The sequence below is a fragment of the Danio rerio genome, chromosome 13, assembly GCF_052040795.2.
Source record: "Danio rerio strain M-AB ecotype USA chromosome 13, GRCz13ab, whole genome shotgun sequence".
Taxonomy (NCBI): Eukaryota; Metazoa; Chordata; class Actinopteri; order Cypriniformes; family Danionidae; genus Danio; species Danio rerio.
In genome coordinates, this window is record NC_141033.1 from 44,564,043 (window position 1) to 44,695,820 (window position 131,778).

At 34.6% G+C, this 131,778-nt stretch overlaps 2 protein-coding genes and 3 long non-coding RNA genes across 8 annotated transcripts; 2 read left to right on the forward strand and 3 right to left on the reverse strand.

Annotated features, from left to right (window-relative positions):
• The first annotated feature begins 18,882 nt into the window (after positions 1–18,882).
• Positions 18,883–26,837, forward strand: cyp1b1 (cytochrome P450, family 1, subfamily B, polypeptide 1). Its single transcript, NM_001045256.2, is given in 2 exon segments — positions 18,883–20,062; positions 22,064–26,837. Coding segments are annotated over 2 exon segments (1,578 nt in total). The 5' UTR covers positions 18,883–19,079; the 3' UTR covers positions 22,659–26,837.
• Positions 26,838–28,593: 1,756 nt separating this feature from the next.
• On the reverse strand, positions 28,594–34,675 carry LOC103912033 (uncharacterized). Of its 2 annotated transcripts, XR_015506343.1 has the most exons (5): positions 33,730–34,675; positions 33,203–33,278; positions 32,954–33,033; positions 29,423–30,037; positions 28,594–29,306 (listed from the first exon to the last, which is right to left on the reverse strand). It is a non-coding gene; the product is annotated as an uncharacterized LOC103912033 (long non-coding RNA). The 2 variants fall into 2 exon arrangements; XR_015506342.1 differs by lacking the exons at positions 33,203–33,278; positions 33,730–34,675 and having other exon boundaries at positions 32,954–33,082.
• A 1,183-nt stretch (positions 34,676–35,858) lies between these two features.
• On the forward strand, positions 35,859–39,673 carry LOC147834282 (uncharacterized). Its single transcript, XR_015506351.1, has 2 exons — positions 35,859–36,743; positions 37,223–39,673. It is a non-coding gene; the product is annotated as an uncharacterized LOC147834282 (long non-coding RNA).
• rmdn2 (regulator of microtubule dynamics 2) lies at positions 38,176–104,199 on the reverse strand. Of its 3 annotated transcripts, none has more exons than XM_087279725.1 (11): positions 104,140–104,199; positions 100,127–100,548; positions 82,257–82,431; positions 80,097–80,199; positions 78,939–78,999; positions 58,331–58,406; positions 53,050–53,127; positions 49,706–49,804; positions 43,374–43,427; positions 41,311–41,391; positions 38,176–41,219 (listed from the first exon to the last, which is right to left on the reverse strand). In XM_087279725.1, the coding sequence occupies exons 2-11, from the start codon at positions 100,546–100,548 to the stop codon at positions 41,172–41,174; spliced, it is 1,197 nt and encodes a 398-aa protein (XP_087135851.1). In that variant the 5' UTR covers positions 104,140–104,199; the 3' UTR covers positions 38,176–41,171. The 3 variants fall into 3 exon arrangements, with proteins under 3 accessions (XP_087135851.1, XP_087135850.1, XP_087135852.1); XM_087279724.1 differs by having other exon boundaries at positions 100,127–100,554; XM_087279726.1 differs by lacking the exon at positions 43,374–43,427 and having other exon boundaries at positions 40,110–41,219; positions 100,127–100,554.
• Positions 68,783–71,333, reverse strand: LOC147841175 (uncharacterized). The gene is made up of 2 exons (XR_015506355.1): positions 70,444–71,333; positions 68,783–70,361 (listed from the first exon to the last, which is right to left on the reverse strand). It is a non-coding gene; the product is annotated as an uncharacterized LOC147841175 (long non-coding RNA).
• Positions 104,200–131,778: the final 27,579 nt, after the last annotated feature.

The following is a 131,778-nucleotide window of genomic DNA, read 5'->3' on the forward strand; positions in this document are numbered from 1 at the left end:
CACGCACGCACGCACGCACGCATATATATATATAGAATATATAGAATGCGATTATTTGGTTTTACTTTAAAAAATTGAGTAAGCATTGCCTTAAAATAATTAAGTAAATTAACTATGTGCATAATTATAAAAATTAAGGTAAGTTACAACAACAATATATTACATTTTTTAGTTTAACCCTGTTTTTTGTTGAAATATATTAGTCAGAGAGCCACAGCAGATACATCAATTGCTCCAAAAGCGGCAAAACACAATTTTCTTTCTCTCTGAAGTAATACAATTATTCTTGCATTAAGGAAAATAATAATAACAATCATAAGAATAATAATCATAAATGTGTTTTTTATAAATAATAAAAAACACAAAACTTACTTTACATTTTTTTTGTAAAATCAACTTGTCACTAATAAGGCAATTGGTTTACAATTTTTTTTAAGTTTTAAGTACTTGCTTGACATACACATATATAAACGCACAAATCCACACACTTATGTAATACAGACAAATAATGGTTGCCTTGAATGTTTAAGCTGAATTAAATTAATCTTATAAATCCATTGAAATTGCATTATGGTAAACTGACTTAAGGTGACGCAGTGGCGCAGTAGGTAGTGCTGTCGCCTCACAGCAAGAAGGTCGCTGGTTCGAGCCTCGGCTGGGTCAGTTGTCGTTTCTGTGTGGAGTTTGGATGTTGTCCCTGCGTTCACGTGGGTTTCCTCCGGGTGCTGCAGTTTCCCTCACAGTCTAAAGACTGCGGTACAGGTGAGTTGGGTAGGCTAAATTGTCCTTAGTGTAAGTGTGTGAATGAGGGTGTGTGGATGTTTCCCAGAGAAGGGTTGCGGCTAGAAGGGCATCCACTGCGTAAAATGTTCTGGACAAGTTAGCGGTTCATTCCACTGTGAAGACCCCGGATTAATAAAGGGACTAAGCTGAAAAGAAAATGAATGAATAAACTGACTTAACAGTGTAACTTATAAAATTAAGCTAGATTATGATTAACTTAGGTAAATAAGTTACAATGAGCTGAAAACATGTAATCATGTCTAATTGATTGTATTCTTAGGTGTACATTTTAAGATCAAAACTGATTTAACAATAAAGATTTAACAATAATGTATTAGAATAAAGCTGAATTTAGCTAAATAAAATGTAAATAAAACAAATCCGATCATTAAAAAAATAAAAACTAAAACTAAAATAATTGCGACATAAAATTAAAAATTATAGAAAATATAATTATATAAGCACAAAACTGGCTGAATTTGACAGAAATCAAAAAGTAATGTCTTAAAATAAGATTCTATTTAGCAAAACAAACTAATAAATAAATAACAAAATGATCTTAGTTCATTCATGCCCACACGCTTGAAATGCCAACACAGGGTTGTCTGATTATCAATGACAAAACAAAAAGAGAACAGTACTCTTATTAAAAAAAGAACGAAACATGACACCGAGCCAAAAATACACATGTATGCCAAGAATATGTGGTTGGTTTCCTATATCATGGTGAGTTGATTTCCTGGAATTATGTTTTTAGGAGGTCTGTGCTCTTTCGTGACAAAAATATCAAACAGTTTCACAATGCGTCTTCCATTTTAGCAGGCTTGCGTGACTCTGCAGGCTGCCGTTTCTCATGCGTGACCGTCTGTCATCATTAACTGCTAATGAAAACACCGCCCTGGAGTCGTACGGTGAGCGGACTGGAGTTTCTTTTGAGCGCAGGTTCACCTCTGACCTTCTCCGAGGGGGCTGCGTAAATAGAGTCCACTGACACGTGAAAACTCAGTTTGTTCAGGCTAGATCTCCAGTGGATTAGCCTTCGGAAGCACCACACAGCTGGATGTGGACAGAAAAGCAGGTGTAAGGAGATGTTTGTTAGGCAGCGGCATTAAAGGGATACTTCAGTCAGCTTTTTTTTATGTTTATTTTTTTATTATGCTTTAAACAACATATACATGACAATACAGAGCAAACAAAACAATGCCAGGGTGATAGAAAGTAAATGATAACAACAATACATAAAATAACATAAAATAAAATAAAACAAACATAAAAATAAGAGTATAAATACTTAACTAAAAATTCTTACAAATATAAACAAGCAGGACCTTTACATTAATCAAAGATATTGAAACTAGAGCACAGTTGGACAGTTTTAATGGCCTTTCGATTAGCACTATGCTGAATAGTGCAAAAGTAATTTTTCAGTTCCTTATAAAACACAGTAAAACAAGGTTTTTTGTTGGAAAATTTACACTTATGAATATGAAACTTAATTAGCAAAATAAACAGGTTAATAACAAAAGCTTCATTATTCAAATTATCAATTAAAATACCAAAAAATTACAGTTTCATAATGCAAATTAAAAGTTAAAGAGTACCCTTTTCTTTATAAAAACAGAAGCATCATACCAGAGCTTTTTAACATAACCACAGTGCCAGAAAAGGTGGGGTACAGTTTCCAGATGCAAAGAACAAAAAGAGCAATTTATATCAATATCCTTTTTAAATTTACTTAGGAAATGTTTAACCGGATTGAATTTATGAATTAGTTTAAAAGATATTTCTTTTATCTTATTTGTAACCAAAAATTTGTGAGGCAATGACCAAATACTTTCCCATTTAGGAATTCTTACAAAATTATTCCAATAGGTAATAGAGCAAGGTTTAGATACAACTTGATTTACAAATAGAGAGCTAATAGATTTGTTATTTTTAGACTGAGAGAAACAAATTTTACCACACACTGTATCAACTAGATTGATTATGGGCTTATGAATCCAAGTTACACCTCTAAATAAAGAAACAATATTAGAATTAATTGCAGAGAAAACAAGAGAAAATTCCTTGGGATTTACAGGAAAGTTAAAATGTACAAGAAACTCGTCATATGTCATAAGATAACCTTGAGTGTTAAACAATTGACAAACTAAAACAATACCCTTTTCAAACCACCTCTCCAAAAAGATACTTTTGCATTTATACAAAATACATCTATTGTTCCAAATAAAATAACGTTGTGGTGAAAAATTGTGCTTGTAGATCAGTTTCCACGCCAACAAGGCTTGAGCATGAAAAGCAGAGATACTTCAGTCAGCTTCAAAATCTTTGACGGTCTTCCATTACACAAACAATTAGCTGCAGGGTCCTAATTACAGTTGAAACCGGAGGTTTACATACACTCTAAAAAAGGAATATAACCATTTTTTTTAAATGTCTGATGGTAAATCATACTAAATGTTTACTATTTTAGTTCCATTAGGATAACCTAAAGGATTTACATTTGCTAAATGCCAGAATAATGAATTTTTGTTTTAAGAATTTTTTTAAATTAATTTCTAGTGTTGGAATTTACATTTAATTCCATGCGTGTTCAAGAAAAAAGGTCAGGAGAGGTTTTTCTTTTATGTCAAAAATCGTTACAATTTATTGGATACAAATTAATAATTTGATTCAGAGAATTCTGTTATGCTCAATGCAATGCAAAAGTTACATTAAGAAGGTGCGCAACCTTTTTCATTTCCTGACTTTAAGTTTTATAGGCAGCTGATATTAACAGGTGTAATTTAGTGAAATTCGTCATTTGTCAATCAGTCATCCACTGGCCGCACCCCAGATACAAATCCTCTTTTTCTATGAATTCTCTGCACAACATTAAAAGCATTCGACTTTCTGTGTTCTGTGTTCAGTTTTAACACCTTTCTTCAGACGGGAAGTTGGACCAGCATGTATCTACTTCTGCAAAAATGCTAATTAGTATGCACAGTATCCCACACACAACAGTATAAGTCCAGCTAATATACTGTAGGACTCTTACATGACCAATACAAATATTAGTTTAATGAAAATAAAAGAGACAAAAATAATAATAAATATATTCCTTTTTCCTAGACAGTTAAAAGTTTACATACATTTCATTGTTTTTTTTTTTTAAAGCTTTGCTTTTAAACTGTTTAACTTTGGTCAATTGTTTTGGGTAGCCATCCACAAGCTTCTCACAATAGTTTGAAGGAATTTTGGCCCATTCCTCTTGACAGGTGTAACGGAGTCTTGCTCACGCAAGCTTTTTCAACTCTGCCCACACATTTTCTAAAGGATTGAGTTCAGGGCTTTGTGATGGCCATTCCAAAACATTCACTCTGTTGTCCCTAAAGCACATTTTAACTAATTTGGCAGTGTGCTTAGGGTCATGGTCTGTTTGGAAGACCCATTTGTGGCCAAGATTTAATTTCCAGGCTGATGTTTTGAGATGTTGCTTCAGTATTTCTACATAATGTTCTTTCTTCATAATGTCATCTATGCTGTGAAGTGGACCAAATGATGCTGCCGCCCCCATACTTTACAGTTGGAGTGGTTTTCCAAGGCTTGTAAGCTTTCACCTTTGTCCTCCAAATGTAACACTGGTCATTATGGACAAACAGTTCAATCTTAGCTCCATTAGACCACACGACATGTCTCCAGAAATTATTCTTTTCCCAGTGTAGTTTAGCAGATTTTAATCATCTTTTTTCAGTGATTCTGGCTTGTTTATTTTCCCATGTTGTCACACAAAGAAGCAGTGTGTGTTTGAGGTTTTCCTTAAATACTATTCAGTTGTGCCTCGAATTCACTCAAATATTGTCAATTAGCCAATCAGAAACGTCCAAAACTTGTACACCATCATCTGAGCTTTTTCAGAGGCATAATAATCTTATTGTATGTAATGTATGTTACACCAATACTGTCAATTCAGGAGGAATCGGACAAAATTCCTTCAAACTATTTTGAGAAGCTTGTGGAAGGATACCCAAAACATTTGACCAAAGTTATACAGTTTAAAAGCAAAGCTAAAAAAATGCCAAGGAAATGTGTGTAAACTTTTGACTGTCTAGAAATTAATAAAAAAATTTCAAAACAAAACAAAAAAGAAATCTCTCATTATTCTGGGATTTATTCTGTACAATGCAAATGTGGAACATTATATATATATATATATATATATATATATATATATATATATATATATATATATATACATATATATATATATACATATATATATATACATATATACATATATATATATATATATATATATATATATATATATATATATATATATATATATATATATATATATATATATATATATATATACTCTAAAAAGTAATTAGTTACTAAAAGTGAGTAAACCAATTGCCTTAAATTATTTTTGTAAAGTCAGCTTGTTGCTTTTAAGTAAACCAATTGTAACTTGGAACTGTTAAGCTTACTAAAATACGCTTATTGTAGCTTCTTCTAAAGTCAACTAATCCTTTTTCACAATGACAAACTATTTTAGCATGTTTCTTTTCAAATAATTACTGCAGTTATTACAATATTACATATTTGGTGCTTCACTAAGTCTATAAAATCTATATAGCCTGTATTGAATTTAAAAGACACTTTTAATTACTTTTATTTGAAAAAAAATTAAATACAACTTGCATAATAATAAAATGAAGTCAACTTAACAGTTCCAAGTTACAATGGGTTTACTTAATTTAATTTTGTAAAGTCAACTTGTTTCTATTAAGGCAATTTGTTTACTCGCTTTAAGTAGCTAATCACTTTTTACAGTATATATATATATATATATATATATATATATATATATATATATATATATATATATATATATTTATTTATTATTATTTTTTTTACAGTAGGTCTGATAATATTTTTGCTTATGGAGAAAGTCTTATTGGTTTTATTTCGACTAGAATAATAGCAGTTATTAATTTAAAAAAAAAAAAACATTTTTGGGACAAAATTATTAGCCCCTTTAAGCTATTTTTTTTCGATAGTCTACAGAACAAACCATCATTATACAATAACTTGCCTAATTGCCCTAACCTGCCTAGTTAACCTAATTAACCTAGTTAAGCCTTTAAATGTCACTTTAAGCTGTATAGAAGTGTCTTGAAAAATATCAAGTAAAATATTATTTACTGTCATCATGGCAAAGATAAAATAAATCCGTTATTAGAAATGAATTATTAAAACTGTTATGATTAGAAATGTGCTGAAACAATCTTCCCTCCATAAAACAGAAATTGGGGAAAAAAAATAAACAGGGGCGTTAATAATACAGGGGGGCTAATAATTCTGACTTCAACTGTGTATATATATATATATATATATATATATATATATATATATATATATATATATATATATATATATATATATATATATATACTGTAAAAATCTAATTGTGTTGGGAAAACATAAAGGAATTAAATTAACTTATTAGTTTTTACAAATTTAAGTGGACTGAACATAAAACAATTAAGTTGTCGTATAAAACCCTTAAGAATTGTGTTGTTTCAACTCATTTTAAATATGTAGTTTGAACAAACAGCAAACATCACTTTTTGAGTGTACCTACATCAACTGGAATATTTCACAATAAGTGTTATTAGCGATTCACTATGCTTCTTAAAAATAAAATAATCACACATTCATTAGCAACAGCTAGCCTGACCTCCTTTGCACTCATCTACAGTAACATACAGTAATGATTGTTTTCTATACTGTAAAACTTCTTCATTTAGAAACAGCGTTAGGCAACACGGCGATGGGAAGAGAGCCAGTGTGGGCTGAAATTAAAGCGCAGTCATGCGGTTGATCACGTACCACCATGTGGCTTCCTGCACAATCTGCCCATTTTTAGACGGCGGCTGCAAAGACAAAAAAAGCAAAGGGGAGAAAAGAGACAAAAAGAATGTAAATCTGACGGTTCAGAAATCTGAGGGAAACTGCCCTTTTAGTGTGAGGAAGAGGGAGACGCCTTCACGGACTACTGACTACGCTTTGGCAAGGGCCTCCGCAACAGTTGGCTAGACAAAAAACACCTCGATTGCTTGTTAATTTGCGGGGTCGTTAGGATACTTCGAAGACTCATTAGCATTGTTTGCCTTTGCGGTCCTTTTCCTATGTTTTTTGCGCTTTTGTACGGGGGGTTTTGGGATTTTCCTGGGAAAGCGAAGGTCGAGGCTTATTGTGTTGTAATGAGGGCCGCAGGACGACGCTCCGGATTAAACTCTCTGACACCAATGAATACAGTTCTGCTGTATGCTCGAGTCTGCAGATGTGTCTGAATGAGTGAACAGGACAAACAAAGAGGGGAAATCAGACAGTCGGACTGCACAACACTATCACAGGATGCAGAATGGGTGCATTCAGCAAATATTATTACAATAAGTTACTGGATGCACACAGTTGGGGTCCCAAAAACATCAGCAAATACAGCCCTCGACATAAATGAGCACTTACATTTTGAATGTTTTGATCAATTTCTCAGTGAATATTGGTCATATACAGTTAAAGTCAGAATTATTAGCCCCCATTGAATTAGTTTTTCTTTTTTTTTTTTATATTTTCCAAATGATGTTTAACAGAGCAAGGAATTTTTCACAGTATGTCTGATAATATTTTTTCTTCTGGAGGAAGTCTTATTTGTTTGGATTTGGCTAGAATAAAATCAGTTTTTAATTTTTTTACAATAACTTACCTAATTACCCTAACCTGCCTAGTTAACCTAATTAACCTAGTTAAGCCTTTAAATGTCACTTTAAGCTGTATAGAAGTGTGTTGAAAAATATCTAGTCAAATATTATTTACTGTCATCATGGCAAAGATAAAATAAATCAGTTATTAGAAATGAGTTATTGAAACTATTATGCTTAGAAATGTGTTAAAAATCTGCTGATCACTGATCATTCTGCTCTCTGTTAAACAGAAATTGGGGGGAAAAAATAAACAGGGGGGCTAATAATTCTGACTTTAACTGTATGTTGGTGTATTTAAGCAAAACAGATTTATTAAACAGATATATTTGTTAAAATAATATTTTAGTCACTGAATATCTTTAGAAATTAATGATAATACATTTAAATTCATGTTAAATATTGGGAAAAAAAATATACAAACTACAAAATTTTAACAAAATGTTATACATTTTATGTTTCTCCTGAATTTTGCTCTTTTTTTTAATTGTTTGTTTTTAATATTTTCTTCCAACATTTACATTTGGGTGCACTAATATTTTAGATTAGATTATATTCAACTTTATTGTCATCCCACATTTACAAGTAAGTCAATGAAACACAGTTTATGTCAAACCAGGAGTGCAATAGCAGCAATTGCAGGATACAAAGCTCAGCATATACAAGTACACCCGTCACAAATCTCTCTTTTAAATTCATATTTTTTAATCGGAAGCTCTACAATATTATATTATGAAGAGAAACAAAAAAGGAAAAATCTATTTGAAATGTTGTAGGTTGTAGTTTAATTGTTGCAATATTTTGCTTGAATTGAATTGTTTTATCTTTCAATTTCTAAATCTGTTCGGTGACTAAAACATTATTTTAATAAATATATCTGTTAATAAATCTGTTTTGTTTAAATGCACCAAAATACATTGCCTATATTCACTGAGAGATGGATAAAGATATTTATTTTCAAAATGGGGTGTACTCAATTATGCTTAGCACTGTATATATTAGTGCATTTGCACAAAACAGATTTATTAAACCGATATATTTATTAAAATAATATATTAGTCACCGAACATCTTTGGAAAACAGAAAAATTATACAATTAAATGCAAGCAAAATATTGGGAAAAAATGAAAAACTACAAAATTTTTATACATTTTATGTTTCTCCTGAATTTTGCTCTTTTTCAAAATTGGGTGTTTTTAATATTTTTTTCTAACTTATACATTTGGGTGCACTAATATTTTAGATAAGATTAGATTATATTCAACTTTATTGTCATCCCACATTTACAAATACAAGGCAATGAAACACAGTTTATGTCAAACCAGGAGTGCAATAGCAGCAGGATAAACATTGCTCAGCATATATGAGTACACTCCTCACAAATCTCTCTTTTAAATTCATATTTTTAATAGGAAGCTATACAATATTATATTTGTGCATATACAATAAATTAGTCAGTACTGAAGCCAAACGGGGAGCTAATCTAACAAAAATAACTTACAATGACAGTCCAAAAACTAGTACATCAAAATTAATGTTATAAAAAAATATTAAATACAAATTAAAAAAAGGAAAAATCAAGAGAAACAAAAAAAAAGAGGAAAAAAATGAGTAGGTTGTAATTTATTTGTTGCAATATTTTTCTTGAATTTAATTGTATTATCTTTTAATTTCTAAAGATGTTCTGTGACTAAAAATTATTTTAATAAATATATCTGTTTAATAAATCTGTTTTGTTTAAATGCACCAAGATACATTGCCCATATTCACTGAGAAATGGATAAAAATATTTATTTTCAAAATGGGGTGTACTCAATTATGCTGAGCACTGTAGGTACAAGTTATGACTAATGGATGATATTTACAAATGGATGTACTTTGAACATACAGGTTGTATTGACTTTGAACAGAGATTTACCACAGAAAATATACATACAGGTTGCTATTAATAATCAGATGTATGAAGATAGAAATGAACATGATCACAAATGTACTGTACGTGCAGTGGGTAGGGGAGAGCAAGGAACAAAGTAATGCGGGGTAATATGTAGCACAGAGTTTTTAGGTATTTGCTCAGGGTTAACCATGGAATGTTTCCGAGGTTTTCACCACAGTGTAGGCAGACGTCTTCCTGCCAATAATTGAGAAAGCTGAGCGAAATTTGGATGAGAAACATGAAGAAACTATTTTTTTGCAGCATGAAAGTATTTTTTACTATACTCTCACTTTACTATACACACACACACACAAATATTATGAGTAATGCAAAATGTTTTAGAAGAATTTTGGCATTGTTCATGAAAACTAAACATGTAAACATTATGTCAAAATAACAATTAGGTTTTTAAATCATTTTCAAAAATAGGTTTAAAAATCTTCTCTCTGTTAAGCAACACTTGGGAAATGATTTAAAAAGAATTTGAATTTTACAGGATCATAATTTTGACTTTAACTGTATACACACACAATGTCTAAATAATTAAACATCTAATTCACACAAATATTATATGCATAACGTTTTAGAAGAAATTTTCATTGTTCGTGAAAACTGAACAGGCTAATATTAATAAATGGACCCTTATTTTAAATATTTAAACTAAATAAATACAATGAATTACAATAAAAAATAAATACAAATAATTAATTGTATTCATTTTAATTAATTAATTAATTAAAATAAATGAATACAATTAATTAATTAATTAATTAAAATAAATGAATACAATTAATTAATTAATTAAATTAAACCATTAGCTACAGTAGGTCTTATTTCACATTTGCTTTTACACAGTACCATTACTTTACATATAATATATATAACAGTAAATAATGCACAATTACATTACCAACCCTGATTATGACCTTATGCAGTAACCAAATGTTCATTTATGTTTTATTCTGTACTTAAATGTACAATTAAACTGAAACAAGTACACCTTAAAATAATATGTTATCAAAAAAGTGTTTGTATTGCAAACGACTTCGTTAACAACAGAGATAAAAGCTAACCAATATATTGTAACTGAGGCTGAGCAACAGATTTGTTAAGAATATATTTCATTAAACATCGTTAATGTTAGTTAAGTATTCAAGTCCATTAAACAATTTTAACATTTACAACTTTTGACTTTAATAATACATTTCCAAATAACTAAGATTAATAAATGTTTCACTGGAATTGTTTATATCGTTAGCTCAACCTAACTAATGCAAATAAATGATATTTTAAAAAATACATGGTATTACAAAGTGTTATTAAGTGTTACAAAAAATACAAGCAAACTACTGAATGAATGTAAGCAAATGTACCTTTGTACGGATCAGATTTCACTGCTTCCTCTAAGGATTTTGGATTATTTTCCAGCCATCCTGCAACAACATGGATAATCACCTTCAGGACTGGTGGAAAAAAGCAAAAATGAAAATGAATGCATACAAATAGAACAATGAATACTGAAATGGAAATTGGTATTATGTTAAATCTTGCAGATGGAAGCAGCTACAGTATGTAAACAAAAAGAGATGTTTTGTCATTTTTACCCGGTGCAAAACCACACAAAGTGCTGCTGATATGAGGGAGGAAGTACAATAATCTTTGCTGAATGAACCTCTGAATGACCTCCTGTTCAACAGCAGAACTACAATATCACATTTCACAGTGTTTAAAGTTACACAGACAGCCACACGGAAAACTCTCTTACTTCTACAGCTGAAATGAACGACTGTTCTCTTCTTAATCATTAATGTTTGCTTTATAGATTTTGTTCGGTTCTAGTTTAATTTTTCATTATGTTCTGACACTGATAAGTTTTGAAATGCATACTCCTTTGAAAGACATAACAGAATGTTTGTTAAAATTTGGAAGCCTTTTTTTCCTATGTTCTAACTCTCCAGCTGGATCTAGACTGATCATTCTTACTAGCTCTTGACAGTAATAATACATTAGTTTGTAATCTTTAATTATTTGAACTATAACATTGAGTTGCATAAATGTAGACATCTGCCCGTCATTTATTTGAGTACTTGGGTTTTATTTTTTTTATTTATATATTATTTTATTTATTTTTAAGGGTTTTTAAAAAGGGATGCCATTTAAAAATGTTAAATAAATTAAACTATAATTACTTTTGAAATTCACACAGTATGCATGTCAGTCACCATTGCTTGTTCCAATTAAATGCAGTCAAAGGCAGTGTAAGAAAATGCTGTGGGTTCCAAACAATTAAACAATGTTGAATTCCAAGTCCAACAATGTTGGCTTAACACAAATCAAAGATATATTCAGCGTTTGACGAATTCAAATTAATTTAATATAAAAAATAAGGTTGCCAAATAAAAAACCCGTAAGAAATAGGTCTTTTAAACTCATTTTTAATAAGTAGTCTGAACAAGAGGCAAAAGTATTTTTTTGAGTATACACTGTAAAAAAAAAATGCTGCTGGTTCTACAAAAATCTTTCATGTTGTCGCAACCTAAATCGATTAAGTTAACTTAAGCATTTTTACAAATTTAAGTGGACTGAACATAAAACAATTAAGTTGTCCAATAAAAAATCATCAGAATTGTGTCATTTCAACTCATTTTAAATAAGTAGTTTGAACAAGCAGCAACTTTTGTTTTTCTTTTTGGCATTTCAAAGTTTTTTTATTATTATTAATTTTTTTATTTTATAAAAAATTAAAAGAAAATATCCAAAATAAAAGTTTGTGTTTTTTTTTATTTGTAATTTTTTTATTGCACTTTAGCAATTTGCGTCTGGAGATTTCAACTGCAATACACACTTTCTCAAAATGATTAGATTTACTAAGCAACAGTGTTGGAGGTATACTCAAAAAAAATGTTGTTTTTTTTTTTGCTTGTTCAAACTACTTATTTAAAATGAGCTAAAACAACACAATTCTTGAGATTTCATTGGGACAACTTAACTTTTTGTGTTCAATCCACATCAATTTGTCAAAAGTTAACTTAATTAATTTGTCTTGGGACAGCATGAATGAATTGTGTGGAACCCTGCATTTTTTTACAATGTAATGCATAACAAGTAATGCGAGTTACGTAATATTATTACTTTTCTGAGTAACGACTAAAGTAATACTCATGAACAAACAATTAGGAATACATTTATTACTGTATTTACTCATCTTCATTAACATTAATGTTATCAAGCTAAATAAGGTTAGTTCATGTTAACTCACATTGCATTAAATGACATTAACAAGAAGAGCGTTGGATTTTTGTGATACATAAGTTAATGTAAAACTACTGTATGATTAATAATGCTTTACAAGATAATGCTTCACATGTTAGTGAATACATTAACTAATGGACCATTATTCTAATGTGCTAGCCAATAAAATAACATCTCATTTGCACTTTCAAAATATTTTAAAAAGGTTTAATAACTAATTCCATTTCTTAATCAATCAGCTGGGAATGTACACTGAAAAAATGATAAATTAGATTTACTAATTTGTTTAAAGGTAAATGGTTGCAAACAATTTATATGGGCTGAATTTAGACAAACAGCTTAATTAGTTTATTTAAATTCAGCCCATATAAATTGTTAGCAACCACTTACCTTTACCAAATGTAGTAAATACATTAAATCACTTTTTAGTGTACATTCCCAGTGGACTGATATTAAGAAAAAATTGAATTTGTTTTGCATTAACCCTTTAACAAGCATCTTAACCACCTGGTCAACCTTTTAGCCTATCATTATTATTTAATTGCTTATTATCAGAGTTGTGTCGGTATATTATTCAATGCAAGTGTGGGACAATAAAATATTTTTTAGGAGTGCACCTTAAAGGGTGCACTCCTAAAATAAGTAGTTTTTAAATAGTTTAAATATGCAAATGAGACTTCATTTTTGTGCAATATATCATTAAATCATCAAATAGTTCATTTTTTTCAATGTATAGTGATAAATATCAGTTAAATATTTTACTATATTCAATTTCAGTGTCTAAAACTGAACATCTGCAAGGAGCATGTTATTGTTCACTGTAAAAATGCTGATTTCCACACAATCCATTTATGTAGAGACTACATTAAGACATTAACTCTTTAGTTTTTACAAATTTAAGTGGATTGCACATTAAACAACACTAAAAAATAATTCCGATTTACTAGTTTTTGCTTAAGTAAGTGGTTGCAAACAATGTATATGGGCTGAATTTATACAAATAAATTAAGTTGAACGTTACTAAATTGCATTATTTTGTTTAAATTCAGCCCATATAAATTGTTTGCAACCACAAAATAAATAAAATACTAAATCGAATTAAACTTTTTTCAGTGAATTAAGTTGTCCAGCAAAACTAAAAATTGTGTTGTCTTCAACTAATTTTGAACAAGTAGTTTGAACAAGCAGCAAAAATAATTTTCCACTTGAATATTCTGAAGCTTTAGCATTCCCAGGCCCTTCCTTCCTTTTCATGTAGCCAGTATTAGTGACACAGATAAACTTGTCTTCAGGAGTTCATCAGCTAAGCCATCAGAAAGAAAGGTTTTAAGCTTTAAGCCTGCAGTTTGAGTTGTGTCTGATGTCACGTCTCATGATAAAGTGCCTGTGCGTGACTGCAGAACTCAACTCAACGCCCTGTGGCCATTCCTCCTGCTCGTCTGTTTCCTCCACAGCTCTGAGCACAGAAGATAAGCCAGTCTCAAGCACACACCTTTTTCCAATCTGCGCATAGTTGTGGCAAAACTTAACTGAAATCTGAGCTGTTCCCTTGTCTATATTAGTTTATATACAGCAGTCGCTACACCACAGTTGGCGCTTCTTTTTATATTGTAATTTTGGCCAATCGGAAAGACGCAAGAATTTATTTAAAATTAATCATCTGACTCAGAAATGTGTCAAGTCTTTCCAGTTTCTAGGAGGATTAGGTCATCAGCAGTTCATTCTAATATATATTAGAATGACTTCCTTGACAATGCATACAGTCATGCTAAATGCTATGTTAAAAGCACACAACTTTATAATTGTCCAACACTGTAAAACCAAGTAATTTAAGGTAACTCAAACCATTTGAGGAAAGCAACGCAACAAACCATTTAAATTCAAAAACTAATCTAAATGAGTACAGTAAACTTAATCCATTTGAGTAAAAGAAGCAATTTGAGCACATTAAAAACCAATAAATGAAGAGAACTTAGTACACTAAAACTCAGTCAGTTAAGGCAACTCAATCCGTTTGAGGAAACCGACGGCTACAAACCATTTGAGTTAAAAAAAAAAAAAAAAAAAAAAAAAAAAAAAAAACTAATCTATACGGTACTGTGAACTTACTCCATTTAAGTTGAGTTTAAAAAAATTAATCTATATGAGTACTGTGAACTTACTCCATTAGGTTTAAGTTAAGTTACTCATTGCCTTCAACACACAGTTCAAAACTCTTTTCAAATGAGTAGAAACCACTTTCAGTAAATTTTGAGTAAACTACACTCATTTCATTTGATAAAGTTGACTGTTGGGTTTTACAGTGCATGAACCCTCTTTTATCCAAGCTCAAAACGTCTAAGCTGTAAATAAACAAATCAGACTATTAATAGTCCCAATGTTGTGCATGAAGAGTGTGTATACAACTTTTGTTATAAAACAGTAGGCATATAGGTTATAAATTGCACACTGTGTGAACCTTTTAATTTACCATCTTAAAATACTGATTTACAGCGGCAAGCCTTACCTTTTACATTTGTGCTTACCTTTTTTTGTAAAGAAGAAGAAGAACAGCTGCAGCTATTTTTAATTTAGATGTAAGAGGTTTCCGGCTTCATCCATTCACTCAAAAAAAAAAAAAACTTTGCCTTTTATTTAAATAACTTATTTAAAATAAGCTGAAATAAGCAACACTATCTTAAGATAATTCCTAACTTTTTTATTTAGTTGCTAGTTCGCATAGATATATACACTAGATATCGGATACGGACCACATTCATACTGCCGCCTGATTTGTACAGTGCTCCCAGCACCAATGTCATTCAACCGCACTAGACTAAAGCCAATGTGAAGATGCTGGACTTTAGCTCTGCATGTATGCGGGTGTAGTAATGAGCAAACAACGCAAAAAGGCAAAACATTTCACAGAAAATATTTTTATTTATTTATTTTTTTAACTTAAACGAGACGTGTTAAACAAGAATTGATGATAGGCTATTGACCATAAGGCAAAGCACCAAAATCGCACTAAAATGATAAGCTTAGGCTAGTTTTGTTGAATGAAGTCTTGTATAGGCTATATGTAATAAAGTAAAAAGAAAATAATGTAAATGAAATATGACATCAAGATGCTGCGGTGCCAGAAACTTGTATTATTGTCGTCTATTATTGTGAACGATTCGTGAATAACCGAGGTTAATTTACAAACGACTGGTTTGCGTTGCGGGTTTACAAAATAAAACACTTTGCTATTCTGTGATGTTAGATGAATCGAAAGAGTTGAATATTTACAAGACTTCCGAGTCGGAAAATAAGATGGATACGGGTCTTTTGATCCCTATAAGTTCTCTCACAGGCCAACAGGCCGTCAATGTGACACAACTCTACATATATAAAACAGGTAAAAATGACAAAGTACAGCTTTTCAATTATCAGGAAACACCTGGACCACAGAAAAGCGTTGCGTGCGTGCGTTTGTCTCTGTGTGTGTTTTAGGGCCTGTCTCGGCATGGTCTTGGTCTTTGATGTAGTAGAAAGGCCTGAGGGTCCCGAATCTGTTCAGAGGGTGACAAAAGTCCATGTTAATTAAACGAAAATAGATTAAATTAAATACATTTAATTTAGAAATTAATTAATATTGTATTTAAAAGACGCAAGGACTTAATATGAAAATCTAATAGAAATAATAACAGAAAATCAATCTAAACTACACTGTAAAAAATCCTGTTTGCCTTAATTTTTAAGATGATTCAAATTAACCTTATGAGTCCATTGAACTTGTAAGGTGACTAAAAACAGCTTGCCGTACTCATAAAATTAAATTAGAACATGATTAAGTTTAATAAGTAAATATGACCTAAAACATATGCTGTGAGAACTAATTGATCATATCATATTTTACAGTGTGGGATACGTGGTTCCAAACAGGTAAATAAAAAAACAATAACTTTTTGTGCTCAAGCGTAAGCTCAAAAATCAAGTTTATAAATATGAATTATGCAAACAAAAAACAACATAAAATTCCCCATAATCTCGCCGACTGCTCTTTGCATGCATGCATGATTGTTCCTATTTACGTTTTATACGTTTTGTTTCACTGATGGTTGTTCATTTTTCAATCATATAAGAATATGATAATAAGAATTATATTAATATAAAGTAATTCATTAACCTATCTGTTAAATTTTCTATCAAAACTAAAGCTGCCGTTTTTAAAAACATTTGCGGCCAATTAAATAACAATTATATTATTAAAAAAAATTAATTAAAAATGAATTAATTTTGCATTATAATACTCGATTTGTGCGTAAAAATATACTTGCAGAAAAGCTTATGCATTTATTTACTAAGAAAATTAACAGGCACGAAAATAAACAATAGGCAAGTTTGAAATACTCCAATAGCATATCTTACGGTTTAAAAAAACAAAAGCAACAACAACAACAACAAGAAAAAACGTAAACTATAACAATTTTAAAAAATAATATTTTGATGACAAAATTTTTTCGGCTGTTTTGAAATGTGGAAACAAATAATAGGCTATTTTAGGCTATTTGCGGACAAATGCTTTCATTGCTTTCAAGTGCTGATTAACAACTGTGCTTTGTCTATGTATGTTATGTATATACAATTTAATCTTAATTTCTTCTTTTTAATAGCCTATTTGAACTTAAGTCAGGAGGCTCAGTAATGCTGATAAGTGATCTGACGTGTCGTGATCAGTGCAGAAGCGCGCGCGCGCTGTCCGTGGTACTGAACGCTCGAGATGCCGCTGCTCTCTTTCGCTGAGCTTTTTTTTTTACAAGAATTCAGTCATTATTAATCCATCTTAATATTTTACGTTTACATACGCATTTGTTAGTTACATTGGTATAATTAGGGTTTGATATTGATTTTAGTTTATGTGTCAAATAAACTTTCAAGGAGTCTGTATACAGCGAAATGGATTTAAATTGTAAAAACCAAAAAGTATTTATCGAATTTCTAAGATGACTCACTCGACATTAAATTAGATATTCACGTTTTGATGATGATAATGATGATGATTATTTTTGTTGTTGTTTTTGCTTCTTTGCTAAAACGGATGGTGAGAATGATATGCTTTCACACCAAATATAATGACAGTTAGTCTTAGTTTCCCGAAGGAAAAATAAATATAGAATTTATATATGCAAATCTGATCTAATTTTCAGACAGTAATTCTAAATAGACCAATGCATTCATAATTTAAACAAGAAGAAGTAATCTTACATTTCTTACATTTACATTTGTTAAACCATATTATGAAATTCCAAACAAGCTAGCCTATATCATTGGAAGCAGAAATAACTTATTATTAATAATGAATTTATTTAGGTTCTCATATTCCTTGTATTCATTTTAATCTTGTGCAATTTGGAAATGAGGTCCTCCTAGTGGCAACAGGTGGGAAAAAAATCCTTTATAAAAATATCTTGCATTGCATTTTCCCAGTACGCCAGCATCACGCTCTTAAAACAGACAGCATTAGCTATTGTATTCATGCATAAGCACAATTCTGAAATTGAAAACACGAAAAAATGAACACAGAGCCACGTTTATTTTAAAACGACTGTTTTGCATCATCCTTTATTTGAAGCTAACACAATTTTAACACTATTTTTAGCATATATACAAAAAAGGTCAGTAGGTAGGTTAATATCGTTTTATCACAAGTGCGCCAACAAAAGTAAAAAGCACCGAAAGAAATTAGAATATATTTGCCAAGAGATCTTCTAAAATATATATATATATATATATATATATATATATATATATATATATATATATATATATATATATATATATATATATATATATATATCTATATATCTATATATATATATATATATATATATATATATATATATATATATATATAGAAATATATACAGCTGAAGCATTCAAAGAGAGAGAGAAAGTAATTTGATATATAATATGGTTATGAATAATGTATAATTTTTGTATTTTTATTTAATTATAGGCTATATTTTTTACTACAACCGCTATGTTTTATTAGGCTATGTGTGTTCTTTTTTATGTAAACTTTAGAAATGCTTTGGCGATACAATAAAGCGAGAGAGAGAGAGAGAGAGAGAGAGAGAGAGAGAGAGAGAGAGAGAGAGAGAGAGAGAGTGCAAAGGAGGAGACTCAGTGATGCTATTCAGTTGTAGATAAATTCTTGTAAAGCTCATTTCAACCTTATCAGACCATCCCACCGAGACTATATAATTTCACGAGCCCGACAGAAACTCCACAAAGCGTTGGCCACCCGAACTCTGAAACTCTGATGCTCAGCTGGTCCATTGATACCCAAATGTGAATCTGCATTGATTTCCGAGACGTGCAAATATATACACATGATGGATGTCCTGCTGGCTCTGAGAGACCTCCTTCAGCTGTCAACACGGAGTGTGTTGCTGTCGCTGATGGTGTGTTTAATGCTCATGTTCCGGCGTCGGCAGCTGGTACCGGGTCCGTTCTCGTGGCCGGTCATCGGCAACGCCGCTCAGCTCGGTAACACTCCTCACTTTTACTTTAGCCGAATGGCTCAGAAATACGGCGACGTGTTTCAGATCAAACTGGGCAGCAGAAATGTGGTGGTTCTAAACGGAGACGCGATCAAAGAGGCGCTCGTTAAAAAAGCGACCGATTTTGCAGGCAGACCCGACTTTGCTTCATTCCGGTTCGTGTCTAACGGGAAAAGCATGGCTTTCGGTAACTACACCCCTTGGTGGAAACTGCACCGGAAAGTCGCGCAGAGCACCGTCAGAAATTTCTCCACAGCCAACATCCAAACCAAGCAGACATTCGAGAAGCACATCGTAAGCGAGATCGGAGAGCTCATCCGTCTTTTTCTCAATAAATCCCGCGAGCAGCAGTTTTTCCAGCCGCACCGGTATTTAGTGGTGTCGGTGGCGAACACGATGAGCGCCGTGTGCTTTGGGAACCGGTACGCGTACGATGACGCGGAGTTCCAGCAGGTGGTGGGCAGAAACGACCAGTTCACCAAAACAGTCGGAGCCGGGAGCATGGTGGATGTGATGCCCTGGATGCAGTACTTCCCAAACCCCATCAGAACCCTCTTTGACCAGTTTAAAGAGCTCAACAAGGAGTTTTGCGCGTTCATTGAATTGAAAGTTTCGGAGCACCGAAAGACCATTTCACCGAGCCACGTCCGTGATATGACTGATGCCTTCATCGTCGCTCTGGACAAGGGGCTGTCCGGGGGCTCGGGGGTCTCTCTGGATAAGGAGTTTGTGCCACCGACCATCTCAGATATTTTCGGGGCCAGTCAAGACACTCTGTCTACAGCTCTCCAGTGGATCATCCTGCTACTTGTCAGGTAAATAATATTATATAAAACATTACATTTACAATTAAATTTAGCCCTATATGAAGTATACTTATTGAAAATCAATCGGTTTAACACACAAATATTAATACTAATATTTACTAAGTAAACATTGAGTAGTCATCATAATGTTGGTTAAATTCAGAACAAACAGAATGTTTTTTTTTTAATTATTAACTTTAAATTACAATTTTTAACCCAACGGGTGTGCCCATATTTGACCCAACGGTGGATTACGGCAATCATACATTTTAATGTTTGATAAAATCAAAATGCTATAGCCTATTATTTTTAATTCTGGTTGAATAACTGGCTATTGTAGTCCTATAACATACTCGTATACACTTTAAGTTGAAAACCTAAACTTTAAAAAAAATTAAAACTTGCAGGAGGACAAATTTAGCTCTCTGGAATAGGCTAATAGACTTATGTTGCTCTTTTTTTATTTGATACTAAATCAACACGCAAAAGAGGGACAATAATACATCTTAAATCCTTTAACATTGCACAGAAAAACAATATCTAAAATCAATCTTTCTGGAATGACAAAGCTGTCATGAAAGCACTGTTTGGTTGCATTTTGCTGAACTGAGCTGCATGTAAAGTGCGCAGTGCGGAAACTAAGATCGTCCGCAAGAGACGGACAGATCTGAAAAGCACCAAACAGCTCTCGTGCGTTATATAACTCTTCCGTGCAGGTACTGGCAGCAAATAATGAGGGCAGGTTACAGCAACATGAAATGAAACCTGACCCACTAACACTTTTAAACATGTAGGCCACTCTGTGAAACTCAGCACGTAATGACAACTTCATGCAGGATACTAATACAGAAAAAAAAACTATTCGCAAATACGGTTCTATTAAAAAAAAAAAAAAAAAACATTTCATTAAGACTTTTCATGAAGAAATGCACAAAACGTGCACTCCCAAAAACGCGGTTTCGACGCGACAAAAAAGATTCTTACCAAAAATGGCCTTAAATAATTTACACTCATAAAAGTATGCCAAAGAATCAACTGAGAAAATATTTTTTTCTCTCGTAATATTAAGAACACTGATTAAAATAATTAATTTAAAGAATTAAAAAAAACAAAAAACTTTTCAGCTATAAATAACTTTTTGTATGGGAAAAAAATCTAAGATTGATAAAGTTTTTTCTTGAAATCACCAATTTACAATTTGGAACTAAAAGTGTAAAACCTTTTCATTGCTCAAAAAGTTCAAATGAAAGGTTCCAAATAATCTAAAGAAAACTTTTCCATGTTACAAACATTTTTGGGGAATGGAAAGGGATGTTAAATTTCCTGAAGGAACCATTGATGCCATCAATTATTTAAAAATACATTTGTGGCAAAGGCAGTGCTGTTACCTGGAGGACTCTAAAAACATTTTTCACATTTCCTTTTTATCTGACACCCATTTCTAGTCTTGCAGTCTCTAAATATAAGTCTTGTGACCTTAATTATTTTTTTGAACAAGTAAGCTTACAAAAAGGAGCTCCAGGAATTCACTGGCATCATTGTGAAAACCACATTTTAGAATATTGACTTTTAAAAATGCAGCCATGTTTTATTCATGAACAGAAATGATAATGAATCTCCAGCCAAAAATTCTTTACCCTCTTAAAATTTACTAGAACTTCAGTGTTGAGCTGCACTGACACAATGTACACCACCTGACAAAAGTCGAGTCGTTGATCCCAGTTGAAACTAGGCTTCTAGAAGTCAAGTTATTATTTGTTTTTCCTAAAACTACTCAGGTAGTGTACAATTTACATTGGTTATAAAGATGAATTGAATTAAAATGAAAGATTGTAAAAAAAAAAAAAAAAAAGGAGAACCACTTAAAGAGGAAGAACTTTTCAGTAAAGTTATTTAAAAGCCATGTTGTTAATAGAACCATGCCAGAATCTCTATTTACAATAGTGCATAGTAAACTCATGCAATAGAAAGTTGAAACATCTTTTAAAAAGATCTTTACTTACATTGCAGGTATCCAGAAATCCAGAAGCGTCTCCAGGAGGACGTGGACAGGGTAGTGGATCGCAGTCGTCTTCCAACCATCGCAGACCAGCCTCATCTTCCATACCTGATGGCCTTCATCTATGAAGTCATGCGATTTACTTCATTCACCCCTTTGACGATTCCCCACAGCACGACCAAAGACACATCCATCAACGGTTACCCCATTCCCAAAGACACAGTCATTTTTGTCAACCAATGGTCTTTGAATCACGACCCAACAAAATGGGATCAACCCGAGGTGTTCAACCCACAGCGCTTTCTAGATGAGGACGGATCCCTCAACAAAGACCTGACCACCAACGTGCTCATCTTCTCACTCGGCAAGCGAAGATGCATTGGAGAAGACGTGTCAAAAATACAGCTTTTCCTCTTCACGTCTGTGCTGGTCCATCAGTGTAGTTTTAAAGCTGAAAGCACTCCTAATATGGACTACGAATACGGGCTTACACTCAAACCCAAACCTTTTAAAGTGTCTGTCACAGCTCGCGACAGCTCAGACCTGCTGGACAGCTTGGTAGGAACATCTCAGACTCCAACAGAAAAGAGACTGAAATGTGATTGAAGTGAAATCAACGCACAGGACTTTGCCAAATGAAGGCGGCTAAGAAAACAAACACTGAAGAATATGTCACATCTACTCGTATCACTGTATTTATAAATGTCATGCTCAGGCAAAAACGTTTTCTAGCTCTGTTTGAGCTGCAGAAACAAAAACACACTCATTCATTACTGTATACGTGATGCACTGATTTTCGCTATATCACGGGAAGCAAAACTACAGAAAAGGACTTTGTGTGCTGGTTTACTTTACTCAGACGAATACAAGCTTCAATGTTTGACGTTAATGAGTTCTGACAGATTTACATGCATAGCGTTTATTCAGTCAAGAAATCTGTGGTTGTATCCGAAATGGCTCTCATAAACCCTTAAAGAGTGCACCATTTGTATTGGTGTCCGAAACCATAGTGGACGTTCTGTAGTGCACTCAATCAATCCCAGAATGCACCTCAATAGCAAATCCACAACTGATGGCCACACAGTAGCCGCGTTTCCACTGTCGGGCCAGTGCTAGCTAGGAATTTTATCGGGCAGGAGATTGAGCAGTGAGGCTGAAATCATGCCGCGTTTCCACTATCAGGCTAATAGCTCGCAGTGCAGCACGTACACCCCGCCCCCAGAACACCTCGAAAAAATAATAATAATAAAATAAAAAAATAAAAATAAAAAATTCGCACAACCCGCCCAGTTCAGCAGGAAGATTAGGAAGTCAAATCAGAAGCAGGCAGATAAAACAGACCACCATCACCATCACCAAGAAGCGATTAAAATGGAGACAAACAAAACGAACAAACTACATGTTAGCATTACATTTTATTTGCATAGGCCGTGGTATTTTCATTTAATATAATTCGTTTACTCGCAGACAGACTGTAGGCATCATTTCGAGGGGTCTCGCTACAAATGGAGGGATATGTCAGCGCACCATTAGAAATATAAAACCACAGAATATCTACGGTATTAATTCTGTGTAAAACGTAGGCTATTTTGCTACAAATGACTAGCATTGGTCTCCAACTCAATTCCTGGAGAGCCGCAGCTCCAACCCTAATCAAACACAGCTGATCCAACTAATCAATGTGTTCAAGAATAGTCCTGAACACCTTGATTATTTAGATCAACTGTGTTTGAATAGATTTAAAGCTAAACTGTACAGAGCTGCGGCCCTCCAGTAATTCAGTTTGAGACCACTGGGCTTGAGACTACTCATAACGCACTGTGAGATTTTCAGTGCCGAATGACTTACCATGTGGCACCACCAGATGGCATCCACAGCAGAATTCTAAAGTTTCTGAAGAAAATTAAATGTTAAATTAGCATCTGTATACATGACAGCAATCAAAATACTTTGTTTCATTACTAACTGACAGCTTGCTAGGAGTTCGATAACTATCACAGGATCTGGCCAAAATCGTATTAAAAATCTGATCCATCTAAGAGATTTATTAACCAGCAAAGCATAAAAGTCAACCCATTCGTTTTCATACATTCATTTATATGGACTTATGTAGCAAGGTTATAATAGTTTTGGAATTTTCTTTAATTTTGTTTTGACTTTTTGTTTTCAAATTCATTTAGTTTTAAATAGTTTTTAGAGGCAGATTTACTAATTATTATTATTAGTTTCTATATTTTGAAATTGCTTAGTTTTAGTTTAGTTTTTATTTGTTCCAGTATTAGTTTTAGTTGTATATTTGTTAGGTGCAAGATTCAAAATATTCAGAATAACTATTGTATAATATAAAGTCAACCATATGTTTTTTGAAAGGACACATGGTCACTGATGTTATCATCTACCACTACTATCATCTACTTATCCTCAAATTCAAATACAACAGCCCACAAGATTGCAGCCTTGAGCAAAATATACCATAACTCAACATACCAAATCTATGTAGTCCCAATCTTAATTTCAGTGGGCTAAAACATTACCATGATCTGAAAGGTTTCTTACAATTACATTTTGCAACCCAATGGTAGCACGATTCACTTAATTCACGCTTGATTCAAATTTCATTACGATTTTTTGTTATGAAATAAACTTGAGTTTCGCCACATCCTTTCATTTAGGCCCTCAGTTTACCCGCGCTGCAGTTGTTCAAGATTTGTTCAGTCACAGCAGGCTGTCATGTTCTACTGTTTGTGTTCAGTTCACTGAATCACGCATGCGCAGTTATCGGTTCATTGCTTCCCAAATCCAATCCCAGTCTACTGTTCTAATAACTGTATAACTCAGTATACATTGGTTTATTTCGAGTCAGAGGGGGGTATCGGGCATGTTAAAAAGCAGTAGTTTGTGGATAAGAGTGCTTAATGGAGATGTGAACCTTTTCAAATGATTCAGTTTGATTTGGTGAACTAGTTCTATGCATCTTCACTTAAAAGATCCGGTTAAAAAGATTCGTTCACAATCATGATCACTAATATGGAAATAAAACCAATTATTGGGCACATATGTGTTAAAGTAATCATTTTAATTATGATTACAGACTCTGAGGTGTCGTACGGGTCAAACAGGGCAGCGCAAAGTAAACAGATTTACTTCTAAAAGGCATGCAGCAAGATTATGTATTAAACATATTTATAAAGACGAAAACGAAGGACGTTTTTGCTATAATTTTAGTTAGTTTCAGTTAGTTTTGTATGTACACTACAGTTTCAGTAAGTTCTAGTTTAAAAAAAAAATCATTTTTATTTTTATTTCAGTTAATGAAAATGATTTTTAAGTTTAGTCTTTTCATTCGTTTTCGTTAACTATAATAACCTTGTTATGTAGGGAATGAGAATATAGGGGGTGATTTCGGATACAGCCTGTATGTTACCAAATAGCAATTCTACAGTAGCTAGACGACACATATTTAGTGCGTTCACACTTGTGATTTTTTCTTATGGTCATTTGGTTCAGACCAAAACCAAAATTATACATTTAACCCTCGTTCACACAGAACTGTTAGGACTGACACGAAAGTTACAAGTTTTTCTCAACCTGCTTGTTTGGATTCAGTGAGGAGTTTAACAAGCCAATGTGAAACACTGTTTGCAATAAATTCTTTGAAAGTGATTTCAATTATATTGCGATCACTTGTTTTATGTGCAGTTATGATTGTAGTTTACACTAACATAAAAAAAAAAAACTTTAAACATTATTAACAGATAGTTGACCCCCAAAAATGAAAATGTACTTATTCTGTTATTAATTTCCCTTCTGCTTATTTATGAGGGTTCGCAGAATGAACCACCAAATATTCCAGCATATGTTTATGCAGCGGCTGCCCTTCTAGCCACAACCCAGTGCACATACCACAAATTTCAAGAGGAACACTCTTGTACTTTTTAAGGTACTAATATGTACCCTAGAGGTATTAATATGGACCTTTTAGGTACAAATTTGTACCTTTCGAAAAGGTACCACCCCAGTGAAGCTCGCGTACCTTTATTTCTGAGAGTGCACTATGGCCAATTTAGTTAATCCAATTCACCTATAGAGCATGTCTTTAGACTGTGGGGGAAACCGCAGCACCTGGAGGAAACCCACGCAAACATGGGGAGAACATGCTAACTCCACACAGTAATGTCAACTGGCACAGCTGGGGCTCAAACCAGCGACCATCTTGTTTTGAGGTGACAGTGCTAACTACTGAGCCACCAGCCGGCCCCTACTCATTCTCAAAAAGTTTGAGTTTCTTTATTCTGCTGAACACCAAAGGGGATATTTTGAACAATGTTGTAAGCAACTTGCATCCATAGTAGAAACAAACTAATACTATGGAAGTCAATGGCTACTTATTTCAACATATCTGTGTTCAACAGGTGATAAAAACTTAACCAGGTTTTTGAAAAATGAAGGATCCATAAATAATTCTCATTTTTTGGGGTGAACTAGCCATTAAGAACTGCTCTGCTATATTTTAAATGACTGCATTTAGCTAAAAGTACGTTTTTGCCTAGTGTCCTTTAGCTCAAACCAGCCCTATGCTGCATTATTAATGTCACTATGTATTTGTCATATAATGAGAAATTTGTACAGTATGATCTTACAGCACTTTATTGTTCTTCTTAATCACTGTGCTCTTTGATACCATTTCCTGATTCTCACCATGGCATTGTTGAAGTCTGTGCCTTGTTATTATGGACTTCTTAGCATTAATCTATAATTAACTAATAAACGCAAGAAGGCAACCTCCATTGTGTTCCTGCAACCTACTTCCTAATGAAATACTGTCTCACAGTGGAATCTCACAGTGGGTCACAGGAAGAGAAACTATTCTGGACATCTATCCAAGTCTATTTTAAGTTGAATGTGATATTTCATTTCTGGCGCATGATCGTGTGGTCAGAAAGGAAATGTATTTTGTGTCCCTCGGGTCCTTTTCAGTTAGGGGATTCCTGAAGGGAAATTTCAGGGTTTGTTAATTAACATGAATAGTATGTGTTATGGTAACTGATTTGCTTGTTTCTATATATATATATATAACAGATTCAGGAAATTTTCACAGAATGTCTGATAATGATTTTTCTTCTGGAGAAAGTCTTTTTTGTTTTATTTCGGCTAGAATAAAAACAGTTTACGTTTCTTTTAAACACCATTTTAAGGTCAAAATTATTAGCCCCATTAAGCAATTTTTTTCTCTCGATAATCTACAGTACAAACCATTGTTATACAATAGCTTGGCTAATTACCCTAACCTGCCTAGTTACCCGAATTAACCTAGTTAAGCCTTTAAATGTCACTTTAAGCTGTATAGAAGTGTCTTGAAAAATATCTAGTCAAATATTATTTACTGTCATCATGGCAAAGATAAATCAGTTATTAAAAATCAGTTATTAAAACTATTATGTTTAGAAATGTGTTACATTTTTTCTTTCCATTAAACAGAAATTGGGGGAAAAATAAACAGGAGGGCTAATAATTCTGACTTCAACTATATATATTGTATATATATACTGTGTGTGTGTGTATATATATATATATATATATATATATATATATATATATATATATATATATATATATATATATATATATATATGAACTATTATAGCACTGTATGATCTGCTGTAATACTCTGTTGTCTATAGGCTGCTGAACTGTATTAGACATGCTATATATTTTATGTGCAAATGATTATTTGTAAGCTTGTAACAAAATCCAAAATTGCTTATATTTTTCTACTTCATAACTGCTCAGATATATGACTACTCTGTGTATATATATATATATATATATATATATATATATATATATATATATATATATAAACAAAAAACAACAAATAAATTCCACAATTACTAAACCTTTAACAGTATTGTTTATATTACACATACATACATACATACATACATACATACATACATACATACATGATAGATAGATACAGTGCTCAGCGTATATGAGTACATCAAATCTTGAAAATAAATATTGTTATCCATTTCTTAGTGAATATGGGTAATATATATTGGTGCATATGAACAAAACAGATTTTTTTTAAATGGATATATTTATTACAATAATATTTCAGTCACCAAACTAAAATTGAAAGATAATTGAAAGATAATACAATTAAATTAAAGCAAAATATTTCAAAAATATCATTATTATTATTATTTGTTTTGCTCGTCTTTTCCTCTTTTTTAAAATTTGTAATTAATTTTTTTCTATAACATAAATTTTAGCTGTGCTGGTTTTTGGACGCTATCGTGAGTTATTTTGTTGGATAAGCTACAGATTTGGCTTCAGTACTGACTAATCTAATGTATATGCACAAGTATAATATTGTATAGCTTCCTATTAAAAATATGAATTTAAAGATAGATTTGTGAGGAGTGTACTTATATATGCTAAGCACTGTAGACAGACAGACAGACAGACAGACAGACAGACAGACAGACAGACAGACAGACAGACAGACAGATAGATAGATAGATAGATAGATAGATAGAAATTTATTATTATTAAACTTTATTAAACAGTTATATTATTTAAAATAAGAGTTTTCACCGAACATCATTAAGAATAGAAGTATGTAAATAAATTAAAATGAGGTATTGCAAAAATTAAATAAATAAATAAATAAATGCAAAGTACAAAATATCAATAAACTTTTATATTTTTATGGATTAAATATAATACAATATCTTTTTTCCAAACATATTAATTTAGGTGTACTATTTTTTGGACCGTGATTTAAGTTATTTTATTAATTTAGGCCTAGTTTTTGGAGATCTGAGTGGGGTACTCACATGTACATTCATACATATATTCTGTACAAGCATAAACACATACACTCACTGGCCACTTTATTAGGTACACATAGCTAGGACCGGTTTGGGCCCGCTTTTGCCTTCAGAACTGCCTTAACCCTTTGTGACATAGACTCAAAAATGTACTGGAAATATTCCTCAGAGATTTTAGTCCATATTGACATGACAGGATCATGCAGTTTCTGCAGATTGGTAGGCTGCACATCCATGACGCCAATCTCCCGCTCCACCTCATCCCAAAGGTGCTCCATTGGATTGAGCTCTGGTGACTGTGGAGGCCATTTGAGTACAGTGAACTCATTGCCATGTTCAAGAATCCAGTCTGAGATGATTTGCGCCTTATGACATGGTGCTCTATCCTGCTGGAAGTAGCCATCAGAAGATCATAGATCTGGTCATAAAGGGATGGACATGGTCAGCAACAATACTTAGGTAGGCTGTGGCGTTGACATGATGCTCAATTAGTACTAATGGGCCAAAAGTGTGCCAAGAAAATATCCCCCTCACCATTACTCCACCAGCCTGAACCGCTGATAGAAGGCAGGATGAATCCATGCTTTCATGTGATTGACACCAAATTTTGACCCTACCATCCAAGTGTGGCAGCAGAAACTGAGACTCATCAGACCAGGCAATGTGTTTCCAATCTTCTATTGTCCAATTTTGGTGAGCCTGTGCGAATTGTAGCCTGAGTTTCCTATTCTTAGCTGACAGGAGTGACACCAGGTGTGGTCTTCTGCTGCTGTAGCCCATCTGCCTCAAGGACGTGTTGTGAGTTCAGAGATGCTCTTCTGCTTACCTCGGTTGTAACGAGTGGTTATTTGAGTTACTGTTGCCTTTCTATCAGCTTACACATTCACTGACATTTGGTAAAATAGTGACAGGTAAAAACACCATTGCATTATTGGCAAGAAGACACTCAGCAAGCAGACAGGGCATTTAAACAGAAGCAAAGTGTGTAGGATATTCCCTTCCCTGCAAAGTGCTTAATCTCGCTTTCCCAGCACATCCTGTTCTGACCAAGCCTGAGGTTTGTAGCCATTCGAGCTCAGAGTGCGTGACAAGTGCAGATAAAACCAGCTGATTATTGATACCAACAGCGGCCGGCTCCCCATCCAGACCCTGCAGAAGAAAAGAAAATACGCTTCACTACTGGAAAACCAACAGTCAGACTGCAACAGAACCAAATAGAAGACATGAGAGTCAGATGAGAAAACTAGCAGTACAAAATAAAGGCAACGATACAATACAATGCAGAATGTTTAAAAGACTTTTTACTTTCTTAATGCAATGTAATGTTTTTAGCATAATTAGTATTACTGAGAAACTATAGTTTAAATTAGATTATTTAACATGTTCAACTTTTAGTATTGTGATGTTGTCATCTATATTCCTCTTGTTTTCATATCTACTGTACATAGATGGGTGTGATTTTGCCAAATTTGCACAGAACAGAATGTCACACACGTTTCAGCTTTAAAAATAAAGAATTAGTCTGCTCCAAATATCCTACATTTCTTATAATTCTAATTACTTTCTTCTAAAATGTATAAAAGGATCATACATTAGATTTATATGTAACGTCTACACGTACATTAACATCCATGTGGATCCTAGAACATCATTCCTGTTCGAAAATGTAATCCATATCTAAACCCTAACCTCTAAAGCTAACTGTAAATCATTCCCAAAATCAGTGAAGATTATTAGATGGATAACAACGATGTAGTAGAATCACATAACCATAAGTGTAAGCTTAAACTTAACAAACTGTAAACTTGTAAAACTGATTAGCTGAATGGAATGTTGCTCCAGGAACATAGATAACACTAAGCGTCCTCCACTACTATCTTAAAAAAATCTACTTGTTTAGTAATCAAATTATATTTTCATGAGCCACTTTATTAGGTATACCTTGTTAGTAATGAATTGATCCTATTTTGCCTTCAGAAGTGCCTTATTTTGACAGAGATTATGGTCTGTGAGATGATAGCATCATGCAGTTGAGGCAGATTTGTCGACTGCACACAAACACGTGTATGATGCCAATCTCCCATTCCAGTGCTCTGCTGGATTGAGATCTGCTGACTGTGGAGCCATTTGAGAAGTGAACTGTCACATTTAAGAAACCAGTTTGAGATGATCTGACCTTAGTGACATGGCCTGGTATCCTGCTGGAGATGACCATCATTAAACGAATATACTGTGCTCATCCATCCATCCATCCATCCATCCATCCATCCATCTTTCAGTTTGCAACATCAGGCAGTATAACAAGCTGTTTTTAACATCTAAAAAGAAATGAAAGTGAACGATACAGGAACTCTCAAGCCTAAAACATTTCAAAAGCTGCATCTGTTCATACATGAAGAATAAGGTCAATACAAATAAAAACATTACACCACCAATGTTTTTCAACCTCAACTGTTAATACAAGGCAGGCAGGGTACAAGCTTACCTATTTTTAACCTATTTTTACACCAAATTCTGAAAGTTGTGGCAGAAATCAAAGCTCAGATCAGGCAACCTTTTCCCCCAATCATCTACTGTTTGGTCTCGCTGCTCTTCTGAACCAGTCTGAACATTTATTTTCTGTAGAATGTCTTATTTGTTTTATTTCAGCTAGAATAAAAGCAGTTTTAAGTTTTTTAAAAGCCATTTCAAGGACGAAATTATTAGCCCCTTTAACCTATTTTTTTTTTTCGATAGTCTACAGAACAAACCATCATTATATAATACCTTGCCTAAAAAAAATCTCTCCATTAAACAGAAACTGGGGGGTAAAATAAACAGGGGGCTAATAATTCAGGGGGTCTAAGAATTCTGAATTGAACTGTATATACTGTAAATGTCCAAAATCAAACAAAAAGTGCTACAGGGGTAATTAATGTGTTGGTGCTCTTTGGGTAAGGGATACAAAAATAAACAGCAAAATAATAAATTAGGGTCTGATGAAAGCAAGTGTTTGGTAAAACGCATTGGTGTAATTTTAATGGAATAGCCATGTTAATAAAGGCTTTTCAAATAATTTCTTACTTTTTTTCGAGAGCCTTGGACTTATAACTTTGAAAAATATTGATACTTCACTCGCATTACTGAATGAAAGTTCAATACTTAGCATGGATGCGAAAGAAGTAGCCAATCATGCTTTAAAGCCATGAGGTTTTTGTGTTTAAAATGTAATTGGAGTTTAAGCAACAACAGTAATGTTAACGATCACTTCACAATTTGTTGCTGATTTGACATATTTAGTTTAATTGTAAGTTTAGCGAGTGGTTTTCGAAAATTTCAGGATTCCCCCATTCATTCAGATGGCTTTTTTGGTCTTAGATGAACTGCCCGGGGGCGTTGCAAATATGGTCGCAGAGTAAAAAGATTTGTCTTGTAATGGACTTTGGTTTCATTACTATAATAACTTAAGCCACATGGTAAAGTGGCATACATATTTCTGATGTCATAAAGCCACTCCGTTACTGTTAATCTTTCTGATATGAATAAAAGTCCCTGGGAAATCAAATATACATTTTTTTAGGTGTTATTATCAACATTATATTTACTTATATTTAGGCAAATCCTCAGTTTAAACAGTTTTGACGTGAATAAATGACAGATTTCAACATGGGTATTTCAGATTTGAAGGGAGCGGATGTATCAAATACTAGAGAGCATTTGATTGGTCAAAGGATTTGACGAGAAACTGAAGTATAAGATGACATCAAAAATAAAAAATAAAATCTATGATTCATTTAGCCAAACGTGATAAACCAAAAGATTTGATTGTTTATATCTTCAAAACACTAATTTTGTCACTGCTTCGAAGCCCACTAGATTAAAGATTAGCTCTAGAATAACATATTGATACTAACTTTTCATTTGATTTCACAAAGACTTTATAAGTTGCCTACTTCTTGAACTTTCGTTGCATCAACTGTTAATTTCTGCTTTGCAAACACATTTAAATTTACATTTCAGATACATTAGTAACTTCTCTGTTTTACATAAAACCTCTATTGTACATAAACGTCAGCATTCACCTACTTTTTGCATGCTCTCTGTTCTACAACTCTTGAAGAGACCTCCGTGAATCCAGTCCATGGCCTTCAGGTATTATTCCTGTGCTGTATGCGAGAGAAGAACAGACTTACAGTAAATCAGGTAATGAGAAACTGTGAGAGGGTTTTCAGTTCCTGAGGATTAACCGTTGTCCTGTTATATGATACTTCCATACAGATAAGTGTTAAAATGGACAATACAAAAGAAGCAGAGGATACTTTATGAAGAGTTTACCTTTCTTATCTTCATCAAGGATGCACTCAGTTGCCAGTAAAGATGTTTATAAAATTACAGAAATGCTCTCCTTTACCTAAACAGTTGGAAAATTATGTCATTTACTTCCCCTTTACTTGTTTTAAAACTATACGAGTGCTTTTCTTCTGCTGAACACAAAAGAATGTAGTGTGGAGAAAGCTGTAACCATTGACTTTTTCATTTAAGTCAATGGTTACAGGTTTCCAGCTTTCTTAAAAATCTTTTTTTTGTGTCCAATAGATAAAGGAAACTCATAAAGGTTTGAAAATACGAATAAATAATTCTTAAATGTTCCTTTTTGAGTGAATTATCCTGTTAATATGAACGTTTCTTGAATACTTGGTTTTAAAACATTATAGAAATATATTAAATGTTAAAATAGTCAAACAGAAAACATAAAATAACATTTCACTACCTATTTTACTGTGTTGTTGATTGAATAAATGCAAGTTTAAAAACATCTTACCAATTCAAACAAATACACAAAGTATACCCACATTTCGTACTTCTTTCAGTTTTCTGCTGCTGATGAGTAGATTCATCTCCAGCAGATCTTAAAGCTCAATTCTTTTATTCCATTATCATCCTTTAAAATTCAACTCAGTTAATAGAACAAGATCACTGTGCTTTATTTTGTTCTACATGTTATTATCAGCATTCGTGTAATTGTTATAGTATTGTGTCATTACTGCCTCGTACATCTATAATGTTGCCTTTAGGAACTGGGCCTCAATTGACTTACCTGGTTAAATAAAGGTTGTTATTACAACCAGGATTCTGAAAAAGTTGGGACATTGTGGAAAATGGAAATAAAAGTAGTGATTTCCAAATTTACTTTGATTTGTATTTCATTGCAGACAATGTAAACACAATTGACATTCAGACCTGCAACTCATTCCAAAAAAGTTGGGACAGGAGCCGTTTAGGGCTGTTAATCAGGTAAATTGGTTAGTAAATGATTTGATTTTAAACAGGTGAGGGCAACAGGTGATTGTAATTATGATTTGGTAGAGAAGCAGCATCCAAGACAGGTTTAGTCCTTTAGGAGCAAAGATGGGCTGATGATCGCCAGTTTGCCAACAAATACATGAGAAAATAACTGAAATGTTTAACAACAATGTTCCTCAAAAAAAGACAGAAAGACATTTGGATATTTCACCTTCGACAGTGCATAACATCATTAAAAGATTCAAAGAATCTGGAGGAATTTCAGTGCGTAAAGGACAAGGAGGCAAGACAAGCTGAACAACCGTGATCTTTGATCCATCACGCGGCACTGCATAAAGAATCATCATTCATTCAAAAGTGAAATCAGCACATGGCCTTCAGACTACTTTAGCAAACTATTGTCAAGTACCACTAATGTGGTAACATCCACAAATATCAGTTAAAACTGTACTATGTCGAAAGGATGCCCTATGTTAACAGTGTCCAGAAGCGCCATTAACTTCTCTGGGCTCGGAGGAATCTGGATTGGATCATCAAACAATGGAAACATGTACTGTGGGCAGACAAATGTATTTCAGGTCTGTTTTGAAAGAAATGGATGCCATGTGCTCCGGACCAAATAAGAAAAGAATCCTCCAGCCTGTTTCCAGCAAAAGCCAGGGTCTGTCATGGTATGGGGTTGTGTCAGTGCAATTGGAAAATGTAACTTACACTTCTGTAATGGTACCATTAATTTTGAAAAAGTACATAAAGATTTTAGAGCACGATATCCTGCCTTCTTTTCCAGGGACCCCCATGCATATACTAACTAGAAAATGCAAATTCTGCACACATTACACAAACCTGGATGAAGAGGAAGAAGATGCAGAAGATAATTTACTGGCCTTCCTGCAGTCCTGACCTGTATCCAATAGAGAATGTGTGGCAAATTTTGAAGAGCAAAATGCGACAACAAAGACTCCGTACCGTTACCCACCTTAAGACTTGTTTGCAGGAAGAATGGAACAAAATTACACCTGAAACACTTCATCATTAAGTGTCTTCAGTCCCTAAGTGAAGTTTTTCAAACTAATTTCGAGAGGAGCATGTGATATGATTGACTGCAGCTGGCCACCCATCTACATTCATTAGTTAGCCAATCAAATCTATCCTAAGTCACTATAAGTAGCCTAGCTTACTACCTTATCTTTGTTTTCCTAAGAAACCCCCCATCCACACCTTTCTCCTCCTTTACTATTGGGGAGCTCTCGAGAACCACCTGATCTCGTACTCCCTTCACATGCGCTATGGACCTGGCGGGAGCCCTAGGCTCAACTATCTCCGAGCTCAGGGTTCTCTCCCGGGACAGCATGCCAAACGTGCTAACAGTTGTCAAACAATATCTAAGTGTGACCTCTTGAAACCTCCTTTAGGGGTTGTGAAAAGTATGGCAACATCACAAAGTGGTAAGTGCTTTACTGTTCCAACTTTTTTTTTTAAATGTGTTACCAGAACCAAAATTTCATATGCATTTATTTTGAAGAAAAAAAAATAAAATAAAAATAAAACAATCACGATAAAAACATTAAATAATGTTTGTTGTATTTTCTGCAATGAAATACAGGTCAAAGTACATTTAGAAACCACTACTTGTTTTTTTGCGTTTTCCTTACTGTCCCATTTTCTCTATTTTATTATTATTTTTTAAAATTGTATTATTAATACAAAAGATGTGAAATTTAAACATCAATAAAATGGCAAACAGTCAAACACATATGTTTATAAATTAAGCTTGCTTGAGTTACCTTGTTATACGATGCCAGTCCACATACAGACGTGTCAGTACAGCAGAGATCTTCCCTGCAGAAGACTTTCATTAGCTGTGCTTCTGATGTAAAGGCAGATGTCCAGACATGAAAGGTTATTTCTGTTTACATCTGACTGGAGTTGAGTCAGTAACAGTGCCCTGTAATATCACACTACCCTCAACACCTGAAAATCAGCCCTTTTCTTCATGTTTTCCTGGCATTCCCAATGATGGCAGCTCTGTGGACAAGAGTGTACAGGTAAAATACTGACTAAAAACCTGTTGCATTTAACATAATTGCACAGACAAACATTCAACATTTCAAACAAATTGGCAAATACAAACCCATTATCAAAGGTTTTGGGCTGACAAAATTAAATAAACGGCATTTAACTCACTTTTAACCCAATGCTTCCAAAGCTAAAACAAAAATGAGAGCAAATTCTCACCTTGTTTGGTGCCCTTCTCAGTTCTAGAGTAGTAAAACATAATTAAATGAATGAATGAATGAATGAATGAACAAATAAATGACAAAATCAGACGTGAAATGCGATTAGAGCTTGAACCTTCATTGGCAAAAACTCTTAGTCCACACATAAACATTTCTTTGGTCAATTAAACATCTGTTTAGTTTCCCTAAAGAACAAATTAAATGTAACGTTAGGTGACTAACTTTAAGTTTTTACCATATTAGCACTAAAACGTTTAATGATATGTTCACTAGAAAGTTGAATCCTTTCTCAATGTCACGCTTCATGACGTCTAAAGCAGGGGTGTCCAAACTCGGTCCTGGAGGGCCGGTGTCCTGCAGAGTTTAGTTCCAACCCTAATCAAACACACCTGAACCAGCTAATCAAGCTCTCAATAGATATACTAGAAAATTCCTGGCAGGTGCGCTGAAGCAAGTTGGAGCTAAACTCAGCAGGACACCGGCCCTCCAGGACCGAGTTTGGACACCCCTGGAAAGGTTACGAGCAATACTTAAAATAGAGTTGTAGATATTTTTAAATCCCCTTACTGTCATCTAGAATAATCTGCTGTTTGTTTTGCCATCTTCAGTAGTGTAGTTATTCTAATCTACTGTGAAAGACAAGTCGGGTTTAATTTTGTCACCTTGTGGACAAAAACAGTAGTGCGAAAATTATCAAAACGTGCGCAAATTCTATGATTAATGGAGGAACCAGGCTTTTCAAAAATCACCACAAATCTTCATTCCCCCTTTAGTCTACTAAAAAAGTCCACTTAAAAAAAAAAAAAAAAAAAAGAATTAAAACATGAAAGCCAGAGAGTGAATTCAGACACTGAGGGCAGAAGCGCTGCCGCTTTTGCATTTGTTTGCCGTTCAAAAATCATTCGGTACTTGTTCCAACTTAGAGCTCTAATAGAAATTCTCCAGTAGAAATTTAAATATTTATCTTAACTCATGTAATGATGTCGATTTTATGCTGTAAGATCTTTAAATGGAGGAAGATATAGTTACTAGGACTTGTCACTATGTCAAAACGGCAAAACAATGACTAATTTCCGAAAGGGATTTATAACCAACAACAAAACGTAAACAAACGAAAACACATCCTCAGCTTCAATTCTGTATACTTTTGATATGTATATTTCATCTGGCTATCGAAGCAAAGAGGTTCAAATATACAGATTTTAACGTGAATTTTAAGTGTCTAAAATGTAGTTAAAATATACACAGCCCAAAACCCTGAAAAAGCTGAAAAAACTACTTAAACCAGCCTGGTTTTAGAGGAGTTTTGGCAATTCCAGGCTCGTTTCCAGCCATGTCTAAGCTGGTCAGGATAAGAGGTGACCAGGTAAAACCAGCCTAACCAAAACCAGCTATGTCCAGCTTAAACCAGGCTGGTCAAGCTGGTTTAAGCTGGTCTTTTTACAGCCTGACCAGCCTGGAAATGGCCAAAAAACCTCTAAAACAGGGCTGGTTTAAGCTGTTTATTTTTTATTTTTATTTTTTTTGTAGGGTTAGCATTAGCATTTATCTCATGTTAACATCTTATACATTAAGCTGCCGAGTACAAAGATGTTCAGATGTGTAAAGTTTAACATAAAAACAACAAATCAACTAAAAGTTAAAGCATAAAACAATAATGTGAATTGATAGACAAAAAAACATAGTTAATGTGTTGTTTGCCGATTAAAATTCATGAAATTCATTCAGTATAAGAAACATGAAGAAGCAATACAATTAAACAAATGATTTCACTTCAGAATTCTTCTTATTTAATATTATAATGAGCAGCATTGATAAGGTTATGAATTTCATAAACATCCTTACAATGTTAGCGTTCTATGCAGATACCAAATAATCTACAATGTACCATATACAGAGAGTGCAATACTGTATGTAAACATACAACATTATTACATTCATTATGTTGGATGATAATATACAGACAAAAATAAAAATGTCTGGCCCCCAAAATCTCTCTGACAGAGCTTTAGCAGTCATCTTTGGTCAAAATAAAAATGTAAATAATGTAGATTCATTAAAATGTACACAAGCAATCTAACTGAATCATATACAGTAATACAGATTACACCAAGAGAAACTTTTGATTGAAGCCCATGCAACCAAAAGGTTTAAAATACAAAAGTTTTCACACCCTCAGATTTGTAATATCCACAGCTTTAATACCGAATTCTTCCAAGGAAGTTTTGTTAGGATGTGATCCACAAGCAGAACTTTAATAGTCATGCTGTGTTTGGACTAAAGTTTATAAAACAATCTAATAGTTTCATACAGCATCACTAACATTTAACTAGCCACCGTCAAAGAATACAGGCCATTTTAAAGCCTGTTGGAAGAAATCTGTACTGCAATTTAACTCTTCTTTTACCTTAGCCTTTGTACAAAATATAAAACACAATAAAAATTTTTTATAATGTAGCTTTTTTGTTGTTGAAGATATTACTAATCATTTAAAAATCAATTCAAAGAGCAGCCGTTGATAGTCCAGCCCGATCTCACAAGAAAACATAACTATTTTATGAATTGTCAAAAAAAATGGCTAATTTGTACAAATTTCATTGGTAGGAAAAATAAATGATTTAAAAGGAAGCATGTCCTCCAAACCCCACCCCTAAACCCAACTCTCATTGAGGGACAAGCAAAACATACTAAAATGTATGAATGTGATTGTACAAAATAGGAATTAGCCACTAAATTAAAGTTATGAATTGCTGTGAGATTGTGTTGGATGCTGAGATGTTGTCAATATGTGACAAATGTTGTGTATTGCAAGTATTTCCAGGGAAAAAAATAAGAAAAATAAAAAATAAAGGTTTTCTAAACATACAGTATTTAGTATAGAAGTTTGTTCTTGCTTTGCAATTAAAAATGTGAAACGTTTTATTTTACAAATCAGACTTTACCTTCTTTCAGAATTCTCAGTTTATATTTCACAGTACTGATTCTCTATGCACACATGCATAAAATTATACAAGCTTTAAATAAAACAAGTGTAAAAGTACGAGGAAATTTTTAAAAAGGCAAAAATATATGATGTAAATTGCTTATTATTGCAAGGAAAATGTATAACAAAAGTTGTAGTATTTCAAAATTATTTTATTAATTGTATTACTAGTTTTAGGATGATAAGAACAAGTCTTAAATTATATAAATATGAATGACAAAAAATAGACACTACCGGTCAAAAGTTTGGGTTCAGTTAGTTTTCATGCTTTTTTTTTTTTTTTTTTTAAAGAAAATGAATCTGTGCATCAAGGTGGCATTTATTAAATGTAAATAAAAATAAACACTTATTTATTAAATATTTATTTATCACTTATTGCATGTATATTCAAATAAAATTCAAGTCCAGTCATTATTGATTCTATTAGTATTAGCATTCATTAATTCATTTATTTGTTTTTTTGGCTTAGACCCTTTATTAATCTGAGGTCGACACAGCGGAATGAACCGCCAACTTATCCAGCATATGTTTTACACAGCGGATGCCCTTCAGCTGCAACCCATCACTGGGAAACACCCACACAGATACACTACGAACAGTTTAGCCTTTCCAATTCACCTATACCCCATGTCTTTGGACTTCAACACGAGGAGAACATGCAAAATCCACACAGAATTGCCAGGCTCGAGCGACCTTCGAACCAGCGACCTTCTTGCTGTGAGGCGATTGTGCTACCCACTGCGCCACCGTGACACCCCTACTATTAACATAAATAACTCAAATATTAATAATAATGACAATATTATATAATATTAGAGTAATTTCCGAAGTATCATTAAGCTGAAAATTCATCATTAAAACCACTGTAATAAATTATTAAGTTAAATTCTAAGTTGCCAAACACGGAATCTGTGCACGCAGAATTCCGCAGATTTTCCACAGATTTCAGCAGATTTTTAGCCTATCATTAATTCTGTTAATTTACTTGAATAAATGTGTGTAAATCTTTATTTATTCAGTTTTTAAATTAAGTAGTAATATTATTGACTAATATGAAAATATTCATCTGATTTATGTACAAAGCAGTTTGTAAAGTAATGTTTATAGTCTTTTAGTAGATATATTATAGGAGAGACTTGCTTTGTTTACCAAATGAAGTGAATCTGGATTTGCATTTGAAACATTAAATAAAAATTAACAAGATTTTCACATATTAAGGTTTTAGTTATGAAACTTCCAAAATAATTCCGCAGAAATCCGCAGATTTTTACCAAAATTCTCTGCAGAAATAGCAAAAAACATCCGCAGATTCCGTCTGGCCCTAATTATAAACCACTTTTGAACAGTTATTTTGTAGTGCAATAACATTTTACAATGTGTTCTTGCCTTGGTGAGCAGGAGAAGCTTTTTTAAAAACATTTAAAAATCCTACTGACCCCAAACTTTTCACCAGTAGTGTATATAAATTCTGTGAGTCAAAATTGTGAGATTTAAGCTTGGACTTTAGCATTTAAAATTGTGAAATGCAAACTCAAAATTCTGTTAAATTGCAGGAGAGAACTGTAATATAAAAAGTTGAATAATTATAACCATAACATTGTGCATAAAGTTAAACAAACTAAACACGGCTCCCTTTTAATGAAGACATAATAAACCATGTGACCCGACCACCATGAATAGTTGATATGTTGGTTTGTTGATTAACCAGTCACAGTCTAGTCGAATCCAGAAGACAACAAAACACCAAGACAGACAAATTGTGCCCCATTTTGTTGTTGACTTAAAGTGATGCTACAACAGAGTCCAGCTCCTTCTGTGCCTCCTCATCCTTTAGAGAAAGAGCAAAAACAATTGTGTTACTACTAAGAAGACTCAAATTTCAAAGAAATGCGATTGATGTAAAGAAGAAAAAAAAAGACCTCTTTAGTCACGACGCTTATGGTAGAGGCAGCGTCACACATCTGTTGAGCAACACTCCTCTGGCCTAAGTCTTTATAACACTGACAAGAAAAGGGACAAAGGTGAAATGACAGAAAAGCAAGTTCCAGATGTCCCTGTTAGGCTTTAGTGGCTATGCTGCAATATTTATTGAGCCCCCTGTGAGAGAGCATACATGTGTTGACTATTGTATGAAAGCAAAATTATGTCGCCTTCTAAGATATCTTGAGCTCTTGAGATCTCTTGATCTAGAGATGGTAAAAGAATTTTAAAAAAATGTTCCATTTAAAACCACTGTTGAAACATTTCTTGCAATTAAAAACGTTGAAAACATTTGTGCAGCTTAATATTTTTGCATACATAGCAGAGCAAAATAAAATAAAAAGCAGCATCATTTAAAAGGTTTTTGTGTAACATTTTAATGACTTTGTACACTTTCTGTCAAAAGTCCAGGCGCCTATCCAAGTTTTAGGAACAACAAATAATAACTGGACTTCTAGTTGATCATTTGGCATCAGAAGTGGCACAAATGAAAGGCAAAGGCCTCTAGATTACGCTTATCTTACTAAAAAAAATATGATCATGACTTGATTTTTCATTATTTAATTAGGACAGTGAGTTCTGACTTGGCTTAGACAAAAGTCTTGTCACTTGGCAGCACACGTCTTGATACCTCAGGCTGTTAATGTTGCTATCCACTCAGCAGAATTCTCATATGCCCCAATATTGAATGTAACCCCAAACCATGATTTTACCTTCACCAAACTTGACTGATTTCTGTCAGAATCTTGGGTCCATGTGGGTTTCAATAGGTCTTCTGCAGTATTTGTGATGATTGGGATGCAGTTCAACAGATGATTCATCTAAAAAATAAACCTTCTGCCACTTTTCCAAATGATCAACTAAAAGTCAAGATATTATTTGTTGCTCTTACAACTGGGATCGACGACAAGATTTTTGTCAGGTAGCACACACGCACGCACAAACAAACTGACAGTGCATCAGTCATAACCAAATACTGAAATTAAGTCAATAAAAATAGTACTGAGCACATAAACATTAGAGTAAATGGTAAATCACAATAAAAAATGTTAAATAGTGCTATAGCTGGGAACCATTATGTAACTGTGACAGAGTAAATAAAACATGTAAATGTATTTTTTTAAGAGTCAATATTATTATAAATGAAAATTGAGTCATCATTTGCTATATGACCAAGGTCAAGGTCAATTATTTATTAAATGATGAACAATTAAGTTGCACACTTTGAAACATTTGGATATTTTATTTTTTTACGGCAGGTCACTTTCACTACCAGTTTTAATACTAATAATACTTTATTAGTATGAATTATTAATAGTATAACAGCGACAGATCACACTATTATGTCTTTCTTTTCTTTTCCATTCCTTTAAAACCTGTTTTAACACATTTTAAACTGTTTTTAATTTTTTTATTCTTTGTTGTTTTTATTTTATTACACTTGTTTCTTTTATTCCTGTTTATGTAAAGCACTTTGAATTACAATTGAAATGTGTTATATTACTAAACTTGCTTTGCCTAATAATGCTTTATTAAATATATGCTTACATATATTTAATAATGCTTTATTAGTAATGCATTATTAAATATATGATAACAACTATATATATATATATATATATATATATATATATATATATATATATATATATATATATATATATATATATATATATTAGATATTTCTCCATTTTATTAGATAGTCCATACAGCACAAGAATAAAAGCAATGATGACCCTCTCTTCAAAATACATAATTTACCCCAAAATAAAAATGTACTCATTTACTTAAAAGATGATATTTTGAAGAGTGCCAGAAACTGCTGCCAACAGTTCCAGCATTCTTCGAAAATTTTTTTATTATTATTTTTTTTGCTTTCAACAGACAAAAAGAAACTCAAACAGGTTTGGAACAAATGGAGAGTGAAAAAATAGTCACAGAATATTTATGTTTGGCTGAACAACTGCTTCAAGTCAAGGTGTTAAACCAAAAGAGTCATTACCTTAGCTAAAAACACGTAGTTAAATTTGGAGTACTTGGGACTGATCTCTTCTGCCTGTAGAATGAAACATAGGAGAGAGCAAGTAAACATCTGTCATTCACAGTCAGAACGAACTTAGTTGACCGCAGACTCTTGAGCTGTTTGTGTAACCGGATTCTTTACATTTCAGGTAGAGTTGGAGAAATGAGCTCATGAAAACACATCTCTCTTGACAGAAGGACTGCTCCTGCCAGGTAAACATCGAGTGAGAGTCCTCCAACACTTTGCGTGTTAAATGAGATATTAAACAATTACCAAGGCAGGTTGTAAACCTCCACACTATAATCAGAGCAATAAATAACGATTTTGACATTTACGAGACTTAGGCAATGACTCAATATATAAACACTGCAGTAGCCTATACTGTACCAGGGTTCACCAGGGTGCAAACGCCATTTGAAAGGCAGATTTGCATGATTTCTATATCGCTTTGAGCTGCTATTGACTGCTGAAAGAAAATATTAAACACTCTCAAAAATAAAGGGACAAAAGTTGTCACCTGGGCAGTGTCCTTGTAAAAGTTACACTTTTGTACTAATATGTATCATTAGGTACTACTATGAAGCCTTTTTAGGTATACTGTAAAAAAAAACTGGTTTCCAAACAATTCCTTCATGTTGATTGAACATCAAAAAATGAAGTTGCCCCCCTCACCCTCACCCTCCAAAAAATAAATAAATAAATAAATAATAATAATAATAATAATAATAATAAAAAATAGGAACTGTTTTTGAATTCATTTTGAATACAAGTAGTTTGAACAAGCAGCAAAAGTCACTTTTTTGAGAGTACAAATTTCTGTAAAAAGTGATTGATTACTTGTTGCCTTAATAGCGACAAATTGACTTGAAAAAAAAAAATGAAACCAACTGTAACTTTAAACTGTTAAGTTGACTTAATTTTTAAAAATGTGCACAGTTACCTTTGAAAAGGTACTGCCACCAGGACAGCTTTTGTTACTATATTTCCAAAAGTGAAGGATATGTATTAAAGGATTAAAAATATATGTACAGACTTTAATAATAAATGTAGACTTTCATTAAACTTTAAACACAACACAATGCAATGGATGACAAAAAATAGCGGTAAAACATCAATAAAAAAATATGTAAAATTATATATAGCTCAGTATATATGCAGTACAGTGCATCTGGAAAGTATTCATAGCGCTTCACTTTTTTATATTACAGCCTTATTCCAAAATGGATTCAATTCATTTATTTCCTCTAAATTCTACACACAATTCCCCATAATGACAATGTTAAAAAAATTTTTGAAATTGTTGCAAATCTTTTAAAAATAAAAAAGCTGGAAAATCACATGTACAGAAGTATTCATAACCTTTGCTCAATACTTTGTTGATGCACCTTTGGCAGCAATAACAGCCTTAAATCTTTTTAAATATGATGCAACAAGCTTTGCACACCTGCCTTTGGGAATTTTTGCCCATTCCCCTTTGCAGTACCTCTCAAGCTCTATCAGGTTGGATGGGAAGCGACGATGTACAGCCATTTTCTGAGTTGTTGTGAAGCCACTCCATTGATATTTTGGCGGTGTGCTTTGGGTCGTTTTCCTACTGGAAGATGAACCATCACTCCAGTCTGAGGTCAAGAGCACTCTGAGGCAGGTTTTCATTTAGGATGTCTTTGTACATTGCTGCATTCATCTTTCTTTCTATCCTGACTAGTCATCCAGTTCCTGCTGCAAAAAAACAACATCCCTAATGCATGATGCTGCCACCCCCATGCTTCATTGTAGGGATGGTATTAGCCTGGTGATGAGCGCTGCCTGATTTTCTCCAAACATAACTTATGGCATTCACTTCAAAGAATTCAATTTTAGTCAGATCAGACAGTTTTGTTTATTATGGTCTGGCTTCTGTCTGGCCAATCTACCTTACATGCCTGATTGGTGGATTGCTGCACAGATGGTTGTCCTTCTGTAAGGTTCTCCTCTCTCCACAGAAGAACCATGGAGCTCAGACAGAGTGACCATCAGGTTTATTGATTAGCTCCCTGACTAAGGCCTTTTCCCTCGATCACTCGGCTTAGATGGCCGGCCAGCTCTAGGAAGAGTCCTGGTGGTTCCAAACATCGTCTACTTACCAATGATGGAGGCCACTGTGCTCATTGGAACTTTTGGAGCAGCAGAAATTTTTCTGTAACCTTCCCCAGGCTTGTCCCTCGAGACAATTCTGTCTCGGAGGTCTACAGCCAATTTCTTTGTCTTTATGCTTGGTTTGTGCTTTGACATGCACTGTCAACCCTGGGACCTTATATAGACAGGTGTATGCCTTTTAAATTATGTCCAATAAACTGAATTAACCACAGGTGAACTTCAATAAGCTGCTGAATCATCTCAAGAATGATCAGTGGAAACAGAATGTACCTGAGCTCAATTTAGAGCTTCACTCCAAAGGCTGTAAATACTGATGTACAAGTGATTTTTTTTTACTTTTAATAAATTTGCAACAATTTTAAAAAATATTCTTACACATTGTCAATATGGGGTATTATGTGTAGAATTTTATGAAAATAAATGAATTTAATCCATTTTGGAATAAGGTTGTAACAGAAAAATGTGGAAAACTGCTATGAATAATTTCCGGATGCACTGTATATTTATTTATTTAAATGTTTTATTTTTTAATTTCATTTTTTAAGTACTGATTTGCACATTGAAAATAATCATTATTATATAAAACCAACAAAGCTTCTTATTTGAAGCATGAAGTTTATTTACAAAAACTCATTTTTTGTTGCCATTTTCAGATTTTTTTTTTTCATTCATGTTTTTTTTTGTGCACTGTACAATTGCAAAATACCATGGTTTGTGGAAACTTTTTTTGTGCAATTTGCAGTAATCATGTTTTCACATTGAGTACTGAAGCGTTCCTTTTGTACATTTTAAATCTAAAAAATAATGAAAAAAGATTTCTGAATTTTATTTATGCTAATATAACTTTTCTAAATATTATTTACACCAAAAATAAGCATGCTTGGGTCTGAAATTAATCAAACACACATATATATATATTTTATACAGTCTTTACTGTCAAATAGCAGTTATGTTACCTACAACTAAATATGTTTATGTAAGAAGATTGATGGCTGTAGCTATGGTTGATTTTACTGTTCTAGCAACAGGTAAAGCCAAAATTCCACTTCAATGAAGGGGGTTTCCACATGCTTTACTTCTGGTCACGTAGCACATAAAGCTGGATGAAGGGAGTTCATTGTGTGTGTGTGTGTGTGTGTGTGTGTTTAAAGATGAATCATGCTATTTGGATAATATTTGCTTTATAATAATTAACTTATTCATGTTCAAAATTAAAGCATTAATTAATGACTTAATTGTGTTTCTCTTGTTTAATCAGTCACACTTAAACTTTCCAGAATGTTGTGCTGTCTTGGCAGGGTAAAACAAGTCTCAGCACAGACCTCTTAAACAAGAACTGATGGGTGAGATACAAAGGAGAACATCAGATTAGAAGGCCATTTATGTACAAACACTGAATGTAGGAGCACAGGTCAGGCTCTTTCATAAATCAACAGGGGATTGCGGTTTACACAGGGACCCCTTAAGACAAATCCTTCTGCAGCAAATGCTATGCAATACTCTGCACAACGTATGCTGGAAAGTTGGATTGAAGGAGTTTATTGGTGAGCTTGTTGTAGCAGCAAAAGCAAAAGATATAGGCCTGTCACAATAATCAATATATGCACTTATCGCACTTATATGACCTACTTAAAAAAAACAACAATTCTGGCCATATTTTAGATGATTGTGTAACATCTCAATCTCTATTAGAGGTGTTAGTGTCAGTATGGTTAAAAAACTATAGCATTTACTATAAATTACTTTAGTATATTTTATGTGAGTGTCTGACAACTAAAACTAAATCTGGTAGCAGATATTGCAGACTCTGTTACTTTTTTACCATGCACTTTTTAATTATATTTATTATTTATTTATTAATTATTATTATTATTATTATTATTATTATTATTATTATTATTATCATTATTATTATTATTATTATTATTATTATTATTATTATTTTAAAAGCCGGCATCTAGCTCTCTGCAACTCTCACATGATCGCCCACTGAAGCCAAGTTAAATGTCTGTTGAAAGAGCAGTATCAACAGATATTAAGCAGACAGTCTACTATTACTCAAATGGACCATCAAAATAAAGTGTTACCAAACAAAGTTGTTTAGATGTTAGTATCAGCTCTCTGCAACTCTCACATGATCGCCCACTGAAGCTAAGCAGGGCTGCGTCCGGTCAGTACCTTGATGGGAGACCACATGGGAAAGCTTGGTTGCTGCCGGAAGTGGTGTGGCCAGCAGGGGGTGCCCAACCTGCGGTCTGTGTGGGTCCTAATGCCCCAGTATAGTGACGGGGACTCTATACTGCTCAGTGAGCGCCGTCTTTCAAATGAGATGTTAAACCGAGGTTCCGACTCTCTGTGGTCGTTAAAAATTCCAGGATGTCCTTCGAAAAGAGTAGGGGTTTAACCCTGGCATCCTGGCCAAATCTGCCCACTGGCCTCTGTCCATCAAGGCCTCCTAACCCTACCCATATCATAATTGGCTTCATCACTCTGTCTCCTCTTCACCAATCAGCTGTTGTGCGGTCTGGCGTAAAATGGCTGCCGTCGTGTCATCCAGGTGGATGCTGCGCACTGGTGGTGGATGCTGCGCACTGGTGGTGAATGACCCCCCCCCCCCCCCCCCTTGTGTAAAGTGCTTTGAGTGGCCAGAAATGCGCTATATAAATGTAAGGAATTAGTATTATTATTATTATTTAGGATATGATTTTTCACATTCTGACTCATGCCTAATAAGGGTGTCACGATCCTCCAAATCTTCGATTCGATTACATTTTTGATTCTAAAGGCACGATTCGATTCGATATTCGATTTTCGATTATGAATAATGAATTAATTAATGACCAATTAATTATTTGTAGCCTACCGTTTAAACTAATTGACCTGCATGGTCTTTGTTTTACCCATAAACAAAATCATACAGTAAATGAATAAAGGTAATGAACACACATGATTACCACCTGTCAATCACTTTTTCTGCGGGACTCGTGAATAGGCAGTGATCTGTGTCGTTATAATGGCGTCGGTAAAAAAGACGCACAACCAACAGGAACCAGCCAACAGTATCTGAGGTGTTCGCTAAAATGACTAAGTACAAGTGAGTGAAAGATTGAAGCAGTCCTCTGACTGCCTGGACCTGCTGTCTCGAGCGCATGGCTGTCTGTGTCTGTGTGTGTGGTCGCGTGATGTGCATTTTCAGAGGTACAGAGGAAGGAGGGCTGCTAAGAAATGCCACATGCCATTGTGGATGTGAAATCGTTGTTGTTCTAAAATGCCATTTAAAAACAAAGACAGTGTAAACAGGGCCTGAGTGTGTACTTTTAGCGAGCGGATTAGCAACGGGGGCGGGCGGAAGATCGCGATGCCGGTGTTGTCTATTGGACGAACCGTACATAATACGTACATAGCAGAGCTTGCAAAACTGTGTTTTTTTTTACGACAACACGAACATTGTCAACATAACTCACTGGAAATCCAAAATGCTTACACACCGGTGACTTCATTGAAAGAGGAGAGGGTTTAAGTTCTGTCGATGGGTCTCCTGCTTCTGCAGTTTAACAAGCACTTCAACAAGCCTGTTTTTTCCCGCTTGGCAAGCCAAGCTGACGTGACATGGGGGCGTGGCAGCATCGATGAATCTATTTTTTGATTCGATAATCGAAATTGAGCATAAATTTCGATCGATTTCGATTAAAAATCTAAATCGTGACAACCCTGATGCCTAATAATTAAATTGTTAAAATGACTTTAATTAAATGAAATATCCTTAAGATTAAAATATTATGTGCTCTTTGGAGAGTTTACATGCATTATGAAGATAATACATTGGCACTATGGCATTATATAGTAAGTGGCATAAAAAGGCCTTAAAATGACAATAATATGATTTATCTCAATATATTTAAAAGGAATATATCGTACAACAAAAAATAGATAAAAATAGATTGTGACATGCCTAACAAAATACAATTAACACGTCTTGATAAAAATGGATGAACAAATGGGTGTTAATTTAAGAAATTAACCAAATTAAAAACAAATAGAGGTATTTTATTATCTCATTATCTTAGTATTTCTTTGATAAATGTAAAATAAGTGTCCATTTACCATTTAAATGATAATGATTTGATACATTTCATAAACTGTTTTGTTTTTTTAGTTTGGCCCAGTCATCGCACCTTGAGGAAGTTCTGCAGGGCGTCCTGGACGGTGGCACTGGGCGGTTCTCCAAACAGAGTAGCAGCGATTTTTCTCTCAATCCACGTACACTGTGACACCTGCACACAATACATGTTTATGGACAATCTGGAGGCTGGACAATAATACCTTTTTAATATAAAACATTAACATTTTAGATATTTGTTTAACCCGTGAGTACTGTTTAAATTGGCTACCCTTTTGTTATGTTAGTGGCTGTTTTTGCCCCATTGACTTCCATAATAATGACTTTTTTTAATTGCAAAGCCATGGCAGCATATAATCAAGCATTCTTGATTGTTGCTGGTTTTCCCTGTTGGGAAGAGGTAAAATGTGTCAATTTTACTGTTGATCATCAGTTGGCAGCATTATCCTTTTAAATAGGCCGGTGCATAAAAAAAGTCTCTGGCTTTTATATGTAGTTCTGTGGAGTAAAGCGGCAGATTACAGTGTGTGAACAAATACACTTACTCTGTTTACTATGTTCTGAGGGCTGAACTGCTTATTTTGATTTTTACTGACATATCAAGATAAGTGTGCAACAGTCTCTCTCTCTCTCTCTCTCTCTCTCTCTTTCTATCTCTCTCTCTTTCTCTCTCTCCCTCCCTCCCACACACACGCACACGCACAAACACAATACGCCATATAGAAGGCAGAAACTAATCTTTTTTTTGCACTGCAACTGATGATCAATAATAAAAATGACAAATTGTACCTCTTTCCAACAGGAAAATCCAGCAACAAGCATCAAGAATGCATGATTATATGCTGTCATGGCTTTGCAATCAAAAAATGTCATTATCATGGAACTCGATGGGACAACAACAGCCACAAACATAACAAAAGATTAGACAATTCTCGCAGAGTGCATTGTTGATTTTTTTCTTTTAATTATCTAAAGCACTTTCCCAAAATATGTGTCAAAATATGATTTGTCACCAAAAATCATTCCATTTGATGAAAGTTGTGGCCAAATTAGGACTTAAAAATCACCATATAAGAGAATGAAAACACCACTGAAACCAAGGTTAACTCAAGATACAGTCTTTAAAGTCAATTCTCGTGAGAAGCTAACTGAATAAGACAATTCAGGTTTTAGCTGCCGTTGATAGAATTATCTGTCATTTGTGACACAATGTTTCCTTCCCATTGATGGATTGTTCCGGTATTCCATGTTTGCATTGCTATTCAGAAAGGGGCGCTATTACACGTCCTCTGTAAATACAGAATACGTGCATCTAATAACACGTGAAGGGTAAAATAGCACTATTTGAACACGTTTAGTTAAAGCTATCAAAGTTAAAGCTATCAAAATATTTAATAGCACATATATTTAAGCAAGCATATATTAAAATCAAAAGTGTCTGCAAAATGAATGCTAGATTGCTAGAAATGGTTTAAATAAATAAATAAAAGTTTCAAAATCCTGTTCTTTTAACATTTGATTCATCGAAGATTCCTGAAAGCTATTCATCCTAATCATATTAGGCAAAACAAATGCTGTCATCATTGATAATAACATTTGTTTATATAATTTATTATGGTTGTAGTGTGAAGAAGCATGTTGCTAGAATGTTTCTAGTATAAACTAGCATGTTGTTAGCATGAATTTAGTATGAATTAGCATGTTTAGTATTTTTTTTAGTAAGGATTGGTATAATGTTAGCATTTTTCTAGTATGGATTAGTATGTTGTTAGTATGTCCAATGTAAGTAAATGGCAGGTTTTTTTACAATGGAAGTCTATGGGACAGTTGCTAGGGTGCCGTATGTGGTTGCTAGGGTGTGGCTAGTAAGTTGTATGGTGATCAGTGATTGGCAGATTGGTAGTTTGACTTAAATGAGCCCAAACTTAAGTCTGTATGACAGTGTAGCGCAAAGTTATGAGGTCAAAACATTTCAGACTACATATATAGTGGGCCCAGATACCGGCGTGAAATGTGCACGTGGGCACGTGTGGGCCCCACACTGTGGGGCAGGTGTGGGGCCCCTTTGGGACAGCCCAAAAGTGTGGGCTGACTGTGGGCTATCCCACACTAATCAGAGCGGGTTATCCCACAGTCAGCCCACACCTTTGGGCTGTCCCAAGGGGGGCCCACACGTGCCCCACATTTCACGCCGGTATCTGGGCCCACAGTGGCATAAAGTGTGGGGCATGTGTATCTGCTTTAGAATAAATATATACAGTCGAAGTCATAACTATTAGCCCTCCTGAATTATTAGCCCCCTGTTTTTCTCCCAATTTCTGTTTAAGGGGGAAAAGATTTTTTCAACATATTTCTATAATAGTTTTAAATAACTCATTTCTAATAACTGATTTAGTTTTTCTTTATCATGATGACTGTGAATAATATTTGACTAGATTTTTTAAAGACATTTTATACAGCTTAAAGGAGCATTTAAAGGCTTAACTACGTTAATTAGGTTAACTTGGCAGGTTAGGGTAATTAAGCAAGTTATTGTATAACGATGGTTTGTTCTGTGGACTAATGAACAAAAATATTGCAAATTTGGGCTAATAAATTTGTGCCTAAAATTTTTTTTATTTATTTTTTAATAAAAGCTGCTTTAATCCTAGCTGAAATAAGACAAATAAGACTTTCTCCAGAAGAAAAAATATTATCAAACATTCTGTGAAAATGTTCTTGCTCTGTTAAACATCATTTTGGAAATATATAAAAAAAAAAAAAAAGTGAAGGAGGGCTAATAATTATGACTTCAAATATACATGTATTTCTTTGTTGACTTTCTTTTTTTTTTACTTGTGTGTTCAAATATTCACACAACAAAATGTTCTAGGGCCTTAGCAATTTTGTAAAAAATAATCATAAAAAACTAAGGGTGGGGAAAGAGTTAATTCTAAATAATGCTAATTATTATTTTTTCACATTAAAAACTAATATATATATATAAATTGTAATTTAAAAAAAATGTACTTATTAACTTCAAGAAAGCATACATTAAAATCAAAAGTGTCTGGAAAGAATGTTAAACTGCTATAAATTGCTTAAATAAATAAATAAATAAATAAATAGTTTCAAAATCCTGTTCTTTTAACATTCTATTTATCGAAGAATACTGAAAACTGTTCATCTTAATCATACCAAGCAAAACAAATGTTGTCATCATTAATAACAACAGATGTTTTGGGCACTGAATTAGCTTTCAGTTCAACATTTCAATAAATTAAATAATTGTTTAGTAGTTTTTTCTTCAGTTTTTGGGGTGAGGGTATTTCCATGTCTTCTGTGATGGTACAATTCCTGACTCAGGATTTAATAAAGTGAAGAACATCCAAAACACTAAGCACTAATTTTGTTACTTACAGCATAACACCAGCGGCCCAGCAGGTAATATGACAGAGGATCTTCAGGTTTCAGCTCAATGGCTTTATCTAGATGATCCTGGAGACAGACAGAGCGACAGGTTTGTTTCTCTGCAGTACCACTTGTCTTTTCTGCTGATCTCTACCGCTGAGATACCACAAATATTTCGGTCTCGCACGAACATATAAAAACCCACCACACGCATCTATCATTCAGCTCCACTCTCTCCCGCTGCCAGCTCACCTGCCAGAGCTCTGCAGGTGTGTGGTGTTTGGAAATCCAGCTGACAGCTAAGATAAAATGCGACGTGTATCAGAGAATGTTATGAAATGTGTGTGTGTGGTTTTCTCATTTCATTTCCTTTGCTTTCTGATAAGATTAACAACACAGACTCTGACAGAAGCCAATATTATGCTTACATTGACACATACAACCATTGAGTCAATACAGCCAATCAGTGATCGATCTCGATTCGGATTATGCTATATAAACCATACCGGTAAAAAAAAAACTTAACAGTAAACAGGCTGAATAAAAATGCAATTTCACTGCGCTTACACAATATAACAATTTTATCTAGTTTAGCAAACAAAGCAGCTGTGCTGGTAATTAATCAGTCCTTCCAGGATTTAGCGGTCATTGAATTTATTGTAAAATCAAGTAAACTCCGCGAAATTTTACGAACCCTTACATTTTTTTCTGAAATGCCATGGATTTTTCACAAATTACAGAAACGGATAACCCAAAGAAAAGGCCAATGTCTGGTTCTAGAAATAATAAAAAAATATGTAATAAAGACTTTTGTCTGCGGTATATTTTTATTGACCTAAAGTTAGTCTTTACAGATGGGGCCATTAAAAATGTGTGTTTTCACCACATTTTTTCAGAAAAGGCCTATTGATTTATTTTAAAAAGACGTTATATTTATTTATCCTACAGTGTATATAGGCTATTAAATTTTATTCTATTTATTTTTGTAAACTATATTAAATTAAATTACAACCAGTATTTTACCATTCATTTTAACAACAGTTTATTGATAACTAGCCTAATAAAAGAACATTTCAAAAATGGCCAATGTCAGGGTCTAGGAATAAAAAAAATGTAATAAAGACTTTTGTCTAAGGTATATTTTTATTGACGTAAAGTTGGTCCCTACAGATGGGGCCATTAAAAATTCCTTTTTTACCTGTATTTTACCATTCGTTTTGGTGTTAACAGTTTATTGGTAACTAGCCTAATCAAAGAACTGAGCTCTGTGAAAAGATTTGCATGTAGGCTCAAAGTCAAAAATGTAATATTCGAGCCATGGCTGTGGCAAGGCAAGGTAAGTTTATTTATATAGCACATTTCATACACAGTGGCAATTCAAAGTGCTTTACATAAACAGGAATAAACAAGACAAGTTTAGGAACATAAAATGCAGACAATAAAAATGATTAAAAACAGATAAAAACAAATTAAAATGAGTTAAAATAGGTTATAAAAGAATGAAAAAGAAAACAAAAAACATAATAGTGCAATCTGTCGGCGATACTGTGTCTAAAATGAAACTATTTCTCTTATCAGAAAAAAATAAACATGATTATCCCAGGCACAGCATTGTATTAGATTTTAGCAAATATAAAAAAAACAATGGAAGAAAACACTTTCACCTTTGAGGGAGAAACAGCCACCCGGCATCAAGTCCTCTGCCTTTAGAATTGGCCACAACTGAGAATAAGCTCGGCTGCCCCCTACTAGTAATGTATTTCCTAAGTCAGAGAATTTTCCCGAGTACTACGGTTAACTGTGGTTGGTCATGGCATTCTGTTTTCTGAGACTTGCATTTCTAAACGCCACATATGTATATTGTTTACTACTCTAATTTGAATATTCAGTCTGAATTAGAATGCAACTATAACTTGAAAACAACACTAGCACTATTTATTTGACTGTGAAGAATATTGTACTTTGATAGTCATTGGGTGCTAACATGATTTTACCATTTAGAATTTGCAAAGAATTATTGAGGAAGATGTTTGAATGTCTGAATATAAGAACAACTTTATCTAAATTATATTTTTTACAGCAAATCAACAAAATAATGTCGCAAATATTGTCGCAAATTTTATAAAGAGCCGCAGCAAAATCAGTGATTTTAGTGTGCAAAAATCTGAAAAAAAGTCTAGCGAAATCCTGGAAAAACTGATTAGTACATACTATACTGAGATCATCTAAAAATCACAACTATCAAAATCAAATTTTTTTCCAGCAATTATCAAATATATGAATCGGAAGACCCCCTTTGAAGTATTGCATAAGAAATGAGTGAATGCTAACTCACAAATTAAAATCTCTTAATTTGCATTTAAAAGTTTTCATACAAATGATTGAGGGGGTCTTGGACCAGTGTGGGAATGGATTAATGCGAATAATGGAAGATGGAAATGCGTTTGCTGAATAAACTCTGACATAGTAAACATTACACCCAAGTGACCAGTCAGCTGTCTCCATTATGCTTGCCTTGTTTACTATTGATTGCTAGGTTACCAATACTACAATCAGCCAGCATTGGGTGAAATTACCAGTAAAAAAGAAAAAAAAAGAGATTAGTTTTAATTTTTAGTTAATTAAATTAGAGTTACTTGCCTAAAACACTATGCATACATCCAACAGTTCTGTATAAATCAGTTCAGGAGTAATTGCTAATATATATATTTTGTTATACAAATATTTTTGCAGAACAACTCAATTTTTAAACTATAAAAGTTTAAATTTGTCAGACAATTACACTTTATTAAAGGTCCCGTGAAGTGCTTTGAAATATGCATTTTTGTTCGATGTTTGATATAATTTCAAAAGAAACACTAAGAGAGGGTGGGACATAGTGTAGTTCCTCCCCTTTTTAAAAAACAGCCACAAGCATTTTGTTTTATCACAGCTCTGGGATGGGGAGGGGGGAGGGGGGATAAGAAATCTCGTCATCCACTACCAGTACCTGGATGACGAAACGGCAGCCATTTTGCGCCAGACCTGACTGATGGAGAGGAGACAGAGTGATGAAGCCAAATATGATATGGGGATTAATACGAGGCCACGATGGACAGAAGTCATTGGGCAGATTCGGCCAGGATCCTGGGGTTAAACCCCTACTCTTTTTCGAAGGACATCCCTGGATTTTTAATGACCACAGAGAGTCGGGACCTCGGTTTAATGTCTAATCCGAAAGACGGTGCTCACTGAGCAGTATAGAGTTCCCGTCACTATACTGGGGCATTAGGACCCACACAGACCGCAGGTTGGGTGCCCCTGCTGGTCTCACTAACAACACTTCCGGAAGCAACCAAGCTTTCCCATGTGGTCTCCCATCCAGGTACTGACCGGGCGCAGCCCTGCTTAGCTTCAGTGGGCGATCATGTGAGAGTTGCAGAGAGCTGATACTAACATCTAAACAACTTGAGTATTAGTAGACTGTCTGCTTAATATCTGTTGATACTGCTCCTTTAACAGACATTTAACTGACTATATGAAATTTTGAAAGAACATGTCAACTTACTCTAACCCTAATCCCAACCTAACAGTCTACTTATAATCTAAAGATAATTAGTTGGCACGTAGATGAAATGTAACATTCAACAAACGGACTATCAAAATAAAATGTGACCAAAAACATGAATATAATGGCCATTATAAAAGTATAAAGTTCAATAAGTTTATACAGTAAAGGAAATTAGGTCAAGCAATCAGACAAACGCGCAGAGTAAGTGCACATTATGGTTACATAAATAAATATATTAACTTATCTTTGTGCTCAGGCAAAGCAATTTACATTACCCGAGAACATGCCAGAGTGTGTGTATGGTCATGTGATGTACATTTTCAGTTGGTCCAGACGAAATCTGCAGACATTTTTTTGCTATTTCTGCTGAGAAATTTGGTAAAAGTCTGCAGATTTCTGCTGAATTATTTTGGGAGTTTCATAACTAAAACCTTAATATATGAAATAAAAAATATCTTTTTAACTTTTATTTAATGTTTAAAATGCGAATCCAATTAGATTCACTTTATTTGGTAAATAAAGCAAGTTTGTCATATTATTTATCTAGTAAAAAAACGAAAATATTACTGTACAAACTGCATTGTACATAAATCAGAAGAACATTTTCACATTAGTCAATAATATCACTGAAATTAATAATAAAAAAACGGAATCAATATAGATTTACAAACATTTACTCAAGTAAATAAACAGAATTAATGATGGACTAAAAACCTGCAGACAATGCGGAATTCTGTGCGCGCAGATTCCAGGTGGGCCTAATTTTTAGTAATATAGTGTTGACGAACACGTAAAAGTAAAATGCATCAGTGTAAACAGAGCCCAAAACTCCAATCAAACCTCTAAACGTGATGATGAAAACTACCCAAACACAAAGGCTTATTCATACAATGGTTTAAATAATGTTAAAATATTCTCTTAGCTCAATATTTGTTCAGTTTGGAAAAGTGAAACTCTAGTGCCAGTTCTGCCAGGACACTACCATCTGTGACCACTCTTAGGCCTAATTCCAATTCTTCCCCTTAGCCCTTCAAGCTCTTTAGCTTGAAGGTGTAGGGCTATGACAACATGATATTATTGCCTTCAGTGATTTCCTTAATATAAATACCCAAAAAACACAGCAACTGAAATAACTACAGCAGTTGCCACCGTTGATCTTATATGAAGACATTGCAATGACGTGTGCAGGTATTGTGGGTCTGTCCAGTTTCTTATGGGTAATATTTGAAGCCTTTCCCTTTCACATTCTGTTTCAAGGGCCAAATGGAAGGGGTGGAGTTAAAAAAAAATAGAATGGGCTGTATATTTGTTATTGGCTTTTTAGTCTCTTAAATTGATAGGTGCACCTCTAAATGAAATAGAAACCTCATTATTCTGAGATTGCTTTATCATTCACTGCAATCAAACTCTTCTCTGCATTAAGCACAATAACAGATTTGCAACTAATTAAAGTTTACATTTATAATTGGGAGCATCTGGAAGTAAGTAAAAGTGGAAGTATCTGGAAATCATTGCTTCCTTTGTTGACATGAGCTCATCTGTAAACAGTCCATCAACACGCATGTCTGCATTCAACCTGGACTGAACATAAACATGATCGCTCTTGGATTTGAGATGTTTGATATATATTATTTTGAAGTGTAATGTTCCATAACGCCTAGAATTTAAAATCATAACTGTTGATACATTTGAACACTGTATATAAAACAAACATATATCTATCAAGATGTAAACACTCACCTTAAAAAGGTAGCCATTTTTAATTTTATTCTGAACAGACTCATAATCTGACAGCATTCCACAAAGTATGGCATACCTAGAAGGAAAAAAACATAAAAAGACATATAAAAATGATTAGAAAAAAATATTAATTGAATTTGTGCTGAATTTCATTATAAAATGCAATTATTTAAAACAAAATGTATTTTTCTTTTGAGCTGGGTGTTGTCCGATTTCTGTTCCCAATGAATACTTCTTTAAAATACCATTTTTAGAAAATTTGTTTCAACAAAACTACATACCTATTTTTTTTCCAGTTTGTAAGTTATTTTCTTTACAGAGTCAAACACTTGAATGCATAAACAAAGTGTAGCCAAAATAAATAAATAAATGAGTCCAAATAAGCTCAAACAGACTTCACTTATACATGAACAATCAGTAATAGTCATAATTGTGTCATTTTGTGAGGTTCACTGCTGCATCCTTAGAAGTTCTTAATAACTTAAGCAGATCTTAACAAGCTGCATGTAATAATAATAATAATAATAATAATAATAATAATAATAATAATAATAACATCAATTCATTACTTTTATGTAGCATTTTTTGGACACTCAAAGCTCTTTACACATTAGGGAGAATCTCATCCACCACCAGTGTGCAGCATTCACCAAGATGATGCTATTTGGTAGCCATATTGCGCCAAACCACACACCGCCTAATTGGTGGAGAGGGGACAGTATGATGAAGCCAATTATGATATGGGGATGGTTAGGATTTTTAATGACCACAGAGAGTCAGGATTTATTCATCCTAATGCTGTGTTCACAACCAGACGCGGAACACGCAAACAAATCATGATATTCATGAGTAAATAGACGCGTGAACATTTTGCGTTTACTTGCTTCATTCGTGTGTCAAAATCACTTCAGAACAGACGCAGATTTGCATGATGGGCCGGGCTTCTTTCAGCCCGGTGACTGTAGCTTCGTTGCTAAATGGCTAACGCGGATTTCATAGAGTAAATAAGCTTTATGAAGGCTGAAAAACAGCGTTGATTTGTTTGGAGCCGTGTCTGAGTTCACTAGATCCTTTCAGTGGTGCACCCAGCTCTGTGAGCTCATAAACTTTTCCAGACACTTAACCTGGATGATGGAAGCTTTCTGCGGTGTTTCCAACAAAGCCAGTTTGATGAACTGTTATTGGTGCCGGCTGGAGGATTTTCCCGCCGGACACCAACAACTAGGTGCTACGCCATATTCACGCCCCCACAAGATCAAACTCCTGATTGGTTGACGCGGCGCAAATGTCCATTAAAGTTCAGATTTTCAAACTCGACCAATTCACGCACAAAAGGCTCAATTCACACCGCACCATTCGTGTCATTCGCACAGAGCCATTCACGCGCATCGCACCGCAGGATGTCTATATGCGTCTTTGCATTGACTTAACATGTAAATCACTCGCGCTTGACGCTTCTTCCGTGTCTAGTGTGAACACTACATAAATATGGCACTCACTCAGCAGTATGGTGTCCCCTTCACTATACTGGGCCATTAGGTACCACACAAACCGCAGGTTGAATGCCCCATTCTGGCCTCACTAATGCCATCCCCGGCAGCAAACTAGCTTTCCCATGTGGTCTTCCATCTAGGTACTGACCGGGCGCAGCCCTGCTTAGCTCCAGTTAGCGACCACGAGAAAGTTGTAAAGAGCTAGCTGCCAGCTGTAATCATGTCTGGTCGCTCTGGAGACAGACAAGTCTAAAATCAGAGAGACCTTTTGGTTCATAAAGTACAGGTTTATTTCAGTGAATATGCATTCAGATTACATTAAAAAACGTTATTTGAAAAACAGACTAAAAAAAAAAAAAGTTCAAAATATAACAAAATAGGACCTTGATACCGATGCCTAGTTGCTGATAAATCTTCTGTGTGCTTCATTCATGCTTTTGGTGAGTTTGGAGTGTAACATTTCATACAAGCAACAGAATGGCAGTGCTTGTTTACACCCATATGGAACTTTTGAGTCAATCGTGAAAATATATGTTTTCAGCAATGTTGTCCTGTGGCTGCCATCGCATCATCCAAATAAATACTGCACACTGGTGGTGGTGTGTAGAGACCCCCCAAACAATTATAAAGCAATTTGGGTGTATGGCAATACATGATAAATGTGCTATATAAATACACATTACTTACAATATTACTGAATCATATGCAAAGATTTGGATGATTTAAGTACAATACAATTTGCAAAGTAACATTTTAATTATTAATAAATAAATAAAAATAAAATAAAATAAAAGAACAGACTCAAATAAATAGATACATATAGCTAAATGCGAATATTAATTTTGCAACATGGGGAAAATGTCTTATTGTTTGGGATAAAAAAACAATAAGCTTTGAAAGAAAAAAAAAGAACAAGAATTTTACTTTCTATTAAAACCCTTATATATAAGTCATGACTCATGAGAAAATGTGAAGGGGGGCTGATATGTAGATGTATATTTGTGTGTGTGCGTGTAGTTCCAGTGTTTTGAGGGGCCGGTTGAAAGGTGATCAAAGCTTTTCCGCCATAGCTCTGTAAATCCTGCTGGTACTCAGTCAGACAATGCAGCAGGGCACAAAGATCTTTTATGTGAGCGCTCGAGGGGTGAGGAGGCCAAATGACTGTCACAGGAGGACGAGAGGGACTGCGATAGGGGGACAGAGACAACCTTCACAACGCTTCGACCTTGACAGAAACTCAACACGTATGTGGAGGGATAGATTTACTGTACTCTGCTTGGAGTGAGTTTATGAAGAGTATGTATGCTGCAGTTCTATGACAAAGTAAAGGAAGATGCAAACAAAAAGTCTGTAAGAGCATTTACTTCAACAAATTATTCCTAAAGCATTTTAATTTGTACTGATTAGTAGACGTAGACAAGATTTTGCCGTATTGACTAATCTCAAACGTACAGACCACCCACTGTGGTCACTGACCATCTGAACTTTTCAAATCAGGCAATATCTAATCTGATTGACTGACTTTGTGCAACTTTGAAGAGATATTTTACCTTTTTTGCAATGAGGGTAGGGTTGTGTATACAATTTGCATTTAACTAGAACATAAGATAACTATAATATTATAAGTTAGTAACTAACTCTGTAAATAATTTGTTTGCACCTTGTTATTTTATGGCAGAACTCAACTAGTTTACCTTGGCAGATCCAGTGGCAGACTTCAAATTCATGAGTGAATGCAGTGCAGTTGATTCCAGTTTATCCTGTTAAGGGTGATTCCAACTTATTTTGCTCACTTAGCCTTCAATAAAAACATTTCCAAGGAAATGCTATGTACAACCATGAAAAAAGAATGTAACTGCTTTTATATGTAAATAAATGTTCAGAAACTGCATTCGACAGAGTGTGTCCATGTGCTGAAAAGGTCACAGAGGTAGTTTGGAAGCTCCACAGTGGCAAAGCAATGATGGTGAATGAGATTCGCCCTGTGTATCTTAGGTCTCTGGATATTGTGGGGCTGTCTTGGCTGACAGTTCTCTACAATATCGCATGGAGGTCGGGGACAGTACCTCTGGACTGGGCAACTGGGGTGGTGGTTCCCATTTTTAAAAAGGGGGACCGGAGGGTTTGCTCTAACTATAGGGGGAATCACACTCCTCAGCCTCCCTGGGAAAGTCTATGCCATACTGGAGAGGAGGATCCGGCTGAGGGTTGAACCTAGGATCCAGGAGAAAACAACGCAGTTTTCGTCTAGGCTATCCTTTGTCACCAATTCTGTTCATAATTTTTATAGACATCATTTCAAAACAGAGCCTTAGGCTTGGAGGAGGTCAGGATCGGCAACCACAGGATTTCATCTTTGTTATTCGCAGACAATGTTGTTCTGTTGGCTTCATTGAACATTAATCTTCGGCATGCACTGGGGTGCTTTGCTGCCGAGTGTGACGCAGCTGTGATGACCTATAATCATGAGCTTTGGGTCATGACCGGAAGGACAAAATCTTGGTTACAAGCTGCCGAAATGAGTTTCCTTTGCAGAGTGGCAAGGCACACCCTTTTAGATAGGGTGAGGAGCTGTGTCACCTTGAAGGAGCTTGGTTTAGAGCCCCTGCTCCTCCACATCAAGAGAAGTCAGCTGAGGTGGCTCTGGTATCTGTTTTGGATGCATCCTGGATGCCTATCTAGTGTATCGGGGAAGATCCAGGACAAACTAGATGAACTATGTCTCTCAGCTGGCCTGGTAATGCCTCAGGATTCCCCCGAAGAAGCTGGAGAAAGTGGCTGTGGACAGGGAAGTCTAGGGATCTCTCCTAAGACTGCTGCCCCTGTGACCCAGCCCCGGAAAAGCAGATGAAAATGAGATGAGATGAATAAATAGATCCATTGTCTGCAGTGTTATATTTGTCAGTTAAATGTAACTGAATACTACTGTTGGTTACATGAAAAACCTAAAAAGCAGTTTATTTTAGCAGTATCTTTGTTAAACTGAATTTAATTTGCTTGTATTTTGCAGCTAAAAAATATTTTTTAAATTTTCTACTAAAGAAAAAACATCTTGGATGGCCTGACTGTGAATAATTTGTCATTTCTGGGGTGAACTATCCTGCAAAATCATAACAAATTCAAAAGATATCTGTCTTAATCTGTAACTGTCAAAGTGGGCAATTGTACACTTTAGAATCTTATACTGTTTTCTCAAACATGTGGCTATGTATTAAATCACAGCAATTAGTCTAAGATGACTAACAAGCATTGCATCAACTTGAGCTTGGCATCGTTGCAGGACAGACAGAGTAGGACATATTTTCTTCCTCCCAATGCAAACACTTGGGCAAGTTTTGGCAATTTCTTTGTCTGGCTACTGCAACTCAGTGGTGCAATCAAGAACGATAAAATTAAATCCCAATACAAAAACAAAATTACCAACTATTACAAAGCAACACCATTGTATAATATTTATTCATGCTCTCAACATGAAGGTAGCTTTAAAATCTTTGGACATTATCAACATTTTGCTGCTTTATAATAATATTTTGCCTGTATTCTAACCTGCATTTCCAATGAAAAATCATTTAAAAGCCATTTGTGTAGTGAGGCTTTCGTGTTCACGTATTTAAGTGCTAGTCTAATTTCAATATAGAAGACCTTTAATAGCCTTGGCCTTAATGTTAACGTTATTTGGCGTCCATCATACAATGCAAGCATGGAAACCCAAGTTTATACAGCAACAATCAACCTGTGTGTTTTGTTTTACTCGAGAACTAATGTGGTTGGAACCAAAGTTAATTGAACTGTATGAAATCTTCTCAACCAGTGAACTTGTCCATTCTGATAGGATGCCCCCTGAAACACATCATAGCTCAATTCCATTTAATATCGCCCCTAGCAAGATGCCACCCTGGGCGATCGCCTGAGGACACTGCCCAAGAGGCGCTTCAAAGATGGCCGTCGAGTGAAATAATTTGCCTTAAAGGGACCTTGATAAAGTTAAAATGATTTTTACTCTCCTTGATGCTCATACAGTCCAAAATGTACCACATTCGTGCTGGCTCCAATTGAAAACAAATGATTTCCGGGTGATTTGACGCAGTCACTGGTGGTGATGTGAATGCACGGTAAGACGCAAACATTTTACTTTTTATAGTACTTTAACATTTAGTAGACTTAAAAATTAAGGATATCAGAAGGTTATTTAATAATTCAGACATTTATATTACTTGTTTATGTTAATGTAAAGGCTATTTAGAAATTTGGAATTTAATTGTCATTATGGAATTTCCTTGTACATCGTGGTTTCAAAATTTAGTATGTGATGTAAAATTGAAAAAATTGAAAAAATCTCTGAATTCGGTTTAGAGAAAATTACAAGTTTTTACAATATAGGCTGACTTAATATGCACCTATAACATTAGCTATGTTTCCATCAAAAGATGCGAATTAAATTAAACTGAAATATTGCATAAAAAGACATACAGATAATGCAGCGTTTCCATCCAACGAGTCAAAGACAACAAAATTGTCACTTCCTGGTTAACTGGCACCCAATATCAAATGTAAAAATTGGAATTTACTGTGCTAGGAGAAGCTGCGTCAATCTTAACTTATAAATTACTTGCATGACGTTGGGTTGGCATTTGAAGGTGTGGCACGCAGAGCACAGACGCTCTTAAACAATTCTGGAAGTAATTAATAATAAAATAACACTAATGCTGAAATGGTTTAGGTGTTTTAGAATGACCAAAACAACATTTCAGATGTTTTACAGCAGGGGTCACCAATCTCGGTCCTGGAGGGCCGGTGTCCCTGCAGGGTTTAGCTCCAACTTGCCTCAACACACCTGCCAGGATGTTTCAAGTATACATAGTAAGACCTTGATTAGCTTGTTCAGGTGTGTTTGATTAGGGTTGGAGCTAAAATCTGCTGGACATCGGCCCTCCAGGAACAAGTTTGCTGACCACTGTTTTACAGTGTGCTCAGCCTGCAGGTTTGTCCATTTACACACATTTTTATCATCACTCTTATAACAAAATCACATCACATTTTTAATGCGCATACTGGAATTTGTTCGGTAAGTGTTTCCATCGTTGGTTATGCGCATCTTTTCTTATCGAATAAAAATATGATCCTATTTAGTTATGCCATGCGCACAGATTTTTTTTATGCTCATTTTCATCTTGGTGTTTCCATAAACCTCCCATCAATCTTATGCACATTTTTGAATAGGTGGATGGAAACATGGCTATTGTCACCTGACTGCAAAAGAACTGAGCCCAGATGTCCTAACTGAGATTCATGCTGTTTTGTTTTTTGCCTTTTATATAGAATTGAAGAGGATATTTTCAAATGCATTATATTTAATATCAGCTTTGGAACAGATCTATCAACATGAACACAGCCAAAACCAGTAATACCATCCCTATTCCTTATTTATAAAAAAAAGAAAAAAAATATATGACAGTGCATTGAGAAAGTTAGAGATCCCCAGGAATAGCTCTTAATGTGTCTAAAGCATGATGAATTGCAAATAAATTTGAGCTGAAGCAACATGAAGACATACCAGAAGTGATTACTAATAACAACTGCTGGCAGAGACGGTACAGGTGGGGGAGAAGGTTGCTCAATGTTCCCGGGGCTAATTCCTTCCCCCCTCCTTTCGCAGATTGGTTTGTGAAGTGTTTTTATTCATTGCTGTCATGTTCTGGCAATGCCCAGAGGCCTCGACATTTAACCACAGCAAAGCAATGGAAGCCAGTGGCAGAACTTCTGCTGGCTGAATGAGCACGTCACACACACCTGACAACATCTCCCCACTCCAGGAATCTGGGGTTTCCCTTTACTGAGGCATTATGGGTAAACATCCCCAATAACAAAAAAATAAAAAAGTGTTTGCCACATGTGGATGTTTATCGAGCAAGAGTTTATCTAAAACAGCATTAGCAGCAAATTTGCTTGCAAAATAGAAACTTATTGAAATTAGTTTTACTTATTCTTTTTTATAATGCATTGCAACAAATTTGGTATCAATACAAGTTAATTCTTTAACAAACATGCTGCACAGCTATCGCAATTAGGGATGCACAATATTGAAAAAACCTGACATTGCCATATTTTGTTTTACTGCGTTACACATTGCGTTACACGTCCGTATACTTGGAAAGAGTTTTTAGTCACACCTTTTTTTAGGTTCAATTCTTACTCTTGGCAAACCATATCAACTTTTGCTTTAACAAACTCCTAATTTGCTCCTTATTAATAGTTATTAAGGTACTTTAGGTATTGAATATGATTAGAGATGTGGAATAAGATCATACAGAATATGTAGTTTATAAGTACTAATAAGCAGCCATATCTCAACAACATGCATGCTAATAAGCAACTAGTTAATAGTGAGAACTGGTTCATAAAGTGGTACTAATTTTGATTGACTGTGATGATTCTGTAGGGAAGTGAATCATACATATTGTAATAAACAAACTGCAAGTGTAGATAAATGCAACAAAGCAAAGATAAAAGTGAAATAAACAGTGCATGCATTATGGTTTTGTATATTCAACTCAATTTATCTTTATTTCTATAGCGCTTTTTCAATGTAGACTTTGTCAAAACAGCTTAACATAGTAGTTCTAGTAAATTGAAACTGTGTCAGTCCAATTATCAGAGTTAAAGTTTATTTTTAGTCAGTTTAATTTTCACTGCTGAATGTCCAAACACTGAAGATCAAATCTATCACTGCACAGCTCCACAAATTCCAAACCAAGGAAGCCAGTTGTGACAGTGGCGAGGAACAAAACTTTACCAGTTGACGAAAGTGAAAGAAAAAGGCTTGATAGAAACCAGGCTCAGTTGGGCACCTCTGGTCAAACTTCTTATGTAAAAGTTACACTGCAAAATCAACTCAATTCTCTGATCGAATTTTGATTTCTGTATAAATGCAGTTTTTGTAATATTACAATTCTGTTTGGAAGATTTCACTATAAACAATTTTGTTATTAATGTTTTTATGTGTTTCAATTCTTTTTTCAATTATACAAGCTGTTTTTAATAATGTCATTTAGGTTAAAATAACTCATAAGATGATTTGATTCAACTTAAATTAAGGCATTTCTAATCAAATTTATATGCGTTTAAAGAAAGAATACATAAAATTAGTTCAATTTAAAATATTTATAAGCTGTGTAGCTGTTGATAATATTTAAAACTAGGCTTTTAAGAACCAAATCAGCATTGATTTGTAAAGAATTATTTGACAGAGAATACTGGAGTAATGATGCTCAAACATTTAGGATTGACAACACAACAAGATATTACAATTTAAAGCACACTAAAATAATAAAAAAAAAAAACTACTTTAGTAGTTTTCCCATTGTTATTGTTCCTGAATAGGGCAATGTAGGCATTTCTGTGTGGAGCTTGCATGTTCTCCCCACGTATCCTCTTCCACTGGGTGCTCCAGTTTCCCTCACAAGTCCAAAGACATGGGGTACAGGTGAATTGTGTAAGCATACACTAAGCTGTTCTTAGTGTATGTGTGTGAATGTGAGTGTATATTTCCCAGAGATGGGGTGCAGCTGGAAGGGCATCTGCTGAGTAAAACATATGCTGGATAAGTTGTCGGATCATGCCACAGTGGCGACCCCAGATTAATAAAGGGAATAAGCTAAAATAAAATGAATGTTCCTGAAAAAAATCAATTCTTAGTGTAATATCCCACCCTAATAACAATTGCAACAGACTTAAACGACAACATAAAAAACGCATTCATAATCTAATGCTAATGTCCTTCATTTTTATGTCAAATTTTTGTGTTAAAAAGTAAATGGTGCATACATCTTAAGCTCTTCTATGAAGCTCACTTATAGTTCAAAGATTGCATCAATACGTTGATTTTCAAGCACAGCTGACAAAGTTAACAAACAAATTGCATTCTCAATGTCAATCACCACATGAAAGTCTAACCCTCAAAAGTTTACTTCAGTCTTTAATGCATGTATCAGCATACATGCAAAATTAAATGCAAATCCAACAAGACAATGCAAAAATACATTCAGCACGCATTACAAAGTCCTGGTTGCAGAGAAAATGGCCTGTCTGCAGCCCCGACCTGTCTCCAAAAGAGAATTTTGTGCAAAATGCGACAACGAAGACCCACATTGTCACCCAATTTAAGACTTGTTTGCAAGAAAAATGGAACAAAATTACACCTGAAACACTTCATCACTTGTGTCTTCAGGCCTTAAACGTCTTTTAAGTGTTGTAAAAGGAATGTTAACATCACAAAGTGATAAATGCTTTACTGTATCAACTATTTTTTAAATGTGTAGTAACCAAAATGGCAATACGATTTCATTTTGACAAAAATCATGAGGAACATAAAGTTTGTTGTATTGTCTGCAATAAAATACAAGTCAAAGTAAATTTGGAAATCACTACTTCTATTTGCGTTTTCTATCCTGTCCCAACTTTTTCTGATTTAGGGTTGTAATAGTTTGCACATACATCCACTACAAAGATTCATAAGTTCCTTGTGTCTGCACTTTCTCACTCAAAGTTTTGAGTGATGCATAAAATAAGTGCATAAACTGTTCTGATGGTGTTATATATAAAAAGTCACGTGCACTGTGCACGAACCCTTGCAAACACATTTGTTGGCAAGCAAGGATGTAGCATCTTGCTTATACAGAACCGAAGCCTACATCATAGTCTTACCTATGACTTTATTCAGTTGTTGTCTTGCGAACATTGATATTTCTTAGAGGAAATGCAAATCTAGTTTAAAAATAAAAAAACGACAATTTAAAGCAGATGTTGAGTTCATCGCAGGACGAACTGCGGCAATGAAATCCAAGAGTGTTAAAGAAAACAAGCAGATGTTTGTTACTCTATTAGTGTAATTCTTCATGCTCAGAACAGGTTGGAGAGGTTTTGTGAGCTTCAGGCAGTTTCCAGTGTTCTGGAGTGAAACTTCTGTAAAGTTTATTCTATCTCAAAATGTGTGTGTGTGGGAGAATTAAGACAGAGAGGAAGAAAAATAGCAAAATAAAAGGCACTCTGAAAAAGATTTATATAAGAAGTGTGGTTTGGCCAAAGGATGATTCTGACAAGTTGCTTTGAGCGCTTTCACCAAGTTGAAATATTAGACAGACTAAAACATACACTCCTGCATTCACAAAAACACACATCGCACAGAAAGAAAAGGAAGAAGAGAAAAAAAAAATCAGTCCAACACTAAGACTTGTGGTTGCCAGAGGATTATGTAAGTTTAATCAGTATTTTCCTCATGGGCTGAGAAATCCCCTGAGCTACTGGCCACAAACAAAGAGGTCTAAGAGTCAAAGTGATCGACAGAAGGAACGGATTTCTTTCACCTCTCGGCTCAGAACAGAAAGTTCTCTCATCACCTTGGGCTGAGCATTCAGTACAGTCTCAATATCAAGAGCTGCCTTTGTCGTTCAAGGTCAAACTGACACTTTCCGCACAAGGAAAACTGGCTACCATCTTAGACAAAAAAAAAATATACACAAGCTGTCAGTTCATCTTTTCAAAGACTACCCGTTTGTACCTAAAGGCTTCATATGTACACTACTGTGCAAAAGGCCACCACCAGCTTTAAAAGACTTTTACACAAATCTATCTATCTAAAAGGTATGGAGCAAGTGCAGGGTCATTACTTTTGGATGATGATCCATACCCATAATATATAAAAAGAAAAATGGGAAATATGTACACAAAATTGAAACCAAAATTACTTTTGGAATCAAAAGACTAGCATCAAAAGTGTTTTTAATGTGACCTCTTTAGTTCTTCCCTAGATTTATTATCTACCATCTTTCTGTTTCTCTCCAGGTGAATCTCATATTGCCTGTAATATTCAGATCTGGACTTCGTGGAGGCCATTTCATGACTGTTTCATCAGCTTTTTTTCAGTAGTTTTTTTCTCCAAATACGAGTTCATTACATTAGCACCGTGTTTGGGATCATTAACATGATGAAAAATAAAACTATTACAAATTAGGTGCTTTCTAGTAGAACTTACATGACAAATCGGTCTGTACTTTTTAGCATTCAAAATCTCATCAATTAAGGCAATACTGACCACAGGCAGAAATGCAGAACAAATAGAGACAGAAACTCCAGTATATTTTAAATCATTCTTCCATCTTTCTCTAACTCTTTCTTTTAAATGTCTCAAACAATGAGGTATATGTAGAGCTAGTGTGTTTCCCATACTGATAAACTTCCGGTGACCTGTTATTGTGAGTTTTTTTCCACTTTTTACGGTTCCTTTTACAGCATCAATGTTGTAATGTAATTAAAGTACAATCAGCTAAACAGACTTTGGCATTCATTTAGTTGCTCAAGCGTAAAACGAGACAAAAAGCCGTTTGCTCATAAGTGCCCGTCCGAATCGGCAGGCTAGCGTGGAAGCTCCATTGAATAAACTGGGGTAATATAAATGCTTACATCATAAAGACATGGTGGGAAAATGTAATTTAATGAAGTGCTTCTTGTACAATCTGAGACCCAATTTATATCGAATATCACTCAGTAAGTGGCGATTGCTGATTTTTAAAGAAAACATCTTAAACACGCCGATTTTGCATTGCCATACAATTCACCAGAAACAATGTTCTATTAGCATGCTTCGGCATATACCCTTTTAGACCCAAAAAAATCCAACTAGAACCTGTATTTTCTGGTTGTGTTTTAATAAAGAGAATGAGAAGTAATATATAACATCATTATACCCTCACTAAAACAACAAATGTAACTGTGGGCCTAAGACTTTTGCACAATACTGTATGTCTTAACATAGGACACACCAGGTTGACGTCAAAGAACTAAAGCCAAACAAGACCATCTCTTTTGTTGGCTCACGTCAGCCACTTCTGTACCAAAAACCTGCACATGAATTTTTGAGGGGGACCATGCCCCAGTCTATCGACTATGGCAACACCCCTGGGTTTCAGCTTTAGTTTTGTGATCCGAGTTCCAACATTTAAATGCAGAGTTGCACTTTTCTCCGGTTCTCAAAAAAGTACAGAAGCTCTTCCTCAATCATCGCATGGTTCATGGCACAGCCATCCTTTAATATTAATATAAAAATGTCCATCTTTGCAATTTCTAAATATATGTTGCATATTTAAACATATTCATTGTTGTGAGTTCAACAACTTTACACAGAGACAAACTTTATTTTACAATTGTTCTTCTAAACAAGCATGTCAACGTTGCAGAGGCCTATGTACTAAGAGCCACACCATATGAATCACATCCAAATGAATTAAATGTGGTATGTAAAAGCACTTATATAGCCATATCTGGTCCACATTATGTATTTTAATCAGATATGCGCAGCTGCATACTACTTATTTGCACTTGGTTAGGCACATTTTAAGTAGACATTTTCATAAAAAACTTTTTAAACTTGACACAATTTTATCCAATATAATTTTTCAGAGGTAAACCGATCACAATCTCTTATTCAGGCCCATTGAAGCATTTATGTCAGGGGTCACCAACCCTGTTCCTGGAGAGCTACCTTCCTGCAGATTTTAGTTGCAACCCTGACCAAACACACCTGTTTGTAATTATCAAGTGCTGCTTTAGGTACTATTAATTGGTTCAGGTGTGTTTGATCAGGGTTGGAACTGAATTCTGCAGGATGGTAGCTCTCCAGGAACAGGGTTGGTGACCCGTGATTTATGTTATGAGTTATGGTCTCCTCTGTTTAGTCTATCCCATCACTGTACGTTTCATTTGGTCCATTTATCCAAAGTTTACAGAAGCTTATTTCACAGCTGATGCTACAAACTTTAAAACACATGTTTTTTAGGTTTAATCAGAGGTAGCGAAAGCCTTATTCCTGTGTAAATTCTAAAAGTGACAGCAAGTACTATAGTCATGAAATGAAAGAGGTCAATTTCAAAATATTTCTTTTGAAGTTTCAAATTCAAGAATATTGAACAAAAAAGTGTCATTGTTTTTACAACAAGAAAATTTAATTAAGCATCAAATTCACATAGTTGTTTCATTTCCTAAAGGTCATGTGGCTCTGGAGACTGGAGTAGCAATGCTAAAAATGTCCATTTTCAAACCAATAATCACTACAATTTCAAAGCTATTTCAAATTTCACAATATTGATGCTTTAGTCAACAAATATTCAAACAGAAGTTTCTGCACATAACTCAATGAATAAAAAATATCACTGTCCCAAAATATATTGATTAACATTGATTCTGCTCATTAAAAGATTATGGCTACCTATCGGAAAACAGCCTATATTATAATACATCCTTCATGAGCCGCAGTACTGAGAAAAGGACCAAATTAGACCGAAGGCCAGATCCTTAATGAAAACCACAACGCCAAGGACACCGCAACAGATAAGAGCAACAGTAATAAAGGGGTATTTGTGCATGTGTGTAGGTCATAGCAGCCCTCCTCTGCGCCCTATGTGATAATCCTGGCATCTGTGAGTGAATGGAAAGCATTGCACAGGGATTTACACAGGCAAAATACAGACACAGAGATCAGTGCACATACCTTCATTAAGACACTCTGTAACCAAACAAATGCAAGCACACACAAAACAGCTTCTAAATGCCACAGCAGCACTGTATCTATTACAGTACTACATATTAGAGTATCTAACTGACAAACCACAAAACAGCTGACAGAGAATTAACCTACATGAGACAAAAATTATCTGGTAAAGTTGAAGGCAAAATTGCTAGCAATCCAGTGAGATTTTAACTCATTTTCAAATAAGTGCTATTTAACAAAGAACAGACTTTTTTCTACAGTATTTCTAGAATATTTTTTACTTTTAGTTAATGGAATAAAAGCATTTTTTAAATTTTAAAAAACTATTTTAAGGTCAATTTTATCAGCGGCCTTGAGAACTTTTTCATTGGCTACAAAACAAACCACGGTTGTCCAATGACTTGCCTAAATAAACTAACTTGCCTAAGGTAGCCTAATTTAGTTAAGCATTTAAATTGCAGTTTCAGCTAAATGCTACCACCTTGCAAAATAACTAGTTAATTATTATGCATTGTCAACATGTAATGGCAAAAAATTGTTACTAGAAGTTAGTTGTCTTAACTATTGTGTTTAAAAATAAATCTCTTTGTTAATCTGCATTTAAATTATTTGATAAATAATTATTTCACAGGGGGGCTTATAATGGTCTTAAAACTAAATTAAAGACAATAATAGACAGCTTTTACTACTCTTGAATGTCTGTGGATACGACTTCTGATTAAGTTTTTCCATCCATGCACTAAGTGATATGATTTCTGATGTAATACATAATGCACGTGCCTTTAGCTATGTTTCCATCCAAAGATGCAAATTAAATTTATGCGCAAAACTGGATTATCACAAAAAGACGTGCAAAAGAAGCAGTGTTTCCATCCAATGAGTCAAAGAGAACAAAATTGTCACTTTCTCATAAACTGGCGCCCAATATCAACAGTAAAGACAAACTTTGCTGCGGTAGGAGAAGCTGTGAGAATCTTTTTTTTATTTATAAATTACTCAGAAGTAAATTACTATAAATGATCTCAGAAGACAATGCAGAAGTGCAATGAACGGGGTGGCGTTAGAAGGCATGATACACGAAGCACAGATGCTCTTAACAATTGAAAAGGTCATTAATAATATAATGACTCTAATACTGAAATGGTTAAGGCATTTCAGATTGACCAAAACAACATTTCAGATGTTTTACAATGTGCTCAGCCTGCTGGCTTGTCCATTCACACACATTTTCTATAATTACATAATCCCTTCTAACAAAATAACATGACCTTTGTAATGCGCATAATGGAATTTGTTGGGTAAAAGTGTTTTCATCGTAGGTTATGCGCATCTTTTCTTATTAAATAAAAAGTTTATCCTACTTAGTTATGCACATTTGTCGTATTTGCGCATTTCCAAAATTGATGCACATCTTGGCGTTTCCATTAACCAACTTTTTATGCACATATCTAAAATGCAAATGCATGTCTTTCAGTGTGAGGTTTCTCAATCATCTCAATCATCTGCAATATGTAGATTCATATTCAAAGGTATGGGCATGGATGTTATTGAAAAAAATAACAGAAAAAATAAAAAAAGAAGAATAAGCAAAAATGCCTTTTCCCTCAAATGCAAATTATCATAATTAAAATGACAGTGGAGAGTTAAAAGCAGTTAAGAAAGCAACCAAATTAGGAAGGTGGATGTTGACCCAAACTCTTAGGGCCCTATCATACACCCGGTGCAATATGGCGCAAGCCGCGGCGCAATTGTCTTTTGCTAGTTTCAGCTTAGCGCAAGAGTCGTTTTGAGGCGTTGCACTACGCTGTTTAAATAGCAAATGCATTAGCGCTCATATGTGCGCCCATAGGCGTTCTGGTCTAAAAAGGAAGGCGTTCTGAAGCACACTGCTGGCGCGTTGCTATTATGAGAAACTAAAATAGATTTTTCATTAGACGAAAACAAACCCGAGCTAAACTCCAGCGCAGAGTTGCGCCTTGCTTACACACTGCTTAATACGCACAAGAGAGCAATAGGCAAATATCTTTACATATGAAAACATTTAAATATTAAGGATATACATAGGATACAATAAGAATAGACATAGTATTTAAATATAAAGGATTTAAATATTACAAAACATACTATTTTCTAGCCTACATAAATATGAAAAATCACTGCTTTTATGTCTTCTTCATCTCGGGAGGCTTTTTCAGTTCATTCATAACAATTTGCTTTTGTATAATGTTATTATTATTAGCAGTATTATTTATTATATTTTATTTTTATTATATCCATATTTATATTTGTTTTATTAAAAACAAGCTTAGATTTGCCCACCTGTCAGGTTTTAGACCATAGCCGGCAGCTAGCTCTCTGCAACTCTCACATGGTCGCCCACTGAAGCTAAGCAGGGCTGCGCCCGGTCAGTACCTGGATGGGAGACCACATGGGAAAGCTAGGTTGCTGCCGGAAGTGGTGTTAGTGAGGCCAGCAGGGGGCGCCCAACCTGCGGTCTGTGTCGGATGAGACGTTAAACCGAGGTCCCGACTCTCTGTGGTCGTTAAAAATCCCAGGATGTCCTTCGAAAAGAGTAGGGGTTTAACCCCGGCATCCTGGCCAAATCTGCCAACTGGCCTTTGTCTATCATGGTCTCCTAACCATCCCCATATTCCAATTGGCTTCATCGCTTTCTCCTCTCCACCAATCAGCTGGTGTGTGGTGTGCGGTCTGGCGCAAAATGGCTGCCGTCGCGTCATCCAGGTGGATGCTGCACACTGGTGGTGGATGAGGAGATCCCCCCATTGTGTGTAAAGCGCTTTGAGTGCCCAGAAAAGCGCTATATAAATGTAAGGAATTATTATTATTATTATTATATGGGGCACTGCATGTGTTTTAGGATATAACTCAAGTTTTTGAGCACACTTCGTTATTGTTGTTCATTTATTCATTTGCTGGAAATTAGAACTGAATTTAGCCCAGGACGCCTATGGGCGCACATATGAGCGCAAATGCATTTGCTATTTGAACAGCGTGGAGCAAAACATCAAAACGACACTTGCGTCAAGCTGAAACTAGCAAACAACAACTGCGTCGAGCCTTGTGCCGAGTGTATGATAGGGCCTATTGTCTGACATAAAAGTGCTGGCATGCCGTTTCAAACTCCTGTAATGAACACCAAATTTACTTTGTCTTATGTGGTATTGTCTTGTTTGAAACACCACAGTTTAGTTTTTGCTTATAAATGCAGTAAAACAGTAATATTGTAAAATGTTTTTTAACGGTTTTTAATTGTTTGCCAGCCACCCCTTTTAAATAAATTAAAATACATACATTTATTTTTCGGAAAAAAGAAATACACTCGCTGACCTCAAATATATTGCACACTAGTGTATATAAACAGTAAAAATCCAACAGAAATTTCAAGCAATTAAGTAGGTGTGTGAGTGTATTTACATATTCGCTTTGGGCTGTCTTTGCATGTGTTTACATTCCTTGGGTGTGGTGATGCTATCAAGAATGTTTTGCAAGATATGAGAGTATATCCAGAGGAGCTGGCAGGCCATGAAAACACCTCCGGTGCAGGACACCCACACACACAAACCCTCACATATACATACGGACACCCACACACTCGCACATATACATATATACATGCAGACACCAAGCTGCTACAAACAAGTATGTAAATGTGTTTCACTGAAGTTAAGAAACCGATTTCTAAAAGTGCTACTCAATGCAAAATGTCATTAAATAAATTGCAGGATGTTGAAATAGTGGAATGAATAGACCACACAATGTGTGAGCAACAATGTCAGTGATTTGTAGTCAAGTCATTTAAGCTGGTAATCAAAATATATTTATTTCAGTTTGTAATGGAACGTTTTACATGACTTATAGATGTCGCATACACAGCACACGTGATGTATTGGAGTGTCTCTCAAAATATGATGTCTCACCTGCGCCCTCACAGTCATTGCATTACATGGAAGGGGGGGATTTGTTTTGCAGCCTTTGCAATAAGTAGACGTGGACGAAGCACAAGTGATTTACATGTAAAGTCAATGTAAAGATTTGATTAGATATCCTGTGGCGCAAATTAGGCGCTTCAGACTTCAAAAAAGTGAGCAAACATCTAAAAAAACGAAGCAATGTAACAGACAGAAAAGCAAGCAGTTTACAATAATGGAGATTGGCTGAAGGATAAAGAACGTGACCAAATTAAAAGACATTATTTGTGCTTCACACGTATGGCTGGTATTATGGTGTTGATGAAATTGATTAGTGATTTCGTTTAACTCTTTTCTGCAGTTAACGAGAGAAAACCAAAACGGTTCCCTGTGATGAGTTTTACGGCAATCCGTGTTTTAGGTGTATTACGGTAGGGAAAACCCTACCGCATTTCCTGAGAGAGGTACATGTCAGATGCTCAGGGTAGCGAAATCTAAGAGAGAGGACAAGTTTGTGCAACAAAATTAAACAGCCTTTCTTTGGCTTAATCCCTACCATATGAGATCTATTTTAGATCTTGTCTTGACAAGAGACCGAAATAAAGAAACTTTATTTTTATGATTTGTGTCCTTGTCATGGTATCAAATTACACACCTAACAAAGTAGGCAACCTAATATGGTAAAATAATATACACATTTTATATCATTTTTTTTTATATTTATGTATATGTAGTATAAATGCAAAATTGTTCGCCATGAAAAAATAGCCATTTTTATTGCAAAAAAAAACAAAATCATCCCAAAAAAAAAAAAAAAAACTGCGAAAAACTAGGGGGTCTGCCTTAATCAGATAGTTGAAGTTATATTAATTTATAATTTACTAAAATAATGTTAGAAATTGAGTAAAAAAAAAATAAATGTACACACACGCGCACACACGCACACAATAAATAGATCAAGAAATAAATTGAAAATGTATTAATTTTAATTCAAATTAGCAAACGGCAACTGTCTGAGCTGGGGTATTTACATAAAGCATTCTAATTGGCTAACTTTTCTGTTGGTGCTTGAAAAAAATGGGAAGCATTGACGCCCGGTCTGAATTGGGCGTAAGGAGCGGGAATGTTTACTTATTTATTTATTTATTTTAGGAGAGAAATGTTTTCTACAGGCCCACTCACCTGTTTAAAGCACACTTTACAAATGAAGTGCTTTTTTATATGAAGTAATCGTAAGAAGATGTCTTGTGCAAATGTGTAAAATCGATTTTTCTCTGGATTCGTTTACAGGTGTCAGATGATCGTGAAAGATGGAAAAAGATATATAGAGCTTTAAGAGCTCTGGAAGGGAGCATGAGAGCAGAGCTTATTAATATTCATGACCCTTCTAAATAAGGTAAAAATAGAGCTTCCTATTCTATGGGAAAAACATAGGGTTCTAAATGGGTTTCTATGGATTTTTGCACCTCCCTAAACCACATTTGGATATCAGAAAACAATTTAAACAATGCATCAATACACTCTATTGCAACTTTAATGGAGTGCCTGAAAATAAAACCATTGTGATTCCAAACACCCTTGCATGGAGGAAGAAAGTTAAAATATTTACAATTATGAGATGTGAATGATGTGATTCTATTCTGGACTCTTTAAAAGATATATTTTACTTGAGACACTTGTGAAAACAAAAACACATACAATGGTCAATAAGTGTACATCAGTCACCCCCAAAACATGTCACAGAGCAAATAAAACTATGCCTGTTAGTCTTTTAGTCCTTGACCAATGAACGCAGCAATGGAGTCCAGACCTTCTGCTGTCAGTCTGAAGGTCTGGCTACTCAATATTAACCTTGGCACGAATAAGATTTGTGTCCAACGAAGATTAACACCAATTATTCTTCTACCGTTTTGTTACAATTGTGTATTTTAATGCCTGACGATACTTAAAGTGCCCCTATTACGGGTTTTTGAAAATGACCTTCCACGCAGAGTATAACACAGCTCTAAGTGAAGTGAAATATCCATCGGAGGCTTAAATCTGAAAGTGCAACGTGTTTCATACTACTGAATCATCTATAAAAGAGTCGACTCGGAGTGGTTCAAATGAATCCTCTTGGTAACAAATCTTTAGCCATGGTGGCGTGACGTCGATACGGAACTTATTTGTTCAGCTTTTGCCACTGTATGGATCAATACTGAACGTGTGTCATGATTAAGAATAGAGCAATATGCTGGCATTTAACTGCATTGCTTAAAAGCACTCATGCATTGGGCTCACACATACACGCTGCACTCTGACTACTTCAAAATTGTCTCTCAGTCTCACACTGATAGCAGTCGACTGCGTTAAGGAGGGGGTTGGAAACAAATAAATCATTGAACAAATCATTTGGACTTTTTGGTGTAATTGAGTAAGAATAAATGCATATTATAAGACAATGTAAGTGTTTTTTGACCTTGCATAAATATCAGCCTGCGGTTGGAGACCCTCAAAACCAAAATATGACCCTTTTTTAATGCATAATAGGGGCTCTTTAATATTGTCAAGTCATCATTAAAATACTACAAAATGATTTGCTGTTGTGACATTCTGCTTGCTGCTTTATAGGAAAACAAATCATTTTAAAATATGCACAAACTCACCACTGATGTCCTTCTGCACATAGTGGATTGATGGAAATTGCTTCTTTACCGTATTTTTTTCCTGCAATGAAAAACCCAAACTAAATAAACAGGATGTGACAATTTTGCAGTATCCAATCTGTTATCACTTCTATAAACTAAATAAAACAAAACGAATAGGTTCATTGTGCGAAAGATAATCACATCTGGACCAACAGAGATGTACTTCCTCGAAATGTTTTAATAGCAGTGATAATTGGTCTGTTTCCAAACTCTTCGTACAGAGGCGTGACTGGAGCACAGCAATTAAAAGGCACAATAGAAAAGAAGGATCAGAGACTGAACTAGTTGATCCTGTCCTTCAATACAAATGCAGACTTAGTAGCTATTGTGTTACATTTAATTGGCAGGGAGAAGAGGAGAAAAGGGAACAGAAAGAAAAGGCAGAGATGGAGATTACACATGAATTAAGAGCAAAATACAGAGCACAAATGCATAAACATTTCAATTAATGGTATTTATCATTGATCACTGATTTAGAGATATATTCTTTTTTTTAAATGTGACTTTGTGTGTTTTGCAATCAAGCATTTAAGCAAAATCACGCATTTGAGGAATAATGGTATTTGAAAGCAATTCCTGAATTCCTTAATTAATCGGATAGGATAGGATAAACTTTATTTGTCCCCGAAAGGAAATTTGTCTTGGGCAAAAAGGTGCTACAACATTGCTCTAAACAGACAGTAAAATAAATAAAATAAACAAAACAATTAAGAACACATTGTTTACAAGATAAGACCGTACATAGTCAGCTGCTAATGTACTAATAATGCAGTGTTAATGGTGTTGGAGTTCAACAGTTTTATCGAGGTAGGAACAAATAAAGGCTTCAGTCTATTGGTTTTACACATTGGCATTCTTAGTCTTTTTCCTGATGGTAACAGCTGATATTCACTGAAAAGAGGATGAGTGGAATCAGCACTAATAATTATGGCTCTTCTCATGACCGCCTGTTTATATAGAGTCTTTATGGGCTTGTATTTTTTTATTCCTATAATTTTCATGGCTGTTTTTTGATTATGAACCAATTTACAGTAATTAAATGTTTGTCAAATGAATTTTGGCACAAATGTCTGTCATTTATAAACACATATCAATCTATTATTGTATTAGTATTACCGTTCTCAGCACAGCTTTTCTTCTCCAGGTGGTCCGAAGCAAAATCATGTGCATCTGCATAGGCTCTGGCCAAACGCCAAAGATACTGGCAGCGCTGATCAAACTGATAAGAAAGAAAAAAAAAAAGTTGAAACAAATTTTAGTTAAACTAGAAGCCATCTTTCAAATGTTTGTGATTAATACGATTTTGCTCATCATCTCATCGAAAAAAGAGGAAAAAAGTTATTGTGAAAAATTATTTACATTTATTTACACCACAGCTATTTTATATTTTAATATATATTGTAAAATGCTATTTATTTTTGTGATGACAAAGCAGAATTTTTATAATCATTACTCCCATTTTCAGACATGTGATCTCATAGAAATAATTTTTAAATGCATTTTAAAACACTTTTTTGAAATGTATCGTTAACAGTAGAAAAAAACATTATGCTGCTACTTAAAGGGAAAAATCAGACTTTCTTCTTTTTAACAGAAAACTGCATATTCTGAAGATTTCTTTAAACCAGCAGCCACTGACATACATAGTAGGACAAAAAAAATGCAATGATGACAGAATTTTTAATTTTGGATGAACCATCCCCAAATGTCACACATCTTTTTGAAATTCAAATACTCTGAAGAATTGTTCGGCTGCATTAATTTGGGAAACCAAAGTCAGGAACACTCCCCAAAAGACATTACATTTAGGCACAATCCCAATTGAACCCCTTAGCCCTTCCCGTTACCCCTCGTTTTGCGCGTTGCTGTCAAGGGGTAGGGGTGCCCCAATTCTCTTTAGCTTGAAGGCATAGGGCTAAGAGGAAGGGGTAAATACCCCTTCGAACGCAAATTTTTCCAGACCACACTCGAAACCATGGGGGAAAAAAATTTCCCAGAATACACCTGCCACAACGGCAGATCGCTACACCGGGAAGTAAGAAATCCACAAATTAGTATTTTTTTATCATTATTACAAATTATTACAACAAACAAGCATATGTTTTATTATATTCATAACCACGTTCGTGTTTTACCGTCATGCTTTAAAAACAAAACGCTAAAATAAAAAACTGCTAAATTTCACAATCTATAATCCATAATCATAAATCCTGGACAGCAGTCCCACAACATTCTGACACTCGATGACACTCGAATACCCTGTCAGTAATGTCTAGAGGCTGGGACTGAGCTTTTTACATTGTCTGCTATAATGTTAATGTTGTTTTTGGTGTGTTTAAATGCACAGTATATTTTTATCTTATTACTACATTAGATCGTTATGATAACATAATATATGCCTTCAGTGATTTCCTGAAGATAAAAAACAAAAAATAACACAGCTGGACTAACTACAGCAGTCGCGATTGTCTGATCTCATATGAAGCAAGAGATCGCGATGACGTATGATGACGTGTGCAGGTGCTGTAGTGCTGTCCCAATTCTTAGGGGTAAATTTTAAAGCTCTTCTCCTTCACACTCTGTTTTAAGGGCCAAGGGGAAGGGGTAAGGGTACAAAAATAGAATTGGAATTGGGCCTTAGAATGGCATCTACACTTATGTTAGTCTATTTCTCCTTATCCTGTAGTCTCTATAATCCTGGACGAGGCCATATCCTGAGCAAATGATGGTTGTTATGAAGGAGTGGAGAGGGGGAAGACTGATTCCTAAAAGACCCGAGTGACAGACGAGTCTCCACATTGATCCTTTGGGCCAGCCTTAACACCAACGATGGACGTACTCCAGCCTCCGTCACCTAGACTGCAGCTCTGCACCAGAAGTTTGGCGAGTGGAGAAATGGTCGTCCCCAGGCAAGCCTTGTTTCTCTCGCATTTTTTTTCCTTCACTTTCATCAATTGGTGAAGTTTGTTCCTCACCCCTGGCTTGCTTTGTTTGGGATTTGTATTTGGACTTTCAGCATGTGAAATTTAAACCACACTAAACTGAACTAAACCAAACTTCAACGGTTTCAATTTACTAGAACTTCTATGCTAAGCTGCTTTGACACAACCTCATTGTAATAGTGCTATAGAAATAAAGAAGAATTGAATTGAATACATTTTTAATAACCCATGTGAAACAAAAACCAAGATATATTGCGACACTAATTGTTGAATGTCAAAGTTGAAGCATCAGTGTTGTATTAAACAGAAATTTATTTCATGGTTGTCTACAAACCTCTTCTTTCCTCTCCAGCAGAATGCTCAGGCCTTGTGCTTTCTCAGGCCCATTGCAGCTGTGCAGTCGGTCTGCTTTCTGCAGCAGAGCCATGAGTTCATCGACTGGTTCCTGCTGTGGCTTTCGCTCATCATCACTTTCATCTTCCTCTGAATCAGTCAGTGCAGTTATATACCTGCAGAACAAAGAATAGGGTACAGTATGATTAAATAAAGAGAGATTGAAACTTGATAAACTGTAAAACGTTTAGTACACTGTAAAAGAAATGCTGTGTTCCACAGAATAGATGTGTTAGGACAAATTTTTTAAGTGAATTCAACAAAAAAAAAAAAAAAAAAAAAAAAACTGTCCCACCAAAATAACTCAAGAATTGAGTTGTTTCAGCTCAACCAATTTTGCTTTCCACCTGGATTTTGTCTACCCAAATTTAAAAGCTTCCCAAATCCACATGCAGAGGTGTAAATGCAAAAATTTGGTATCATTTTAAAGAAAACCCTTTGAATTTTCATAAAACACTATTGAAGGTGTTTAAAATATATGTATATGTTGTCTGTTTTATAATGAACCCCTAAAAAAGAGGTGCCTTCTGTATTTTTTTTTTAAAGTGTACCTTTTAGGTTCTTTGTGGTCTAGTGTGCTGTAATTAATTTTGGGGGTTCCTGCACATATCTGTAATCATAGAAAAAAAAGAAAAATGTCTCTACCATAATCTATGCAAAAGTTATTGTATTCCAACTGATAAGAGGTGCTGTACTAGCCACAGAGAATGACCATTGTTTTCATATTTCACTATTCTTTTGTTTGATCAAACATAATTCACTATGTTTGGACCACATCAGACATATAAAAGGATTACTTATGCACATCACCTCAAAAACAGAGGAGAATTGCCCTGAAGCACACAGCATAAGGTAAGAAATGACAGCTGTCTGTGTCTGTACCGAGTCCGCAGAGTTTAACTGGTTAATATAAATATGTAAGTTTAGGTTCTACATAAACATCTAAAGGTGAGACACTTCAGCCAAGACACTGAATTTTGAGCTTACTATATTTTCACAAAGTGTTTTAAAGGGACACATTCTTTTCTTCTTCGTATCCACCAGAGACTTTCTTATCAACACCCCATGCTTCTTGAAGAACATGTGGGCTTAAACAACATGTAGGAGAAACACTCTCTCCTCTCCATAAGCAAATAATAATAATAATAATAATAATAAATAAATTGAAGAATCGAACCAACTTAGACTTGTCATAGCATTTACATATTGCTGTATTTATACGTTTAAATAGAGCTTCTTTTATCCTCACTATTAAGTCACTTTGGATGAAAGCATTTGCTAAAAGAATAACTGTTCATGGTTTCTGCCACATTTATTCTTCCATGGCGGGGCGCCACACCAAAATTCAAGATAAGTTGATTAAAATAGAGCAAACTTTTCTGTAATCGTAGTAGTGCTGTGCATTATTTCTTTAATCATGCTGACTGACGGACTGGGCTGCCAATGCATGAGGCGAGCAAACACAACGTAGCTTTCAGTTATGATGAACAGTTTCCATAATTATATATTATTTATAGATTAAGGTCTGTGGTTTTGCACACAATGACTATCTTGCTGGAGTTTATAGCTGTTTTACTTCAGGACGCATCAATGCCACTCTGTAGGTCTATTGGAGACATTCATAAATATTTCTAGCAGATCTGATAAATGTTGGAGACATACTTGTTACTTAAACGCACTAAATCACACTTCAGCAGGGTTTATTTGAGAGCGCATAAGAAAATCTGCACTTGAGCAGCGCATTTTTGAGGGTGTGCAAGAAGTTTTGTGCATGAACAGAGAAAAGTGCACGCAAGCAAAGACATTCGCATGCTTTACGTATTACATGAATGCGATCTTAACTTGTAATTCTGCGTTCACAACATTTGTCATTGAAATAACGATATAGGTAATTGGAAGATCGGTGTAAATGTCCTGCCACCACAGCTGGAAAATATCCTAGAAGAAATACTGATGTTTATATTTTTCCAGGCCAATGTAAAGACAACATCTAAAATAAATTTTCAACACATACATTACAACATATTTTTAAAGGCTGTTTTGTTAAAATAAGTTTTTCTTACATAGACCAAACTTAAAATTTCTATGAATATTTATATTCTAAAGGTTTTTTTAAAGAGGGATAAGTTCATATTCAATATATCTGAAATTTTTATTCTACAAAAAATGCCTGTTCACAATATTAACTGGACTGTTAGGTGATAAAAAAATGATCCTTCAAAGTCCCTTTGTAAACTCTTAAAAAAAAAAAAAAAAAAAACTAATAATAAAAATAAGAAAGAAATTTTAACCTGACCAGTTCAGATTTTTATGCTAGAAATGCATGCAAATTAGGGAATATTTAATTAAATGCCTCATTACACCATCACTGTAGATTTCACTGTGTTTACACGTGCTGAGGAAATTTACTTTCCAACATGTTTCTTAAGCAGAAGACCTACCAGAAACTGTCAGAAAGGAGCTGATGAGTGTACTCACACGGAATCTGTGCGCGCAGAATAACGCAGATTTTTAGCCCATCATTGATTCTGTTTATTTACTAGTGTAAATGTGTGTAAATTTATATTTATTCAGTTTTCAAATTAATTTCAGTAATATTATTGACTAATATGAAAATATGCATATGGCTTATTTACAATACAGTTTGTAAAGTAGTATTTTCTGTCTTTTAGTAAATATATTATATAAGAGACTAGAGAAAAAAAATTATATCCTCAGATTTTTAACAAAATTCTGCGTGGAAATAGCAAAAAAAATGTCCCTAGATTCCGCCTGGCCCTGATTAACAATGTATATAAATGAATTACCTTTTTTTAACCTTGGGTGGATGTAAATTTATTACAGATAGAGCCCCACAAAACAAAATAAGGAACCTTTTAGGAGACAGTTCACCCCAAAATGAATTCTGTCATCATTTATACACCCTCAATTTCTTTATTCTTCTGAACTTAAAAAATATTTATACACTGAAGAATTATGAAATAAACAAGCCATTGACTTCCATAGTATTTTTGTCCCTACTGTTTTTTCCAACATTCTTCAGAATGAATAGTTTTGTGTTCAACAGAATACATTTATAAAAGTAAAGGACCACTTGAAGATGGGTAAATGGTGAACTATCTATAACTATCTTTAACTTAAAACTCATCTATACTAGGCTGAGCAGCATGCCTAAAAAAAACACTGCTTACTTCTTTTGGTTTCAACCTGCTTTGTTCCTTACAAGTAATAGAAATTAAAAGAAAGTCCTATTTGGAGGTCAAGAACAAATTTGGAAACAAACGCACAAAAACCCAAAGGTGTTTTCACGTCACTCTGAGTAACAGATATGCATTCACATAGTGTTTACACGCAAAACATCAACAGGGACTGTGCACAAGGGTAATTAATTGTTTATTGAGATTACCGGTTTCAGTACTGACACCTTAAGGCTTTCATGCAAAAACACTGTGAGGTTTGTTTATGTATATATATATATTTTTATAACAAGGCACGCAATACCTGCCTAATGTTTATAGCCTTAAAAAAAAGACCCTTTTCAATGACTGTAGGCGTACACTAACACTCTCTGCAACTGAGATGAGTGTGTAAAAAAACATAAATTACAGGTTAAGGTACAAATGAAAGGCTTCAGAAATAGTGAAAACATAAAAGGCTTCCATTAGGAATTGGCAGCTACGGCATTTGCGTCATTTGGGGCTTCGTGAGAACATTTGAGACTGCGAGCGGTAGTTCTGCAGGGATGTGTTGGAGCTGGAACCTCCGAGGGCACTTCAATGGTGCGCACATGAAGGTCGCTTATAACAATCAAAGGGAGAGCAAATGAGAGGAATCAGAGAAATGCTCAGAGATTGGAGAGTCAGTGATTGAGCTGTGTGGTAATGTAGCTTAGTGTTAACTGATGGTGTGTCTTTGATTAAAGGAACTACAGTTACACATTGACTGCCAGAGTCATTTTGGCCCTTTTCTTAAGTCTGTCTGAAGTAATAACTTTCTCAGACTCTCATTATTACCAAATGTATACTGACAGCTCTTTTTTTTTTTTTGAGTTTCTCATCTTTTCTTCTGCGATATCATCCAGGCATCATTCTGAGTCGCTTTTCAACATTCAAGTTGAATGTACTCAAAGCACTACAAGCACCAATATACTAATATTAGAGGTGTCACTTCTTCAGTCTTGATGAGCATGAGGGTGAAACTTGCATTGAAGATTGGAAGCAGGACTGAATTTGAACCACAAATCAAGAGCTTCGCACACACCTGGTAAAGCTGGCCTCTGTGTTGCGCATGTCACTTGGCTGGACGGACGGCCGAATGTGATATAACCGATTTTTTTCTCAGCAGAGTTTAAAGGTTGCTGTGTTATTCATATCCAAGCAGAGGCTGCAACTACAACTGCAGCCACACATTAAACATTGACATTACCATGCGATGGAATGTCACTTTAGATGTGCAGAAAGCTGCATTATTGAAGTGCAGTACAGATATATAAGCACCGCAATCAAACTATTACCATCTTGTAGGACTTTTAGCCGCATTTTGCAACAGGACAGTCCACACAGCTGTTTAACACTATATACTCTGCACCTACACACATATCCAAGCGCGCGCACACATACTGAACTGCTGGAGAGTCAACACACCAACCTTCATCAACACCAAACACGTTCAAGTATTTAGGTATGTTTAACAAAAGAGAGAGCACAACATCTGTCTCACAAAAGGGCTGGTCGATTAAGGGAAAAATCATAATCATGATTATTTTGGTCATATTTGTAATTACGATTGTTCAAAACGATTATCAGTTGAAGTCAAAATTATTCGCCCTTTTGTAAATTTATATATATATATATATATATATATATATATATATATATATATATATATATATATATATATATATATATATATAAATAAATATTTCCCAAATGATGTTTAACAGAGGAACTTTTCACAGTATTTCCTAAATTATTTTTTCTTCTAGAGGAAGGCTTATTTGTTTTATTTCGGCTAGAATAAAAGCAGGTTTAAATATTTTGAAACCTATTTTAGTAGCTCAATATTGTTAGCCCCTTTAAGCAATATATATTTTTGATTGCAGAAGAAACTACGGTTATACAATGACTTGCCTAATTACCCTAATTAAGCCTTTGAAAGTCACTTTAAGCTGAATACTAGTATCTTGAAGAATATCTAGTAAAATATAATGTGCTGTCATCATAGCAAAGATAAAAGAATTTAGTTATTAAATATGTTATGTTTAAACTGTGCTTTAAGCATCTTCACTTTAAGAAAAATAACTAGCTACAAAAGTCTTTCAGTCAAGAGCAGTAAGGGATTTTCTCCTTTTGTTGTTTGATTAATAATAAAGACAGTCGGCCGCAGGAATATTGTGCGCTGTCACTTTAAGAATAGTGCGGCTCTGATATGGTTTCTCTTTCACGTGTCTTTTGATTCTCAACTTGTTTGTTTATTACACAAACGAGGGTTAATATGAATAATCACTAAACACCGCGCTCTGACACAAATGTGCATGTATTTGACGATTAAAGTGCTCACATTAAGATGGCATTAGATGTGTGTGCTCTGCTTATCTCCGAGCCTGTCCAAGGTTAAGTGCGGCGCACACACACACAGAGCATGTGCGCTTTTACGCTTTTAAAAATATGAATGATTCAAACGTACATCAATGAATGATGCGCATTCACGGGCTGCAAAAGTTACATTGCAGTACATTCTTTTAGTAATTTTCACGTGGACTTGAGCTTTGCAGAGCAACAAATGTGTACAATTGGAAAAGGGGCGCCGGGCGGTATAAGATGGAATAATCGTTTATCTCGATTAATGGTTTTTTATAATCGTTAGAAGCCAAAATCGAAATCGGATTTTCGATTAATTGCACAGCCCTACTATTATGTTTAGAAATGTGTTGAAAAAAATCTTCTCCATGTTAAACAGAAATTGGGAAAAAAAATAAACAAGCGGTCTAATAATTCATGGGGGCTAATAGTTCTGAATTCAACTGTATATGTATATGTATATGTGTGTGTATATATATATATATATATATATATATATATATATATATATATATATATATATATATATATATATATATAATTAAAAAAGACTATTATTTTTATTATTATTTTATTTAAAGAGTATTTTACTATTCTAATATACATGAATTTGTCTTTCCACTATCTGGATTAAGAGATGCAGCCTCACACAAGAAAAACAAAACCTTCCACAGGGATTATTCAATGCCAATCTTTTATCTTTCTCTTTGTGTGGCCAGCATGAGAAGAAGCGTAAGCTCAAGAGCACAGTGTTTGTTTGAGAGTATGTCTTACATCTGTCCTCAGCAAAGATCAACAACTGTCAAGGATCTGGCGCTACACTGAGATCTGAAGCATCATCTGGACCAACATTAACAGACATCATTAGAGCCAAAGTTTGCATGTGCGCTCCTTTTTTACTTCTGTTTTGTTTATCTTTGCGAGGTAATGAAAACCATAGCTTATCATCACATCTCTATTCATTTGATGAAGAGAAACAGATTTTTATGTTGACTTTGAAAAGCCAACATACTGTTTTGCTATTTAAACAACTAGTTGATACTTTTATTCATTCATTCATTAATTCATTTTCCTTCAGCTTAGTTTCTTATTTATCAGGGATCGTCACAGCGAAATGAACCGGCAACTATTTCTGCATGTTTTAAGCAGCAGATGCCTGCGACCCAGTACTAAAAAACACCCATACGCTCTTGCATTCACGCATGCACTCATACACTATGGCCAATTTAGTTTATTCAATTTACCTACAGCACATGTGTTTGGACTGTGGGGGAAACCGGAGCTCCCGGAGGAAACCTATACGAACACGGGGAAAACATGCAAACTCCACACAAAAATGCCAACTGATCCAGATGGGACTCAAACCAGCAATCTTGCTGCCCATTAGTTGATACTTCTGATATCAAATTTTTGAGCTTACAAGCTACAACCAATAAACTTAAGCTCAGAAGAGATCAGATATTTTGTTTAGATATTTTTGTTTTTTGTTTTATTAAAGTCAACTGTTAAGAGTTTCTAGTTTTCCTCAAAATATCTTCTTTTGGTCGGCACCAATAACTTAGTGGTTAAGCACGCGGACATACAGCACCATGGTGCTCACATTTCCTAAAATGAAAGGGTGAATGTTTGTGCTTGTTGTGGTGAATGTTTCTACTCTGCCTAAAAGTGAACAGATTCAAACCCTCGAGCCTTTACTATGCATGACAAAGCGCAGACACTTTGAAAAGAATTGCTGTTCCGGGGAAACACGGTTACCATCCCAACAGTCACCGGCTGTGAACACATTCAGATGACTTCATCAGCTGGACACACAGACCCTCTTTATTCCTCTGTAACACTAAAAGCCCTCTAGAGGTACAGGTTTTACATCAATAAGACTTAAAAATACAAATAATAATAATAATAATAATAATAATTAAACAAGACACATTGAGCTAATTAGTGGCAGTAAATACGTTCCAAAAGATTTCTATGTCAATGTTGCATTATACAGTTTGTTGTTAAGCGGCAGTCACATTAGAGTTTGAGCATGCGATATTCTGTGGTGCGGCCAAGCGGCAACCTCCCGCTCTCTCTCAGGAAGCCAATACGGAAGTAACTAAAACTGCAATTCATCCGAAATTCCGCTAGTCCTGGCCGCTCCTGGCTCCAAAACAGAGCAAATTTCAATTGAGGCCACCGTTAGAATGGCCAACTTTACAGCAGAAAAAAGGTGTTTACAGCCTGGTACAAAAAAGATTTTGGGTAATACAGGTAATATTACCCTTCATGACAACTGTGAGGGGGGTGAATTTTTTTATAACTCATCCGTTTCCTTTATATTAAGTTATATTAAGTTTGCATAATTAAGGGCGTGGTCACTTGAGTGACAGTTAGGTCTCGCTGGTCACCGTCACGTAACCTCAGCTGAATCCTGCAGATTAGCCACTGAACTCGCATATTTATCGTATTTCTGTGTTGTTTTATGTGGCTTTACACAGTCAACTGCCTTTTGGACTTGTTTCCTACATTTATTTGATGGAATGTCATGCTGAGTGCACTTAATTGTGCTCACAAACCATTCACGTGGCCTCCGTTTCCCATGTGAGTAAAGTTATATACTTATATAACATCTTTATACATGTATTTGTTTTATTTAAGATCATTTATCGTTTATATTTATATTAGAGCTGTAATGCACTCCAGAATCTGACGGATTGATTAGCTGTGGGCTCTTGAACAGTCATCTGAAGCGTTGTCATACAGTGTTATGCTGGATTTCATCAATAGTCTTGCATTAACTAACACAGACTCTATCTAAAGTGTTTGGAAGTAATTCGCGTTTTCCTCCTGTTGAAAAACGTCATAAGAACAATGTTTAGTGGCTCAATGTATTACAGCAGTGTTTTTAAAAGTCTAAACACTTTATTGATATAGTATACAACCAAGCACAAGTGGTCAGAATACAAACGAGTCACAGGTGATAAAGTATTAAGCGTTCTCCCAAAGTAAAGAATGTCTGAACCAGGTCCAAGCAAAATGTAGTATGCATCTGTAGCTCCGCCCACTCTCCGCCTATTTGCCCTTGTTTGGTATCCCGCCGTGGGTGTGATGACGCGCGAACAAAATGGCGACGGTTGGCCGCGCCTACTTGTGGCTTCTTTTGCGCTCTTTAGAAACCTATGGGTGACGTCACGGATACTACGTTCATATATTTTACAGTCTATGGGTGCGGCACTGCAAAAAGGGGCGGGATTAAACATGATGATTAGACATTAAAAAAGCGAGCGATTGCTCCATGTTTTAAACTTCTGTCCAAAGGTCATGTTTTGATCCTCGATTAGTCTCACGTAGTCAAGTGATGTGATTTCGTAGGTCAGAGTTCACCAAGCTTGAACTTTGCACGGCAGCAACCTGCAAAACTTGACGCATGACCCTGCGTTTCCGGTCTGACGAATTTGCGTGCGTATGAATGGAAGTCTACGGGAGGAAAAGCCCAGTTTGACCGCACCTTTATTTGCTTCTGTGCTATTCTACTTTGCATTGGGCCCTTTTGTGTTACTAGGTTGCATCTACTTTGCCAGTTGTGGTGCTGCTAATTGGCAATTGGGTAACAAGCTGGTGGTTCATTTTAATGCGCATCTTCTGCTGCACAGATTTGAGTTGGTGTAACTTTGGTCCAGTCGCACAACTCTAGACACTGTTTCTATCCAGACCAAAGATGATGTCCTTTTTTATTACATTTTCTGAGTTTATTCGTTAAGCAATATTTTTTGTTATAGAGTTTGCTGACTTTCCGGTTATAACCTTAGTTTGTAAAAGAATCATTTGTTAAAAGCATTGCTGAAAAATGTAATTAGTTTGCTAAATGGTGCTTTAAGACATGTTCTCACAGTTTTTGTTTTTGTTTTGTTTTTTATTAAAAAACAGAAAATTATTTTCTCTGGAAGTTTGTTTCCACCAAACAATAAAACGTTATTTTTATTTATTTTTAATCTCACAATTCAGACTTTTTGCCCACTTAGTATATATTAATAATAATAATAATAATAATAATTCCTTACGTTTATTGGGGGGAATCTCCTCATCCACCACCAGTGTGCTGTATTCAACTTGATCACACAACAGCAGCCGCACACCACACACCAGTTGATTGGTGGAGAGGAGACCGTTCATTCATTCATTAATTTTCTTTTTATCATCCATACACACATTCACACACATACACAGACAATTTAGTTTACCCAATTCACCTATACCGAATGTCTTTGGACCCGGAGGAAACCCACACGAACACGGGGAGAACCTGCAAACTCCACATAGAAATGGCAACTGACCTAGCCGAGGCTCGAACCAGAGACCTTCTTGCTGTGAGGCAAACATGCTACCCATTGTGCCACCGTGCAGCCATGAGACAGTGACAATTATGATATAGGGATTGTTAGGAGGCCATGATGGACAAGGGCCAGTAGGCAAATTTGGCCAAGAAGTCGGGGTTAAACTCCTACTCTTTTTCGGAGGACATCCTGGATTTTTTATTGACCACAGAGAGTGGGACCACGGTTTAACATCTCACCCGAAAGACGGAAATTCTTATATATATCTCACAGTTAATATTATTTCACCTAACTGTTTATAAGCTTTCTCACAATTGTGAATTGAGGTCTAGCCATTGTGACTTTCTTACAATTGAGTTAAAATTTTGCAATTCTGTCTTATTTTCTCAGAATTGCTACTTTTTTTCTCACAATTACTTCCTCAGAACTTAAAACTTCATTTTTTTTTCAAACTTGCACAGAAAACTCTTTTTTTTTCTCCAAACTGCAATTAAAATACATTTCTTTCAATTATTTCTGTCAAAATTGACTTATTTCCTTACAAAGGAAGCTACTTGCCATTTCTTTGTTATTTTTGTTGAAATTTAAAACCAATGAATAAAAAGTGTCTACAGTAAAGAGCATGAGATTACCAAAAACAAAAGCTGGTGTCTCAAAATCAAGTTTCAAACCAGTGGATGAGCTGCTCCATTTAGTCACAAATAAACTATTATTTGACTACAAACACAAGGAAGTTTCTTGGTCTGCACTTCTGTCACACCTCAACACCAAAAACAATGATGTGCTGTCTGCAATTTTTAAAGACACTTCCTACAGCAATTCTGTACAGTATGACAAATAAACAACGTCATAGTCCATTTAGCAGAACGCTTCACTTATTAAAGAGCATTCACTCCTTTCTATGAGTGATCCGGCCTGTCTGCTTCTATAAACAATAGCTTGTTTTTTCAAATCTACAGCAATCAAACATAGTAAGCGGCATCATTTTAAAAGTATTAACATCCTTCAGCAAACAAGACGAGCTGTGACGTGATTGCACACTAGCAAAGTAGGAACTGTGACAGAATTGACAAGTTCCTGCATGAAACCGTTAAAATAAGGCTGTGATAACTTTCAGACTGAACGGCTGGTGCTTTAAAGAGACAGACAGAAAGGAGGAAATTGTTTTGACAGATGAACGCCCTTTTGAAGCCCAAGCGGCTCCAGAACCAAACTACACACACATACAGGGCTGTTTTACTATTTTAGCGAGGATGTTACATAAACTTCCATAGTTTTTACATCAGGTAACAATACTATCCATTATGTCTGCACAATATATAGTTTCACCATCGATATCGCAATGTGCAAATCTCCAATAGTCACATCACAGGATTTGTTCAGAAGTTCAGAACACCTGATTTGCGGAGTCACTGCAACATTTAACTTTAATCTAGTGAGAAAGTTCTTATTTATATGTGTTTTGTAAATGTGAGATTTCAAGCCAACTAACACCATTTGGGCACAAGAAATGATAACGTTTGCCATTTTAACAAAGATGAGTTGTGTTTATTTATACAATGACTATATTCTGTGAATTTTGTACCTCAATACTGTTAGAAACCACCCAAAACCATAAAGCACCGTTTGTAATTCTTATTTTTCATGTTTTCATCTGTGTTTGTTTATTTTGTATATTTTTATATCTTTTATGCAGATGTACCCTTAAGTAAAACCATTCCAATCGATGTAATATTATGAATTCTATCCAAAACAGAGCAATCGTGCAAAATTTTATACATATTGCAATATATAGAATAGCAGAAGAAACAAATATTGCAATGTCAGTTTTTTCGAATGTTGTGCAGCCCTAGTATCTATAGCCTAATCATACCCCTACACCTACCCCCACCCCTTTACCCAACCCTCACAAACACAAATGCCAATCCTTAGATACTAATAAATAAGTGTTCTGGCAGATTTTGAAGCACTTTTAATTAGTGAAAAACTGTGAAATCTCTTTTTATATCTCACAATATAAGTTAAATTGAGCACTCAGACCTTTAAGACCCTTATGTCCAATCACAATCATTTCTGTTGAACATGTGAACATAGCCAATCAGTGATGTTTAAGTACATGCTCGACAGCGCTTAAATGTTAGGAAAAAGACATTTTTGAAAATTCAGCAGCACAGATTGGTACCAAACTTGATACTTTTGAAAACCGTAGGCCAGTGGAAAATTTCACTGAGAAATGGATAAAAATATAATTTTTTTTAAATGTTAATTTTTTTAAATATCAATTTTCAGTTATGCTGGTCATTGTCTATATATATATATATATATATATATATATATATATATATATATATATATATATATATATATATATATATATATATATATAAAATCATGTTTGGCTTTTAACACATTTTTTTAAATATGTGGCTAAGAAATAACCCCACCTTTTTTGGTGGGGCTGGTAAAAATTTTGGCAGGGCAAGTAAAAATCTGAACCACAGAAAAAAATCCCTAGAGTCGAACCCTGGCCATACAACACTACCTGACAAAAGTCTTGTTGTCGGTCCCAGTTGTAAGAGAAACCAATAATTACTTGATTTCTAGGTGATTATTTGGAAAAGTGGCAGAAGGTAGATTTTTTACAATGAATTATCTGTTGAACTGCATCCCATTTCTTTTAAAACCCACATGGACCCAAGATTCTCACAGAAATCAGTTTGGTGAAGGAAAAATCCTGATTTGGGGACATATTCAGCCTAAGCTATCAAAACATATGTGCTGCCTGTTATATTACAAACCACAAAATTCCTGAAAGCAAAGAAGGTCAAGGTGCTCCAGGATTGGCAGCCCAGTCACCAGACATGAACATTATTAAGCATGTCTGGGGTAAGATGGAGGAGGCATTGAAGAGGAGTCCTGCAAAAAGGCTTTCTTTGCCATTCCAGATGACTTTATTATTAAGTTATTTGAGTCAGTGCAGAGATGTATGGATGCAGTCCTCCAAGCTCATGGGAGTCAGACACAATATTCATTGTTTTTCCACTGCACCATGGCTTTATATTCTATACTGTACATTATTTCTGTTTAGTGACAAGATTTTTGTCTAAGCAAAGTCAGACCTTACTGTCCTAATTAAATAATTAAAAATCAAGGAATGATCAGACTTTATTTTAGTAAAATAAGTTTAATCTAGAGGCCTTTGCTTTTCATATAAGCAACTTCAGATACCTTATGATCAACTAGAAATCAAGTTATTATGTGCTCCTAAAATTTGGATAAGTGACAGGACTTTTGTCAGATAGTGAATTTTAAATAACTTTACTTTTCGGCAAAGGTCAGAGACCTCACTAGGTAGCTATAAACACAACTTTAAGAGTAAGGAAGGATAATTAAACCATATTTTTAAACAAAGTTAATAAATAAAACCTTTTTAAGAGTAATATTCAGATGGATTGTTGGTGATTGGATGGGTGTTGATGCGATTGGGTAGCTTTACATGAACATGGGAAAATAAGACACCTGTTTAAAATGATTTAAGACCTATAATATTTTAGAGAATTTAGGACTTTAAGGCCTAAAATCTTGTTTCTGAAAATTAAGGCATTGGGTAAGACCAAAGGTACACACACACTAGAAACAATGTACAGCATCGCAGTGTTAAAACACATCCTGACTGCTCAAAGTAAAACCGCGATAATCATGCAACACAAAGCCAGTCATGGTCTAGAAAAACTCCAAACAGACATATAAAAAGACCAATGAAAACTGATTGCAGAAGCATTTCATCAGATGCCTCCGGGGCTTCCTTCATTTATTTATTTTAATATCTCATTTGTGCAACTTTGCCTGTAAACACTCCAAGCGGCTTTAAAATAACAAATCATTTTTGGAAATGTAAGTCGCTGCAGAACATGGCGTGTTAAAAATAACAAGTTTAATGCTACGGAAAACAAAACAGATTATATGTGAATGGCTTCTGGAGCAGAATTTAGCGAGACTGGATTGGACTTGTAAAGTGCTTAGTGCTGAATTTAGCGAACAATTGCTTAAATGAATGACTGGAGGCAGTGGAGTTCACCTCGTCTGTACATATGTCACCTGATTTAGAACACTCTCAGATTTCTACCTCCATCATAACCCAACATAATTATGAGCACACTTCGAATGCTGCTAAAACTTAATAATCACCTACAAAGTGTTACATTGTCTAGCATAGAGATATCAAAAATTAAAAATAATTAAATAAATAAACAAAAAGCACAATACTTGGATTTACTGAAATGACTGTAATTTGAAGAGCAATGTAAAGAGCTACAATTTTTTCTGCATGTTACTGATGCTGTTTAACGATTAATCTTGATAAACAGTCTACACAAGAAGTTTGTATTTATATAATATGTGCGTTTATTGTGTATATCAATTATGTATATATGTAAATACACTCATATGTACATAGTTTAAAAAACTTACATACATATTAATATTTATATTTGATTTTATGTTGTATATAAATATTAGTTACATGCATGTATTTACATATGTAAATGTAAACTTTATTTTTGTATTCATTTAGTCGTGATTAATCGTTTATCAGTACTATACGTCACCCAAATGTCCAACACGAATTTAGAATATGACATTAAATCATGTGAATAAAGCAGTGTTTCTGAACCAGGTTCCTGGAGGACCACTCGCACTGCATGTTTTGGACGTCTCCTTTGTCGGTCACACCCATTACAGGTCTTTCAGTCTCTGCTAAAGAGCTGATGATCTGAATCAGGTGTACTTGGTTAAGGAGACATGGAAAATGTGCAGACCTGGTGGTCCTCCAGGAACGTAGTTGAGTAACACTGGAATAAAGCAAAATATTGTGTATTAAAGAAAATGAAATCCTCACTTCCTAGTAATTCAAGTTTCTGTAAGATGGGCACTGTAGCTGACTGATATTTTTTAAGTGCTAAAACACCTTAGATTTCAAGAGTTCACACTTATATATTGCTTGATGCTATTAGCATGCTGTCCCTTGAGAGAACCATAAGCTCGGACATAATTGAGCTCAGGGCTCCTGCCTGGTCAATGAGCATGTAAGGGTGTACAGATCAGGTAGTTCTCGAGAGCTCACCCTGGTAAAGGAGAAAAGAGGGAGATTGGGTGTATAGGGGTATAAACTAAGATAAAGGAGGAAAGCTGCGGTCACACAGGACTTGTCTCTCCATAGACTTCCATTCATACGCACGCAAATGCGTCAGACCAGAAACGCAGGGTCATGCGTCAAGTTTCGCAGGTTGCTGCAGTGCAAATTCAAGCTGGTGAACTCTGACCTGCGAAATCACATCACTTGACTGCGTGAGACCAACCGAGGATAAAAACATGACCACTCTGGATAGAAATTTAAAACATGGAGCAAATCGCTCGCTTTTTTAATGTCTAATCATCTTGTTTAATCTCTGGCCACGATCGATCATATTACCTGCTCCTCTTGAAATCAGTTTGTGAAACTTCATGATGTGATTGAGATTGATAAACTAATAAGTCCAGTTAAAGAGTCATATTAGTCCAAATTTGAGACAAAATAAATAAATAAATAAAACAGTCACATGGATTTTGTTTAACTTCATTTTAAAATTTTATTAGATTTTTATTCATTTATTATCACAGCAATAATTTAGCAATAATTTATTTACAATTTATTATTATTTAATATATTTTTTATTATAACAGTCATTTATTTTGAAAATTAACTTTATTTTTTTCACATTTTCACAGTTTGCGGTAGTCAACATTTAAAGTGGCCGAAAAGGTTTGACAAAAATAGTTGTAGTTAAATAGTTTTATGACAACTTAATTTATAGATCCTGTGTGTAAGATTTTGACTCTTCTAAAGCATAAATATTTAATAAATATGCAGATGTTTAAGAAACATGCGAAATTAAAATTCTTTTTTCTCTGAAAAACAATGCTCAGGTCAGCTATTTTGCTTTGAAAATGTGAGTTACGTTACATGCCTGAACATCTGTATTTGTTTTGGTCATTTAACTCACCTATTGCCAGTTTAGCATATTTATATTTTAGCATCCTGGGTTGCCTTGGTGGAAAATAGTGCATTTCATTCATTCAGTAAGGAAGGCTCTCAAAGTAAGCACCCATGACCAAAATGCGACCTCCAACGGAAAGTAGCAGCCTCCAAAATGAGACCTCGATTTAGAGTTCCACATGAGGTGGTTATTAATTCGCAAATAATATAAATATTAAAAATGTAAACGTTAGGTGAGCAGGTCATGATGTAACCAACAACTAGGGCTAGGCGATTTAGCAAAAAAAAAATCTATTTTTTTTTATAAAGTTTGATCAATTCACGATTTCGATTTTTGTTTTTTATTGTGTCACTAGTCTTCTCAAAACATTACAACAACATGACTGAAGTAACATTCTCTTTAAAAGTAACTTGAAAAACCATCTGGTTAAGGAACAATGTATTTTTAATGGCCATGTCATACACAAATCGGTCAAGGTGTAAATAAATGTAAAACAAATTCACAAGTTAAATATTGTTGCTGAAGATTTGAATAAAAAATATTTGTGTAAATATTGCAGTTGCAGGAATACAGATGTATTTTTTGCAAGTTTTGCTGAGCCTAGGAAAGATTGGCTGTCAGCTCGACTTTGACTTTGTCTTCTTCTGATTGAATGACAGGTTGTAATGCTGCTGCCTTTTTCTTAAAAAGATACAGTGAAAGAAAAAGGACTGAACATGGAAACTGTAAAGCCTAATTTAACCCAATGTATGAAGTTGTGGACGTATAGCAGGAGAAAATAATGCGCTTTGCTCCAGTCTCTGTGTTATGCTGCCTGATCTGTCTGGTTTTCAACTAGGTCCGCTAAATGACGTCATGGGGGCGGTACTTTCATTTTCACTGCTACAGTCCCTCACCTCTGCTCGTGTTCAAACCAAAAGATCGGCACGGTTTTTCACATGGCAGGCTTTTACGTCCTTCATACATGTTGAGATCGAGTTTATCTACTTGATGGGGGAATGTCTTGACAATCCACATAGACGTGACTCAGACTAATGCAACAAGTAAAATCCTGCATGACTTCACGCTTCAACAGGCAGTCAAGCAGGTCGCACACCAGAAGCATCGCAACACGGCGCGCACATGACAGTTTAAACCATCACACACCAAACGCGCACATTCGCATGAAATTCAACATGAAACTAATCAGATGGCGTTCTGTGGGCCGGCTGAAATACGAACTGCTTCGTGAATCGTGGCAGGGCGGCGCCGGTGTGTGTATAGAAACCTGTTTAGTATTCTAAAATCCATGGCGCTGCGTGACGCTGCGTGGTGCTGCGCGGCGCGGCGCCGAGAGGAGCTTCTGTTGTGCTTCCTGCTTTATACAGAGAGTGAACCAAAGCGCATTGGTGCCATTATAATGTATTAAATATATATATTTTTTTAAATCACAATTTCTCGATTTGATTCAAAATTAAATTGTCTAAAAATGTAAATTCGAATTAATTGAAAAAAATCGGAAAAATCGCCCAGCCCTACCAACAACACGCTACAGTACGTAACGAGATTTGCAGTGATAAGCAATTTGGCTGTTTGCACCAGACGAAACAAGATAGAAATTTAAATACCGCCATTACAAAGCACAGAATAGTGCACTTACTGCACTACAGTAAGATATTGACAAGATAATGGCAGTATTGTATGCAATATTAAGAAATACACATAAATATTAATATGAAAACACAGCTTATAAATCTTATAAGGCATATTTGAAATCCTCCCTTAATAAGCTCTAGCTTCCTCTTCCCAATAAATAAAATGATTGACTTGCAGAACAAGTAATATGACTACACGTTCATTGTCTAGAGCAGTCACAGAAACAAATATAACTCAGAAACTCACCCTCCTTCACTCTCTGCCTCTTCTGAGCTCTGTCCTTCACTTCTAGTTGGGACTCCTGATCTTTTTCTCCTGGTGGGAGTGCGGTGAAGGGGACTTGCCCTGCGAGCGCTGATATCCTCTGCGCTCCGGCCCCTCAGCTGATCTCTGACGTTGTCCTGCAGGTGTGGAAGTGCATCCTTCAGGGCTTTTACCTCTTCTTTGAGCTCGGACACACAGTGGATTAGAGCACCCAGTCGATCTAGCACCTCGGCCTGGCCCGTCTGCAGACACAACGGGCCATCCGTGTGATCCCCAAAGCTCCTCTGGTTTCGGACTCTGCCATCACTTGCTTTGACTTTCCTAAAGTAGACGATGGCCAGGCTGATTCCAGCAGCACCTGCCAGAGCCCCTAAAACCAGAGCCCTGCTGTCCGCTTGAGCCATCTTGGAATGAAAAGAAAAAAAACAGAGAGGGAAATAAAGAAAACACTCTGAATAAACTTTAGTTGCATTTCAGGTTGTGCAATGTAACATTATATAATGTAAGGACAAAATAAAGTATATAGTTTTTATTTATATATATATAACAAATATCCTCCCTGTGATAACAGCTCACGGTCAGCAGCTCATGTCACGTGTGATTTCCCGATCGCGAAAACATCGTTATATTAATGACAAAAATGACATTTTTAGGTGAATTATACCTTATAAATAAAGTAGGTGACTCATTTAACATCATTTGGAGGTGTCAATGTCACTGAGCAACGTGTGTGAAACAATGAAAAGACTCGTACAGCCGCCGTTTCTTCTCTCCTGAACTTGAAAATATGATTGACAGAATCGCAGAAATGCTGGATTTAGATCGTCTAGGGGGTCGAATCGAGATCGCGATATTTTAACGATTAATTGTGCAGCTCTAATATATATACAGTTGAAGTCAGAATTATTAGCCCCCTTTTGATTTGATTTGATTTTTTTAAATATTTCCCAAAATATTTTTAACAGAGCAAGAAAATTTTCACAGTATGTCTGATAATATTTTTTCTTCTGGAGAAAGTCTTATTTGTTTTATTTTGGCTAGCATAAAAGCAGTTATTAATTTTTAAATAACAATTTTTGGGACTAAATTATTAGCCCCTTTAAGCTATTTTTTTTTCGATAATCTACAGAACAAACCATCGTTATACAATAACTTGCCTAATTACCCTAACCTGCCTAGTTCACCTTATTAACCTAGTTAAGCCTTTAAATGTCCCTTTAAGCTGTACAGAAGTGTCTTGAAAAATATCAAGTAAAATATTATTTACTGTCATCATGTCAAAGATCTTCCCTCCATTAAACAGAAATTGGTGAAAAAAATAAACAGGGGCGCTAATAACTCTGACTTCAACTGCATATATGTATATATATATATATATATATATATATATATATATATATATATATATATATATATATATATATATATATATATATATATATATATATATGTATGTATATATATATATATATATATATATTATTTTTTTATGTATTTTTTTTCATAATTTCAGGCTACTACGAGGATGCTGATTAAAAACATTAATAACCGCATCGTGAGAAAGAGAAAGTTATCTTGTAATCGTGAGAAAGTAATCTTAAAAGTAATTTGCTTTTTTTTTGTGACATCTTTAGTTTTTGAAAAGTTTTATATTTTATTACATTTCTGTGTTTTTAATTAAACATTTGCCATGAAGTTCTAAACAAAGTGAAAAATATGATCACACATGAATGAGTTTTTGGGTATAAACTTTAAAAATGCAAAAAGAAAGTGTCCTTTACAGGTCTCAATAAACAATTAATTCATTTAATTTACAGAAATGATACTATATTGTGATAGATCTTGTTACCGGGATTTGAAATGATCAAAAACTTCTCTGGCTATAATTTAGCAGTCAAACAACCTAAATAAAGGAATAAATATATTTAAAAAAATGTTGGTACCCTTTAGTAATAATCATACTTATTTTATATGAATACATTTCATTTTAAATGAATCGAGTTTTATACTGTTTTATCATTCAAATTCTTATTTATTTCACATATTATTTGTTTAAAGTGGGGGACATAAGTATTGAACATGTCACTATTTTTCTCAGAAGTCATATTGCCAAAGGTGCTGTAACCAAATGTTGATAACCAAAAAAATCCATATTTGAAAAGAAAACAAATCTAAGTAGTTTACATATTAGGTTTTGTAATAAAATAATATGACACAGGAAAAAAAGCATTGAACACATGAAGACAGGGAGGTGTAAAAGGGCAGTGAAACCCCAAAGAGCAACTAAAATATCTCAGTAGTTCTTCAGCAACTCTGTCCTTCATCATTGTAAATGAATATTTACTGCTTCAGTCCAACATCTACATTAGCAGGATTAAGAAGACAATGATCCAAAACACAGCCGAGGAAACTCTCAAATGCTTTCAGAGAAAGAAAATCAAGCTGTAGAATGGCCCAGCCAATCACTTGATTGAATACAATTGAACATGCTAAATATAGATCAGATTTGATAGACGAGACCCACAGAACAATCAAGATTTTTACACTCTATTAAAGTCTGTGAAAAACTCACACCTGAGCAATTCATTTGTCTTTATTCTCGATTTGGAAGGCAACTTTAAGCTGCCATCACCAAAATAAGCCTTTTATAGTGTTAAATACATTTCAGTAGTTTAGTCCTTGTGTCTTTCCATTGCTATCACACATACCATTTTTGCTTTTTTGTTTTATTTTTGTTGATGTATTTAAATATATTGTTATTTATTTAAAGCTTATGTTTTGGTTTACAATACATGGATATAGATGTTATGTATATGTTTTCTATATAAATGAGGAAAATAAAGATGCTTTATGGATGTGACCAAAAAAGTCTTTGAGTTTACAGTACACACCATACTTTGTAGAAATTCTGTGAATTAAACTGCAAAACCCAAAAGAAATAGTGATAATCAAAAGGATAAAAGTTTTAATATATATTTTTGCATTTATGAGAAAAAAGGTGTTGTTACGGATGTAAAATTGCCACTTGTGTCACTTTTGGTAAATCAAATATAATAGTTGGAAACATTGACAGAGACATTTTTGTACTTTAAAATAATTGCTAACCAAAAAATTAGAAACGATTTAGAAATTTTGGTGAAATGTTTTTCATGGCAAGGTTGACAATTGCATGGAATTGTCTTATTTAAGCTGCTAGACTGAGGTAAAGTTGGTTTTATATTTGCACATTTGTTCGGTGACAGCTCCATATATTGTTTACCATGGTATTTTGAATATTCAGACTGAAATCAAATGTAAGTATGACTTCAAAACAACACTGGCACTATTTAACTGACTGTGATCAATGTTGTACTTTGATGGTTGTTGGCTGCTAATATGATTTTGCTATTTAGAATTTCCCATTTATACTATTCTGAGATTTTATTATTAATGAGATAGACTGAATGTGCGATCATAAAACCAACTTTACCTTTATTAGTTAGCTGCCAGTCAGTGACCAGAAAGCGAATTAGCCTAAGCTAATTAATCCTCTTTGAAGTGTCTGAACTCAAGTCTAATTCATCCTTTCACGGAAACACGTCCATAAACTACAGCGTATACGGTGTGCAAAGCGTTGTATATCAACAAGAACTCGTAATTTTACACAAATAAGAAATAAGTTACATAAGAAAATTTCCCCAGGCAAGTTTGAACAATAAACATGAGCCGTAATGATGAAAGCCATAATTATTGTGGATTAGGATCTCTATTCGCCGTGAAAAACGAGTTACAAAATTGAGAAAAATGAATAAATCTGCATTTTAAACAGCACGGATCGTAAGTGGTATTAGGTGTTAATCAGCAGCCAAGGTCTTAATATTCACAATAACGCTCTGCCTATGTAGACGTCACGGAGAAAATAACCTTCTAACAACATTGTAGCGGCCCACATCAGCAAAAACACGAAACATACATTACAAAACAGCAATTTAATCATGAAAAGCAGCAGAGTTTACCTGTTTAAAACGTCCTCCCCAGCGCAGCGGTGCGTCAGCAAAAACAGTCCGTGTCGCTCCAAAGCCCAAAACTGAAGATTCCGACTAAATAATAAAAAGCACTACGTAAACACTTAGGTTTAAAAATATCTTGGAATAACAATGAAAGACGTTTGATAGTATAGACGAAAATTAAAAGAGTGGTATTTCAAATGTTCACTCTAAAAAAGCAGTTTTTGTTTTATTTAGTTTTACATGCCTTGATATGTTAGTAAGTTAATGCTTCTGTCTTTTTTGGTGCTCCATTTAGAGCATTTGGATGATGGATGTAAACAAAAACAATAGTCCCAGCATATTTCCTGTTTTACATTTTTTATTTCTATAGCTTCTGGGAATCCAAAAAGAGCCACATATTGTTAAATAATTTTATGACAGCTGTTTTAACATTAAGTTTAAAATTAAGTTGCCTCTTGTTTCAGTTATGGCATGTTCATGGGCCAATGACATGAACACACTGAAATGGTCTATACTGTCATTCCAAGCATTGTTTTTCTACAAAATCACATTTCTAAAGGGACCATCATTGTGAAACATTGCTACGCTGTTATGAATATGTTACACATAACATGTTAACTAGAGAAAATTGCAGATCAAAGGGCAATAATAATGGCCTGCTAATAACAGGAGAAGCACAGACTCAAAGTTCATCAAAATCATTCATTAACAGAGTCAAATTTTGCTCTACATTTGCACCGTTCACATACACACCACTTTACAACAACATTAGCAAATGAACACCAAAACACATGCAGGAACTGTCGAATTATAATCATTTTACTTGTCATGAATTTAAATAATTAGAACAAAATATTTGCATAAAAAATCTTAAGCATAGACCTTAATGCATTTTCATAAAAGCAAGAATTAAAAATATTGCCTAACCATTAAAGCTTTGTTTAAAGTTTGTAAAACTTACAGTACTGAAGCAGAATGGTGGCCTTCACTGCTGTGGAGCTCAGCGTTTTGCTGTGTTTCTCTTTAGTCTATAAACACAAGTATCTGATCAACCTTGAACTGTGATATCTGTGCTGTTTCTGCTGCTCTGATTGGCTTTTAACATCTTTGCACACTCATTTACTATATATATACAGTTGAAGTCAGAATAGCCCCCCTGAATTATTAGATCGTTTGTTTATTTTTTCCCCAATTTCTGTTTAATGGTAAGAAGATTATCTAAACATAATAGTTTTAATAACTAATTTTTAATAACTGATTTATTTGATCTTTGCCATGATGACTAAATAATATTTAACTAGATATTTTTCCAAGACACTTCTATAATGCTTAAAGGTCCAGGACACACTCACACTGGAGAATTTTTTTTTTTATATTAAATGATTTGTTTGTGTTGAGCATCAGTTAAGACAATGTTAGCACCCGTCAGCTTTAATTGTGGGGAAAACTGGATAATTTTGAGCTATTGTCAGCTAATTTCAGCTTCGGGGTATAAAATGATTTTTGGGGCGGGATCAAAATCGGCGACGTAGCACAGAACTGCAAGTGCAATGATGACGCGGCGGTTTCTCATTATTATTCATAGCGGAGTTTTCTTATCCTATGAGAAGAGCTGGCTGCTTAATTATTCATGAGACCTGCCAGACCTGTCAGAGTCAAGCCCGAGCTGAGAGACACGGACCCCAACACAGTATTTAGCCGTTCATGAACAATCATATGCGTTTGTTTCCATGATCCACGGGGTTTGTTGCATGTTTTCCCCCGCGATCCTGTCAGTGCCGATCATACAGCAAAGCTGTGTGTGTGCTGCTAGCATTTTTGTCAGGAGAGCAGCACGAGAATTAGAGAATGGCGGACGCTGTCTTTTATCAGCAGTTTGTTCACATTCAGACACATCACTGTGCTGCTGTGTTTGCCTAAATCCTCCAGATTACCAGCAGGGCTAATGGTTAAAATAGACAGGTCAGGAGACCTGCTTCACTGAGTCTGCTGGATACGGGGATTGAGGGAGAAGTCCTCATTTATAGGGTTTACATGAACACACTTATCTTTATAATGATATAAATTATGGTTATGTGTTTATGAAATTACGAATAACAAATGTAGCAGGGCATTAAATCACTGTTCATTTCTTTGCATTTTAACTTTGTAAACTATAAACTCATGCGTCTCCTCACAGTTTGTGTCTCATTTTGTGAGCTAACTGACAACAACAGTTGTTCGCTCGCGTTCTCCCCTGCGGCCACGCCCACTCCTGCCCTATGCTCGCGGAGCTCCACGCCCATTAATCATGCATCTTTTGAAAAAATTCTGAAGTAGACTTTAACCGAAAGTGGGGGGTGTCATGGCCCTTTAAAGTGACATTTAAAGGCTTAACTAGGTTATTTAGGTTAACTAGACAGGTCAGGGTAATTAGGCAAGTTATTGTATAATGATATTTATGTTTGTTCTGTAGATTATCGAGAAAAAAAATAGCCTAAAGGGGCTAATAATTTTGTCCCTAAAATGGTGTTTAAAAAATTAAAAAACTGCTTTCATTCTAAACAAAATAAAACAAATAAGCCTTTCTCCAAAACTTATCTTTTTTTCCTGAAAATGTCTTCTAAATTGAACAATTTTATGAAGGATTTACAGACCTATACATATTGTGGGTTTAATTCCAACATGCACTGCAATATAGTTTACAGTTGTGCACAGCTCTCCCCAAAGGACTTTTATGTTTGTTGTAAATAAGGGCGTGTTTATTCTTTTGCACAATGCTGTGAATAAATTAGATTAGCAAAGAGCAAATGCAGTAAAAATGTGAAACATACATATTCAGTGTCTTGTACTCAGATACCTCAGTAAAAACAGTGATGTCTAACTTTATACTAATTGCACAGCCATTTGAAAACTACAGTTATAGTGCTGTCTTGAGCATTTTCAGGAAGTGTCACCAAAATCTGACTTTATAGCATTGGAAAAATGTACAGAGTAACTGTCATAATGAAAACATGACAAAACCATTTGACTATCTTGTTCATAAACAATGGTGTCAGGACTTTTCATCTTGATGACACTGACACTTTCATTGACATGAATACTTGCTTTTGAGGAATGAGCTATACATTTTGAGCGAGTGACACGCTTTTGCAGGTTATCAACTACTGTAGGTTTTGCAGTTGGTGCTAATTGTTTTGAGAAATGTATTACCTGTTGTGCAAATGTAAATACTGTTGTGAGAAATGCACCAAAGCGACTGAGAAAAACTGTAATACTTTCTTCATGGCATTACTATAAAAACCTGCTGCTGCTGAAGTCTGTCCACCTCAGTCAAGTTCAGCAAGTTCTTGCTATTGTTTTCTGCTGCAAATCCAGTGAGATCAAACCTGTCTGGTCATTCTCCTCTGACCTTTATACTCACAGAACCGACGCCATTTTTAATCATTCTGTGTAAACATTAGACAATGTGACGCATGAAAATCAGCTTGAGTTTAGAAGTCTCTATGGTAATCAAACCAGCCCACCTGGCACCATCAAATATTTCAGCTGAACAATTTCCTTCATATTCTTCTGCTTGATTTAAAAGCCACATGAATGTCTCGACCATGCCTTTGTTAAAAGTGCACTGAATATACTATATAAATAAGACATGTATTTTTATGGTAATTATGTTTTGCAGGTGTTATGTTTATATTTTTAAATATGCACTGCAAACATCTGAAGGAAATGTCTGTAAATGTAAAAGAAAATGGAGTGATAAGTTTCAGCCAAGACATAAGCTGTTTTCTAAAAACAATACAGATGTATTATAAATGGTGAACTTTCTCAATTAAAATGTTTTTGTATTTATTTACATTCTTTATTATCTTTACCATATTTACACTCTAGAGGGTTAAATAAAATAGCGATATATTGTATTTTTAAAAATGACACCGAATGCCAACCTATAATTTATTTTACACCGGGTAGTGTAAAGTCACATTTTTAACTCTTCCCAGAGTTTAAATTAACCCTACTCCATAGGTGTCAACGTGCCAACACTTTTGAAAGTGTTGATCTAACTATGGTAGGAGTGGACCCTTCATGAGACGCATTCAAAGTGTTGAAATTAACTCTCTAGAGTCAGCTTAGATGGAAGATTGTGCAAGATTACTACTGAAAACATTTAGTCTTGTATACCAAATTTAGTCAAACTGTTGGAGGAGCATCAGAGGGCTTGGATAAATACTCAGCATTGCTGGCCTCCACACAATCAATTTGTGTTGGGATAAAATGAAAGAATTAAGTTAATTTATTAGTTTTTACAAATTTAAGTGAATTGAACAATCAGATTGCGCTAAAAAAAAAGTCAAGAATTGTCTTGATTCAGCTTATTTTTATAGACCATTTTCATAAATGTAAACAAAAACAATGCTCCCAGCAGACTTCCTATTTAACATTATTAATTTAGCTTCCGAGAATCCAAAAAGAGCATATATTGATACATAAAGTTACACTCTCAGAAATAAAAATACAGGAACTATCACTGGGGCAGTACATTTTTAAAAGATACATATTTGTACCCAAAGAGTGCACATTGGTACCTCAAAGGTACATATTAGTACACAACTCGCCCTAAAAAGTTCCTTTGAGGTACCGTTATGGACCCTTTAAGTACAAATTTGTAAAGGTACTGCCCCAGTGACAGTTCCTGTACCTTTATTTCTGAGAGTGTATGATAGCTGTTTTAACATTAAGTTATGTTTGAATTGCCTCTTGTTACAGTTATAGTTTGAAAACAAGCAGGAAATGTTCATAGGCCAATGTAAAGACCACATTAAATTGGTCCCCTGTAATTTGAACAAACAGCAAAGTATTTTTTGACTGTATATGCACAGCTCTTTAGGATGATATACATGCCTGTAATTAGCCTAAAAGAACTTATAAATCTTAAATGACTTACGTTTGAGTTCCTGAAAGCCAAAAGCACTGAAAAGCACTTCTTTTTGATAACAGCTGGACTCCCAGAGCGGCTGAATATGCAATGAATCATTGCTCTAATATAAACTCTTCATGTATAGTAGAGTCCCTCTCTAAAAAGACTCACTCTCCCAAATGATCGTCTGCTTGATCAGACTCTCTTGAAATAAGAGAACGATGTTTGCATTTACTCTTAAAGGTTGTTCAAAATTTTAAGGAAATAATCATTATTTGAGTGACATCATATTACATAATGTTGCATTTGTATGCATATTTCGTTATCAGTCATGCTGTGAGGTAACAAAATACAAAGTTAGAGCATTGAATGCATTGAGAAAACCAGCCCTGGCATATTTGATCAAAGCAGCCCATCAATATACTGATACTGATATACACTGATACTGTATGCATCTGCCTGTAAACTAACAGATAACGATTAAGATGATTAAATAGATACTGAAAAGCTTAACTGTGAGCAGGCCAAAGAGAGCTTGTGTTGTTGTCATCCTAAAGCACAATATGCTTTATTTTATTTTCTTATTCATTCATTTTCCTTCGGCTTAGTCTATTATTTATCAGGGGTCGCCACAGAATGAACCACCAACTATTCTGGCATATGTCTTACAATGTGGATGCCCTTCCAGCCACAACCTAGCACTGGGAAACACTCATATACTCTTGCATTCACACACACACATTCATTCACTACAGTCAATTTAGTTCATCCAATTCACCAACCGAGCATGTCTTTGGACTGTGGGCGAAACCGGAGCACCCAGAGGAAATCCATGCGAACATGAAGAAAACATGCAAACTCCACATAGAAATGCCAACTTGCCCAGCCAGGACTCAAACCAGCAACGTTCATGCTGTGAGGTGACAATGCCGCCTTGATTTGTTATATTTTAACTACAAATTGTAATGATTGATTGATTAGCCACTTTTTCACTACTGAGCGGGTTGGCTTTGATTTACCATTATATGTCTGACAATATTTTTTCTTCTGGAGAAAGTAATATTTGTTTTATTTTGGCCAGAATAAAAGCAGTTTTTTATTTTTTAAACACTATATTAAGGACAAAAATTATTAGCCCCTTTATGCAATTTGTTTTTATAAATCTATCGTTATACAATAACGTATATTGTATATTATACACTAACTTTGTACAAAAACCTAATTACCCTTACCTGCCTAATTAATCTAGTTAGCCTAGTTAAACCTTTGAATGTCCCTTGAAGCAGTTTAAAAAAATATCTAGTAAAATATTATTTACTGTCATCATGGCAAAGATAAAATAAATCAGTTATTAGAAATGAGTTACTAAAACTATTATGTTTAGAAATGTGTTGAAAAAATCGTGTCTGTTAAACAGAAATTGGGGAAAAAATAAACAGGAGGGCTAATAATTCTGACTTCACCTGTATATACTTTTTTACTCCATTTTAACTGGTATTTACAATACTTTGTTACATCACAGAATAAATAAATAACTAAAAATAAATGAAAAAATAACTTCTGCTTAGCCAGCTATTCACAAACTGCAGCTATGAAACATCCCTAGAATTTCACATGCCCGGAACAGGTTCTAATCATTCTGCGCTGTACCAGGTTCACATGGAGAATAACTGTTCTTAGAACCATTCAGCATGATAAGTGTAAAAGAAGTTAACCCTTTAAGGTGTATTTTTGGCCCACATCTTGTATTGAATAATATACTGACACAACTCTGATAAACAAGTTATAAGCACTTAAAATAATAATTGATATATAAAAGGTCAAAAAGGTGGTTATGATGATGCCTGTCATTTATTCATTCATTCATTCTTTGAATTGTATTGTTGTTGTTGTTTTTTATTCACTTGTATCTATAATTGCCAATTTTATTGTTGTTAAAATTATGCAACCTTTTTTCATAATGAAACTGAATACATTTATGCAAAACCTCATGGTATAAAAGTTGACGTCATATGCACAGATTATCAAAGAGGTTAATTAGATGTCAATGCTAAGCTAAACTGAAACTGTTCCCAAGTCTTGGACCTCTAACTGCATAAAATATTACCCTTTATCTGTACTGTTTTGAAAGTAAAGAGAATGCTGCATTTACTGAACAAAACTGTTCTTTATTTACTTTATAAAATAAAAAGTAATCTTAAGCTCCTCAGTCTCAAGAAACATTATAGATTTTCTTATCACATCAACGCAAATCTCGTGTGACCTCAGGTGACCTTTGATCTCAAAAAGTATTGTTGTTGTATCTACACTAAAAATAATATGACTAACTTGGTAACATGAAGTTATATTACTCCAGTATGATTAAATTAATTCAACCCTAATATGCTTGATCTTTGTTTTAAATGCAATAAGATAAAGGATTTTTCCATTGTGGAATGCGAGGAGGTACAAAAATGTAGGGTGAAGATGACTCGATATAAGGGCTGCACAATATTGAATAAATTGCACAGCATGGCAATATTTTATTTTTCTGCGATATATATTGTGATATAAAATGATTGAATAGTACCATTTGAAAAGAGTTTATAGTCACACGTTATTTTAAGGTTCAATTCTCACGATTAGCAAACCATTACCTATGATGTTTTCTTCAATAAACTTGCTCCTTAATATACAGTATATTAAGGTAGTTTAGGTATTGGGTCAGCCAGGGATGTAGAATAAGATCATGCAGATTATGTACTTTATAAGTACTAATAAGCAGCCAATAGCTCAATAACATGCTTGCTTATAAGCTAGAAAAGTAAAGTTCGTAGACCTGGGGTCTCAAACTCAAACTGGCGGGGGGCCATTTCAGTTATTGACAATTTATAAGACAGCCGCTTTAACATTCAAGTGCAAGAAAAAAGTGAGGTAATTGGTGCATTTAAGGACAACAGACCTGATGTTTTTAATTCAAGCATTACCTGTCATAAATCAACAAATCAGCATGTTTTTTTGCTTCACAGTCAAGTCGGATTTATTAGCCCCCTTTGATTTATTATTATTATTTTTTTATATATTTCCTAAATGATGAATTTTTACAGTACTGTATGTCTGATGTTTCTTCTGTTTTATTTTGGCTAGAATAAAAGCTGTTTTAATTTTTTTAAAACCCTTTTAAGGTCAAAACTATTAGCCCCTTTTAGCTATTTTTTTCGATAGTCTACAGAACAAACCGTTGTTATATAATAACTTGCCTAATTACATTAACCTAACCTAATCAACCTAGTTAAGCCTTTAAACGTCACTTTAAACTATATAAAAGTGTCTTGAAAAATATTTAGTAAAATATTATTTACTGTCATCATGACAAAGATAAAATAAATCCATTATTAGAAATGAGTTATTAAAACTATTATGTTTAGAAATGTGTTGAAAAAATCTGCTCTCCGTTAAACACAAATTATGGGAAAAAATAAACAGGGGGGTGAATAATTCAAGGGGGCTAATAATTCTGACTTTACCTGTATTTGGCTGTTTAAATTTGCATTTGGACATTTAAATAGTCATAATTATGATAATAATAATTATTATTATTTTGTCCCAACCAATTGTAGCTTTACCAAAAGTTTAACAGATAGTGTAAGAACAGCAGAAACAGATTGGGTAACTTTACTGACTTTACTAAGTATATATTCACATTTACTTTAAAAATTTAAATTCAACCAGCAGTTAAATGCACATAGTTTCATAGAAATCTCAATACGCATGTGAGGGAAATCTATTAAATGGGATAATTTGAATCAAATATTAGCAGATTTTGCATATTTGTTATACCACCAGCATAAAATGTAAGCCATGAAGTGTTTGTTCAAGAAATATGCAATAAAAAAAAAGATGTTTTGCGTTCCCTCGCAAAACTGTTCCACACACACTTTCTGTTCACTTAATACATGTCAACCCTCCTGTTTTTTTTACCATTCTATCCCGCTATCATCCTATCTTTAAATATTTTCCCATATTTCTCCCATATTTTTCATCTTGAAAGCACAGTGAAATTAATATGAAAATGTCTGTTTTCACTTTCTTTCCATTAAAGCTGTGCGTCAATCATCACCCTTCATATGCAACCTCTGAATCAGCGAATTCATGTATTCTGTAAGCGCTGACTGACGGACGATGCTTTCATTATAAATCTGTGCATTCTTAAAATGACATTGATGTGATCAAACAAGTGAAGAGCAGCAAATGAATCTATCTTTCTGTTTATATATATATATATATATATATATATATATATATATATATATATATATATACACAGTATATATATATATATATATATATATATATATATATATATATATATATACACAGTATATATATATATATATATATATATATATATATATATATATATATATATATATATATATATAAAAGAGGTGTCACTTTAAGAATGCACAGATCTATCATAAAAGCATTCCATTGCTTTAGAAAATTAGTTTTCTTTAAATTAAAATACGCAGGACGGATATGTTTACATATTAAGTGTATTTGTCTGTTTAACACACCCAAATACTAAAGTGTCCTGCACCTCTTTAAATGGAGTGTACAGAAGCTGATCTGGGATCAGTTTTTCATACGGAGCATGTCCATCAGTTAGCGTATGCATATGCATGTGAAGGGTGATGATTGACGCACAGCTTTAATGGAAGGAAAGTGAATGCAGACATTTTCATATTGATTTCACTGTGCTGTCAAGATTAAAAATATGAGAGAAATGTGGAAAAATACTTGATATGACAGGATATAGCAGGATAGAATGGTAAAATACAGGAGAATCCCGGCAAAAACGAGAGGGTTGACATGTATGAATTGATCAGGAAGTGTTTGTGGAACAACAGTTTTGCAAGGGAATGGAAAAACTTAAAAAACATATATTTTCCTATCACTCAGTTTTTTTCTTGCATCCATTGTTTTCTCCCACCCAGTTTTTTTCCCTTCCATCTATTTTTCCCCCCACCATCACATCCCTTTCGGGTCTCTGAACAGCTACTATAATTTGAGAAGGTTTAAGTCAGTATTTTTAGTCAGTTTGACTGATGTAAGATAATTTGATTAAACATCAAAATGTAAGCAGCAATCATTGTGTGTAGAAGTTTAAAAAACAAACAGTAAACATCGACAACTCTTTCACAGCATATTGAAAATGTAAATCACTGCACTCTCAGAAAAAAGGTGCACAGTGGTTCAAATAACGTTCCTTAAAGAACAGTTTTGTACCTTTGTAAAAGTTGTACCTTATACAGGAAAGACCTCTTATGATACTGTTCTGTACCTTTTATGGCAACTGAAATGAAGGTACACAATTGTTCTCATAAAAAGGCACATAAGTGTTGGAGAACTCCTTCTTAATTACAATATCTATAAAAATAAATATTACTGGAAAGGCAAGGTGACTATGAATGATTTCCATATTACAACATGAATCATCATTTAAAAGCATGTGTTTAAAGAAATTCATGAACACGAATTATTAAGTTTTATCATGTAAAACAACTGGTAAAACAAAACTGTACGTATTGTAAACTAAACATTTAACGCATTTTTATAAACATTTGGTGAGCATTCATTCATTCATTCATTCATTCTTTTTCGGCTTTGTCCCTGTCCCTGTTATTAATCTGGGGTCACCACTGCGAAATGAACCGCCAACGTATCCAGCCTACGTTTCACGCAGTGGATGCTCTTCCAGCTGCAACTTATCACTGGAAAAGATTTATACACACTCATTCACACACATACACTGCGGACAATTTTAGCTCACCCAATTCACCTATACCACATGTGTTTGGAAACCGGAGCACCCCACCCGGAGGAAAACCTCGCGAACACGGGGAGAGCATGCAAACTCCACACAGAAATGCCTACTGACTCAGCCGGGGCTCGAACCAGCGACCTTCTTTCTGTGAGGCGATTGTGCTACCCACTGTGCCACCGTGATGCCCCATTTGGTAGCATTTTGTAATAAATAGAGTTTTATTATTGATATAACACCTTTTGGCATAATGTCCTGCACATGCAAAAATCCTGCATATGCAAAGTGTTCATGCAGACATTATAGTATTGTAAAATTAATCTAACATTGTGCATATCTCGTGACAATATTTTTGCATGACTCTATAGCTTTTTTAAAACTAAGTCAATTAAATGGACTTTTCAGGGGTTACAAAGGGATTGTGTGACAATTTTGGAAAAAAATTATTTATATTGTACGTGGGAGAATGCGTTTCTGTAACATTTTTGTGAAAAGGGCTGTGAAATGTTTGTCATAAAAATAGATCTTTTGATTGATGTTAAAGTATTTTTTATTCTTTATTGTAAATGGAAAAGGTGCATTTACACTAAAAGAAACTTTTGTGTATTTTATGTATTTGATGTTTGTATATTTACAGAAAATAAATTGACACATTTTGGATAAAGCAAAATGCCCTTAAGAAGTTTTAAAAAGGAACACATTTGACACTGTTAGGTACAAACCCAGGTAGCAAAGAATTCTGGCCCAGATTTGGCATAAAGCTGGCACAGCAGGCATTCATCCAGCTCTGGCATGCAGCATGTGGGCCAAACATGGCCCAGGTTTGACAGAGGTGGCACCGTCTTTAAGGCGGCACATGGACCATATGTCAAATGTAGTATTTGGCCCAGATGTTAAAAATTGATATGTGGGCCACATATGTTTGATCTATCTTCACCCACATTTAAAATACATTGAAATTTTTTTTTTTAGTAAAGAAATGTTTTGGTGCAGAAAGTAATTTCCATCTTCCTGTTTGCATCTTCGTATGCCTTCATTTTAATCTGGGAAACAAGAAAGATTTATTTGTTTAAATTATTAATCTATTCTTTCCTGTATGTATGCTACTGGAATTTGGCTTCGAGATAATGGCCCAGTTATGGGTTATTAACCTGGCTAAAACTTGGCCCAGACATGATCCATGTTTGGCTCTTGCCTGGAACCCAGACTTGGTACAATCATGTACTGTAACTGCAGCATGTGAGCCAAGCAAACAGTGATTGTGTGGGCTAAAGCTGGACCAGAGAAATTTTGCTATGTGGGAAGTGCCTTGTCACAGTAGTGGAACCTTCATGGATCACATTTGCACCTTTGATGAAGGTCCACTATTGTATCTGCAGGTTTTAAAAAACCAAAGGTACATTCTGGTTTCCCATGGTACAAATCATGTGCTTAAAGGTGCAAACTGCAATGGTACACATTCATTTCTTTGTCTTAAGGTATACAATAAAAAGTTACTGCCCCAGTGACAAGGGTTTGTCCCTTTTTTGGTACAACACTGTACCATTTTTTTCAGAGAGTGTGGAGTATATGACACTCAATCCAACATCAGACCATACTGTCTAATGTAACACATGCTATTTGTGGGAAAACGTGCAGTCACCCATGAGCGCACCCTGAAGCACCTCACACTATACTGATGGCGAAGCCCACATGAAGGCGTGCATCTGCATGCATGTCTACCATTGCTACGTGCAGTTTCACGGACGTGCCTCTTTTCATGAAAAACACTGCATTGTTCCAATCCAACCTGTATTTGCTCGGCCTATAAATAAACACACATGCCAAGCTAAAGCAGAAGGTGCTGCTCGCTTTTTACATGAGATTAAATGATATCTGTCCTCCACCCAAAAGCTCATTCTGATCAAGCCAAAGCTGCCAGATTAATCGCCATCCACGATGTCACGCCATGTTATTCAAAGTCACACACACATGCTGAAACAGTATTGGTTCTATGTAAAGATCAGCGGTTATCTGAGCATCAGACGCCTGCGGTATGAATGGAAGACTGATGGATAGATAAAGACTCTCTTACATAAAGTCATCCAGGATATTTTTATATAACTGGAAGCTCTCATGGTGGCTTTGAAAGATGGTAGATATAATCGCAGCGTAAAGGTCAGCTTATGCAACTCCACATATATATTTAGGTATATTTTCTGTTGCTATTCAGAGATTGTAGTATTATGTCATAGTTGATTGCTTGTTTGTGAATGGCATACACGTTTTGAAGTTATTGTCTTTTGAATGTTGTCTTAGCTCAAAAATTAGGTTATGCAGCCTTTTCTATGCTATTATTTACTTTATTTTAAAAAAGTCAGTAAACCCATTGACTTAAATGAGACCTCATTGACATGGGGTGGTTATTAATTAGCAAATAATGTAAATATTACTAGCATAAACATTAGGTGAACAGGTTAAACTGTAACCCTGTGTCCTAACAACACACTACGAGAGGAGATGTGCAGTGATAAGCAATTTGGCAGTTTGCACCAGACGAAATACGACAGAAAATTAAATACAGCCATTTAGAAGGGCACATAAAAACGGTTAGGTTTATAATCTAATTAATACATATTAAACCTCTTTAACATTGCTAAATGTACTGGCTGAATCGCTATTGGCATAGTCACAGTTCTAAAATTCGTTTTTTAATGGTTTATTTTATTTTCCAGTTCTGAGGTGAACTATCTGCTGCTGCTATCAGTAGTATGGCAATCAATGTCATGAAAAATAACATTCAAACTCACATTATAGCATCTAACACTGAATAAAGCACATGAGGTGTACCTGAGGTGATCATTGTCAGTTTTCTGTTGTTCAGCTGCAAGAAATAGAAGCCGTTTCTAATATATCAATTTGAGGTGTTGAATAGAACAAAAACTGCTTTTGATATGGAAAATATTCCTTCTATCGCGTGCTGCTGCTTATATATAGAACACGATTTTAATCAGCTTTTAGGGTTGATCGTCAAACTCAATTGCTCCTCTTGGTCGCCAATCTGGCAACCGGCACTTGCCTTTATTTTGATCAAGGAATGCAAAGTTCAACCACTGGGTGTCAAACTTACATACTGCACATGTAACTTATCATAATGCACATAGTTTGTTTACTTGATAATTATAAGGCAACAAGTTTGTTCTCTTTTTTTAGTAACGTCAACTAATCACTTTTTACAGTGTACACTCTAAAAAATAACTCAAGAGGTGTGTTACCACTACATAGTTCAATACATTATTGTAACTTAAAAAATTCTAAAATGCTGATTAGATTAAAACTTTTAGGTTGCCAGAATAATTTCATTAAGTTTTCAAAACAGGAGAATATTGATAATTACATCAATTTAAAAATGCAGCTAATTTAAAGGTAAATATATCTGTCAGTTGCTTTAAAACAATATTTAACTTGTAGCAACCTAAAGAAATTGGGTTGATAACTCACACTAATGGAGTTGTTTTGTATTTTTAATTCCACACACTGACGTTTTTTGTTATTTTTTACAATGATAATATGGGACAGTACATGTTTTTGTTTTGTAAAACAATGAAAACCTGTAGTTTAATACAAATAAAAAAAACTACAGAAAAACAAAATGTTTTATAAATGTATTTCTTACAAGCATGAACAGTAAATTTGAAAACAAACAAAAAACTTAACATGTTTGGCTACTTAATTTATTTGGGGTTCTAAACTTGAAAATGTGCATGTAATTAAGTATATAACACTGGATTTGTTTTTACTGGATTTTACTGGATTAGTACTCATAGATTTGAGGTTTTTGCTATGTAAAACTGCCTCTGATTGAAGAGGAAAATATTTAGCTAACATGATAAAGTTTGTTGTCTGAACTTCATTTTGTTAGATGTTGTCGTAACTTTAATTTATTAATGCAAACTGTTGCGTTAATTTGTTTTGTTTTGTCTAAACAATATTTTTAGAGTGTATGCTGCTTTGAATCCTTTGCTTAATGTAACGTAATGTGTGCATTTATTTAACTATTAAAACTAATTATTATTTGAGATTCAAGCTTATGCATGGGATTTTGTAATTCAGATGTGCTTGAAATGGGATTTATTGGCTTTTTGAATTGAAATCCAAAACCTCAATTTAATGGTACTGGAAATATTCCATGCAGAGATTTTGGTCCATATTGACATGAGAGCATCACGCAGTTGCTGCAGATTTGTCGGCTGCACATCCATGATGTGAATCTCTCGTTCCACCACATCCCAAAGGTGCTCTATTATCTGAAGTTCTGGTGGCTGTGTAGGCCATCTGAGAACAGTGAACTCATTGTCATGATCAAGAAACCAGTCTGAGATGATTTGCGCTTTATGACATGGCGCGTTATCCTGCAGAAAGCAGCCATCAGAAGATGAGTACACTGTGGCCATAAAGGGATGGACATGGTCAGCAACAATACTCAAGTAGGCTGTGGTGTTGACACAATGCTTAATTGGTACTAATGGGCCCAAAGTGTGCCAAGAAAATACCCCCCACACCATTACACCACCAGCACTAGCCTGAACCGTTGATACAAGGCAAGATGGATTTATGCTTTCATGTTGTTGATGCCAAAATCTGATTCTACAATCTGAATGTAACAGCAGAAATCGAGACTCAAACCAGGCAACGTTTCTCCAATGTTCTATTGTCCAATTTTGGTGAGTCTGTGTGAATTGTAACCTCAGTTTTCTTGTTCTGAGCTGACAGGAGTGTGGTCTTCTGCTGCTGTAGCCTATCCACCTCAAGGTTGGATGTGTTGAGCATTCAGAGATGCTTTTATGCATAGTTCGGTTGTAACGAAGAGTTATTTAAGTTACTGTTGCCTTTCTGCCAGCTAGAACCATTCTGGCCATTCTCCTCATCAGCATCAGCAAGGCATTTGCGCCCACAGAACTCTGACATATACATAATTTATCTGTCCATGCATGTGAGTACAGCAGAATGCTAATCACAACCATCAGCTTTTTTAACCTGATCTTGGCTATAGTTAAAATCAATACTGAACTTCCTAAAGACATTTGTTTTCTTAGCAATACTACAATTGCTTCTAAGATGGATCAATAATTATTTGTTTTGCATGTTTTTAAATTCATAAAATTACCTGTTTGACATTCAATTACATAAACTGATAATTTCTGATGATTTTCTGATGAAATGATGAAACATGCAATTGTCCTCTCCCTGACCCTGTTCCCAAACCAAGTGCCATCATGATGTCATCATAACTCACCATATACAGTAAAAAGGATTCCTGTTGGCAGAAAGCCCATACGGGACTGAGAGAGATGAATTGATTGCTTCCTTTTCTCCTTTCTATGCAAAGATGTAGCTCAGTCTGTACGTGCAGTATATCATTGGCTTCACATACCGCCAGCAGATGATACACATCAACACAGCGTCTGTAAGCCTGTGAAACAGTGATGATCAAATCATTCTCAGTTATGATTACTGTACATGTCGACTCTGTGCCAGATGCTTAACATTCCTCATAGGGGAAATAAAAATGGACATCAACAAAGTGAAAGTACAGAGCTATAAAGTGAATGCTCGTTTACTTTTACGTTTAATGTCTGATGAGAAATGTTCAGTTGTTTTAAATTCAGGCTCAAGCATTTTGTCAAATCTGAACATTGATTAAAGAATTCAATTCTGTTCATAACATTTATTTAAATGAGAATAACATGTAATCTAAAAAAGTTGTATAAATAAAGTAATGGTCTTGTTTTTTAATTAATGCTTTAGGTTATAAGGGAATTCCCTTACTATGATACTTATTAATTTACTATACAAATATATTAGCTTGATTATAACACTTACATATTTTTTTACATCAAATGACACATAGGGCCTAGTAAAAAGTGATGATTTTACATCATTAACTCTATTTAATGGAATAATATAAGAAATTCATTGAATTAAGGAGAAATTACAGGTTCAAAAAAGCAAATACAATTGATTAACAACCTCTAAGATCACAATAGTTCAGTCTTTAAAAGTATATCAGTTATTGTAAACATCAATTTCACCATGGAGAAAATGAATGGAGTTTTTACAGGGGACTGTTGCACTCAATTGAACTGATCAAATAATATTATAACAGGGCATATGCAGGAATCCTAAAGGAAATTTCAATACCTTTTTAAGACTTTTTAAAGATCTTCTCAGAATATTTATTATTTTGAGACTTCATCGCCACTTCAGTTCTAATCAGTATAAAACCTTTAACCTAATAAACAGTTCTTAACAAACAGTTTTTAATAAACAGTTGTAGTTAAATAAATCAATGGAGCACAACCATGCAACAGAACTCAGATAAGTTCAGAAGATACAAAGCTTGAAAGAATAAATTATGCGGTTGTTTTCAGCGCACGTGTTTTCAGTGTGTTTTCACTGTTTAAACTTGCCTTTCTCCAACAAGGTGTACTTATATTTTCCCATTTTGCTGTCTGTTTTGCTCTATGAATTCACTACATGTGGAGAGCATCACATCACCTTCCCACGTTTGTCACAAATTTCGTGACATCACCCATATGGAGGAGCTTGGCAGGACTCGGCCTGGCCCAAACCAATCGCATGGATCGAGCACGCCACAGTTAATATAAGGAGGAAAATAAATATATTTATGCTTTTTTTTTTTGGAATCAAACACTTTGGACAAAGCTTAAACAAAATTTAAGACCTCGTAAAAACGCAATTAAGACTGTTTAATACCTTTTAAGGGCCTTAACTTTCTTATAAGTGATTTATCAACTTTTAATAATTTTTAAGACCCCACAGACACCCTGTATAATTAATGTTAATAATAAACAGGTTTATATTACTAATATCATCATACTTTCCCCAGTTGATTAACTAAAGGAAATAAGACATAGTTTTTATTATGTTTTTTTTATGAGTATGCAAATGATGCATTATTGACTTTGATATGTATTAATTTGCATAGATTTCCATAATAGTAAACATTGGGTGAAATGGGTTTAAAAGTCATTTCATGAGTTTATTGTAAATAAAGGTTTTTACATAATTTAGAAAGTATTGTCAACAGCCAGGAAACACCTCTTTAAATTTTTTCAGAGATAGGGATAAAATGTAAAGTTTATTAACACAGTAAAAAAAGTATTATATTTTGCTCTTCTTTTGCATATCAGCTTTTTAGTTTTAGTTTTGCTTATTGTCAAAAGTCGAGATGCTTTTTTCCATTTTTGTCTGTTCATATTACATGAAAAGATCTATTGGATAAACAAATGATAACTAAACCTCAAACAACTGTTCCAGCGTATATGTACAGGCTATTGAAGTGGAGTTTGCATAAACAGCATATACAACATGCAATACTCATCATATTAATTGTACAAACTAATGTAATAATAGTGCTACTGTAATAATAGGTATCATTTTAAATCTACCCCTGAACGCAACTTTAACAGTTACAGGCATATTATTTAGCATTACTTTCTTGGATAAAATAATCATAATATTAGTAATAATAACAATAATAATAATACTTCCTTACATTTATATACTAAAACTATTTTGTGTAGAAATGTGTTTGGGGGGAAATATACAGGGGGCTAATAATTATGACTTCAACCGTATGTCCAGCACATTTAAATGCTAAACTCTGTTTAACACATTTAAACTCTATTGGCGGATGGCTGCTTCTCACTCAGGGCTGTCTATGCTAATGAGGGAGAGATAGTCACTAATGGGTGGGACTTTCCCCTCTTGATGACATGTACAAAAGGAGAATGTCGATCAAAGTGTCTGGTTATTATCAAGTGTGATTATAAAAACATAGAATTAATAATTTACTACCATTAAATGCTGGCTATATTCACACACTTTTGCCACACAACTGTGCTTTAACCACTTATAACAGTGATTTTTGCACAATAGGTCCCATAATAGGTGAACGTTGGTGACTGTGCACATACAGACATATACCAGCAGAGGGCGCCTGCATTACTGTCATTGACTGTCATCTGCTCAGCCGTCTGCAGGAGATCCTACTGCTGTTTTTCTGGCCTGTTTTTCTGTGGTTTAGCATTAAACGCTTCAGCTGCCAACAAGCAAGACAGGATTCACCCCATATGAATGCGTGTTTGTGTGTGAACGATTATGACAAACTCATTCCGACGGGAGTCTGGTTACTCACAGACAGTTGCAGAGGGTGTTTGTTCATTTTTTTCAAGTTTGTAGGAGAGACAGGGTTTATTAATAGTCGGTTGTGACAAGCCCTGTGTTAGTTTGAAAGTAATTTGGGTTTAGAAAGTCTAAACAACTCTTCTATTATCATGAAGAGCCAAGTTTTTAGGTCGTTTCACCTAAAATGACTTCTGGAAGACAGTCATGTTCTGTTGAAAGCAAAAGAGCAAGCTGTAGTAAAGATTTGGCTGTTTTGTCTGATAACCAGACAGTTTTCTACATTTGAAGTTAAATTGGTGGACTATCCTCTTAAATGTACAAATTGATAGTAAGTAATTGGTAGTAAAGTTGCTCAAGGTGGAAAAAACATGACATCTTTGTAACCTTTTGTGTCATCAGTTGCACTGTCTAAGTTGTATAATTTCACTGTCCCGTAAGCCTACACTGTAAAAAAAGATCTATTTATTTTATGTTTGTTTTTTCGGCACCTCAGCTAAATTACAGAAATTTAACGTAAAATCACGACCGTTAAATTACAGAAATTTATGGTAAAATAACGGCCGTTAAATTACAGAAATGTAAAGAAAAATAACGGCCATTAAGTTACAGAAACTTTACATAAAAAAACGACTGTTAAATTACAGAAATGTCAAATAACAGCCACTAAATTACAGAAATTCTATGTAAAATTTAAAATAAAATAACATAAAATAACAGCCATTAAATTACAGAAATTTAATGTAAAATAACGGCCGTTAAATTACAGAAATTTACCGTAAATTAACAGCCAGTAAATTACAGAAATGTAACATAAAATAATGGCCATTAAATTACAGAAATGTAACGTAAAATAATTGTCATTAAATGGCAGAAATGTAACGTAAAATAATGGCCATTAAATTACAGAAATGTAAAGTAAAATAATGGTCATTAAATGGCAGAAATTTAGTATAAAATAACAGCCAGTAAATTACAGAATTTAAATGCCAAACAACAGCCGCTTAATTACAGAAATTTAATGTAAAATAACGGCCGTTAAATTACAAAAAATTTACATAAAATAACAGCCGTTAAATTACAGAAATTTAACGTAAAATAACAGCCAGTAAATTACAGAATTCTAATGCCAAACAACAGCCGCTAAATTACAGAAATTATACAAAAAATAATGGATGTTATTAGCACCCCAGCTGCCGATAAAAAAGTAAAATAAAAGATTTTTTAGTGTATATAGGTTTTAAAATATCAAATTAATTTTAGCAACTTTTTTTAATACAAATATTATAAAGTTAGTGGCTTGTTGTGTTGTTTCTTGTGTGTATGTGGGGTAAGGGTGGGCAGGTTTGTTTTTTGATATCAAACTTATTATGTTATTAAATTAATATTATTATGTTATTAGGTTCATCACTTTATTTTGATTAAAATAATATTAGTTTTTAATTATGTTATTGTAACTAATGTTTTTGTATATAACATTTACAATTGTAAAAATTAAACAGTTATTTAATTTTATTTATATATTTAATATTAATAATATTTATTAATAATAGCAGCCTTGGTTAACATACAGTTGAAGTGAAAACTTTCAGCTCTCATGTGATTTTTTCTTTCCTTTTTTTTTTTATATTTCCCAAATGATGTTTAACAGAGCAAGGAATTTTTCACAGTATTTCCTATAATATTTTTTCTTCTGGAGAAAGTCTAATTTGTTTTATTTCGGCTATAATAAAAGCAGTTTAATTCATTTTTATTTTGAATTATTTTAAGGTCAATATTATTAGCCCCCTTAAGCTATATTTATTTTCGATTGTCTACAGAACAAACTATCATTATACAATGACTTGCCTAATTACCCTAATTAACCTAATTAAGCTTTTAAATGTCACTTTAAGCTGAATACTATTATTGTATAAGCACGATAGTATAAGTAAAATATTATGAGCTGTCATCATGGCAAAGATAAAAGAACAGAAACAGAAATTGGAAAGAAAAATATACAGGGGATCTAATAATTCAGGAGGGCTAGATATTCAGACTTCAACTGTAAGTGGCCTTGTTCAAAAATAAACCAAATTGTCAATAATGCACATGCGTTTGGTTGTATAAAAGCACAAATCATTGTTGCAGTTACAGTACATGACATCCTAAAAGATGTATGCCAATGTCTTTTCTAAACTCCTTTGAGTAATTGAAGCCATGTCTCTTTCTCTGAAAGAAGCAAACATGTCGTCTGCTGAAGAGGGAGTTCTGTTTCCTGCTGCATGCCAGTGGTTAAAGCTTGGCCTACACACCCTCTCTGATATTTCTGTCTCAATCCACGACCAATCACACTTCAGCAGAGGGACACCAGATACACATTTACACATGTAGTCTGAAACCCAGATGATTTACTTCTTGCAATGCAAAGAGGGTTTTTTTGTGTATCCGAGCTGTCCTTTTCTATTACATCTACTGTAAATACTGTATGTCAGGTTCCAAATATGGCAAAACCAACATAAATGTATTGCATTCTAGTTCTGAATAACTTTCATTCATTTTCCATCAACTTAGTCCCTTTATTCATTAAAAGTTGCCAAAGCAGAATGAACCACCAACTATTCCAGCATATGTTTTACACAGCTGATGTCCTTCAAGCTGCAACCCAGTACTGGAAAACATCCATACACACTCATACACTACGGACAATTTAGTGTATTCAATTCATTTTAAGTGCATGTCTTTGGACTATGGGGGAAACCAGAACACTCGGAAGATTGTGAATCACAGTTGAAGACAAAATAATTAGCCCTCCTGTGACATTTCAATTTTATATATATATATATATATATATATATATATATATATATATATATATATATATATATATATATATATATATATATTTCCCAAGTGTTGCTTAATGGAGTTTATTTTTTGTACACATTTTTAAACATAATAGCTTTAATGATTAATTTCTAATAACAAATTTTATTTTGTCTTCGCCATGATCACAGTACATAATATTTTACTATAATATAATATAATACTATTAATTAGGTTAACTAGGCTTAATTTAGAATAATTAGGTAAGTTATTGAATAGCAATTGTTTGTTTTGCAGTCAAGCAAAAAATAGGGCGGGGGGGCTAATAATATTGACCTTAAGATTTAGAGGTGTGAACCTATACTGGTCTCACGGTTCGGTTCGGTTACGATTATCATGCCATCGATTCGGTTCAATTCGATATCTCGGTGCATCAAAGATGCTTTCCATATATAGTGTTATATTTTAGGGGGGAGGCTATAACATGCTGTCTGTATAAACACACAGACACACAGCAGCACACTGTCTCTCATTCAAACACATTCACAAACATAGACAGCATCAAACAAACAAACACACACACGCACACACACACACAAACAAACACACTTAAGCCCTTGCAACAGGGAGAGCTCGCGCTGAGCAGAAAAACTGAAAAAAAAAATGAAAAAAATAAGCACTTTTCCGACGGTCCCTTACTGAGAGCTCCTCTCAGCGCGAGCTCTGCCGGCTAAAGTAAACGCAGACTGCGAGGGCTTAAACGGAGCAGTGCTCGTAATGTCGAGTGAAAAAAAGAAAGACAGCTGTAAAACATAACCAGTTTTGTCTTTCTGTAGGAAACACACTTTAGATCTTTTTAGGGTAAGAGTTTGAGTTATTGCCGTCTATAACTGAATGTGTGTCAGGAAAATCGAAAACAAAACCAACTGAAGCGCGCTCATTTCTGGCGCCCCCCTGGATATACAGCGCCCTAAGCATTTGCCTATGGTGCCTATGCCACGGGCCGGCCCTGAGTTGGCTGAGTGTTGTAAATACCGGCGCTCACCTCCCTCACGACAGAGCGAATAGGAGATAAATGACGTCACTACATAATAACCGTTATGGTTATTACTGAATCGATACCGAATTGTCCGCATCTGCATCGCGGTGCACAGAAGAAACAATTAATTTTGACACCCCTATTAAGATTGTTTTTAAAAGATTTATCCAGCCAAACTAGAGGAAATTACAATTTTGCCCGAAGATGAAATATTGGAAATACTGTGAGGACCCTATCGTGCAGAGCACGTTAGTTATGTGCCTATGTGGGTCCAAATGCTTAGACATTGCTTAATACACACAGGATGTACAGCAACACACAAATATCTTTACATATGAAAAAATTTAAGGATTAAAATGTCACAAAATGATTACTTTCTACATAAATATAAAAACCACTGCCTTCATGCCTTCTTCACCTCAGGGGCTTTTTTTAGTTTATTCATGACAGTCTGCATTAGTATAATATTATTATTAGCAGTGGTATTTATTATATGCATATTTATATTTGTTTTAATAAAAGCAAGTTTAGATTTTACTAAACAGTTTTGAACCATATGTGGCATAAGAATAGGATGTGTGTTCGGATTTAACTTTTTGACCAGAATTTAGAATTAAATTTAAAACAAATCTTTGCGCTAAACAAACGAAACTAAATAGGTTAAAGCTTGTTTTCCTCTGGCTATAATTTTAGCCAATAGGATGCAACAAATGTTTTTCTTCATTTTTTCAAGTGTTCTAAAGGGTATTTGATGGGCTCTGGTGAAAAACAAAACGAAATTAATTCCTTTATTCATTTTTCTTCGGCTTAGTCTATATTTCAGATGTCACCACAGCGGAATGAACCGCCAACTATTCCGGCATATGACACATCTGCAAATAAATTGTCTAAGTTATAACATTCTTAGGCTGACACCGTGGCTCAGTGGTTAGCACTGTTGCCTCACAGCAAGAAGTTTACTGGTTCGAGTCCCGGCTGGATCAGTTGGCATTTCTGTGTGGAGTTTGCATGTTTCCCCCACAGTAGGTGAATTGAATAAACTAAATTGGCCATAGTGTGTGTGTGTGTGTGTGTGTGTGTGTGTGTGTGTGTGTGTGTGTGTGTGTGTGTGTGTGAATGAGTGTGAATGAGTGTGAATGAGTGTGTATGAGTGTTTCCCAGAACTGGGTTGCAGCTGGAAGGGCATCCACTGCGTAAAACATAGAATTGTTGACAATTCAGTCCGCTGTGGCAACCCCTAATGAATATAGGGATAAATACGAAGGAAAAGGAATGAATTTCTTATTTTAAATTTTGAAGACACATACAGTAGTTAAATCAAAACACTGTATTTCTGGCAAATCCAGAGAACCAATAATAATTTAAAACATTTAAAATAAAATTAATAAAGTAATAAAGAAACAGTAATAATGTGAAATACCATTAATAAATTTTAAAATGTAGTTATTTCTGTGATACAAGACACAAAAATGCTGTTTTGGGGACAGCCTAATTGTTTTATATGTTCAATCCACATAAATTTGTAAAAACTAAGAAGTTGACTTAATTCCTTCATGTTGTCCCAACACAAATCGATTGTGTGGAAACCAGCGCTTTTTACTGTGTACCAATCCAAAACTTTCAACATTATTACTCCAGTCTTCAGTGTCACATAATCCTTCAATACATATAAATGCAGCTCAATCCACTTCCATCTTTACAACAACCACATGATTATAAATGCAAAGATTTACATGCAGGGCATTGATGGAATTCTCGCCAGTTCAGCGTTTTGGCAACGAACAGATACAAATTGCTCCAGCAGTGTTGCCCTGCTCTAACAGAGCCACATGGATTTGCACATAGCGGAGCATCTGTTTCCGTTTACATCGAGACTGAACGACGGATCAGACAGTATATGTGCTTCAAACACACGCCAAACAGCTGCAGACGAGACTTGACGCCGTCCAGAACGCCGCTTCCTGATGACGCAACGGATGCAAAACAGAGCAAAAAATGATGAAAATTCCTGAGTAAGCCATAGGAGACGCAGACTCAACCTCTGGGGGGTTTTGTGGGCAGATTTCAAGATATCACTGGTAAGAGCAATCAGCCAGTGCGTCACAAGCTTTCACCCATCCAATCATAAAAGAGCAGCCCAATTGAACAGGATTTTTTCTTTCTGAGAGGCAAGAGCCCACTAAAAGGCCTCAGTAAAGTCCAGTGTTGGGCAAGCTACTTGAAAAATGTAGTGAGCTAAGCTATTAGCTACTCTACTTAAAATTTAGCTTACACTACACTAAAAGCTACCCCCTGGGAAATGTAGCAAGCTAAGCTTAAAGCTACATGGCAAAAGTAGCTTTGCTGCATCTAAGCTATTATAACAATTTTTGTTTTTAAATCGAAGCAACATAAATCCAAGTCAATCATATCTTAGAGGTCAATAAAACTGTCAATGAAACATATGAGGCATAATAGTTCAGTTCAGTTATTTACTGTAAATAATATGCTGTACTAAACAGAAACACATTATAGTATAAAACAGCTAAAACTAAAAATCCAATAAAACCAGGTGTTACACATTTAAAATACTATAGTGATTTATAGTAAAGAGAAATATTTTGACATAAGCATTATGCATATTGTATATGTATTTAAAACTCTTCATTAATAAATTATACTACGTAATGCAGTAATTTATAGTAGTACTAACTATAAATTACTAAAGTATTTTTTGAGCACAGCATCAGAAATTAAGTTATTGCAACTTAACATGTACTTCTCGAGGTATGGTCACGAAAAATCCTGCTTCAGAAATAACCCCTCTCCCTCAGTCATCTTTCCATCAAGCAAGTTTCTCGTTTTAGCCTAATTTGGTTGGCGAGGTCACCGACCAGAGGTGGCACCAAAAAGTTTGTTGTCAACCACCGTAAAACAGGAAGAAGAAATCATCTTGCTCGCTATATGGATTTACTTTTTTCGGCTAGACACCGGCCTCACAGCCCTGTGACTGTCGGTGCCATTACTTATTAATCCGCGGTAAATGTAGCTTTGTGGACGCTACTGCGCTACTTGACTAATAAAATAGCTTCGCTGCTGAAAAGCTATTTGATTTAGAAAGTAGCGACGCTACCGTCAAGCTACTGAGAAATGTACTTGCTACTTGTACTGCCCAACACTGGTAAAGTCTATACAAAAAATAACACGGGAGTGATTAACTGATGACAGGCTTTTCAGTTAGGATTCATTTTGATGGTCTTGTTTAGACAATTTTGTCCCGTTTTCACCTGGTTTTAAAGAATTAGCTCACCCAAAAATTTAAATTCTCTAATTAATTACTCTCCCTGTCGTTTCAACCCCTTGAGACCTTTGCTCATCTTCTGAACATAAATAAAGATATTTTAGATGAAATGCGAGAACTTTCTGATCCACCAATGGTTCTTAGATGTTCAAAGTCTAGAAAAAGGCCCAAAAATTTTCATGTGACTTCATTGGTTAAACTAATTTACATTCATTCATTCATTCATTTTCCTTTGACTTAGTCTCAGACTTGTTAAGGGTCGCCACAGCAGAATGAACCACCAACTATTCCGGCAAATGTTTTATGCAACGGATGCCCTTCCAGCCACAACCTATAATTGGCAAACACCCAGTCTCACATTCACACACAGACTCAGGGTCTAATCACACGATGCTATTCAAACCATGCCCAGGCCCGTTTCCCAGATTGTTTGAAAAGTGTAAGTGCTCAGAATCAGGTTCACTTGAGCGCGGTTCACTTGGGCTTTGGCGCGGAACACTTGTGTGCAAAACATGCGCGAGTCTAAAACTGAAAGCGAGACGTGTTTTATGGGACTGTTTGAAATGGGTTTATTCATCATTCTTACTGTTCAGTGAACGCAAACTGACGTAGTTTATTAAAGACACAAACCCCTCACTGTACTACAGCTGCACCTTCAGCAAACCTCCTAATTCCTGCAGCAACTTTGTATTGTAGTAGAATAAAACATTTTTTACATCAACATTCAAGTACATCAAAGCACATATTTGCAGCGGTACATTTTAATATGCGATACAGTTTACAGACTTGCCGACTGTTTGTAAATTCAAGGCTGCATTTCCTAAATTTCTGGTTAATAATAGCCTATGCATAATCCAGGACTATATAAAAGTTTTAAAATTGCTATTGAAAGCAAAAGTCTAATATGATCAACAGTAGACATTTTGATTGAGTTTTTCACAACATGAACATAATTGAAGTTTAATTTTTTGTTATCTGGCTGTGCCAATTAGGGGCTTAACTTCTGACAAATGGTGGAAACTAATGCGCACAGCATTCACACTGACAAAAGTTTATTGCAAGCAAAAGCAGAGAGAGAGCGTGTGCGCATGAGACCGAGAGTGCGTGAAAGGTGCCTCATATCTGTCTCCACAGTCTGCCACCAACGGCTGATCTCACTTCTTAGTTGAGTTTTAGTTGTGGCACAAAAAAAAATTTCCATCACTGCCACCACAGGACAAATTGTGCATTGCAGCCAAAATTGTTGGTTAGGGGGGCCAGAGTAGAGGTATAATCTGACCATAAAAGTTAGGCCCGATGGGACCCGAGCCCGACAAGTACAATTTGATTGGCATCTTTTTAAAAGGCTGAATCTGTTTATAGCAAGACATTTCTCAAATGTGCACAGGAACACAGCTCTTTTACCTTTTTTCAAGAATGAGTCATTTATGCGTGTTTTAACATTATTAATACACAACAAACGTCAGCTATAGGCCACTTGAAAGTTGAAAAAAATAAATAAAATAAGTCCTCTTTAACAATGTAACATCTCAGCAGTCTAAACAGGCCTAGATACATACACTTAGCCTTTAAATTGGCCAACACACCAACAAGTCTTTCCTAACAAATTAAATTAAAATAAGTTCTAAATTATG

Excerpts from the sequence above, each read along its gene's own strand:
- rmdn2 (XM_087279725.1), bottom strand. The coding sequence starts at position 100,548 with ATGGCTCAAGCGGACAGCAGGGCTCTGGTTTTAGGGGCTCTGGCAGGT. Across the intron at positions 79,000-80,096 it reads GAAAAGCTGTGCTGAGAACG|GAAAAAAATACGGTAAAGAA; the intron begins GTAATACTAATA and ends TTTTCATTGCAG. Across the intron at positions 49,805-53,049 it reads TGGGCCGCTGGTGTTATGCT|GTGTCACAGTGTACGTGGAT; the intron begins GTAAGTAACAAA and ends TATTGTGTGCAG.